Source organism: Trichomonas vaginalis, chromosome III, assembly GCF_026262505.1.
Source record: "Trichomonas vaginalis G3 chromosome III, whole genome shotgun sequence".
Lineage (NCBI taxonomy): Eukaryota > Parabasalia > Trichomonadida > Trichomonadidae > Trichomonas > Trichomonas vaginalis.
The window spans coordinates 26,271,868-26,409,780 of NC_067205.1; the positions used below are offsets into that span (position 1 = coordinate 26,271,868).

At 32.5% G+C, this 137,913-nt stretch overlaps 56 protein-coding genes and 17 pseudogenes across 73 annotated transcripts in view, besides 23 other annotated features; 39 read left to right on the forward strand and 34 right to left on the reverse strand.

The window, feature by feature from the left end:
• TVAGG3_0767610 (mutator transposase zinc finger domain family) overlaps positions 1-22 on the reverse strand; it is a gene marked incomplete at both ends in the record, with an annotated part of 1,713 nt that extends 1,691 nt beyond the window's left edge. Inside the window, one exon of the mRNA XM_051245864.1 lies at positions 1-22. This exon is cut by the window's left edge and continues 1,691 nt beyond it. Coding sequence (XP_051092451.1) covers positions 1-22 — 22 coding nt within the window.
• Positions 1-92: part of a mobile genetic element that runs on past the window's edge.
• Positions 93-130: a mobile genetic element.
• A 1,138-nt stretch (positions 131-1,268) lies between these two features.
• Positions 1,269-1,305: a mobile genetic element.
• A 248-nt stretch (positions 1,306-1,553) lies between these two features.
• Positions 1,554-1,584: a mobile genetic element.
• A 2,894-nt stretch (positions 1,585-4,478) lies between these two features.
• Positions 4,479-4,685: a mobile genetic element.
• A 646-nt stretch (positions 4,686-5,331) lies between these two features.
• Positions 5,332-7,641, forward strand: TVAGG3_0767660 (uncharacterized protein; the record flags this gene model as incomplete). Its single annotated transcript, XM_001322372.1, has 1 exon — positions 5,332-7,641. One exon carries the CDS (start codon positions 5,332-5,334, stop codon positions 7,639-7,641), a length of 2,310 nt encoding a protein of 769 aa, XP_001322407.1.
• A 334-nt stretch (positions 7,642-7,975) lies between these two features.
• Positions 7,976-8,455, reverse strand: TVAGG3_0767670 (protein serine/threonine kinase protein; the record flags this gene model as incomplete). Its single annotated transcript, XM_001322373.1, has 1 exon — positions 7,976-8,455. One exon carries the CDS (start codon positions 8,453-8,455, stop codon positions 7,976-7,978), a length of 480 nt encoding a protein of 159 aa, XP_001322408.1.
• A 715-nt stretch (positions 8,456-9,170) lies between these two features.
• Positions 9,171-9,655, reverse strand: TVAGG3_0767680 (protein serine/threonine kinase protein; the record flags this gene model as incomplete). The annotated part of the gene is made up of 1 exon (XM_001322374.2): positions 9,171-9,655. A coding segment is annotated over one exon (485 nt), but the record flags the coding sequence as incomplete, so codon positions are not given.
• Positions 9,656-11,564: 1,909 nt separating this feature from the next.
• Positions 11,565-12,155, reverse strand: TVAGG3_0767690 (ribonuclease inhibitor domain-containing protein; the record flags this gene model as incomplete). Its single annotated transcript, XM_001322375.1, has 1 exon — positions 11,565-12,155. The coding sequence occupies one exon, from the start codon at positions 12,153-12,155 to the stop codon at positions 11,565-11,567; it is 591 nt and encodes a 196-aa protein (XP_001322410.1).
• A 115-nt stretch (positions 12,156-12,270) lies between these two features.
• Positions 12,271-14,832, reverse strand: TVAGG3_0767700 (leucine-rich repeats (6 copies)-containing protein; the record flags this gene model as incomplete). The annotated part of the gene is made up of 1 exon (XM_001322376.1): positions 12,271-14,832. One exon carries the CDS (start codon positions 14,830-14,832, stop codon positions 12,271-12,273), a length of 2,562 nt encoding a protein of 853 aa, XP_001322411.1.
• A 65-nt stretch (positions 14,833-14,897) lies between these two features.
• On the reverse strand, positions 14,898-15,944 carry TVAGG3_0767710 (ribonuclease inhibitor domain-containing protein; the record flags this gene model as incomplete). Its single annotated transcript, XM_001322377.1, has 1 exon — positions 14,898-15,944. One exon carries the CDS (start codon positions 15,942-15,944, stop codon positions 14,898-14,900), a length of 1,047 nt encoding a protein of 348 aa, XP_001322412.1.
• Positions 15,945-18,232: 2,288 nt separating this feature from the next.
• On the forward strand, positions 18,233-19,576 carry TVAGG3_0767720 (antigen BSP-related family; the record flags this gene model as incomplete). Its single annotated transcript, XM_001322378.1, has 1 exon — positions 18,233-19,576. The coding sequence occupies one exon, from the start codon at positions 18,233-18,235 to the stop codon at positions 19,574-19,576; it is 1,344 nt and encodes a 447-aa protein (XP_001322413.1).
• Positions 19,577-20,130: 554 nt separating this feature from the next.
• On the forward strand, positions 20,131-21,444 carry TVAGG3_0767730 (leucine-rich repeats (6 copies)-containing protein; the record flags this gene model as incomplete). Its single annotated transcript, XM_001322379.1, has 1 exon — positions 20,131-21,444. One exon carries the CDS (start codon positions 20,131-20,133, stop codon positions 21,442-21,444), a length of 1,314 nt encoding a protein of 437 aa, XP_001322414.1.
• A 196-nt stretch (positions 21,445-21,640) lies between these two features.
• Positions 21,641-22,627, reverse strand: TVAGG3_0767740 (leucine-rich repeats (6 copies)-containing protein; the record flags this gene model as incomplete). Its single annotated transcript, XM_001322380.1, has 1 exon — positions 21,641-22,627. The coding sequence occupies one exon, from the start codon at positions 22,625-22,627 to the stop codon at positions 21,641-21,643; it is 987 nt and encodes a 328-aa protein (XP_001322415.1).
• Positions 22,628-23,436: 809 nt separating this feature from the next.
• TVAGG3_0767750 (phospholipase-related family) lies at positions 23,437-24,374 on the forward strand (the record flags this gene model as incomplete). Its single annotated transcript, XM_001322381.1, has 1 exon — positions 23,463-24,368. The coding sequence occupies one exon, from the start codon at positions 23,463-23,465 to the stop codon at positions 24,366-24,368; it is 906 nt and encodes a 301-aa protein (XP_001322416.1).
• Positions 24,375-24,509: 135 nt separating this feature from the next.
• TVAGG3_0767760 (GTPase protein) lies at positions 24,510-25,106 on the reverse strand (the record flags this gene model as incomplete). Its single annotated transcript, XM_001322382.1, has 1 exon — positions 24,510-25,106. The coding sequence occupies one exon, from the start codon at positions 25,104-25,106 to the stop codon at positions 24,510-24,512; it is 597 nt and encodes a 198-aa protein (XP_001322417.1).
• A 193-nt stretch (positions 25,107-25,299) lies between these two features.
• Positions 25,300-26,380, forward strand: TVAGG3_0767770 (tetratricopeptide repeat domain domain-containing protein; the record flags this gene model as incomplete). The annotated part of the gene is made up of 1 exon (XM_001322383.1): positions 25,312-26,343. One exon carries the CDS (start codon positions 25,312-25,314, stop codon positions 26,341-26,343), a length of 1,032 nt encoding a protein of 343 aa, XP_001322418.1.
• A 5,131-nt stretch (positions 26,381-31,511) lies between these two features.
• Positions 31,512-32,379: a mobile genetic element.
• On the reverse strand, positions 31,592-32,379 carry TVAGG3_0767790 (annotated as a pseudogene). The gene has a single exon. A coding segment is annotated over exon 1 (788 nt).
• A 440-nt stretch (positions 32,380-32,819) lies between these two features.
• Positions 32,820-33,264: a mobile genetic element.
• TVAGG3_0767810 lies at positions 32,916-33,264 on the forward strand (annotated as a pseudogene). The gene has a single exon. A coding segment is annotated over exon 1 (349 nt).
• Positions 33,263-54,152: a mobile genetic element.
• Positions 34,210-34,668, reverse strand: TVAGG3_0767830 (repellent protein 1 family; the record flags this gene model as incomplete). Its single annotated transcript, XM_001322386.1, has 1 exon — positions 34,210-34,668. One exon carries the CDS (start codon positions 34,666-34,668, stop codon positions 34,210-34,212), a length of 459 nt encoding a protein of 152 aa, XP_001322421.1.
• TVAGG3_0767840 (uncharacterized protein) lies at positions 34,699-35,295 on the reverse strand (the record flags this gene model as incomplete). The annotated part of the gene is made up of 1 exon (XM_051245865.1): positions 34,699-35,295. The coding sequence occupies one exon, from the start codon at positions 35,293-35,295 to the stop codon at positions 34,699-34,701; it is 597 nt and encodes a 198-aa protein (XP_051092452.1).
• TVAGG3_0767850 (uncharacterized protein) lies at positions 36,446-36,734 on the reverse strand (the record flags this gene model as incomplete). The annotated part of the gene is made up of 1 exon (XM_051245866.1): positions 36,446-36,734. A coding segment is annotated over one exon (289 nt), but the record flags the coding sequence as incomplete, so codon positions are not given.
• TVAGG3_0767860 (uncharacterized protein) lies at positions 36,780-37,064 on the forward strand (the record flags this gene model as incomplete). The annotated part of the gene is made up of 1 exon (XM_001316310.2): positions 36,780-37,064. The coding sequence occupies one exon, from the start codon at positions 36,780-36,782 to the stop codon at positions 37,062-37,064; it is 285 nt and encodes a 94-aa protein (XP_001316345.2).
• TVAGG3_0767870 lies at positions 37,230-37,944 on the forward strand (annotated as a pseudogene). Its single transcript has one exon. A coding segment is annotated over exon 1 (715 nt).
• TVAGG3_0767880 (organellar and viral DNA polymerase type B) lies at positions 38,326-38,820 on the reverse strand (the record flags this gene model as incomplete). Its single annotated transcript, XM_051245867.1, has 1 exon — positions 38,326-38,820. The coding sequence occupies one exon, from the start codon at positions 38,818-38,820 to the stop codon at positions 38,326-38,328; it is 495 nt and encodes a 164-aa protein (XP_051092454.1).
• TVAGG3_0767890 (organellar and viral DNA polymerase type B) lies at positions 39,161-40,197 on the reverse strand (the record flags this gene model as incomplete). Its single annotated transcript, XM_051245868.1, has 1 exon — positions 39,161-40,197. A coding segment is annotated over one exon (1,037 nt), but the record flags the coding sequence as incomplete, so codon positions are not given.
• TVAGG3_0767900 (organellar and viral DNA polymerase type B) lies at positions 41,474-42,105 on the reverse strand (the record flags this gene model as incomplete). The annotated part of the gene is made up of 1 exon (XM_051245869.1): positions 41,474-42,105. A coding segment is annotated over one exon (632 nt), but the record flags the coding sequence as incomplete, so codon positions are not given.
• On the forward strand, positions 42,195-42,668 carry TVAGG3_0767910 (uncharacterized protein; the record flags this gene model as incomplete). Its single annotated transcript, XM_051245870.1, has 1 exon — positions 42,195-42,668. One exon carries the CDS (start codon positions 42,195-42,197, stop codon positions 42,666-42,668), a length of 474 nt encoding a protein of 157 aa, XP_051092457.1.
• On the reverse strand, positions 43,500-44,100 carry TVAGG3_0767920 (KilA, N-terminal/APSES-type HTH, DNA-binding family; the record flags this gene model as incomplete). The annotated part of the gene is made up of 1 exon (XM_001290144.2): positions 43,500-44,100. A coding segment is annotated over one exon (601 nt), but the record flags the coding sequence as incomplete, so codon positions are not given.
• TVAGG3_0767930 (organellar and viral DNA polymerase type B) lies at positions 44,172-44,783 on the reverse strand (the record flags this gene model as incomplete). Its single annotated transcript, XM_051245871.1, has 1 exon — positions 44,172-44,783. One exon carries the CDS (start codon positions 44,781-44,783, stop codon positions 44,172-44,174), a length of 612 nt encoding a protein of 203 aa, XP_051092458.1.
• Positions 45,473-45,982, reverse strand: TVAGG3_0767940 (integrase core domain containing protein family; the record flags this gene model as incomplete). The annotated part of the gene is made up of 1 exon (XM_051245872.1): positions 45,473-45,982. A coding segment is annotated over one exon (510 nt), but the record flags the coding sequence as incomplete, so codon positions are not given.
• On the reverse strand, positions 48,458-48,884 carry TVAGG3_0767950 (organellar and viral DNA polymerase type B; the record flags this gene model as incomplete). The annotated part of the gene is made up of 1 exon (XM_051245873.1): positions 48,458-48,884. A coding segment is annotated over one exon (427 nt), but the record flags the coding sequence as incomplete, so codon positions are not given.
• Positions 48,902-49,666, forward strand: TVAGG3_0767960 (uncharacterized protein; the record flags this gene model as incomplete). The annotated part of the gene is made up of 1 exon (XM_051245874.1): positions 48,902-49,666. The coding sequence occupies one exon, from the start codon at positions 48,902-48,904 to the stop codon at positions 49,664-49,666; it is 765 nt and encodes a 254-aa protein (XP_051092461.1).
• Positions 50,071-50,556, reverse strand: TVAGG3_0767970 (annotated as a pseudogene). Its single transcript has one exon. A coding segment is annotated over exon 1 (486 nt).
• On the forward strand, positions 52,444-52,764 carry TVAGG3_0767980 (uncharacterized protein; the record flags this gene model as incomplete). Its single annotated transcript, XM_051245875.1, has 1 exon — positions 52,444-52,764. One exon carries the CDS (start codon positions 52,444-52,446, stop codon positions 52,762-52,764), a length of 321 nt encoding a protein of 106 aa, XP_051092462.1.
• On the forward strand, positions 52,990-53,517 carry TVAGG3_0767990 (protein of unknown function, DUF4107 family; the record flags this gene model as incomplete). The annotated part of the gene is made up of 1 exon (XM_001312312.1): positions 52,990-53,517. The coding sequence occupies one exon, from the start codon at positions 52,990-52,992 to the stop codon at positions 53,515-53,517; it is 528 nt and encodes a 175-aa protein (XP_001312313.1).
• TVAGG3_0768000 (uncharacterized protein) lies at positions 53,650-53,970 on the forward strand (the record flags this gene model as incomplete). Its single annotated transcript, XM_001312311.1, has 1 exon — positions 53,650-53,970. The coding sequence occupies one exon, from the start codon at positions 53,650-53,652 to the stop codon at positions 53,968-53,970; it is 321 nt and encodes a 106-aa protein (XP_001312312.1).
• Positions 54,148-54,400: a mobile genetic element.
• Positions 54,401-54,597: 197 nt separating this feature from the next.
• Positions 54,598-55,435: a mobile genetic element.
• A 2,218-nt stretch (positions 55,436-57,653) lies between these two features.
• Positions 57,654-58,493: a mobile genetic element.
• A 558-nt stretch (positions 58,494-59,051) lies between these two features.
• Positions 59,052-59,269: a mobile genetic element.
• An 850-nt stretch (positions 59,270-60,119) lies between these two features.
• Positions 60,120-60,545, forward strand: TVAGG3_0768050 (uncharacterized protein; the record flags this gene model as incomplete). The annotated part of the gene is made up of 1 exon (XM_051245876.1): positions 60,120-60,545. The coding sequence occupies one exon, from the start codon at positions 60,120-60,122 to the stop codon at positions 60,543-60,545; it is 426 nt and encodes a 141-aa protein (XP_051092463.1).
• A 378-nt stretch (positions 60,546-60,923) lies between these two features.
• Positions 60,924-62,683: a mobile genetic element.
• Positions 62,684-62,841: 158 nt separating this feature from the next.
• Positions 62,842-68,167: a mobile genetic element.
• TVAGG3_0768080 (MULE transposase domain-containing protein) lies at positions 66,233-66,888 on the forward strand (the record flags this gene model as incomplete). The annotated part of the gene is made up of 1 exon (XM_051245877.1): positions 66,233-66,888. A coding segment is annotated over one exon (656 nt), but the record flags the coding sequence as incomplete, so codon positions are not given.
• A 141-nt stretch (positions 68,168-68,308) lies between the features above and the next one.
• TVAGG3_0768090 (peroxiredoxin protein) lies at positions 68,309-68,749 on the forward strand (the record flags this gene model as incomplete). The annotated part of the gene is made up of 1 exon (XM_001281208.2): positions 68,570-68,749. A coding segment is annotated over one exon (180 nt), but the record flags the coding sequence as incomplete, so codon positions are not given.
• A 1,754-nt stretch (positions 68,750-70,503) lies between these two features.
• Positions 70,504-71,302: a mobile genetic element.
• Positions 71,302-72,600: a mobile genetic element.
• TVAGG3_0768120 lies at positions 71,398-72,520 on the forward strand (annotated as a pseudogene). Its single transcript has one exon. A coding segment is annotated over exon 1 (1,123 nt).
• Positions 72,599-76,967: a mobile genetic element.
• A 1,250-nt stretch (positions 76,968-78,217) lies between these two features.
• Positions 78,218-78,580, forward strand: TVAGG3_0768140 (uncharacterized protein; the record flags this gene model as incomplete). Its single annotated transcript, XM_051245878.1, has 1 exon — positions 78,218-78,580. The coding sequence occupies one exon, from the start codon at positions 78,218-78,220 to the stop codon at positions 78,578-78,580; it is 363 nt and encodes a 120-aa protein (XP_051092465.1).
• A 1,557-nt stretch (positions 78,581-80,137) lies between these two features.
• Positions 80,138-99,018: a mobile genetic element.
• Positions 81,499-82,361, reverse strand: TVAGG3_0768160 (annotated as a pseudogene). The gene has a single exon. A coding segment is annotated over exon 1 (863 nt).
• On the forward strand, positions 82,470-82,871 carry TVAGG3_0768170 (annotated as a pseudogene). The gene has a single exon. A coding segment is annotated over exon 1 (402 nt).
• TVAGG3_0768180 (uncharacterized protein) lies at positions 82,891-83,055 on the forward strand (the record flags this gene model as incomplete). Its single annotated transcript, XM_051245879.1, has 1 exon — positions 82,891-83,055. The coding sequence occupies one exon, from the start codon at positions 82,891-82,893 to the stop codon at positions 83,053-83,055; it is 165 nt and encodes a 54-aa protein (XP_051092466.1).
• Positions 83,075-83,642, forward strand: TVAGG3_0768190 (annotated as a pseudogene). The gene has a single exon. A coding segment is annotated over exon 1 (568 nt).
• On the forward strand, positions 84,005-84,963 carry TVAGG3_0768200 (uncharacterized protein; the record flags this gene model as incomplete). Its single annotated transcript, XM_051245880.1, has 1 exon — positions 84,005-84,963. A coding segment is annotated over one exon (959 nt), but the record flags the coding sequence as incomplete, so codon positions are not given.
• TVAGG3_0768210 lies at positions 85,855-86,437 on the forward strand (annotated as a pseudogene). Its single transcript has one exon. A coding segment is annotated over exon 1 (583 nt).
• TVAGG3_0768220 (uncharacterized protein) lies at positions 87,891-88,349 on the forward strand (the record flags this gene model as incomplete). The annotated part of the gene is made up of 1 exon (XM_051245881.1): positions 87,891-88,349. The coding sequence occupies one exon, from the start codon at positions 87,891-87,893 to the stop codon at positions 88,347-88,349; it is 459 nt and encodes a 152-aa protein (XP_051092468.1).
• TVAGG3_0768230 (organellar and viral DNA polymerase type B) lies at positions 88,466-89,404 on the forward strand (the record flags this gene model as incomplete). Its single annotated transcript, XM_001300167.1, has 1 exon — positions 88,466-89,404. One exon carries the CDS (start codon positions 88,466-88,468, stop codon positions 89,402-89,404), a length of 939 nt encoding a protein of 312 aa, XP_001300168.1.
• TVAGG3_0768240 (protein of unknown function, DUF4106 family) lies at positions 89,691-90,554 on the reverse strand (the record flags this gene model as incomplete). Its single annotated transcript, XM_001300168.1, has 1 exon — positions 89,691-90,554. One exon carries the CDS (start codon positions 90,552-90,554, stop codon positions 89,691-89,693), a length of 864 nt encoding a protein of 287 aa, XP_001300169.1.
• TVAGG3_0768250 (uncharacterized protein) lies at positions 90,591-91,034 on the forward strand (the record flags this gene model as incomplete). The annotated part of the gene is made up of 1 exon (XM_001300169.1): positions 90,591-91,034. The coding sequence occupies one exon, from the start codon at positions 90,591-90,593 to the stop codon at positions 91,032-91,034; it is 444 nt and encodes a 147-aa protein (XP_001300170.1).
• Positions 91,045-91,470, reverse strand: TVAGG3_0768260 (protein of unknown function, DUF4108 family; the record flags this gene model as incomplete). The annotated part of the gene is made up of 1 exon (XM_001300170.1): positions 91,045-91,470. The coding sequence occupies one exon, from the start codon at positions 91,468-91,470 to the stop codon at positions 91,045-91,047; it is 426 nt and encodes a 141-aa protein (XP_001300171.1).
• TVAGG3_0768270 (uncharacterized protein) lies at positions 91,505-92,602 on the reverse strand (the record flags this gene model as incomplete). The annotated part of the gene is made up of 1 exon (XM_051245882.1): positions 91,505-92,602. The coding sequence occupies one exon, from the start codon at positions 92,600-92,602 to the stop codon at positions 91,505-91,507; it is 1,098 nt and encodes a 365-aa protein (XP_051092469.1).
• TVAGG3_0768280 (uncharacterized protein) lies at positions 92,771-93,451 on the reverse strand (the record flags this gene model as incomplete). Its single annotated transcript, XM_051245883.1, has 1 exon — positions 92,771-93,451. One exon carries the CDS (start codon positions 93,449-93,451, stop codon positions 92,771-92,773), a length of 681 nt encoding a protein of 226 aa, XP_051092470.1.
• TVAGG3_0768290 (protein of unknown function, DUF4106 family) lies at positions 97,088-97,930 on the reverse strand (the record flags this gene model as incomplete). The annotated part of the gene is made up of 1 exon (XM_051245884.1): positions 97,088-97,930. A coding segment is annotated over one exon (843 nt), but the record flags the coding sequence as incomplete, so codon positions are not given.
• TVAGG3_0768300 lies at positions 97,963-98,417 on the reverse strand (annotated as a pseudogene). Its single transcript has one exon. A coding segment is annotated over exon 1 (455 nt).
• A 242-nt stretch (positions 99,019-99,260) lies between the features above and the next one.
• Positions 99,261-100,243, reverse strand: TVAGG3_0768310 (annotated as a pseudogene). The gene has a single exon. A coding segment is annotated over exon 1 (983 nt).
• A 473-nt stretch (positions 100,244-100,716) lies between these two features.
• On the reverse strand, positions 100,717-101,355 carry TVAGG3_0768320 (annotated as a pseudogene). The gene has a single exon. A coding segment is annotated over exon 1 (639 nt).
• A 1,015-nt stretch (positions 101,356-102,370) lies between these two features.
• Positions 102,371-103,673: a mobile genetic element.
• On the reverse strand, positions 102,451-103,577 carry TVAGG3_0768340 (annotated as a pseudogene). Its single transcript has one exon. A coding segment is annotated over exon 1 (1,127 nt).
• Positions 103,673-103,771: a mobile genetic element.
• Positions 103,772-106,721: a mobile genetic element.
• On the forward strand, positions 105,918-106,574 carry TVAGG3_0768370 (MULE transposase domain-containing protein; the record flags this gene model as incomplete). The annotated part of the gene is made up of 1 exon (XM_001300171.2): positions 105,918-106,574. One exon carries the CDS (start codon positions 105,918-105,920, stop codon positions 106,572-106,574), a length of 657 nt encoding a protein of 218 aa, XP_001300172.2.
• A 1,128-nt stretch (positions 106,722-107,849) lies between the features above and the next one.
• Positions 107,850-108,212, forward strand: TVAGG3_0768380 (uncharacterized protein; the record flags this gene model as incomplete). The annotated part of the gene is made up of 1 exon (XM_001300172.1): positions 107,850-108,212. One exon carries the CDS (start codon positions 107,850-107,852, stop codon positions 108,210-108,212), a length of 363 nt encoding a protein of 120 aa, XP_001300173.1.
• An 18-nt stretch (positions 108,213-108,230) lies between these two features.
• On the forward strand, positions 108,231-108,473 carry TVAGG3_0768390 (serine threonine-protein phosphatase family; the record flags this gene model as incomplete). Its single annotated transcript, XM_001300173.1, has 1 exon — positions 108,231-108,473. The coding sequence occupies one exon, from the start codon at positions 108,231-108,233 to the stop codon at positions 108,471-108,473; it is 243 nt and encodes an 80-aa protein (XP_001300174.1).
• Positions 108,474-108,477: 4 nt separating this feature from the next.
• On the reverse strand, positions 108,478-109,326 carry TVAGG3_0768400 (uncharacterized protein; the record flags this gene model as incomplete). Its single annotated transcript, XM_001300174.1, has 1 exon — positions 108,478-109,326. The coding sequence occupies one exon, from the start codon at positions 109,324-109,326 to the stop codon at positions 108,478-108,480; it is 849 nt and encodes a 282-aa protein (XP_001300175.1).
• Positions 109,327-109,464: 138 nt separating this feature from the next.
• Positions 109,465-122,764: a mobile genetic element.
• On the forward strand, positions 111,698-112,097 carry TVAGG3_0768420 (annotated as a pseudogene). The gene has a single exon. A coding segment is annotated over exon 1 (400 nt).
• TVAGG3_0768430 (uncharacterized protein) lies at positions 112,919-113,647 on the forward strand (the record flags this gene model as incomplete). Its single annotated transcript, XM_051245885.1, has 1 exon — positions 112,919-113,647. The coding sequence occupies one exon, from the start codon at positions 112,919-112,921 to the stop codon at positions 113,645-113,647; it is 729 nt and encodes a 242-aa protein (XP_051092472.1).
• On the forward strand, positions 113,700-114,302 carry TVAGG3_0768440 (uncharacterized protein; the record flags this gene model as incomplete). Its single annotated transcript, XM_051245886.1, has 1 exon — positions 113,700-114,302. A coding segment is annotated over one exon (603 nt), but the record flags the coding sequence as incomplete, so codon positions are not given.
• On the forward strand, positions 115,829-116,559 carry TVAGG3_0768450 (organellar and viral DNA polymerase type B; the record flags this gene model as incomplete). Its single annotated transcript, XM_051245887.1, has 1 exon — positions 115,829-116,559. A coding segment is annotated over one exon (731 nt), but the record flags the coding sequence as incomplete, so codon positions are not given.
• Positions 118,144-118,755, forward strand: TVAGG3_0768460 (organellar and viral DNA polymerase type B; the record flags this gene model as incomplete). Its single annotated transcript, XM_051245888.1, has 1 exon — positions 118,144-118,755. The coding sequence occupies one exon, from the start codon at positions 118,144-118,146 to the stop codon at positions 118,753-118,755; it is 612 nt and encodes a 203-aa protein (XP_051092475.1).
• On the forward strand, positions 118,966-119,583 carry TVAGG3_0768470 (annotated as a pseudogene). The gene has a single exon. A coding segment is annotated over exon 1 (618 nt).
• TVAGG3_0768480 (uncharacterized protein) lies at positions 120,987-121,433 on the forward strand (the record flags this gene model as incomplete). Its single annotated transcript, XM_051245889.1, has 1 exon — positions 120,987-121,433. The coding sequence occupies one exon, from the start codon at positions 120,987-120,989 to the stop codon at positions 121,431-121,433; it is 447 nt and encodes a 148-aa protein (XP_051092476.1).
• On the reverse strand, positions 121,450-121,869 carry TVAGG3_0768490 (protein of unknown function, DUF4108 family; the record flags this gene model as incomplete). The annotated part of the gene is made up of 1 exon (XM_051245890.1): positions 121,450-121,869. One exon carries the CDS (start codon positions 121,867-121,869, stop codon positions 121,450-121,452), a length of 420 nt encoding a protein of 139 aa, XP_051092477.1.
• Positions 121,907-122,338, reverse strand: TVAGG3_0768500 (Poxvirus D5 protein-like family; the record flags this gene model as incomplete). The annotated part of the gene is made up of 1 exon (XM_051245891.1): positions 121,907-122,338. One exon carries the CDS (start codon positions 122,336-122,338, stop codon positions 121,907-121,909), a length of 432 nt encoding a protein of 143 aa, XP_051092478.1.
• A 406-nt stretch (positions 122,765-123,170) lies between the features above and the next one.
• On the reverse strand, positions 123,171-123,959 carry TVAGG3_0768510 (annotated as a pseudogene). Its single transcript has one exon. A coding segment is annotated over exon 1 (789 nt).
• A 2,310-nt stretch (positions 123,960-126,269) lies between these two features.
• Positions 126,270-137,913: part of a mobile genetic element that runs on past the window's edge.
• TVAGG3_0768530 (uncharacterized protein) lies at positions 131,753-132,916 on the forward strand (the record flags this gene model as incomplete). Its single annotated transcript, XM_051245892.1, has 1 exon — positions 131,753-132,916. A coding segment is annotated over one exon (1,164 nt), but the record flags the coding sequence as incomplete, so codon positions are not given.
• TVAGG3_0768540 lies at positions 133,136-135,004 on the forward strand (annotated as a pseudogene). The gene has a single exon. A coding segment is annotated over exon 1 (1,869 nt).
• TVAGG3_0768550 (integrase core domain containing protein family) lies at positions 135,029-136,114 on the forward strand (the record flags this gene model as incomplete). Its single annotated transcript, XM_051245893.1, has 1 exon — positions 135,029-136,114. The coding sequence occupies one exon, from the start codon at positions 135,029-135,031 to the stop codon at positions 136,112-136,114; it is 1,086 nt and encodes a 361-aa protein (XP_051092480.1).

Sequence of the window (137,913 nt, forward strand, 5' to 3'; positions counted from 1 at the left end):
GGGGATTTTCAGGTATTTCCATTCTATATTTCAATTTTTTACGGGAATTCAATTCATTTTGAATTAAATCCAGCATATCAGCTTCATCTCCTGAGAAAGGGACAGACTAGCCCATTGTCACTTTTTAATTTAGCAAATGAACGCTTATGGAGTGGAGTTTTTGGGTAAATCTGATTTGCTTATAAATGAAATAAAATCAAAAGAAACCATATTGGCATTATATTATGCAAAAATAAATGATCTTACTTAGTACTTTTAAAGTTAATTTCAGAAAAAATTTGACACAATGGTATCCGGCACATACAAGTGGTGTACAACCAAAATATAAGTTGGTTTAAACATATATTGCTATATCTCATGATCTTACTTAGTACTTTTAAAGTTAATTTCAGAAAAAATTTGACACAATGGTATCCGGCACATACAAGTGGTGTACAACCAAAATATAAGTTGGTTTAAACATATATTGCTATATCTCATGATCTTACTTAGTACTTTTAAAGTTAATTTCAGAAAAAATTTGACACAATGGTATCCGGCACATACAAGTGGTGTACAACCAAAATATAAGTTGGTTTAAACATATATTGCTATATCTCATGATCTTACTTAGTACTTTTAAAGTTAATTTCAGAAAAAATTTGACACAATGGTATCCGGCACATACAAGTGGTGTACAACCAAAATATAAGTTGGTTTAAACATATATTGCTATATCTCATGATCTTACTTAGTACTTTTAAAGTTAATTTCAGAAAAAATTTGACACAATGGTATCCGGCACATACAAGTGGTGTACAACCAAAATATAAGTTGGTTTAAACATATATTGCTATATCTCATGATCTTACTTAGTACTTTTAAAGTTAATTTCAGAAAAAATTTGACACAATGGTATCCGGCACATACAAGTGGTGTACAACCAAAATATAAGTTGGTTTAAACATATATTGCTATATCTCATGATCTTACTTAGTACTTTTAAAGTTAATTTCAGAAAAAATTTGACACAATGGTATCCGGCACATACAAGTGGTGTACAACCAAAATATAAGTTGGTTTAAACATATATTGCTATATCTCATGATCTTACTTAGTACTTTTAAAGTTAATTTCAGAAAAAATTTGACACAATGGTATCCGGCACATACAAGTGGTGTACAACCAAAATATAAGTTGGTTTAAACATATATTGCTATATCTCATGATCTTACTTAGTACTTTTAAAGTTAATTTCAGAAAATAATGAAAATTACAAGTTTAAGGTTAATGAAAAGTGACAATGGGCGAGTTTGTCCCCCACTCTCCATCTCCTTTTTCTTCATCAACAATAGCTTGGATGGATACTGATATAGTTTGATTCTCTTCCACTATTGTCGGTTCGCTTTCCGACATGAGATAAAATTGAAGGTTTAACGTACTTTTGATACTCTGAGTTAAAAAAGATTTTCTTAACATAATTTGATTTATTGGTCCTTAAAAAATTCTGATTCAAAATTGAATTGAATCGAACGAGTTTTCCTTTTGAGTCATTTCAAATATTCATGAGAAAGAAAAAAATTCTAGCAATTTCAAATATTTTTGATTTGATTGAATTCAAAAGTGTCACAAATATTCAATGAGAAAGAGAAAAGAGATCGAATATGTTGTTTCTGAGCGAATAGTCAAGCAATATTTCGTTAAGTACAAAGATCAGCATCCGGAAAAAATAAATGGGTATATCAAAATGAGATTCCGCAAGAAATAGTTGAAAAATATCTAGAAACGAAGAAAACAGAAAATATTGATGAAATGTTACGCTGTACTCGAATTGTTCATGTTGTTGATCAAGATAAAAAAGAATTTTATCTTGAATTTTCAAAAAAAAAATCAAATTCATCACATATTAAACAAGAATCTAGATGAAGAACATCAAAAGGCTTATATAGATTATCTTGAAAGTTTACTCAAACTTGAAATAAAAAATAAAAATTAAATTAAATTAACCCTCGTTAGGATATCGTTGCAAATAAAGATCTGTTTCTCAGAAAGATCCTGATTTTCTGATAAATATTCTGTTGTAACTTCTACAAGGTTTAAGATATGAAAAACATTTTTGAATATTTCATCGCTATCAAATCTGCGGAAACATCTGGAATATAATTTCAAATATTTGTGAAGATTTGAATTCTCAATTGCATAATTAATTAAAAATTCATGTGAATTTAAAAAATCGGTAGATTAAATTTGCATGGGTATAAGAGGAAGTACACAATAATACCCCTGAACTACATACTCTGTAAATGAATAGTGAGGAGAAAGACTTCGCAGAATTTCAAGTGTTTTTATGAATTCTAAAGCCATCTCAGATGTTATATCGACTGCTTTATAAAATAAAACTATAAATTTGAGAAGATAAACAAAATCTTCGTTATTTATAATTGAATTCACGTCATTAAAAAAGTTGAAATAATTTGATATTAGTATATCCGAACATGGAAGAGCAGTTGCATATCCTGGGTAATATTTTAATAATTTTGTAAAGAAATTTGCAATTGCATAAGTTGAATATTGATTTTCGTACTCAATAATACTAGAAAAAATTTCTTTCTTGAGTAAAACTGCGTTTTGGAAGAATTCAACGTCAAGAATATTGTTTTTAATCAAAGCAATAAATGTATCGATGATATAGAGAGAATTGTCACTGCTGCTTATGAAACGTAATATCTCATCATATTGATCGGAAAATGTTGATAAATAAAGGTATTGTATGTTATCTAAAGCTTTAAAATGAATTAATTTTAATGAAAAAATGAAAAAAATCTGGTTAATATAATGCGATAAATATTCGAATAAATTTTCCAGTAGTATCAAATCTATTTGAAAGATATTCGAAGAAGTGATATTTTGAATTGTGAATTTTAATATTGTTTCATTTTGTGTAGATTGCTCGATAATGAAATGTATCAAAAGATTCATTGAATATGAGTCAATGGAAAAGCTTAAATCCTTAGGGATATCCAAAATAAATCTTAATAAAGAAGATTCGTCTTGAAAATTAGCTTCCGAAAGTTCTATTTCAGTCGGAGCTGGAAGATTCCGATCATTTATGAATCTCGAAACGACAGAAAATTTGTATTGTTTATATTTCATTATTCGAAATGATAAACTTCAAAATCTAAAATTTATTTTTTTACAATATATTTCATCCTATTGTCAAGGCTAAATTTTTCACCGGAAGTGTATCAAAAATTGATAAGATTTACGGTGATCTAATTATGACAATTCAATGCATCTCGTGATATAACGCAGATATAAACACAACTGATATTGCATAACTAATAATTGAGTCAAATAACTAAATTATGTGTTATATTTTACATATATTTCTTCAATTTTGTAATAAATGGATGTTTAACACTAATTTTTTAAGGACTTCGACTTTAGCATCACATAAATATGTTATTTTCTATATTAAAACGTAATTTTGGTGGTCTTAGAATAGAAAAATATGCAATATTCGTGGAGATAATGAGGGTTCTTAAACATGTTCTTAAAAATAAATAAAATAATACAAATCTTTATTCAATCTTTTGATATTGTTGGTCCTCTCTTTGTGAAAATACTTAACTTCAAAGAGTATTATGTTTTACCTAGTGAGGACCTTAAGTTTGCAAAAACATAATAAAAGTAAAATAAAAAAGATCGGATTTATCACAAAACTTTGAGTATTATAGGATTTAATATATTTTCTTAGTAGATTATATGATTTAGTTTCTTAAAATCTAAAGTATTTCTTGAGGAAAATATAAATTGAAATTCAAAAAGTAAAAAAAATGTAAACAAATCAAATTTTAAATGGACCAAATGTTGATTTTTCATTCGTTTTCTCATTATCGAAAAAAATTTGGAAAGCTAAGAAGTCAATAACAAGTTATATAATACAACAAAACCCACATCGGATATGTTTTCATCAAATAGTCTCCTAGATTTGTTATGAAATTAAAATATCATGATATTTTAAGGGCTTTTGATTTCAATATTAGAATTATTCAGTTATGTCGTGCTAATATCAATTGCTTTATACAATTAATCGTTTACAAGCTGCAAAAATCGAACAATAATTTGACTTTGTAAAAAAAGTGCGTCATTTTTATTCGTTATACTTACAAAATGTAAACATTACGAGAAACATTTACATTTGTAAATGTAACAAGTAAATACATCAGATTTAAATTGTAAATGTAGTTTATCTCTCTCATCTCCTTTTTAAAAGATATTACATACATACGAACGCATGGGTAACTCAATAATTAGCATGATAATAATTGAGGATAGACTGTAATCGTAATTTTATTTTTGGACTTATATTTCGACATTTTGAAGTCGCTTGAAAGTCTTGCAAATGATTAAATTTGGAAAATTTGACCTAAGTCTGCATTATTTTGATGACTTAAACAATTCTATAAATCTGTTTTCCTAAAAATTTAAAAAGATATAATTTCAATTTCCCTAAATTTATGTAATTCATATATCACCAAAATATTTAGACTGCATTTCGTTTGTCTGCACCTAATTAAAGTCTAAATACCAATTAATTTTGGAGTTGCATTGCTTTTAATGTAAAAATGCACGTTTAGAAAAAGACGATAACAATTAAATTACAAAATCGATAACGACGACGATTAAATTACAAAATCGATAACCTCTCAAATTTTAACTTTTCAATGAATCAAATTTTAATACCCATCAATTTTTCTAATTCACAGAAATTAAAAATAGGCCTATTAAAATTGATGCAATAAATATAAGTTTCATGGCATGAGCATTAATCATGTAAATTGAATTTGAAACAAATAAATAAGCAAACAAAAAAGCTAATAACATTTTAAGTCAACTTAATCATATTGAATTTTTTTTTAGAGAATGGGAAATCTGAGTAATACAAATGCCATTATATCATTAATTACATTTTTCCAAAACATTGGATCAGCAATTGATTTCTCCAAATTTCCAGTAACTGCAAAAGTTAAAGAATGGGCAGGATCATTAAAAAATTTCCTTAATTTACTTCAAAATAAAACAATTGGTTACTTGAATTCTCACGACTTCAGACTCATTATGGCAGTAATTGTTTTTAGCATATCAATAATTACTTTTATTCCATCATTCCTTCAAGGAATTCGCTTTAGACATTTGATAATACGTTATTTTATTTATTTTATGGTTGTTGTATTATGTTCTCTAATTACTATGTTAAATGTACCTCTTCTTGTCAAGATATTGGTGCCTATCATAGTGCCATATTTGGCCTTTTTGATGAGATTCATATGTTGTAGATGCTATAAAAATATGTTTGATGATCTCAAATTTGCCCCATCAGAAGAACAATTCACCATGCAAAAAACTATCATCACAACCGAAATGGATCCAGAAGAATATCTAAAAACAGTGAGAGAGAGCATTACGGTCAAAAAACCAATTCTTTGGATCGATATTATCAAAACATTAATTGGTATTGGATTATTTGTTTGCGCATACTATGGTCGAAACTTAATATATGTCTATCCTGATTGTGCTTTCTTTGGATCGTACTTATTTATTTCTGGTTTCACTGGCCTTTTCCAATGCATTAGAAATATTAAATACAAAGTAAAAGCAATTTTCAAGAAGCATGCATTCACTGTCTTCACGTTGTGTTTGGATATTTTCTATATTCCTATTTTGACATATTTCTTGCAAATGATGTTATTTACACATGTTCAATGTCCTGCAGGTTATTTCTGGGGTGCATCTAAAGCAGATTATTTGGCTAAAGGCCAAGGTTATTGTATGCCATGTGCTAATACATTAGAAGGTAGATATCCTGGTTATTCTGGATTTTTTAATAATAATAATAATTATACTCAATCCCATTATGATGAATTCAAATCAAGGAATCCTGGAATATACAATGAAAAAATATATACAATTAATAAAACAACTGCTCGAATATCCGAATATTGTACAATGATGTATTCAGGAAATCCAATTCGTGTTCTTAGATCAGATAATGCAATTTATTTTGATATTGAAATTTTGCAAAATAATCTATTATTTTTGTTTTGGGCTATCCAATTTATCATGATAGGAACTCCTGTTTTGTATTTTCTATTTATATATAGAGCCAGAAAACAACCTAAAACAATTGCTGCTTACGGGGAAACAGAAGAATATAGATGGCATGTCTTAATGAACAGAGTTGAAACTGTTGGTGCCAAGTATTGCAAAGATTTAACAGAAAACAATGCTTATTGGTCATGTTTAAAGATCATATACAAATTCTTTGTTCTTCTTGTGACAACATTTGCAGAATTCTCCCACAAGAGTATAATCATTTGCCTTCCAATGCATATTTTAATGTTGGTTACAACTTTAATAAGGAAGCCATATTTCTCGTTCCTTAACAACTTAATCGATATGATTTTATATGGAATTAACGCTTTTGTCGGATTTATGGCATTTATCATTGTTTATGCAACAATTCCACCCAAAGTTAATTCCGGATTTGTTGTGACAGCAGATATTATCGGTGTTGCAGCAACAATTGGTGTAATGATTGCAAATATACTTGATAAAAAGAAACTTGTTGATCCAACAAGACTCACTGATAATGATGAAAAAAGACTTAAATTACAGAAAGAAAAAGAAAATGCAGAGAAGAAAAAGAAAGAAGGTAAAGAAAAGGCCAATAAGGATAAAAAAGGAAAGAAGAAGAAAGATAATGGAAAGAAGAAGAATTCTAAAAGAAGGCATCCCAACAAGAAAGCTGATGATTTATTAGATTACTCAGATTATGATGAATATGATGAAAATGACAACACTAAATCAAAGAGAAAAAGAGGAAGCGAAGATGATATGAGTGATTTGAGTGAAAGTGAAGAAAAAATGCAAGAAAAATCTGAGAGTTTGGATGATAAAAGGAAAGAAAAGAAGAAAGATTTGTCAGATAATGTCAACGAAGACGAATTATCTGATTTAGAAAATGTCCAAGAATCTGATTATTACGAGAGTGAAAAAGATGAATCAAAATCTGATAAAGATAAAAAGAAACCTGAAAAAATAAAGGATAAAAAGAAATCAACAACAGACGAAGAATCAGAGAAAGATAAAGATAAAAATATATCAAAGTCAGATGAAGAATCTGAGAAAGATAAAGATAAAAAGAAATCTAAAAAAGAAAAGGATGAAAAGGAATCAAAATCCGAGAAAGATGGCAAAAAATCAAAGAAAGATAAAAAGAATAAGAAGGATTCGTTAGAAGATGATCCAGATGTTGGTCCAATTCAAATTTCAAAGGATTTGATCAAATCAATCGATGGAACACATGACATTTTAGATGAAGATATTAACATGGAAAGAATGGTACTCAGACAGAGATTCAACCTCCTTTACCAAGTCTACGATTTGATGATCAATGATGTTGAATTTTCAATTTTGGCTAGATTTTTAAGATTCATGTGCATAATTGGAATTATTGTAGCATTACCTTTCTTCTTTAATGACTCATTTCAATATAACAATTGCCAAATATTTAATTTTGATTATAACAAAGTGTACTTACCATTTTCTCCCGATACCCATGAAGAAGATAAATTTGACATTTTCGACACTTTGAGATAACCCAATAAATAACTTTATGAAAATGCCAAGATTACAAGAAACTTTTTTTTGAGTTCGAACTTCCGACAAAGAGAATGAGATATCATTGAAAATTAATCATAGGGAAACTCTAACTCCTGTCAATTGTTTTATGGTTAGATTTCCTCCATAAATTAAAAAGCACAAATAGTAATAAATTCAGAGCGTCAAGTTGGCGTAAGTGTCCTTTTAAGTGATTCATGAACTCATCATAACCCATTAATTTATGAAATAATAACATTCCATTAACAATATACTGTTAAATAAATTGATATGACGTCAAAAATCATTAAAAAATTTAAAAAATCATTTAATTTTATACTTTTGTAAGTAAATCATCAAGAATAAGTAATTGGCGTGTCAATACAATGATCTGCGGATCGTATTTAGTTGGAATTGGATGTTCTGGGAAAGGAGTGTCGTTCTCTTCGTAAATAAGCTCTTTGAGATCAATAAGTCCGTCAATTCCGATTTCTTTCTCAAGAAATGCGCAAATTGCTTCTGCACGATAGAATAAACTTTCGTTTCCTTGGAAAGAAGGAATTTCGGTAACAGTATTCTTCCTCTTAATAACTGATGGACCTTTTGGTTCGCTAAAGCTGTCGTCGTCGAATGATCCTGAATTTATATCTAATGCTTGCTGCATTACTTCGTTTTTACGGGCTTGTTTGACTGGATTAACTGGTTTTGCATGGGATAATGCACTTTGTGCAACTACGGGTCTTCTGGTGGGTGAATCAGGTTGAACTAAACCATTAATTTGATTCATTTCTTCTAATTGGTTCAAAATTCTCATTTTATTGGCTTTTGCTTCTGCATGATCTCTTTCCCATATCCTCCTCCTTTCAGCTGCATCATCTGTGAGAAGTTTTTTCCTACTCTTATTTGGTGATGATTGTCTTGGAGGAATTGGATCTTCTTGAGGAAGGAATGGATTAGGTGAGTTAAATTCATCATATATTCGCTTTTTGTTGAGCTCATGCTCTTTGCGATTATACCAATAATCTCTTTTTAGATCAATTGCTGGTTCTGGTTCAATATATGTAGGTGTTGGTACAGGAGATATTTTCTTTTGCTCCGGTACGTGGTATTTCTTAACTGGATCTTGAATTCTGTAAGCATGTTTCGAATCTGGTCTTTGTTGATTAGCGCTTGGTGGCCTTTCGATCCTTGGAGAAGGATTTGAGCCGCGTGAAACTCTTTCTGCTATCCAATTCTTAATAAACTTGCGAGATAAAATTTGATTTATTGAAGGACGGGCTTTTGGATCAATTGTTAAGCAGTCTGAAACAAGTTGACGTAAGTCGCTAGAGTATTGTGAAGGGATTGGATCGTATTTGCCACAAATAATCTTCATGAGTAAGCCATTCATGTTCTGAGCATTAAATGCATGTCGTAGAGTGCATAACTCGTATAATATACATCCAAGTGACCATATATCAGTCTTAGAATTGTATTGCTGGCCTTGACAAATCTCTGGAGATAAATAATAAGGAGTTCCTATTTGAGTTTTACACATTTGAAGAGTAGAGTCTAATACTTTCGAAATTCCGAAGTCGCCTAGCTTGACATCACCTGATTTTTTAAGAAAAACGTTTTGACATTTTAGATCTCGATGAAGAATCTTACGATCATGAATATGTTTGATTGCAAGTGATAGCTGAATAAAATCGTGTAAAATTTCGTTTTCAGAAAAGTGTTTCCCTCTTTGGGCTTCGATTTTTTGTGATAAATCTCCGCCATCAGCATACTCCATGACAATATAAAGGTTGCCACGTTCATGAAAACTCTCAATATATGATACGATGTAAGGGTGTTGAAGGGTTTTCAATATTGTTACTTCTTTCAGAGCATCTTGTCTTTCTTGCTCCGTAACTCCGTATAATCTAATTTCTTTGATAACATACTTTTTGTCTGTACCTCTTTCTTGAACAAGGATAGCTTTGCCGTAGCTTCCCTCGCCTAATTCTTTAATCTGTTTGTACTTTTCCATCATTCTTCAAAATTGCCAATTTTTTGTATCAAATTGTAAAAAATTTGAATTCACCTTCTAACGTCTTGATCTATTGTTATTGTACATTATATATATAATATAATTCTTGAAAATTGGAGTGAATAATTGTCAAATGATAACGTGTTTTTTTCTACCCAGATTTGCTTTACTTTTACCACCTCTCGAAAGCTGGGGACACCGCCTATCGTTGGGAGTAGCTATTAAATAGAACCACCAAGGGCATTTTTCGAACTGCCGGTGTAGTATAGTTGAAACATCAGACATTTTGATTCATTATGCCAAGGTTTGATTCCAATTTAGCGGAATTTTTTCTTTTTTGGATCATGAATTTTTTTTTGGGTCACTATAAGATTTGTTTCATGTTCTAAATCTGCTGCATATATATCTATTTTTATTATTTAATATTTTAAAAAATCTATTGGATTGCCAAATTTGAATATATTTAAAATCATAAAAATCCAAAAAAACTATAAATATATGTTTTATGCATAGTGCTGATACTCAAATATCAGATTACTTAGATCCATGAATAATATCCGAATTTTTTTTCTTAAAATTAAACTTCAAAACTTCTTCCAATCTTATTCTTAATCAATTGTAAATTTTTAAAACCATTTTTTAAAATAATTTTGCGTAAATTTTATTCTCATGTTGTTTTAATCGAAAATTGATACATTTTCAAAAAAATAATATTGACTTATGAAATTCATTTTTAAGGTGAAATAGTATTGTTTTTATTAAAGTATATGAATAATATATAAAAAATTAATGAATAATATAAGCAGATTTTTAGTTTACAAAACAAATATGAGCAATGCAATTTCAAACTTCTGCTGGCAATTTCGATATTGCTCAAGTTTGTAGTATTTGTGATACCTATAACATCGGCTTAATCAAAATTCGATTTTTCTTATGAGTTATTGAGAAAATTTGATTGCAATGAGAAGGATTTCGACGTTTTTGATAAACTAAGAGCTGAGCTTTAGGGGTTCAGTTCATTTATGGCTGTAGTTTGATGCGTAGATCTCTTTTTTATTGTAAATTCTTTCAGCATGGAGATCGAGAATGAATCTTTTGAGAACTTTATGAGTTTTTTACACCCGTAAAGAGGTCCTTCGAGGAAAGATAGTCCAGACTACATGAAGATGTGGGTTAACCAAAAAAATCCGATGGTTTCCCCATATTCATGTAGATCTTCGAAAAAATGAGCACCAAAAAAGCCAAAAAAATAGGCTTTTTATTGGATTTGTACACTAGATCAATAACCTATTTAGGATCTGACACTCTTTTTAGCCAGAGATATGAGGTCCTTTCTAGGAAAACGATCTATTCATCCATAAAAAAAATGAATTATCGTTTTCCCCAGAAATTACATGGGGAGTGGTAAAAGTAAAGCAAATCTGGGTAAAAAAGAGATCAATCAATTTTCAATGTTAACAATAGTATTCCTTAGGTATTTCCTGCCCAATATCTTCTAGATGAACTATAAATAAATGATATATCAAGTAATTAATCAATTTTCTAAATGAATTAGAAAAATTATTGAATATTTCTTATCAATAATCCGTAAAAACAAAAAATACTACGTTTTTTAAAATAAAAATGGTAATCCGCATATTTTTTATTCTAAATAAAACAAATTTGAAATAATTATGTTAAATCTTTCTTAGTAACTGGAATTGTACAAAATGTATCACTTTCATAGTTCCTTGGAACATTAACATTTGTTGCAATTTGTTGGTAGTTAAGTGTTGCATTTGTATCTGTTACATCTTGAATTCCAGTATATGTTAAACTAATATTCTTCATCTCTCCAAATACCATATCTGTATAAGCAATGTTTTCAGATACAATTACAATTTCTGTGCTGTTGCAAAGAACGAACACATCTTTATTGATTATACAGTTTGCGCCAATAAAATGCATAGCGCCCTATTGATTCTATTGATTCAAGATAAAGATGAGTTACATTACTTTCAGTAAATGCGCTTTCTGCAATATACTTGAAATTGGAATAAAATGTAACATTTTTACACGGACATCTACAGAATGTATAACTTCCAATTCTTTCAAGTGTTTCTGGAAATGTTATGTTTGTTAAATTACTATTTGAGAATGCATATTGATAAAGAATTGTACAATTTGGCTTTATAGTCAAATTAGTCATTGCACAACCGGTAAATACATAATCATAAATTATTCTTATTGTTGAAGACATATTAAGAACCAAAAGATTACTATCTGAAAATGCATATGGATCTAATTTTTGTAAGCCTTCAGGAAGATCAAGATATATTAATGTGCTGCCCTTTAAAGCATAATAGCCAATATACCTCAATGATTGTGGTAAAATAAGTGTCGTCAAATTGGTAAATGCTAAAGAATAAGCATAAATACTCTGCATTTCATCATTGAAAACTAACTTTTTCATTGGAGTATATGCAAATGTGTAATTTTCTATAAATTGACAGTGTTTTGGCATATCTATATTTGTTAAATTAGAATAAGCAAAACAATATTCATCTATATAAGATATGTCATCTGGTAAAGAGATATTTGTAATTCCTGAATAATAAAATGCATATCGATTAATATACCTAACACTTCCAAGGAACATAAATTGTTCTTATTTTACTATATCTGAATAAACTATATGAGATAGTTGTAATTAAATCTGGAATATTAAAGTCATCTAACCATGTGCCTGCAAATGCATAATCACCATATGACCTTAGGGTTGGTGTGTATGTAATATTTCTCAAATGACTATTTTGAAAAGCGTAATCAGAGATTGAAGTGAGATTTGATGTAACATTAACGTATTCGATGCCACTATTTTCAAATGATCTATAGCCAATTGATGTCATTCTTGAAGGAAGTGTGATGTTTTGTAATTTGCTTCCTTGAAATGCATAGTTTCCGATAGATGTCATTGATTGTGGTAAGATGACTTCAGTAAAGTTTGTATAGGCTAATGCATAGTCAGATAAACTTGAAACTCCTTCTCTAATTTCCAAAAATTTTAGTGGGGTATATGCAAATGAGTAACTATAAAGATATGTTGGACCTGTGAAATTAATTTTCATTACGTTGCTGGAGTAAAAAGCACCTGTATTAAATGTTGTCACCGATGCCGGAATTGTAACATTAGTAATATTACTATTTCTGAATGCATAATCATAAACATATCTAAATCCCTCTGGTAACTCAATGGTTTCGAGTGAGCAGAATGCAAATGCATCGGCATAAATATAATACATTGTACTTGGTATAGTGATATTTCTAATATTTGAGCCCATAAATGCTTCATTATCTATTTGCCTCATACCTTCTGGGAGTATGATTTCGTCACAAGGAGTATTTTCAAATGCTCGTGAGTATATATACCTCAATGATGATGGAATTCTTATACTTAATAGAGTTGAATCTTTGAATGTTTGGGAGTTGATAGTGGAAAGCCCATCAGGAATGTAAAATGATGTTATCGATGTATTGGCAAATGCTTCACTTTCAATCGATGTGAATGTGCTGCAAACTGTTACATTCCTTAATGAAATAACATCTCTAAATGCATTTGTTGATACTGAATAAAATCCCTCTGGAAAAATTACATATTTAAGCTTTGACCTTCGAAAAGCTTCGGATCCAATTGAATATAAGTTTGGTGGAAACTCGATTTCCTCAAGATTTGTGTTGATAAATGCCTGATTTTCAATATATCTACATGTTACTGGTAATTTTATTTTGATTAGAGCAGAATTCATAAATGTTTCGGCTCTTACTATTGTTATTCCTTCTGGTAATTCAATCTTTCTAATATGACTACCTTTGAATGCACCTGAACCTATATCAATAGAATGGTTGAAATATAACAATTTAGCTATTGGACTTGATGCAAAAGCATAATTTCCAATTGAAGTCAACGTTGATGGAATTCTGACAAAAACAATATTACTATTTGCAAATGCATATTCTCCAATGGTTGTCATACCTTCAGGTAATTTAATAGACTCAAGAGAACTGCTAGCAAATACATATGTTCCGAATGTTGTTCTGTTTGTTACTCCAATGTATTTGATAGATGTTGAGCCAAATGAATATGAGCCGAGGGTTGTTACTGAATAAGGTATAGTTATACTAGGGAAAGAGCATCCATAAAAAGCATATGAATTGATATATTGGTTTCCTTCACTTAATGTTAAATTTGAGATACCTGTATGATAAAATGAATAACTTCCGATTGTATTGATATTTGAATGAATTATTACATTTCTTATACTAAATCCAGAATAATATGATGAAGAATATCTATATTTAAATAAACTATCAATAACTGTTCTAGTATTATTTGTAAATACCAGATCTGTTATTGAACCTGATACGAAAGTTGAATAACTTGTACTACTAATATATGGGAATTGAACATATTTCATTCTAGCACCACAGAATCCGCTATCTGATATAGATATTGTTCCTCCAGAAAATATTAAGCAATCAATAGTTGCGGAATAAAATCCGTATGAATAAATACTAGATACAGTTGCTGGAAAAGAGATATTTGTTATTACATTTGAATAAAAACAATAGGATCCAATTGTTCGTAGATTTGTGTCATTGAAATTAACATTAGTAAGTGTGGAAGAATAGAAACAATACTCACTTAATGATGTTACAGATCCATTAAAATATACATTAGATATTGTTGAATATGAAAAAGCATAAGAGTTCAATGATGATATGCCATTACATATGATTAGGTTTTCTAGTTTCCGACAGTTTTGAATGCAATATCCACCGATTGATGCAACAGTTTCATTAAATATAACATTTTTAAGGGAAGTGCAATCACAAAATGCATATGAACCGATTCGCATTCCGGATATTGTAAAAATGGCATCTGTAAGTTTTGTACAATCAGAAAATGCATACGATCCGATTGTTTTCAGTGAATCTGGGAAAGAAATGTTAGAAAATTGAGCATAGTAAAAGCAGTAATCTCCAATACTGGTTAATCCTTCATTTAACTCAACTGACACTAATTTTGATATCTGTGCAAAAGCATAGTTTCCAATAGATATGATTGTGCTTGGCAAAACTAAACTTGTTATTGAATTAGAATAGAAAGCATAGTCTTTGATATATTTAACTCCTTCATCCATTGTTAAATTTTTTAATTCTGAACTGTAAAATGAATAGCTTCCAACTGTTTGTACATTACTTGGAATTATGAGATTTGAAACTGAGCCATAATTGTAAAAAGATTATCATATGTTGATGTTGCGTCTTTCGTAAAAGTTACCGTAATAAATTGGGCATAGTAAAACGAAGAAGAATACAAATTATTAATATTAGGGAATTCAATGTAATTAATTTTTGCATAGTAAAACACGTAGTCACGTAATGATATTGATCCTCCAGCGAATATCAAATCGCCAACAACTGCATAATAAAAAGCTTCATAGTACACATATGAAATTGTTCTAGGAAGATACAAACTATTTATCTTACTTTGATAAAAACAATACGAGGAGATTGCTTGAAAACTGCTTTCATTCAAGTTTACATCACCAAGAATTGAGTATGCAAAGGCATAATCGTTCATTGATGATATTGTTCCACCAATGTAGACATGTGATACGTTTGCTGACTTAAATATGTATGAATTAATAGTGGAGCTTCCATTTGCGATGGAGAAATTTTGCACTTTTTTGCAACTCTGAAATGCATAGCTTCCAACTGTAACAACAGATGAAGAGAATATAACTTCAGTAAGATTCTGACAATTATTAAATGCATAGCTTCCGATAGTTGTGACTGAAGATGAGAATGTAACTTTGTTTAGATAACTGCAGCCACTGAATGCAGATTCTCCGATCTTGACATTCGCTGCAGAGAAAGTTGCACTTGGAATTTTTGAACAACCATAGAACGTTTGGCTTCCTACTGTGCTGAGACTTGTTGGGAAGTTAAAACTTGACAAACTCGAGAGGCCATAGAAAGCGCTATCACTTATTGTCTGGACTGTATTTGGGAGTTGTACACTTCCAAGTTGGTTACAATTCTGAAAGCAATATGATCCTATTGATGTAAGAGTATCTAATACTATTACGGTTCTAAGATTCGAACATGAATAAAAAGATTGATAGCCAAAGGTAGTAACATTAGTTATTGAAAGATCTTGAACTGTTGAATCATATCGAAATTGGTAATTTGAAACATAGCCATCTCTTATTGAGTAGCTTGAACCGGTTTTCGTTACAGTAGCGCTCATTTTGAAGTTAAAAAATTATCATGTAAAGTTTTGAAAAAATTTGGTTTATAAATTATATATGTTTACATATTAGTTAAGTAATATTATCAATAACTTTTGACAATAAATTGAAATTGTTAAGTATGAAAAAAAAACTACAACAAGTAATTAAAATAATTATATATGAAATGTATATTATTAAAAAAATATAGTTATCAATAAATTTGCATTCAAATCTTATTTTTTTAAATACTATTGAACGCTTTTAATGAAATTGAACTTGTATTATATATCTAGATGTAAATGCACGAGTGATATTTTGAGATGAATGAAATCGAGAAAATGAGAGTTTCAAATTTCAGAAATGTGACGGTTTTTTTTCCTAAAATATATGAAGATCGTATATTTATTGTACCCAGATTTTCCTTACTTTTACCACTCCCCATGTAATTTCTGGGGAAAACGATAATTCATTTTTTTTATGGATGAATAGATCGTTTTCCTAGAAAGGACCTCATATCTCTGGCTAAAAAGAGTGTCAGATCCTAAATAGGTTATTGATCTAGTGTACAAATCCAATAAAAAGCCTATTTTTTGGCTTTTTTGGTGCTCATTTTTTCGAAGATCTACATGAATATGGGGAAACCATCGGATTTTTTTGGTTAACCCACATCTTCATGTAGTCTGGACTATCTTTCCTCGAAGGACCTCTTTACGGGTGTAAAAACTCATAAAGTTCTCAAAAGATTCATTCTAGATCTCCATGCTGAAAGAATTTACAATAAAAAAGAGATCTACGCATCAAACTACAGCCATAAATGAACTGAACCCCTAAAGCTCAGCTCTTAGTTTATCAAAAACGTCGAAATCCTTCTCATTGCAATCAAATTTTCTCAATAACTCATAAGAAAAATCGAATTTTGATTAAGCCGATGTTATAGGTATCACAAATACTACAAACTTGAGCAATATCGAAATTGCCAGCAAAAGTTTGAAATTGCATTGCTCATATTTGTTTTGTAAACTAAAAATCTGCTTATATTATTCATTAATTTTTTATATATTATTCATATACTTTAATAAAAACAATACTATTTCACCTTAAAAATGAATTTCATAAGTCAATATTATTTTTTTGAAAATGTATCAATTTTCGATTAAAACAACATGAGAATAAAATTTACGCAAAATTATTTTAAAAAATGGTTTTAAAAATTTACAATTGATTAAGAATAAGATTGCAAGAAGTTTTGAAGTTTAATTTTAAGAAAAAAAATTCGGATATTATTCATGGATCTAAGTGATCTGATATTTGAGTATCGGCACTATGCATAAAACATATATTTATAGTTTTTGGATTTTTATGATTTTAAATATATTCAAATTTGGCAATCCAATAGATTTTTAAAAAATAGGTAAATAAAAATAGATTACATATGCAGCAGATTTAGAACATGAAACAAATCTTATAGTGACCCAAAAAAAAATTCATGATCCAAAAAAGAAAAAAATAGCTAAATGGGAATAAAACCTTGGCATAATGAATCATTATGTCAGATGTTTCCACTACACTACACCGGCAGTTCGAAAAATGCCCTTGGTGGTTCTATTTAATAGCTACTCCCAACGATAGGCGGTGTCCCCAGCTTTAGAGGGGTGGTAAAAGTAAGGAAAATCTGGGTAGTTTTTTTAAATGAAAATAACTATTTCGATCATTATCGAACCACATTTTTTAGTATAGTTATAACATATAAGTTAATGTGTTAAAGAATATATTTATCAAGTTCTTATCATCAAAAATCATATTGAGTCTGCTTTTATTCAAAAAAAGCAATAGCTTTTCAAAATTTCAATTATTTAAGGTTTTCGAATAGACAGATTCAATTTGATTTTTCAAGTTTTAAACTTGATAGTTAGATTGTATTATACATTACATGATATAATGTATCATTTCAAAAAAATATATATATGGTTCGTTACGCATCGAAACTTTGCCACTTGAAATTAAAATTAATCCCATGTGAATTAAATTAATCGTTATCATAGTTCAAAAAAAATGAAATCAAAATTGTCACAATTATGAAAATTGAAAACACTTAATTCAAATTCATGATTATTATCCATTCCATAAAAAGTGCTTTTCTCCTAATTGATTTAATTCTTTAAAGGTAAATAAATTGAAATTTAAAAAGTTAAGTGTTACCATGAATTATTATTATCTTATTCTTAATTATTATTAAACAATAATATTCGATTACGTTATTTTCAATACTTTACACATAATTTCAGATTATTTATTAACTTAAAAAATGAGTGCCACTGTAACAAAAACTGGTACAACCTACTCGATAAGTAATGGCTATGTTTCTGATTACCAATTCGATTATGATTACACTGTTCAGGAAGTTTCAATGACGAACGTAAGATCACTAGGGTATAGATCTTTTTATTACTGCACATCTCTTAGAACCGTAATAGTATTAGATACTCTTACATCAATAGGATCATATTGCTTTCAGAATTGTAACCAACTTGGAAGTGTACAACTCCCAAATACAGTCCAGACAATAAGTGATAGCGCTTTCTATGGCCTCTCGAGTTTGTCAAGTTTTAACTTCCCAACAAGTCTCAGCACAGTAGGAAGCCAAACGTTCTATGGTTGTTCAAAAATTCCAAGTGCAACTTTCTCTGCAGCGAATGTCAAGATCGGAGAATCTGCATTCAGTGGCTGCAGTTATCTAAACAAAGTTACATTCTCATCTTCAGTCACAACTATCGGAAGCTATGCATTTAATAATTGTCAGAATCTTACTGAAGTTATATTCTCTTCATCTGTTGTTACAGTTGGAAGCTATGCATTTCAGAGTTGCAATCATCTTCTTCAAGTAATATTCTCATCATCTATTGGTACGCTAGGAAGCTATGCTTTCCAATACTGCAGCAGAATAGAAAATTTTTCAATCAAAAGTGGATGTTCAACCATGAATTCATACATTTTTAATTCAGCAAACATATTAAACCTACACATTAAAGGATCAATATCATCATTTGGCGATTATCCTTTCAGAAATGGTATTTATGGTGATATAAACATGTTAGATTGTAGCATAACATCTCTTCCAAGTTATTGTTTTTATGAATGTAAGATAAAGAGTTTATATCTTTCTAGAGCAATTACATCTCTCGGTTATGAATCATTTTACTATGCAGTAGTTGGTGATTTAATATTTGCTGGAGGATCAATATCCTTAAGTGATTATGTCTTTTACTCTGCAAAAATAAATTACGCTGTTTTTCCAAATATCAGGAGCTTTGGTTCATATGATTTCGATTCGGCAACTATCACCACAATTGATAACATATTTAGAGGAACCAATTATTATTATAGTTATGCAAATTCTCGCTATCAAAAAATGTATTATTCACCCAAGATATCTAATTTAACAATTCCAGGTACAGTAAAATCAATTGGTAATTCTTCTTTTCATTTGACCAAATTATCAAAATTAATTATTAATGAAGGTGTTCAAACCATTAATGATTATGCATTTTATTTATGCGAAATTAATTATTTGGTATTGCCATCTACTATTAAATATATTGGTAAATTTGCTTTAACAAATCTTGGAGTTTTACCTAATATTACTCTTTAATTTTGATAAATAATTTAAATTTCAAAATATCAAGTTCAGTTCGACTATGTATGTAGTAATTCCTCAATAAAGTGCCAAAACCCTATTAAAATATATGAACATTTTCAACATTTTAATGTTTTTATTTAAAAATTTGTTGGAATATGAGCTTCAAACAATTATTATGTAAATAAAAATAATTAAATATATGTATTTATTCGTATTACAACCGTAGTAAGTCGATTCTTCCTTTCTTCTACTGAGTTTTGAATTTGATTTCGAATTGTAAAGAGATTCAAAGGGAAAATACTAGCGGATAAAAACTACCTCCATGAAAGGGTCATAATGGAGTCAAGTTGTATTTTTTGATATTTTTTGCTTTTCGAGCCTAAATAGGTAGCCAAGATAATGCCTAAAAATAAGGTTCTAAATTTTGAAGTTTACATGATCCTCTCGTGTGCACCCTTAACCTCTCTAAGAATATTCAATCAATTGGCACAATGTGTTTCTTCTATTCATTAATTTATGAAATCTCAATTCCTGATAATGTAACTGTAATTGAAATTCAGACATTTATGTATTGCAGTTTATTATCTCATGTTAAGTTGTCAAAGAATCTGTCATATATAAAAGAGAAAAGTTTTGCATATACAAATCTACAAGAAATTGATTTTCCAGATTCTTTAATTGAGCTCGGAACTTTCTCATTTATGTATACACCAATTAAAAAATACGTATTTAAAGAAGGATTTGTTAAATTTTATAATCAATCACTAGCTTTCACTAATGCTACAATTGTTGAAGTACCATCAACTCTTAGGTTTATTGGCTATGATGTTTTCCAAGAGAACAATGTCACAAGATTAATCATTCCAGAGGGACTTGAAGTATTGCAACATCGAGCGTTTGAATTCTCAAAAATTGAATACTTCGAATTTCCATCATCAATTAAGACTGTTGAATCATTTTCATTCAGATATAACTGTGCAAATGATCTAATATTCAAAGAAGGATTGCAATATATAAATAGCTGTGCATTTTTTGAGTCCAATTTCACGAATGTCAAGCTTCCAAGTACATTGAAATCAATTGGATCATATTCATTTTATAGGTGTCCCATACAAAATATTGAAGTGCCCCAAAATGCACAAATTGATAATATTGGTAGCTATGCTTTCACACTTTTGATGCATCCCAATTTTTCATTTCCAAATGGAACAAAACAGATTTCGAAGTTCGGATTTTATGGTTGTGTAATTAATAATTTAGAAATTCCTGTTACATTGACCAGAATGGACAACTGGAGTTTTGTCGAAATAACTTGCGAAAACTTAGTTTTTCAACCTGGTTATAATTTAGTTCCTGAATGTACATTTCCATTTTCAGATATCCAAAACTACACATTCCCTAAAACTTTAAGGAACTTTTCTAGATATTCATTCACATCTACTGCAGTGAAAGAATTAGAGATCTTTGACAATACATATATTGGTGAGGCAGCTTTTGAAGATTGCAGAAAGATCTTTAACATATCAATCCAAACTGATACCAACATTGGTAAATGGGCATTTAGTAATTGCAATGCAACACTTAATATTACAACATATGGAGATTTTATTGCTGATGAAACTTCTTTCATAAATGTAACAAATGTTACAATTGTTCATTATGGACCTCATGATATTTATGTTGCTTCAACTCGAGAAGGACTGCGCACTGTTCCAAAAATTGTTTACGTCATGTGTTGCTACAGATCAAAGTACTATGCTAGTATGAAACCAAATAACTTTACAGAATGTAGTCCTGCATTGTCATGTATCTCAAATCGTCATGATTTCTATCCTGTCCGTTATTATGGAATAACAGCACTTTATTTAGGCCTCAATTAACTCTAGTGAGATAACCTTTTTTATGAGTTTCGAATTTTTAGATGATAAAAAAAATCATTGCACAAAATTGTTAGGTGACAAATTTATGTGATGAATTTTTATGATTTGTGTCAGATGGATTTAAATATATTTTACGAATATTGAGCAAATAATTATATTTTAAAAAAATTTTAAGAAAGATTTTTTAATATTAACTTTAGTCTTTCTTAGTAATTGGGATTGTACAAAATGTATCATTTTCATAATTTTGTGGAACATTAACATTTGTTGCGATTTGTTGGTAATTAAGTGTTGCATTTGTATCTGTTACGTCTTGAACTCCAGTGTATGTAAGACTCACATTCTTCATCCCTAAAAATACCATATCTGTATATGTAATATTTTCTGATACAATAATGTTTTCTGTATTGTTGCAAAGAATGAATGCATCTTTATTAATTATACAATTTGCACCAATAGTGATATTCTTAAGTTTTTCACAATTTTTGAATGCATTATTAGAAACATTACATCCGGCAGGAATCGAAATTTCATTCATCCATGACCACATGAATGCATATCTTCCAATACTTTTGAGAGTCGATGGAAGAGTTACATGAACAAAATCATTTAATGAGAAATAAAATTCGGGGATTTCGGTGATACCTTCTCTTATTATAAGATTTTTAACTTGACAACCAGCAAATGTCCAATTTACTATATTTTTCAATGTACTCGGTATCGATAAAGTATTCATTTGAGTCTCTCGAAATGCAAATCTTGCAATATTCTCTGTGCCATGAGGAAGAATAATCTCATCAATATCGCAATATGAAAATGCATATCGTTTTATAGACAAATTTGCAGATTCTGGAAATTGAACGACATGTATTGATGAATTGTAAAATGCTTCCTCTTCAATTAATTCTATTGAATGGAGATATAGATACTTAACACTACTATTTGTTAATGCATTTTTATTAATGATTTTGAATTTTGAATAAAAAGTAATATTTTCACATGGACATCCAACAAATACAAGTGATCCTATGCTGACAAGTGAATCTGGAAATGTTATATTTCTTAAATTACTATTGGCAAATGCATTATTTGAAATTGTTGTACAATAATTAATAATTGTCAAATTAGTCATTGCACAATGTGAAAAAGCATATTCATTAATTGTTTCAATTGTTGATGACATATTGAGAATCAAAACGTTACTATTTGCAAATGCATAAGTATGTTGCTACACACAGTTCCTAAAGTATTTAATGTCATGTGTTTCTACTTATCAAAGTATTATGCAAGAACAATACCATGTAACTACTCAGACTGTAGTTTCGTGGTGTCATATTTATCAAATTGTCTTGATTTCTATCCGGTACGCCATCATGGAATTACTGCGCTTTATTTAGGTCTCTATTAAAATATTAAATTTTTATTAAGTAAATTTTGATATTTTCATTTCATAATTATTTACCCTGTGTTCGCATAAATTCTCGTATATGGTTGTTTTTCCAAACATATAAAAATCATAGAGAAACTGTTCTGTAAACGAAAACTTTGATTAATTACTAAACTTCCAAAATTTTATTAAAACAAAGGAGATTATATGAATGAAGGTGAAATTGCTGGTATTGTTATCACTAATATAACTGATATTACAATTATTATAGTAAGTTTCTTCGTTTTCAAGAAGAAAATTGGTTCGAGTGCTAAAGAACTAGAATTAAGTGATGAATCAATAAAAAATATTATAATCATTACCTTATGAATAAAAAAAGTTACTAATTAACTTAACTAAATTGTCTTATAAAACTTTCTAAAAAAATTAGTTATAGTCGTTCTTTTTGCCTTTGCCTTTCAAAAATTGAAAAGTTTACATAGAAAGAATTCACTCGAAAAGCTTTATATCTTATAGTAAAGTTCAATTAGATATGATAGCAGTCTTAACTCTTGTCTCATTCAATTTCTTTATCATCTTTTTGGTTAAATTTTGAACTGAGAAAACTTCCAAAAAATGTCACTTTTTAAAAATGGATAAAATAAATTACTCTTTTTGTTATGATGGAGACGATTTTACGGTAAATGTGGAAAAGCAAACACTATCTGGATGTGCATGGCTTCCACCAGATGGAAATCCACAATATATTGTCGTTTTCATTCATGATATTGGCTCGTTTGTTACTCACAATCATGATGTTTTTGATGTTATTACAGCTAATAGAGGTGCTGTTTATGCATGTGATCATCTTGGTCATGGACGCTCCCCAGGCCCAAGATTAGGATGCAAAATTCAAGATATTATTAAAGAAATAGGAGCAGTAATTCATTTTGCATCCACTCAACATCCAAATACGCTTATTTATTTGTATGGACAAGGTGCAGGTGCTTTAGCAATTATGAAATTTGTTTTGGATAAGCCAACGAACGCAGATTCCATCTCAGGAATATTACTTGAATCTCCGTGGTTAACACCCTGGTCTCAAAATAGAATTGGCCTTGCAAAAACGTGCTTTTATCAATTATTAGATCACATATCTCCCTATAATATTCTAGACACAGGATTTACAAGGTATTCAGAGAACACAGACCCAAACTACGTTGAAATTTCCGAGAAATGCCCATTGTATTTGCCATATATCACTCCACATTTATATCTTTCAGCGATGAAAGCCATTACAAATGTTCGCAATAAGATCGAGAGACTTCCCTCAACTATACACATCATGATGTGCATTGGCCAATACGATACAGTGTTCGATCCATTGGAATTGAAAGAAATTATGTCTTACATGAAGTCAACACTCAAAAATTTTGAAGGAAAGACATACAATTGCGGACATCTCATTACAAAAGAAAACGAACGCTCATTATTTTTAGATAATGCGATCGATTTCTTCACCGTAACAAAGAAAAAGCGCTATTCAGGAGCTAATTAATATTTTTAAATACATTGTTTTGTTATTTTTTAAGAATCGTATAAAATTTTTTTTTTATTATCTCCTATTTTGAAATGAAATCATTAAAAAGTATATTTGTCATGAAAATGGTTAATGAAAATAAACAGGAAAGTTTTAATATTAACAATTACAAGAAGATTCTTTCTTCTTAGGTTGGGCGACTTTAATAGGTAATGCTGGAGATGATTCAAGTTTCGAAATGTCCGTATTTTCTAAGATTTTCTTCGCAACAGCTTCGAATAAATTTATAATGTTAATGTTTTCTTTTGCTGATGTCTTAATAAATGAGTAGCCGTGTGACTGTGCAAATTCGACTGCTTTCTGCTCTAAATCTGGAGAGTTAATATCGAATTTATTAAAAACAACAAAATTAACTTTTGTTTCTGGTTGATTTGTTATTACAACCTCTCTCCATTCATTAAGCTTGTCAATACTTTCTGGAGAATCTGCAGAGCAAACAAATATCACAGCTAAGCTTCCTCTTAAATACATGGGAATAATACTTCTGAAACGCTCTTGCCCTGCTGTATCCCATACATGCAATGCAAGCTTTTTGTTATCTACCTCAACAATTTTCGTGATGTAACATGCGCCAATTGTTGGAGTTCCCGCCTCATCATACTGATCACGCGAAAATTTATAAACAATTGATGTTTTACCAACTGAACTTTCGCCCATCATGATAACCTTTGCAGGCGGAATTCCTTGCTCAGTCATATTTTTTGACAGAAAAGGCGTCACTTTTGTTACACATAATCAAAATTTAATTAACTTAATAATACATTAAATAATTTGTTTGATTTTGTGTATTAAAATTTTTAAAATATTTCCGTTCCAATATCAAATTATCTTCAAATTTTGAAAGTATGCGGAATGATTAAAAATAAATATCTTCGTTTTTTATGTCACTTTTATAGCATAAATGGAATTTCCAGAATTGAACAATGAAGAGCAACCAGATGAAGAAGAACAGACATTAACGATCGAGCCAGAGCTATATGATATGTATGAGTATAAAGTTGATGATAGAGAAGATATGCTTTGTGTTGAATTCCCAATTCCAAAATCAGTTGATCCATCAACAATCTCAGCTAAATTAAATGATCAGAAAAATGCAATTGCAGTCGAAATTCCTGGAAAAGTTCCAATTTTCAAAGGAAAACTTCTCGATACAGTTGAACAACTTCATACGCAAATCATTGACGGACATTTTGTCATTATTCTTACTAAAAGACAAAAAGGTATTTGGGAAGTTTACATTGATGATGTTTATCCAGGAACAGAAGAAATGGATCCACAAAGCCTTTTGATTTTAGGCACAATGCCTAGTTCAATCCAAGAGGAAGTTATGAAATCATACAGTTACTTGCTCAAATCAGCCTCTCATAACTTTGTTCCTGCAATGTGCCATTTAGCTAACTTTATCATGAAAATCAACCAAGGATATATGGCCGAATTTGAAGCCGAAAGACTTCTTATGACAGCCGTCCATGAATACAAATCACCAATGGCTATGGTAAATTTGGCCGATTATTATTTAAGAAAGAAAGACAGGCCAATGCTCGCACTTAAATACTTAGAAGATGCAATCTCAAAAGACTACGAATTAGCCCATTTAGTTTACGGTTTAGCCTTATCTCCAATATCTGATTACCGTGGCGTTAAAAAGAATGCTAAGATGGCAATCGAGCATTTGGAGAAGCTCAAAGATAATGCAGACGCTTTACATCATATTGCTATGCTTTATTTCAATGGACGTGGAAATAAAAGGAATTTACCAAAGGCAAACGAATACCAGCAGAAGGCAAGAAAGTTAAACAAATACGTGGCTCCACTCAGCATCGTAGAGACTTCTATGGAGAGAAAGACCATGTATGCAATTATACTCATTGTATTGGCTATAGCTCTTGGTGTTGGACTTAACGAATTACTTAAGCGATATAATCTTCTTTAACTTGTAGGTTTTATCTTAAAATACAAAAATATTAAAAGTTTTTTACTGTTTTTTTAATTTCCTTTAATTAGTAAGCGTTATTTACCTGAGAGAAGCAGTCATTATTGATAGAACAATGATGATTGACTAAATTTGCAATTCAATATTAGGTTCTTTCTTCAATTTTTTGATGTTTCTCATCTCAAAAATGATAGAAATGTAAAAAATGAGATGCAAACTATGATAATATTACTGAATCGGTTAAGTTAATGGGTATTATTACCTCGATAAAGCCTTTAAAAGGAATGTTTATATCATCAAGTGTTGTTTTTACATTAGTAAAGCTGATTTATTCTAATAAACGGTCAATGATGTTGTATATTTCGATTTTATGCAAATATGAGTATTGTGTGTTTGTAATTGGCATTTCTTTGTAAAACTAATAATATGCTTGCATATCTAATTATGATTTTCCACACAGTGAATAAGATGAAATTTGATACCCTCAATTTTTGACTTTTGCAACTTTTTCATGACCCCCTGCCCAGGTATCTAAAATACCATTTATCGCCTTAAAAGCACCCTTAATTTATGCCAATTGACAAAATAAAGATATGTTTAGAATGCTGATATGATGGAGAATCATGCTGCATCATTATTGGCCAGCAATATATAATATTTAAGAAATCTACGAGATTATCTGATTTCATGAAACTCAATGTATACTAAGTTTCAGACTTTGAAATTTTAACATGTTGATATGGGTACATAGGGTTTATGATTCCAGTCATTTATTTAAAAAATTACAAAAATGAATTAATATGATGTGAGTAACAATGATAATAAACGCTTAATTACTAATATATTATTTTTTGGTAGGAATGAAATGTTTTGGTGACATTTATAGAAGTTAAGCTGAGAATCAAAAATGCAAAAATAATTTTAAATATTAGAAGCATTATTTGATGTCATTGAGTTTAGAGTCGTGTAGCTATATGAGTACAATATGTTATTGATGTATATATGCAATAATTGTGAAAATGAAATGTGAATCTAAAGATGAGTTGCATAATACTGCGTCATAATTTGAATTCAATATGTACATAACATTACTAAATGTATTTTAAGATAATACAAAAAATTAAGCTTGCAAAAAGATATCGAAATGTAATTTTCATTAGATTCAAAGATCTGCATAGATTTCGATTTTAACTATTGATGAATTTGTCAAACCTCTATAATAATAGAATGTAGAACTAATTAAATATAATTAAAATAAAAAAATACAAATTAAAGTGATATTATAAGAGATATATGTGATGTTACCAATATGACATGATATTGGAGAACTGAGAGAATTGTGATGTGAGACTAAATATGATTTTATTATGAATAGGAGAATAATTTTAGAAGAATTTCTTGAATTTAATATATCTGAATATGTAATTCGGCATATATTATATATATATATTGGTATATTAACTAGAAATAAGAATAGGAAAGATTGTTAATGAATAATATGAGATTAAGCGAAAATATATTGTTCTAATAGATGAGTGTGGAGATTCAATATATGTGAAGAGGGATATGTGAGAGGAAATATGTAAATTTAATAAAATATGCGATGAGAGAAAAAATAACAATGATTTATATGAAATATATGAGTATTGAAAAAGCCTGATTAGTGATTTCATGTCTGTAAAAGGAATAGGTATTCTATGAGAAAGATGAAACGAATTAAAGAAGTATAAAAAAAATTTAATTAAGATTGAAAAAAAAATTGGAGTTTATGCAAATTTAAATAAGAAATATATTGCTTTTGGCATGAAGATGTCATTCTGGGAGATATTGCCTCTGCATGTATCCCAGAATGGAACAATCTTTTGCAATCAGAATGTGATTGCAAAACTTTGACCGACAAGAGTGTATTGTGCACTCTTGTCGGTCGCAGTGTCTCATTCTGGGAGACATTGCCTCTGCATGTATCCCAGAATGGAACAATCTTTTGCAATCAGAATGTGATTGCAAAACTTTGACCGACAAGAGTGTATTGTGCACTCTTGTCGGTCGCAGTGTCTCATTCTGGGAGACATTGCCTCTGCATGTATCCCAGAATGGAACAATCTTTTGCAATCAGAATGTGATTGCAAAACTTTGACCGACAAGAGTGTATTGTGCATCCACTTTGTCAATTAACTATGTTTTATAGAGACATCCCCTCACACATATTTTTTCTAATATAATTTTACCTTTTTAATATTTATTTTTTATTTTTTGTGCTTTATATAACTTATGGTGTGTACCGAACTATCTTACAGACTCTACTGAGCTATTTCCACATATAAACATGTGACAATAACGCATACATACTCCCTTCGTATTCTGATCTCCTGACATATTATCGCAAAAACTATATTTACAACACACCTCATAAAGTCTCATTTTACCCCTATCTAAGCGTTCAAAACCTATTTTCCCCGCGTAATCTGATTCTTCAGGCTCCGCTGATTCGATTTCTGCTGTCAGATCGTGAAAATATGCATCACATAACAAGATAAACCCAAATTACTTAACTTAATATTTTCCTTAAAATTTCCTATTCCTCGCTATGGGAATATTTATTATATCTTCCGTTTCCCCTCACAAATATATTTAATTTTCTGAATAATACGTATAATAAAATGAATAACTCAAAAACTAAAATACAATATTAATATTGGGTAATGACTCGATATGATCAAAACTTTTGAATTCATACATTTTTTGAAAAATTTGGATTTTTCAAAAATGATTTTGTTTGAGCATGAACGAGGTTTATCTTGTTATGTGATGCATATTTTCACGATCTGACAGCAGAAATCGAATCAGCGGAGCCTGAAGAATCAGATTACGCGGGGAAAATAGGTTTTGAACGCTTAGATAGGGCTAAAATGAGACTTTATGAGGTGTGTTGTGTAAATATAGTTTTTGCGATAATATGTCATGAGATCAGAATACGAAGGGAGTATGTATGCGTTATTGTCACATGTTTATATGTGGAAATAGCTCAGTAGAGTCTGTAAGATAGTTCGGTACACACCATAAGTTATATAAAGCACAAAAAATAAAAAATAAATATTAAAAAGGTAAAATTATATTAGAAAAAATATGTGTGAGGGGATGTCTCTATAAAACATAGTTAATTGACAAAAGTGGATGCACAATACACTCTTGTCGGTCAAAGTTCCACATTCAAGTTATGAATGCGGAACTTTCTATCATTCTGGGAGACATGCAGAGGCAATGTCTCCCAGAATGAGACACTGCGACCGACAAGAGTGCACAATACACTCTTGTCGGTCAAAGTTTTGCAATCACATTCTGATTGCAAAAGATTGTTCCATTCTGGGATACATGCAGAGGCAATGTCTCCCAGAATGAGACACTGCGACCGACAAGAGTGCACAATACACTCTTGTCGGTCAAAGTTTTGCAATCACATTCTGATTGCAAAAGATTGTTCCATTCTGGGATACATGCAGAGGCAATGTCTCCCAGAATGAGACACTGCGACCGACAAGAGTGCACAATACACTCTTGTCGGTCAAAGTTTTGCAATCACATTCTGATTGCAAAAGATTGTTCCATTCTGGGATACATGCAGAGGCAATATCTCCCAGAATGACATCTTCATGCCAAAAGCAATATATTTCTTATTTAAATTTGCATAAACTCCAATTTTTTTTTCAATCTTAATTAAATTTTTTTTATACTTCTTTAATTCGTTTCATCTTTCTCATAGAATACCTATTCCTTTTACAGACATGAAATCACTAATCAGGCTTTTTCAATACTCATATATTTCATATAAATCATTGTTATTTTTTCTCTCATCGCATATTTTATTAAATTTACATATTTCCTCTCACATATCCCTCTTCACATATATTGAATCTCCACACTCATCTATTAGAACAATATATTTTCGCTTAATCTCATATTATTCATTAACAATCTTTCCTATTCTTATTTCTAGTTAATATACCAATATATATATATAGAATATATGCCGAATTACATATTCAGATATATTAAATTCAAGAATTCTTCTAAAATTATTCTCCTATTCATAATAAAATCATATTTAGTTCACATCACAATTCTCTCAGTTCTCCAATATCATGTCATATTGGTAACATCACATATATTCTCTATAATATCACTTTAATTTGTATTTTTTTATTTTAATTATATTTAATTAGTTCTACATTCTATTATTATAGAGGTTTGACAAATTCATCAATAGTTAAAATCGAAATCTATGCAGATCTTTGAATCTAATGAAAATTACATTTCGATATCTTTTTGCAAGCTTAATTTTTTGTATTATCTTAAAATACATTTAGTAATGTTATGTACATATTGAATTCAAATTATGACGCAGTATTATGCAACTCATCTTTAGATTCACATTTCATTTTCACAATTATTGCATATATACATCAATAACATATTGTACTCATATAGCTACACGACTCTAAACTCAATGACATCAAATAATGCTTCTAATATTTAAAATTATTTTTGCATTTTTGATTCTCAGCTTAACTTCTATAAATGTCACCAAAACATTTCATTCCTACCAAAAAATAATATATTAGTAATTAAGCGTTTATTATCATTGTTACTCACATCATATTAATTCATTTTTGTAATTTTTTAAATAAATGACTGGAATCATAAACCCTATGTACCCATATCAACATGTTAAAATTTCAAAGTCTGAAACTTAGTATACATTGAGTTTCATGAAATCAGATAATCTCGTAGATTTCTTAAATATTATATATTGCTGGCCAATAATGATGCAGCATGATTCTCCATCATATCAGCATTCTAAACATATCTTTATTTTGTCAATTGGCATAAATTAAGGGTGCTTTTAAGGCGATAAATGGTATTTTAGATACCTGGGCAGGGGGTCATGAAAAAGTTGCAAAAGTCAAAAATTGAGGGTAATTCAAAAGCGAAAGAACTATCATTTTTAAGCAGATTTAGAAAATCATTCATATTGCCATAGAAAATATAATCCATGAAATTCAAAAAACACTTTGAAAATTCATTTCAATTTTAGTGCGGGAATGAGCTGTGCACAAAAAGTTTTCGGAAACAAATGTGGAGCGCTTTTCGGATGGCAGATGTGCGTTTTATAGGGTGTCCAAAGGTGTGTTTAGCACAAACCTGAATACTGCGAATAGAAATAAACAAGTTACATATATATAAAGTTTATTTAAATATAATCACCATTGGATTCAATCACGCGTTCGCAGCGATCGATCCAGGCTTGAAAGACACGCTTTAAATCATCATGAGAAAATTGCTCAAATTGCTCTCTTACAAAATTTTCAAGATCATCTGGACTCGCGAATTCGCGTCCTTCAGCTCTCTTTTTTAGCGTGCCGAATAAATAAAAGTCAGAGGGTGCAATATCAGGTGAATAAATTGGGTTTGGAACAACTTTGACATTGTTTTCCACCAAGTAATTCATTACCTTATGACTTTTGTGAACTCTTGAATTATCAAAATGAATTGCAAACTTTTGTTTTTGTTGTTTGGATTTCTCAAACTCATCAGAATTGATAATTTGAGTAAGAACATTGTCAATTAGATACTGAGCATTCATCGTATTAGGTTTTTGAAGAATATCAATTGCGATGATGCCATTCACGCCCCAAAAAACCGACAACATCATCATTGGTGTGTCAATTTTTTTCTTCGGGAATGTTTGCGGATTTTCATCCTTCGGGATCCACATGATTTTGGCTTCTGTTGCATATTGAAACCAAGACTCGTCCCCTGTTACTAAAAAGCGAAACTTCTTGGATTGATACGCACGCAATATAGAGAGGAGCTCTTTCGAAGATTGGACTCTAGATTTTTTTTGAACTGAATTAAGGTTGTGCGGAACCCAACGTGTATACACTAGTTTGTAGTTCAAATAATTGTGCAGATAATAACTGACTGTTGTACGTGGTATCTTTGTCATCTCCTCTATCCTTCTGAGTGATGCTCTTGAGTAATATTTACAATCGCAAAAATTAATGAGGCGGCCAAGGCCAAGAGGTTTCCAATTAATCTGCTATCTTTAGTTCCTTGGGCAACCATAACCATGGAAACACATCCAGCAGCTAAAAGCATTGCCAAGAACTGTATCCAGTTGATTGTCCTCTTGAAAACTAAATATGATAATGGAGCTACCCAAAAGATAACTGTGGTAATTATAAGCATAACAGAAGCCATTGATGTTTTATTATAAGCAAGTAAATTGAGGCAATCTCCTGAAACAATGGTAACTGCGACTAATATATATCCCCACCACTTTGTATTTGCTTTTGGCCACCACCATACATTACAAATAAATACTAAGAAATAACTTGATGCAAGATTCAATAATGGTATGGTATCGCCATAGTATTTTGCTTTATATGAAAGTATGGTTCCGCCTGTACATGATAATATAGGGTGTCCAAAGGTGCGTTTAGCACAGCGCTCTATATGAGACTATTAAAGGAGATATATGCTGATTATAAATATATAATAAAAAATATGAATATATGTATATGATGAGTATGTTGTATTTTGGCGCCATGCCGGGATATAAAATGAATTTTGAGACAAGAGGCGGTTTCGCGGGAAATTTTGGCGGGATTTTTTTCATTTTTTTAATGAATCATAAAGAAAACATCCTCGCTCTTGCAAAAAAATGCAAAGACTGTAAAAAAATCTACGAGACATTGATAAAATGCTTCGGTATGGATGCTCCTAGCTATTCCACTGTAACGTATCATGTTAGGATGTATCACTTCATGAACAAAAAGGCGCCCATCATAAAAATTGACAAAAAATCGCCGGATCAAAGAAAAATCAAAGCAATTCTTCAAGCGCTAGATGAAGACCCAAGAGTTAGTATACATATAATGTGTACGGAGGCACTGCGAGCCTCCTTACCCATTATATGTGAATTTGACACTTTACAAAACCGTTAACGTATATTTTACAACACAAACGACAACACTAACTTAACCTTAAATATTTACAAAGCCGCCAACCACTTCACCTCACTAACGTTTTCACAAACGACTTCACTACTGTAAAAAATAAACGTTCTCACTTACAAAAGTATTGCAACTCCTCCCATTGCTGTGCTTCACACAATACTTCATATTCTTCAGTATCGCTGCTGTCGCTCCAATTGTCAGAGTCAAAATCACTGTCAAAATAAATGTTAGTAAGTTTTGACAAAGCTAATGAAACACGTTTACCGTTTGTATCGTATGCTTGTATAACTTCCATTCTTCATTCCTTCATAAACGCTCAAACTAACTTTACCCTTTCTCCCTCGTATCTGATAGAATGTATTTTCACGAGGAACGAAGAACAAGTTCTTGAACTCATGACCGTTGTAGTTTGTTATCTCAATAGTTTTTCGTCATTTATATAAAAATTAATGATATCACCACCCTCACACATATGAAAACATAGCACAAAAATAATTTAGGTGAAGTGGTGAATCTACCTCTTTTTTCACCCGGTTTTTCACCAATGTGATTCATTGCTTTATAAACTCTTCTTCTTTTCTCCAACTCTCTCTTAACTTCTTCTTAAAGTTCAGCAATGTGTCCTCATGAAGTTTTAATCTTCCTTAATATACCTTCTCTATCTAATGGTTGCTTTATCTTTCTAAACTTGAACTCTACCATCCTTCAATTTGATGAATGTAAAAACCTTCTGGAATAGTTTCCTGATTTAATGTATTCTACCAAAACTTTTGTTTCATTGCTTCAGTGACTTTATTTGTCATTCAATAAATAAAAATTTAATATTAAATTAAAAAATAACGTTATTTTTTCAGTAAGGAAACGCAGGAGTTTTACGATTTATTTGAGGAGTAGGTTCTGGTTTAAATGTTGGAGTCGGTTTAGGAGTTGACTTTTGAACAGGAGTTTGTACTTCCATAGGTTCAGGAGTCATTGAAGGTTTTGCTTGTGAAGGCGTTGGTTTTGGCGAAGGTGTTGGAGTTTGTTTAACTTCAGCTACTTCAGTATTATTTACAACATTTGCTTTATTTCTTTTCAACATCATAACTGCTCCTGCTGTAGCTAGCAAACCTAGTGGGAGACCATATCTTATATAAGGACTTGACCAAATGCTATTTTTGACAGGAGCTGGTGGAACACCTAACCTTGGTGAGACTGCTCTTTGCCATTGTGCAGCTCGTAAGAAATATTCAATAGGTGCTCCATAATCGTTTGGTAAAGTTTGTTTCATAGATGGTGAAGGTTCACGAGAGCTTGATGAAGAACTCATTTATAAGCTTTAAAAATAAACGTTCATCCTTTATTCCTCACTGTCGTCCGCAGCTAAGTTATAGTCATCTAATCTTATTATGGGGATGCCTGACTGTCTTACCTGAATGGCAAAGCAACAATCCCTCATAAATCCAATAAGTGGCTTTGGCACATTTTCAGTTGCTAGTTCAATAGGTCCTTTAACAGACAATTTGTATGTTATTGGAGCAGTAGATGTTTGACCTTGCTGGAAGCAAAAGTCCACTTCTGTTGGAAAACCACATAAGAAATGTGTGTTGTCATAGCTATCCCATTTATGTTCCACACTACCATCATCCACCAATGACCTCATAACATCTTCATTAAATCCTATCATATCATTGTTTGTATTGCAGGCGTTCGCAACCATTTCATAAAATACAGGTCCATATGATTTTTCGGGTTCTGCAGGCATATTTCCATAAGCTCCCATGGAAAGCTGAAGATATTTAAACTTAGGGTTCTCAAAATTAACATAATAGTTGTCTTTCTTTCTAAATAGTGCCCAAATACTTTTAACATTAATAGGCGTATAAGCTGCTGTAAATGTTGCACTTGAACTATCTGTATTCTTTGAGAATGAACCGTCCATAGGAATCCAATCCATAACTTTAACAGGAAAACATAAAGCCTCGTTTGTATAATGTTCTACAAGTTCTGTATAAATGTTAGGGTCTAAAGAGAATGACTTTGGATGAATGAAACATTCATTAAAATCCATCTTTGTTCGAAATAGTTGCTGGGTTACAGTTGTAATAGTAACTGTTCCACTAGCTTCTACTGCCTTCGTTATCATAGTGAATGGTTCATTCCATGGAACAAATTTATTTGTCGGTGGATTTGAATCTGAAGCAAATGCAACTTTAAGAGTTGGATTGAAAGCAATGATATCATTTACAGATATAGATGTGCATTGTAAGGCGTCGCTACTGAACTTTACTTTAAGCTGAATGTTTCCTGCAAAAGCTGGAATAAATCGAATAGCTTCTAATGGAAGGAATCTTCTAACAGGAATTCTTAAACGAAGTTTAAAATCAAATGATTTTCCTGCTGTAATTGGACCACTAACAATTTGTCCTGTTCTGCATGTTCCCGAATGACTCCATACATCTTCATGTCGAGTCTTTGAGAAAACATCTACTTTCTTTATTTGTTCGGTAGTTTGTGAGTTTGAAGTTATATATGCTTCTTCTCTTGCGTTGTCTTGAGAATATACGATACGACCATTTGCAAGGATTTGATATCCAGCAACTGCATAGAAAGCGTCATCGAAACCAATCCAAAATCCTGGTGGGTTTGTTTTATTGGAACCTGAACCAATTTCTTTATCTACAATAAATTGACCTTCCATTTTATACGTAATGAATGTATTGTAAAGATCCAACATATTTTCACCAGGAGGTGAGAGATTGAATGTTACCCATGTGTTATCTTTAGCAGTTCCAGGTTGTGATGGAATCTTTGCGTCAGAATATTTTCTATTAGTGTCACCAATTTGAACTGCATTGTCTATGATATCGAAATATGAGCGAATCTGATGAATATGCTCTGCTGGAGTAAATTCGTTTAGCTGTTCGTTCTGCATGTATTTACTTCAGATAAAAATATCTATTTACTTCATTATTCTCACTCTTCTTCTTGGCATTCGTGTGGAAGTTGTTTCTTGACATTTTCAATGAACTGTACATTCTCTTTTGTCTCAACTTCTTTCACTGGTGGGTCAGGGTTCTTTGACTCGGTTTGTTTTTCAATGAAATTCACGAACTTTGCAATAAGCTCTTGGTTCGTTATTGAAAGTACATCTGGCTTCTTTTCTTCTGGTTCTATTGACTTTTCAGTTTGAATAGAAGGCTTAACATGGGCTTCGTGGACTTCACCCTTGCCATACACCTTAATGTTGTCGCTTTCTGCATTCGCTAATGGAACCTTTCTTTTTCTTACGTATATTTTACCATCTTTACTCTGACTTACGTAATAGAAAGGATGTTGTATTCCTCTTGCGTCATTTAATATAATAGACTCTCGCTCTGATTTTGACAAGCTCATTTTACATCGGTTAAAGTTTTAATTTTGTTTTTTATCTACAGTCAAATGACTCAGACAAGCCCTACGGACAAGACCCAAGGGGTCATAGATGTTGAAGCATTGAAGAAAGAAATTCGTGAGCAAATTTTATCCGAACTGAAGGAACAAAAACAAGAACAAAAGCCAGAGAGACCAAAGAGAAAACTTAGTGAAAAACAACTTGCTGCATTAGCTGCTGGAAGACAGAAGAACCCACGTTTGCTGGCGAAGAAAGCTAGAGAAGAAGCTGAAGCAAAAGCTAAAGAAGCTGAAGCAAAAGCTAGAGAAGAAGCTGAAGCAAAGAAAGAGTAAATGGTTTATTTTTATCCGAATTAAATGTATAGACAAATACCTTTATCTGTTGCGTTCAGTAGTGAAAACCCTGACGTCAAAATAAAGGGGAACAGAGTAACGTTTAAGTTTCCAACAGACTGGATTGTGAACATAAATGAAGAGAAGTACATTGGCATAACAAATATGTATATAACACGTGCTTTCAGAAAGGTTGACTTTATACTTCAAGTCGAGATAGAAAATGACGAACAGTCTTTAAGCGCCCAAAACATTCACATATACAAATACTTTAAAAACAGTACGACGTTAGAAGACTGTATAATTACATTTTACGAAAATTTTCAAAAGAAGTTCAACATTGAAGTACAAACTTTACAGCCTTTACGTGAGTTTCTTGCACAACTGAAAGAAGAAGGAATTGTAGAAAGATTAATAGCTTTCATTACGAGTTTGTACCAAATGAAGATGGAACTCATGACTGTCAATTCATTGTATTCTCACCATTCAATGAAGTCGCTAAAGAGAAAAAAAATCCATTACGTATAAGATTTCAAATCTCTGAACCAAGTGATGATTTCAAGAATGTTTTCAATTATGATGCAATGCTTCCGAGGAAAAATGAATTTTCCGAAATTAGATTTCCAGGTATTTGGGATAGAAAGCAAGCTATATTATATTCAAACTTAAGTAAGGGAGTTGAAAATGAGTTCATGGTCATACAAAACTTCACCACTTCCTAACCCTAAATACTATAAAATTAACTGGCTTCAATCGTGAGTTTTGGATAGACATGTTCTCCACTCATGACCATAAAGCACCAGTGTTCTTACCTCCAGACCATAAGGACTGTCTCTACATTGAAGCACAACTCTTAAACTCTACCATCGCAGTATTGTAAAATCTACGCTAGCGGCTTATTTTTATCACGAATGACCTCATTCATGACCTCATTGCTGACAAAAATAAATGACCTCATTCATGACAAAAATAAATGACCTCATTCATGACCTCATTGCTGACCTCATTCATGACCTCATTCATGACAAAAATAAATGACCTCATTGCTGACAAAAATAAATGACCTCATTCATGACCTCATTGCTGACCTCATTCATGACCTCATTGCTGATAAAATAAATGACCTCATTGCTGATAAAAATAAATGACCTCATTGCTGACCTCATTCATGACCTCATTGCTGACAAAAATAAATGACCTCATTGCTGACAAAAATAAATGACCTCATTCATGACCTCATTGCTGACAAAAATAAATGACCTCAGAACTTCAACTTACGAATAAAGCTTGTTTTAGTCGTTATTGAGAAGTTACACTTTTCAGCAAAGCAAGGACTAGAAGACTTACATAAGTCAAATCCAATCTCTTGACCATCATGAAGTGCTTTGTAAAGTTTCATTAAACTAAACTCAGAGTCTTTGTCATATGTTCCAACAGGTATGTGAATGTTCTTATCTTCATTGTAATAGCATTGTATAGCTTCAGGAAACATTTCATTTGCTGTTAAAGCAAGGACGTCTTGTTTGACACCTTTGCAACGTGCATGGAATGCAACTTCATTTAAATCGTTAGTGAGTAAGTCTATGTAGGTCTTCTTTCCACAAAATATTGACTTGTATGCTAAACTTTGTTTTCCAGGTGTTATTTCTGCGAAGTCAGAATGAAATTGACCAAGGTTCTTTCCTATAAGTTCGCGACCGTATCTCTTCTTAAACTCTGCTGCAAGCTTTGGGATGTCTTCATTGAAAATATGCATGCTATCACAGTCCTGGTAAAATATTTGAAGACCCATATCTTCAGCAGTACAGAATACTTCACACATTATTCTCTTCGACATTGACAGAATGTTAACACCAAGTGGACAGAAGTTAAAGTGTCTGCAAATACTTTTCGTTAGCTTGAAAATAGTTTTATCTGAACCATCCAAACCTTCGAACTTCACTATATGGTTGTAGTTTCTGATGGCATATCTTATAGCATCTTTGTCATTTACTATGGTTATTTTTGACTCAATAGGAGATAGAATAGTTTTGCCATAAATACTGTTCAGAATGAGCTTTATATTTTCTTGCAAAGGATTTCCTTCTTTCTTATACTTTAACCTTAACTCAAACAACTTCTTTACTTCATCTCTTATTCTAATATCTCTGTTTCCATCGTAATAGTATCCTTGCAACACTTCACATTTGACACCTTGATATTTTATGAGGTCTTGTAATGTTATATGGTCAACATACATTAAACAGCAAGTGTTTGAACTTCTGGGAACGTTAAGTTCTGGATTTAGTTCAAGGTCACAAACTATTAAAGGAAAGTGTCTATGTATTCCAATCTCTGTTATCTTAATGAGAACAAAGAAGCCAGACATAAACTTTTCATCAATGGGTTCCTTTTGGTCGTCGTTGAATAAATGTCTCATGAGATACTCTGTGCTTAACATTTCTTTCTTCATAACCTTTGGAATACCTTCTAAAGTATAAAGTCTTGCTATAGCTGATGGATATAATGAAACAGCGTCGAAATCAGCAATGAGTTTCTTTTCGCTCTTTTGTTTCATGTTATCTGACAGCATACATCTTCCACCTTGAATACAGCGTGAAATAAATTCTCTTGGTTTATTTGAGAGGTCATATAAATTTCCATTCGGGAAGTACACTCTGTTCTCAAACAATTTGTTAGCAATAGAACAAATACTAACGTAGTCATAAACGTTTAAATCAAATTCTTTTAATATATCATTGCGGAACTTAACAAAACCTTCTCTTAAAATTCTTACATCTTGTTTGCAATAAAATGAGCTATATTTTTCTAAGTCGAAGTGGTTTTCATCTATTCTGCAACCTTTGATGGAATCTATGTTTTTCATGAACGTATCCGCATCCCGGATAAACTTACACGCTTCAGAAATGACACCAGTTCTGTTGTCATTTGCTAATAAAGAGCTTGAATAATATTGATACGGAAATACTTCCTTTTCACCACACTGCAAATGAAACATTTCAGGAAATAGTTTAAGCTTCTTATTTATAACACTGTATGAATCTTTAATAATAATTGCCCTTCCTTTATATAAGCCAGTTATTTGCATTGTTCGTGAACCTTTAATGATGGGAGTTCCTTTCACTTCTGTCATGTGTCTTGAGATGAAGTTTATATCATAACTGAAGTTATGGAAATATATTAAACTCTTGTCAGGAAGTCGTTCCAAAAATTCTGTTGCACAGTTCTGACCCCAAATGCTTTCACTCACTGAACCATCTTCACCGTCATAACAAATGTTAAAGGCTTTATGAACTCCATCGGTACTGCACTCAAAGTCAGCAAAGAAAACGTGCTCAGGAATGAACTTACATTTAGCTTTATTTACTTCTTTTGACTCGGCTTTCTTCTTCAGTTGTACACAATACTTTGGAGCATATGTCAAATCTTTAAATGGTGCAAGGTTCTGTTTATATAAGTCAGTCGTATATGTGAAAAGTTCTCCATAAGAAATAGGTTCGAAATATTTGCACTCCCACAATGTTTTCATAACATCCCATAACGGTGTTGTTCTATCATAACGAACAATATATTTGTTCTCTCTCTTTGTATAAATCTTCATCTGTTTCTCAATGTTCATTCCACCACACTCCTTCAAGATTTCTATATAGTTGCGAATGAAATATGTTGTCATTGGTAATCTTTCATTTAGCATGTAGTGGTCTTCAACAAGAAGTAAGTCAATAGTTCGAATAGTTTCACATTCTTTTGGTATGTATCTCTTTATTTCATTATGTCTTGAGTCATTGAAGTAACCAATGGTAACATTAAATGCTATACCTGTTGCGTCAGAAATTTCTTGTACTTTACTTTGAGGAAAGTCTCTAACACGAATGACTTCTCTCATGTGGTCAATAGTTTCTTCATTTACTCCAGCCTGAATGCAAGCATAAACGAAGCAGTTATCTTCTGTCATAAGTGTTGCAGTTCTTTTGTTCAGTTCATTGAAGATTTGGTAGCGTTCAAGATTTATAGGTAATATGCAAAGATACTTCCAGAACTGACCGCTTCTCTTCTTATAAAACTTCTTTTCACCATTATCTTTCCAAAAGCTTTCTATAAGTGCTGGGTTTCCTGTTTGCTTAAGAGCTTCCAAAATGGCTTTCTGGTCATTTGTCAGTGTGCTTTCATCTCTATATGGTCTCTTTTTTGGTTTGCCTTTCTTTACATCTGACATCGTTAAGCCTTCATATTCTGTTAAATCATACATCTTTATTTCGGTAAGATTCTTTATGTTTGTCAAGAAGAAGTCATAGTGCATTTCAACAATACCTGCAGCATTTGCTTCTATCTCTGATATAAAGTTCTCCTTCAAGAGCTGATGTAGTAATGTTCCAATATTATTGAGGTTTAACGTAGAACATTCATACTTTCCACCAAGTTTATAACATACCATCCATCTTTGTTGGGAGTTTATTTTAATCTTCTCTAAGAGTCTCATGAAAACCTTACCGAAATGTTTGTGTAAGTAGTCTCTGTTTGGTTCATCTAAAGCTTCGATGTTAAAGTCAATGAGTCTATTGCCTGTCTTAACATTCCTCTTCCTATTCTCTTCATCTTTCTTTAACCATCTCTCACCTTCTTTTGGTTTGTCGTCAATGGAACGAAGGACATCGTTAGCTTTGCGAACTTGTTCTATAGCGCTCTTAAACATCTCTCTTCTCTGTTGTTTCAGTGTGTCGTCTCTTCTTCTTGTTTCACCAACGTTCGCATTTGTTATGTCAAACATTTCTCTTCTTACTTCATGAGGTACTGAACGTCTATGATATAAGTCAATAGCAACGTCATTTAAAGGAAATGCTCTTGCATGGACTTCGTCCTCGCCGCGTTGCGGCTTTATGAACTCATGAATTCTATCATAACTTATTGCACCATTATAGTCATTGAGGATGTCAGCGAGTGCTTTTTTGTTTGTTGCGTAATGCTTTGCAACATCTATATTAGCTTCTGTAAGAAGTTGTTTTATTTCCGAGTGTTCTAACTTAGACAACTTCCGATACATCTTTAGTAGGAAATAAAAAAATATTTTTTGAAAAAATTAGATTAGATTTTTTAAGTTATTTTTCAAAATAATTTAATATTTTTATTTTAATGAAACACATGCAAGATTGCAAGTTCTTTTCATACAATGCTCTCGCTACTGCCATCAAGAATGAGTTCAATAATGCTTCAAATGTTAATGTTATCTTTAACAAGAAGTTTGTGAAAGAATCTAAGTTTGGTCAGTATGTCAGACCATTAGCTATCGTCATTGACTGCAAACGTTATACTTCACAAGAGTTAGCAGTAGTTTTGAAACAAAAGAGTTTCTTCGTGAATGTCAAAGATACTCATTATACTGTCATAAAGAACTCTAACGTTGACTTCTTCAGTATTGCTTTAAATCTTTCCGAACAGAAAGAATATAAGAAGGGTGAAACATCTGTGAAATATTATCCTTCATCTCTGAAGACAATAACGAACAAAGATGTTATACAAAAATTCTTACCAAAGGTTGAAGAAGCTTCTATTGACATTGACGAAGGAAGTGAAATGGTTGAAGAAATTGACCCTGAAGCTTTATAAGAAAATTTATTTTTGGTTAGTCTTCATATGGATATTTTACAACAATTAAATGGTAAAAACAAAATAAACTTGACGAACAGAACATTCTCTGTTCGTCAATTATGTTCGACATGGAGCGTTTATGGAAACAATTAAATGGTAAAAACAAAATAAACTTGACGAACAGAACATTCTCTGTTCGTCAATTATGTTCGACATGGAGCGTTTATGGAAACAATTAAATGGTAAAAACAAAATAAACTTGACGAACAGAACATTCTCTGTTCGTTAATGTTGTCGTGACTTCTTCGTTAATGTTGTCGTGACTTCTTCGTTAATGTTGTCGTGACTTCTTCGTTAATGTTGTCGTGACTTCTTCGTTAATGTTGTCGTGACTTCTTCGTCAATGTTGTCGTGACTTCTTCGTTAATGTTGTCGTGACTTCTTCGTCAATGTTGTCGTGACTTCTTCGTTAATGTTGTCGTGACTTCTTCGTCAATGTTGTCGTGACTTCTTCGTCAATGTTGTCGTGACTTCTTCGTCAATGTTGTCGTGACTTCTTCGTCAATGTTGTCGTGACTTCTTCGTCAATGTTGTCGTGACTTCTTCGTTAATGTTGTCGTGACTTCTTCGTTAATGTTGTCGTGACTTCTTCGTCAATGTTGTCGTGACTTCATTCTTCCTCTTTGAAGTTGTCGAAATATTCTGTTATTTTTTCCTTCAGTAATGTTAAGTCTTCTTTGAATGTAAGTATTGTGCAACCTTTGATGTCATAGTGTGTTTGAGGAAGAGTATTTTTGACAATTTCCTTTATTTGCTCATTCGGTGTCATTGAAATCGGTAAGTTTTCACGATAGAACCAGTTTCTGTCAGATTTATATATCTTAGCTAAGTCATAAAAGCTCTTGTTGTTTCTTCTGACTAAATGTAACATAACCATATCTTTATCTTCTTCTTTCTCCAACTCTTCAGTGTAAATCATATACTTATAGCTCTTCTCCTTTCCTTTTGGTACCGAACGTGGTATTCTTTTCTGTATGCTTTTGTCTTCTTTCATCATATCTTCTCTCTGCTTTGTACAAAGTTCGTCAAGTAGCATAAGTATGTAGATTGCATAACGGGGCCAAGCCCACATTGCTATTGAACTAACTAGGAACTTATGAACATATATACCTTTTAGATGTGATGGTAAGTTTTGTCTGTCTTGGTACATCTTTTTAAGTTCTACATGTTCAAACTCACTGAGGAGTTCATGAGTGCTATTTAATTCAAACCATTCATTTGGTGTTTTATTCTCTGGAGCAAAACATGCTGTCAAAATACTCTGCATTTGGTACATGTCATCTTTGACTGAACGAATGAGTCTCAATTGTTTGTTATACTGTATGTATTCATATTCTTCATTAATGTATTCATGAACGATAGCAGTTGTTGTGTTCTCTGATGTTGTCATTACTGTCTTTACATACGAGATAAAAATTAGTGTTATTTTCTGACTTTCACAAAAGACCAAAAATAAACGCTTTACATGTATTTTTCAGCAACTTCGTCAAATAATTTTATAGCTTTATCTATCTCATCTACTTCAAACGTTTCTTTACCTTTCATGGGAGCACCATACATTTTCTCAAACTTTTCGAGTAGTTCTGTTTCTGCGGCTCTCATATCATTAACGAACACAACCTTGACTCTATTGACTGTACTGTCATATCTTTGAGTTATATTATATGTTCTTCCTATCTTATATCTCTTTGTATTGAAGTCCTTCGGTTTCTGAACGATGTAAAGTAAGCCTTCACTGCAACGTTCCGTATCGAATGAACCATAAGTTATGAAGTTATATCCAACAACTGGGTCAATCCATAGAAGAATTATTGGTATAAGACTTTTGTCAATGAGATATGCTGTAGTTCCATAGAATCTTACTGATATCATGAGCTCAGGATTTCTTGTCAAAATTTTCTGAGTAGAAGCAATTCTAACCCAGTCCTTTGTTTTCTTTCCAGATGGTGTTATAATGTCTGACAAAGAATATTTGTTGTATTTCTTACAGTATCTTACGTTTAAATCACCAATTCTAACCACTTTGGTGTCATTGTCAATCTTTCTAACTGTTTCAAACTCAATGTTTGACATTACTGTCTTTACATATGAGATAAAAAAATAAATAAAAATAAAACTAACTTTATTTTTATCTTTTATGAAAATTCATGAAATTTGGTCATTTTTCAGCAACAAAATGAAAAAGTTTAGAAGAATTTTCTTATTCTTTCTGGCTTATTTTTGTCTTTCCAGTACTCCCGCTCTAATGGTCCCAGATGTGTTGGCTTTGACTCTCTCAAGTTCTTAGATGGTATAACATCTTCAACGCCTCCTTCATATCTTACTTTATAAGTGTCATCGTTTATGTTGTAGCCAAGTATTTCAATAACCACTCCTCGCTTTGCTTCGTCAATGGTTTCAGCAAGTTTGCCATTACTACTTTCAACTAATTTGTGACGAGGGTAAAACGCAATAGAGTCGTCGGCAGCTTTTATAAGATATCCATTACCTTGAGTAGAGTCTACGATATAATAATTTCGACTTAACCTTAAACGTTTCTTTGTCAACGGTTTGTCGTCAAGAACTACACGAACTTTTGTACCAGGAATGAGGGTAAATTGTGTTGAATTTCTGATATTTTGTGTTTGACTTCGTTTCTTTTGTATATACTTTTCTTCTTGTTGTTGTGTCATTGAATTTGGTGTATGTCCTGTTGTAGAATGTGTTGAGGAATTATATACTTCGAGAAAATGTTTCATTGTTTCTTCGGTAAAGTCTCGCTCTTGGTTTAAATCTCTGAGCGTTCTTATGAAGCGGTTTATGATGCCGAGTATGTTATGGTTATGGTCTTCAGTAGTGTAGTGAGTTATGTTATGCTTAATGAGAAATTCTGTGATTTCATTACTGAGGTATGCACCGTCTTGGTCTGATGTTAATGAAGTGGGATGATGTTCTGCCACGAACGTCTGCAAAACTCTTAAAACTTCACGAGTTCCTTTATTCCTCATTGGATATGCATATGCTTTGCGAGTGTTAACATTAATGAAGATGAGGAATGGTTTATGTCCTCCTTTTCTGCTTTGAATGAGAGTGTCAAATTGGTATGCGTCAGGAGCGTTGGAGTAAATTGGTAAAAAGTAGTCGTAAGGGTTTATTTTTGTTTGATGTACAACATTTTTGTCAAAGAACCTTTTCACTTCAGCTCTGTTAGTAAATCCCCAACTCTTTGCAGCTTCATTGAATTTCTTAAATGACCTCCATGGATGTTGTTCGAATACTTCTTTCAAGCTCATTTATGTAAAGTTAAAGATTTTATTCTAGGCTCAAGCGCGTTCATTGAACGCGGTACCATGCGAATATAGTCACAAATGGTGGCATATAATCTTTACCCGAGCCTGTTGGATTTGTTGTGAAAGTATGGACATGATTTCCTCCTGGTTCAGTTGGTCGAAAAATCTTTTTTGCTGAATTGTTATAAGATGGAGATAAAACGTCATTGCCAGCTTCATAGTCTGAGTTGTATAATGGGTGGTCTCTTAATGAGTGGCTATGGTCGCCAGAAAAGTTTGTCGTTCCTGTATGAGTGTGCGCAGGTAAGTTTGCTTCTTTAATTTTCTTCGAACCTCCTGTTTGCTTTGAATATTTAGCACAGTATAAGAATTTATCTACAATCTGCTTCCACGTACCAAAACCTAAAACTGTTGCTGGATTTGTTGAATTCATTGACGTATAAATAGAACCAACAGGATATAATGTTTGAAGTATTTCAGTCTTTAATGTTTGAAGCTCTGTTTTGTCGGCTTTCTTATCTAACATTGCTGGTAGTTCATATGCTTCAAAGTTTCTGGCATGACCTTCGATATTCCTGCAACTGTTATCTAAATTGTTAAGAGTATCTTTTACGCTTGTACTCGGATTCTCTAAAGGTGCACTTGAACCCAAATCATAGTTCAATATTATGTCGTCTGCTCTAACAGTAGTGAAGGATTTATGTGTATGTTCTTTGTCAGCTTTCTTATCTAACATTGCTGGTAGTTCGTATGCTTCAAAGTTTCTGGCATGACCTTCAATGTTCATACATCTGTTATCTAAATTGTTTAGTGTATCTTTTACGCTTGTACTCGGATTCTCTAAAGGTGCACTTGAACCCAAATCATAGTTCAATATTATGTCGTCTGCTCTAACAGTAGTGAAGGATTTATGTGTATGTTCTTTGTCAGCTTTACTATTTAATGTAGCTTGAAGTTCATTTATATCGGAGATATTGTGTTTATGAGATTTCAAAACTTTGTTCATTGCTTCAAGTTCATCTTTGCTGGCTTTACTTTTAATAGCATCTTCAAAAGTTATTTTTGCCTTAACTCTCAAAGTAAATCTTGGTTCAACTAATACACCGTTAACAGAGAAACTAGAAGCATAAATTTCATCGTTATAACCAAATGCTTCTGGTGCTTTACCTGTGTCATACTGTACAGTACAGCGTATGTCATAACCTTTAGCACGAATGAATTTATATCTTCTTTCATTAACATCTTCAGTGCTTATTTGTTCATCCTGTGTTAAATATCCGTGGTAGTCCGTTATAATCTGTTCGTCTGAACTATATATAATGAACATGGTTTTTATCTGCTTTTTCGGCTAATTTCTCTTCTATCTCATTTATTTCAAGTTCATGCCTACCACCACCTCCCGAAGAAGTATTTTTCTTCAGCTCTTGAAGAACGTCCACTTCGCCATCTTTGGTGTCAATAATGAGACTTTGAGTTAAAACCTTTCCTGTCTTAATGGATGTTTGTAAAACTTCTTCTTCACCGTGTTCGGGGTCATGGTCGTCGTCATATCTTGTGAAATCAGAGATGTTGTCATACATTAAGCATATCTGTCTCAAAAGTTTGCTATTTGAAACTGGAACGAAAGATATACAGAACTTTCATCATCTCCTAAAGTCAAGTCTGCTTTCTTAAGTATTTCTTGAATGTATGCAATGAGAACAGAGTACCTTGGAAAATATTCGAACAATATTTCATTAGCTGTTGGTTTTGGTGGTTCTTCTGGAGTTTCTGTTGTTTCAGTTCCTTCTGTAGGTTCTGTTGGAGTTTCTGCATCTCTTGACTTCAATGCTCTTGCTCTCAAAGACCTAAATGTTAGAGCACCAGGTTTTACAAAGGACTTTATAAATGCTTTAATAGTTCCTGGTAAGTTATTGTTAGCATTAAGTAAGTTCCTTATGCTTCCATCATGTACGTCCATAGCACTATGTAAAAAATCTATACTTTTCTTGTAGTCAGCAATAGACTGACTGTGATTTTTTAAAGATTTGTCAATACCTTTAAGCCAATCTTCATGCATGTCTGATACTGAGCCAAGAATATCATTTGCTTCCTTTAGTGTATTTTGTGCTTCTCGTAAAGTATCCAATCCCGTACGTGCATTGTTTGCTATACGTCTTACGGTATCTATTTGACTCCTTGTTTCTTGCATCCAACCAGATAAAGTTTTAATAGTATCCGAACCATTTGAAATGAAGTTCAAAGCATTTTTAACGTCATCTAAAACTTCTTCACCAAGTACTGCCCATATCTTTCCGATTTGGTATTGAAGAACTCCATATGAAGCAGCTGTTAAACCAGTATTTATAAGGTTCCATATCCATGATTTAGCAGTTTTTCCATCCTTTCCATCTTCACCATCCAAACCGTTTTCGCCTTGAGGTCCTTGTATTCCTTGTATTCCTTGTATTCCTTGTGGTCCTTGAGGTCCAGTGTCACCCTTCTCTCCTTTCAGTTCATCTTTATGTTCGTTATAATATTCTAATGTCATAAGGTGTACATCATTACTGCTACCAGCAACGCCGAGAATTTGTTTCTCATTCATGACTAAATTCTTTAGGCATTTAATGCTGTCGTCAAATCGAAAGCTCTTTAACAATTCAATGAGAACATTCAGTACTTTCACTAATGAGGCATTTACTGTTGAATTTATATATTGCACCGTTCCATCATTTATGATGGGAACCTTGCTTGTTGTAATGAATGGGTCATAAGTGTTAAAAGTATCGAAATCAATGACTTTTTTAGTTTTTCCATCGTCAATGACTAAATCATTGCCTTCAATGGTTAAAGTTGAGTTTTCGTTTACTAGTTCATGTGCTCTTCTTGCTTCATTTGTTTCATACGCATATGCAGCAATAGTCATATTTTAATGAGAATAAAATGTTGTTCTATTTGCAAAGTACAGACCCAAACGAATACGGGACAGTAAAGCTACAAACAAACTTAGGTCTTCAGAATGAAGCGCTTGCTTTCAGAGTTGTTGACTTCAATACTATCGCAACTTTTGTCATAACAAATGAAACAGATTTCATAGAGATTGAAATAGATGACAAAAGAAGTGTTATAACATTTCCTAACAGAGCTGGGTATAGAATAGATAAAATTGCTGGAGTCATAAATACTCTCATAAATGAAGAAACTATTGACAACATAGATGTCGAACTCTCTTCTGAGGGAACATTGAAGTTCAGCAGCGAGAAAGAGTTTAAGATACCAAGAATGAGTCATAGAGTTCAATTGCTTCTGGGAGCATACCATATGACATTTCCTTTGAAAAGTGTTGACAAAACGATTGAGATGAAATCTGTTCCATATGTATGTTATGGTAATTGTTTGTACGTTGAGTCAAAAATAGCTAATGTCACAGGTATTTCAGGAGTTAATAGTAAAGGTTCAGTAGAATATAAGTCTTTCTGTTATGAAGTAAATTCAATGTTCATTCCAAACGTTCCTGTCATAGCAACTCATTTAGGTAAATGGGTTCGCATTAGTCCTCATAATTTGAAAGACATGCAATTCAGACTTGTTGACTTTCAAGGAGAGCCTGTAGAACTGAAGGCACCAGTGCGAATGACTGTTGAAGTTGACTTTTTAGAAAATATTAAATGCAACAGCTTACAAGAGAACTCAGAGCTAAAAATATAAAGTATGAATGTTATGTATTAGGTCATGAACTTTGGTTGTTGCTGTTTGATGAAACAAATGAGTTAGTTATGTCAGTCAAGAGAACAGAAAAATATTGTGTTAGTGAAAACTGCACCAAGTCAATAAGATTAGGTTTGCATTATGAAGATGAGTTCGATACTGTTGAAGAAGTTTTGGATAGATATTACAAATTGCTAACTTGAAATTTTTTGACTGACGGCGCAAAGCTCCAAGACCGAAGGTCCTGACTGCTTTAATTTACTAAAACATATTTCAACAAAGTTTATATTCTGTTGAAAGTTTTGTATATTCATTCGAATATTTATACTTAAACTCAACTCCTGTAGTTCCTGGTGTTTCAATGATGCGGATGTTACCTATTTTCATGAATAGTGGAGTTTGACCACAGCATTCGATTTCAGGGTCGAGATAGTCAATGACACATTTTTCCCTGTTATTCGTGAGATAACATTTTCAAGGTCCTCCTTTGTTAGAATTATTTGGTTCTTGCTTATAAGATTTGTCAAAAGCTTCTTATCGTCTTTGAGTAAAATTGTTTGGTATAACTGAGAAGGTAATGGTCTACGTTATCTGAAGGATTTGTTTGAACATTTGTGTAAGGGTTGTCGTTGGCTTCTCTTGAAAGAATTTGGTCCAGTGGTGGATACTCTAACTTAACATCTGATGTAGCGTTAGCGTTTGAAGCTGTGTTTAAATTCACGGCGCCATGCTCCAAGACGAAGTCCCGACTTAAGTTCTGGTTCTTTTTCTTTCAAACACTCTGAACTATAGTTCTTTATGACAATATTGTTTGTCGTTCGTGAGTCAACATTTGATGTTGGTTCAATTGGAACATTAACGGCACCAGCTAAGATGGATTTGCTTCTCATTTCATATAGAATAAAAACCTTTTATATGTATGAAATGAACAATATACTCGACAAGGGTTTGAATGTAAAGCTAACGAATGAAAATATTGTTGAATTCACTGAGACAGGTGCTGTGTATAAAGATGTAGAACTACTGAACAAAAGAGCTAAGGGAAGAAGCAGGAACATGAACAAAGGGTGGAAGCCTATAAAAATTTATGTCAATGATGGCTCAGGAGGTTCAAACATAAAGTATGCAGAAAGTTATAGAGTTTATGCTCTCAAAGGTGAAAAGCCTTCATTTAAGAACAGCTATTCTAACGCATATCCTCAAAAGCTAACGGATGGGGAAGTGGATGATATGAATGACAGCAAAATATTAACAGAAATGGCGACAGAGATGCATGGAATTTGTTTACCATCAGTCAATTGAAGGTTAAACTTTAAAATAATGTTGGTCGTTCCCATGGAATATTTTTGACTTTAATGGTATTAGTCATGATATGAATCTCAAGGTATGAACGAGGAGAGATGAGAGACTTATATGCTTCCCAAATTTCTTCAAAAGGTAATGTTATACCTGACTGTTTCCAAATGAGTTCAATATCATAGCGTGAGAAACCTTGAAAGATAACGAAGTCAGTTATGAGACGTTTAATGTTTAAAGCTAAAAACCTCCATGTTTGCATAAGTATTGCTACAGTTAAGTGGTAATGTCTGACTTTAGTAATGATGTTAGCTAATGGTGAGTCTGGTTTTGACACTAAACCTTTACCAGCGAAATCATCACAAACGAGCAGAGTGTTTGAAGGATATTTTTTGAAGGGGTATTTTGAAAGTTTTGATAGAATGTAGTTTGTCAGTCGTTTCATATCGTAAACTCCTGAGTATTGACGTAAGTGGTGTTTGTCAATAATTCTTTCCATCTCCTCAGAAGTCTTTTGCATTCCTGACTGTATAAATTCAACGATGGCATAATATTTTCTCTTACGTCGAATGTAACGTTGAAGAAATTCAATGAGTTCACTGTCTGGAACTTTAACGACAGAGGCTTGAACTTTTGACATAAATGTTTTCGCTGTTGAGTCCATAGAGTCTGAAGTTGCTGATATAATGATTTGGTCATAGTAAGAGTCGTTTCCTAAACGCTCTGTTATGAGTATATGACGAATTAAATTAAATGTCTTACCTGAGCCCATCTTTCCACAATAGAAATAAACACCATTTGAACAGAACTCATAGTCCTTACTGAAAGGAAGAATGAGAGAACTGTTGAGCTTTTCACTGCTTTCATTCATGTCTTCATCTACGTCATGTATTAAATGCTTCATTTTATCTCCATTAAAAATGCAAGTCAGAAATATTCAGAACATAGCACCGAGTCTAACTGACAAGAGTATAAAGATATACTATGAACATGTTATGATGAAACCAACCAAAATTCAAGAAAGTCAGTATACTTATGAATATCCAAGACACTGGATAGAGTATGTAGGAGGTGAGAAAGCTATTGAAATCAGACAGGTTCGAAGTATTCCAGCAGGAAGAACAATATTATTGAAGAACTTTAATGTTTTGAGATATAATGATGAAACAAAGAAGCAAGATAGTTTCCCTGTTGCTGTGTATGTGAACCTAGACACAGGAGATGACATGAAAGTTTTTAACACAAAGCTTCAAACGGTAGTGAGAGAACAACTTACTGCGGAAGGACATCCATTACCTTCAGAAGTTACCATAGCATATAATTTTGAAACAAACTCAATAGATTTTAAAGTCATCTCTGCAAAGAAGTCAGGTTTTACATTTAATGAAGCAGATGTATATTCGAATGAAAACTTCAAAGCTATTGCATGGTTAGATAATGACGATTGCTTTAAGAAAATATTTAAATACAGTGACTCAACGATGTCAATAGATGACCTTCGTGGAATGTTACCATCGACGTTTACAGTAGAAGGTTCAGCAGGATTGCTTACAAGATTGTCAATTGGTGGTATTTGGTCTCGTGAGAACATTGTTATAAAATCCAGTATAAGTGAATTTGCTGAAGAATCTATATTATGTCTTTCAAACTACATGTATTCGCCGCCGAAGCATTATAGTATAACAAACTTTGTCAGTAAGTTTAACATAAGACTTGTCGAACCTTCTTCAATGAAAGATGTTGTGCTACCAAAAGACGGAAAGGATGGACTCATTATTGAGATGATTTTAATAGCATATTAAATGAGCTTGTTCTTGAAGGTCATTCATGATGAAATAACTGTTGTAGAAGATGTTAGCAATTGTTCAGATATTTTGAAGCGAATAGATGAGATAAGAAATAAGTTAGATAGACCGCAAAGCGGTGAGGGCGAAGCCCGTGAGAACGCTTATGTTTCATTGACTTTCTCCAGTAACGAGAACTTTTATGAGATAATATTGAAGAGAGATGATTTTAATATGGGGTAAATGGTAGCTTGGGCAGCTTTAGGCGCAATGGGAACAAAAGCATTAGCATTTGGAGCAAAAGCACTTGGAGCTTATGACGCAGTAAATAAAATGAGTGGAGGAAGGGTTTCGAAGACATTAGATGCAAATAAAGGAAAGATTGGAGGCTGGGTTGCAAAGAAGTTAAGATTAAATAAAATAGGGCTCATAAATAAAGCATCCAATTTGGTTGCGACTGAGTCAGAAAATGCTTTAGGAAAGGACGATGAGTTTGCAAAACACGTAAAAGACTTTAATGACCAGATGAAAGGTGAAACAATGCATTTAAATAGAGTCGATGGAACTAAAGAAAATGTTTCTTCTCCACCAGCGGTTTATCCATACGGACCTTATGGAATGTATGGAAACCCTTATGAACGACCATTTGACCCATTGACTGGTGGAAGTAATTGGTATCATTATGGACGAAGAAGAAAGACAGTCAAGTTGGAGACAGATGTTAAGAAAGCAACTAAAAAGAAACCAAGGAAGAGAGTTATAAAGCAATGAATTCAACAGGGTGAAAAACCGGGTGAAAAAAGAGGTGAGATTTCACCAATTCACCTAAATTTATTTTTGTGCTATGTTTTCATACGTGTGGGAGTGGTGATATCATTAATTTTTAAGTTTATTTTTATATAAATGAAGAAAACTATTGAGATAACAAACTACAACGGTCATGAGTTCAAGAATGTGTTCTTCGTTCCTCGTGAAAATACATTCTATCAGATACGAGGGAGAAAAGGTAAAGTTAGTTTGAGCGTTTATGACTACAAGCATAATGGAAAGTTTATACAAGCATATGATACAAACGGTAAGCGTGTTTCATTAGCTTTGTCAAAACTTACTAACATTTATTTTGACAGTGATTTTGACCTATATGAAGAAGAAAGTGAGTCAGAAGATTATGAGCTGTTATATGAAGCACAGCAATGGGAGGAGTTGCAATACTTTTGTAAGTGAGAACGTTTATTTTTTACATTAGTGAGGTGAAGTGGTTGGTGGCTTTGTAAATATTTAAGGTTAAGTTATTGTTGTCGTTTGTGTTGTAAAATATACGTTAACGGTTTTGTAAAGTGTCAAATTCACATAACAAGGGTAAGGTGGAACGCAGTGCCGCCGTACCCTTGTTATGTATACTAACTTATGAACTTTTGATGGAAATATGCAAATTTAAAATAATAAAGAAAGCCGCGAGCGAAGCGATCGGCTTAGTTCGAAGATTTTGATTCAAATCTTTGCTTATATTCCTTAAATTCTTTATGAAACTCGCAACAGTTCCATAAAAAATTTTAAATTCTAAACTGTCGAAATTACCGATCGGTAATCACACGCTTCACGGGTGTGTCACTTTTTACAGGCCTGTCACTTTTAGTTAAAATTACCCCTACTCAAATATTTTATGTATTAACATAGTAAATTTCCTAATTATTTTTTCTTCTTGGGAAATTTTTTGAATTCGAATAGAAAATTCAATAAATTGAAATTGGGTTGAAAGAATTCTCCATATTAACTTGTCATATATTTCAGATCATATAAATTAAGTTAATTAAATTTTTTAAAAACCTTAATAGGATAAAAAAATTTATGTTATAGACCGAAAATAGATTTTTTCGGCTTTCTCTTCAAATAATTGAAAGAATGATACTATTATAGGTTTATTATATTATATAGCATATAATCATGCTATAGCCGAAAATTATAAGTTTTGAGAAGATTGAATATAACACAAATAAATTTGAATGTAAGTTAAATTGCTTGTTGTTTTTAATAGCTATTTAATGAGAAATCCAATATTGCAAAATTCAAATTGAATGATTGAAAGAACAGAAAAAGTCGTTCTTTTCAATTTCGAATATGTTTCATTGTATTTATAATTATATGGCAAATAAGATATTTAAACTTGATTTTTGAAGGAAAATTCACAAAATTGAATAAATTCAAATAATTTTTATTCAAAATAAACTAGTTATTTGAGTTTAATACTAATTATCTATTCAAACTACAAAGTTTGTAATTTAAAATATTTTGTGAGATCAGATTGAATTAATTCAAGGTTCTTTTCAATTAATATTAATGACCATATTACGCATTTTCGAACATTCTAAACCAAATATATAAAAATGGGAGACGAATGTTAAATTTGCTAGACATGGGGGAGTTGTCTGCAAAGTTTTAGCTCTTATCTCTAACAAAAAATTAATTTTTTAAAAAATGACCGAATACGTTTCACAGCGAGAAAAAAATAAAAGGCAAGATAGAATTTTCTAGACATAAAGAAGTTGTTTACCGAGTTTTAGCTCTTATCTCTAACAAAAAATTAATTTTTAAAAAAATGACCGAATACGTTTCACAGCGAGAAAAAAAATAAAAGGCAAGATAGAATTTTCTAGACATAAAGAAGTTGTTTACCGAGTTTTAGCTCTTATCTCTAACAAAAATTAATTTTTAAAAAAATGACCGAATACGTTTCACAGCGAGAAAAAAATAAAAGGCAAGATAGAATTTTCTAGACATAAAGAAGTTGTTTACCGAGTTTTAGCTCTTATCTCTAACAAAAAATTAATTTTTAAAAAAATGACCGAATACGTTTCACAGCGAGAAAAAATAAAAGGCAAGATAGAATTTTCTAGACATAAAGAAGTTGTTTACCGAGTTTTAGCTCTTATCTCTAACAAAAAATTAATTTTTAAAAAAATGACCGAATACGTTTCACAGCGAGAAAAAAATAAAAGGCAAGATAGAATTTTCTAGACATAAAGAAGTTGTTTACCGAGTTTTAGCTCTTATCTCTAACAAAAAATTAATTTTTAAAAAAATGACCGAATACGTTTCACAGCGAGAAAAAAATAAAAGGCAAGATAGAATTTTCTAGACATAAAGAAGTTGTTTACCGAGTTTTAGCTCTTATCTCTAACAAAAAATTAATTTTTAAAAAAATGACCGAATACGTTTCACAGCGAGAAAAAAATAAAAGGCAAGATAGAATTTTCTAGACATAAAGAAGTTGTTTACCGAGTTTTAGCTCTTATCTCTAAAAAAAATTAATTTTTAAAAAAATGACCGAATACGTTTCACAGCGAGAAAAAAATAAAACTGTACACTGATTTTCATTTTCATTTCCAGTCACTTTACTTATTATTTTTTCTTTTTTTTTCATTTTAATTATAAATTATTTCATAATACGTTTATTTACGTTACCATTTTCTTTATTCTTTTGAATTCCATACTAGACACTTATAGAATATTTTGATTGTTAACGTACTTCATTAGAATGAATCCTTACAAAGGGTATGTCGATCGAATTTACCTAATTGGTATTTCCAATCAGATTGAAGAAGGTAAAATGACATGGGAAGAAGCTTGCACCCATGTTCCCATCGCCCCAACCCTTCAATCAAATGATTTCAAATATTTAGATGTTTCAAAATCTTTTTTACAAAATCAATTTAGCTTACAGAATATCCCATTGCCTAAAGGCAAGAAAGGTCGTAGGGTCAATCCCTACGACCAAATCAAAGCTCTTGCTGTGATACATGACCACTGGGCCTTTCCCTGTGGTCAAAACAAAACAATGGAAACGTTTGAAATTACAACAAATTGATGTATCTTATAGAGAAGTACGCAGATACTTCAAAGAAAATCATTTCACCAAGACGCGATTAGAGCATGCCGGGCCAGAAACAGCAGTAAGATATTGGGCGCTTTCACCCAATCTTATCTGGCACGCAGATGTTCATTATTTTAGGGGTGTTCGTGGCCAGTATATTTATGGCATAATCGACAATTTTAGCCGCAAAGTCCTAGCGTGTATACAAATACCAGATATGCTGGCAGCGACGCCAGCGAACGTTGCGGCTTCCGCCTTCATTGAATTTGGCGCCCCTTATTGTTTCTGGACCGACAACGGTTCAGAAAATAGGGGCGCCTTTCAAGATCTACTTGATCTTTGGGGCGTCCAATGGCGGCATACAGACTCTCATTCTCCCTACCAAAATGGGAAGATTGAGAGATTCTGGCCGACATTAGAGCGCTGCCAAAGCATTCAGGCTATTCCTGCCTTTATTTGGGAGTACAATAATAACACACCGCATGAAGATCTCCCAATTATTCCATTAACTGGAACAAATTACACGCCAAATCAAATGTATCAGCTGAAACCGAAATACACAAATGCAGATACAGAAAGGTTGTGGCAAATATGGGATACAGATACAGGCATGACCGCTGTTGACACATTCACAGCGTAATAATAAACATAATTTTTTAATTTCATTTTTAACAAGTTTTTTTAAATGTATGTAATGAATAATTCATTAGAATATGATAATGCACATTGTAACAGAATAGAACAATCACCAAATTTTTTTTTGAAATTAAAAAATAAAAGTAAAAAGTATAAAGTAATCTAACCAAAAAAGATATTTAAAAGAATTTTGGAAAAAACAGAATAAGGATAATGATATTATTTTAGATACACAATCGATGTACTGAAGAATAATCCGGTAAAATGATGATATAAAATTAGATTATTTTACAAGTAGCTAAAAGAATAAAACTATAATATAAAATAAATGAAGTTTAATGAAACAATAAAGGTTAAATAAATAATAAAGATTTTTTTTTATATCAGTATTGAGAAGAAGTAACAGCTGACACTTGGTAGACAACTTCTTTATGTCTAGAAAATTCTATCTTGCCTTTTATTTTTTTCTCGCTGTGAAACGTATTCGGTCATTTTTTTAAAAATTAATTTTTTGTTAGAGATAAGAGCTAAAACTCGGTAAACAACTTCTTTATGTCTAGAAAATTCTATCTTGCCTTTTATTTTTTTCTCGCTGTGAAACGTATTCGGTCATTTTTTTAAAAATTAATTTTTTGTTAGAGATAAGAGCTAAAACTTTGCAGACAACTCCCCCATGTCTAGCAAATTTAACATTCGTCTCCCATTTTTATATATTTGGTTTAGAATGTTCGAAAATGCGTAATATGGTCATTAATATTAATTGAAAAGAACCTTGAATTAATTCAATCTGATCTCACAAAATATTTTAAATTACAAACTTTGTAGTTTGAATAGATAATTAGTATTAAACTCAAATAACTAGTTTATTTTTGAATAAAAATTATTTGAATTTATTCAATTTTGTGAATTTTCCTTCAAAAATCAAGTTTAAATATCTTATTTTGCCATATAATTATAAATACAATGAAACATATTCGAAATTGAAAAGAACGACTTTTTCTGTTCTTTCAATCATTCAATTTGAATTTTGCAATATTGGATTTCTCATTAAATAGCTATTAAAAACAACAAGCAATTTAACTTACATTCAAATTTATTTGTGTTATATTCAATCTTCTCAAAACTTATAATTTTCGGCTATAGCATGATTATATGCTATATAATATAATAAACCTATAATAGTATCATTCTTTCAATTATTTGAAGAGAAAGCCGAAAAAATCTATTTTCGATCTATAACAAAAAAAATTTACACTCTCTCACTTTGAAAACGTAGAAAATGCCAATCTATTGGTATACATTTTAGTTTTGTTAAGTTTACAAAACGATTACTCTAGATTTTAAAGATTTATCAAGAATTTAGAGAATATCCTTCTCAAAACAACTTCAATAGCGAAGGATTAGTATTGAATCGGATTTGTAACATAATTATAGTACATTACAATACAATTTCTCCGACTTTTAAATATTTTTGAAATATTTACAAAATATGCTCTTTCTATCATCGATACTTTAATACAGAGCAAATTTAGTAAATGTCATCACGTTATTTTTTCATAAATCGTTTTCAAACTTTTGAAATATTTATTTTAAACCAGTTTTCTACATTTAATATGTGAATTATATCAAAAGTAGATGGGCGATACTTGTAAATCTATTTAAACTATTAGTTTGCTATTATTGAAGAACTTTATAATTTTTTTTCTTATGTATGGAATTAAAGATAATTTTGCCGATTCCAACTGGTTTTTCTATATGAGTTAAATATGCCAAGTGAAATTGGACTTGCCAATATTGTAAATTGAAGTATGGACTATATATCGATTTTCATTGATTGATGAATAACTCGGAGTAATGTAATTGTTGATAATGAAAAATAGTTTTCAATTGCTGGTAAGGGCCAATGTATGTTCAATAGCTCCGAAAGCAAAAAATGCACGTTTAGAAAAAGACGACAACGATTAAATTACAAAATCGATAACGACGACGATTAAATTACAAAATCAATAATGACCCAGCAATTCAAGAATTTTCTCAAATACCATGAATTCTTTTGGTATTTTTTCATAACTAGTTTCAATGGGGATATCATTGCAATCATTCAGATTCAAAATAAAATAAAAAAAGATAAAAATAAAGTACTGAATAATTAAATAGTCCATACTTTAATTAATTACCATCCATTTAAAGTATATTCATGAAATTGTTTGGAATAATGAGCCAGTTAAGAAAAAAAATATTGATTGCTTCAATTTATAAGATTATATAATAACAATATATGATATTTGGTAATCTGAAAAAACGCGATTAATTATTATGCTGATAGATAGAAAAATTTGAAAAATTTTTCAATTATTGAAAGTTTTTTCAATCATCGCAATTAGAATGAAGTTTATTTAATTGCAAATAACATTTCAAAGAAGTTTAGAGACTGTGACTATAAATTGAGAGAACTATTTTTTTTTCTGAACATTTTTTGTTATTTTAAAAAGTGAATGATGTCGAAAATTTATTTATGAAAATATTAACAAGTACCAAATAAGAAACCAATAAAGTTGTTTTCAAAATAAAATTGAATGTATGCTAAATGGCCGTATTTTTAGGTTTTCCAAACTATCGAATGTAAAGCTGTTTTGCATTAAATTTATCATGAAATGGGGAAGATCATGAACGTAGGGATTTTCAGACATCCTTTGAAATGTATCAAAATTTATTGAGATTGAAGATATCTCAAAATTTAACTCGCAAAATCGTTCTTTATTTTGTTCCTATAGGAAAGCAGTTACTATTTGAAATATAGAATATTTCCTTCACAAAAATTTCAAAGTAACCGCTTTAATTAAATTATACCATATTTATACTGATAATGATCAGCTTGTTTGCGCCTCACGTATATCAAATTACCCCTCCTGAAAAGATCTCAAAGAGGACAACATCCCAAGCCAATAGAGACTATGAGAGAGTCAAAGTTAGAGTCCAAAATGCTGGTTCTAAACTTGAACGTGTAACTTCATATTTGGAGACGTTATTTGGTCCTCATCTCACAGCGTATTCACTGCTTAAGCATGCAAATGTTCTTAGTGAAAAACTCTCAATCAACCTTGATAGATTGGCAACTAGAAACAGGCAAGCATTGTTTTGTTGGTTTGCGGAAAACTGGGAAATCATTAGACATTACTTGCCTAATGTCAATGATGTACATATCGTTTCCCATAAACAAACAAATTTCGAAAAGCGCCAACCTGAACAGATTGATGTAACAGATTTATCTAATCTTCTTAACTATCATTAGATAACAATTATTTTCTGCTTTATATGTAAATTATCATGATTATTGCCTATTTAATACATTTTTTTACCATTTTTCTTTTGAGTTTCATTATTGACTAAGTGTCCAACAAGCCATTGTTATATTCTGATTCCAAATTATACCAGTTTTATATTTAAAAAACTGTAGTCCGGTTCAAATTAGATGAGATGATTTTAAAAATGATGAAATATACGATTAAAATGAATATTTCAGATGAAGAAAGTTGCGATGATGATAACGATGGACAAATAATATTTATAAATTCAATATAATTTTTTGAAAAGATGTTTTTAATCCGGCCTATCGTCCAGAGGCCAATTTATTCATTTAATATATATACATAGTTAGGTAGAAAATATTGGGGAGAAGCTTCCTAAACTTTTTAATCCCATAAATATGGTCATTATCTGGAATAAAGAGTTAAGCGTCATATGTCACTTTTTGTACTAAGGAAACATCAACTTTATGCGTTATGACTTTTCGATGAGGAAACAAGTGTTCACGTATTATAAACTTCCTTATTCCAATAAACCGACCCTAAACATAATTAATTCTAAGCATGATAATGGTCTCTTTTCTATGATAACCAAATCAATTTGGTTATCATAGTAAAGCACCAAAAACTGGAATAGGAATCGGCAATATGGAATCATGAAGCAACTCGGATAAAATAAATATGGAACATTCATACATCCATTCCCTATTTTTAACCATATTATATTTTCAAACAAAATTCTCGTACTATTTTCAATAAAATTTGCATAACCTTGTTATTACTCTTAGGCGAAAGATGATTTTAATGTTAATTTTATAGAAGAACTTTTAATGCATAATAAAATAACCATTTCCTATAAATTTAGACTTAAAACGGTGACAATAAACAAGCTTTAGTCTAGAAATTAATTTTCTACTACTATAAATGCATCTTTATCTTTAATTAGAAAAAAATTTATCAATTTTATTATCCAGATGAAAAAAGAAGTGACATATGATATTTTATCTAATTTAAAATCTTTTATTGATTGTTTTTAAAAACTTTGCATTTTGTATGAGTATTTCATGTTTAAATCAGTATAAATACGCAAAATACTTATGAAATTCCAGCTGTTATTCAGTACTATTCATTTTTCAGCAATCATTAACTGTGGAAGAGTATGGCAAACGTTCGATAATGATCATGTATACTCAGATCATCAAGAATGAATTAAAGTCAATGCAGGGAAATGGATAATCCGATTAAAAACCCCAAAAAGGAAAAAGATATTATATGAACGTCTCACAAATGGTTAGTACTAAGCTCTTTCCTGATGATTGAATATTCTTTCATATTTTTGTATATTGTAAGGGATTTTCTCCCCAAATATATAATACCTTCCTTATAAACGATCTACTTTCTTTGAATACAAGTATAATTTTACATTTTAGGAAAAAAATTTATTTTTTCAAATTTATCTTATAACAATAGAGATTTATATATGTGTGTGTCAATATAGGCTTTAGTGGTATAAAATTGGGTAGATTTTGTTTTATTTTGAGTAAAAAATTCAAAAAATACTACCTCATTTTGCGTGCAAAGGAATAGTCAGAGCTATTTAATAACATTTTACGAATGAACTATGGAATTACTATAACTTTTGAAGAAATTTCAAAGTTAATAGAAGATTGTATTTTAGAAATCAGCTAAAAGAATGATGTGCATGCATCAAGCGTTAAAGTATCCTAATCAGAATATAGTAATATACAATGATTAGCAAAGCAGATTTGAATCGGCAAGAAGAGTTGCTTAAAAAATCAGTTGAGTCTTCTCTAGTTTCCACACTGCCTATTCCTGTTTAAGTGCGGTTATTCCTATTCCAGTTTTTGGTGCTTTACTATGATAACCAAATTGATTTGGTTATCATAGAAAAGAGACCATTATCATGCTTAGAATTAATTATGTTTAGGGTCGGTTTATTGGAATAAGGAAGTTTATAATACGTGAACACTTGTTTCCTCATCGAAAAGTCATAACGCATAAAGTTGATGTTTCCTTAGTACAAAAAGTGACATATGACGCTTAACTCTTTATTCCAGATAATGACCATATTTATGGGATTAAAAAGTTTAGGAAGCTTCTCCCCATTATTTTGTGATATATAACGTGCATTTAAAATGGGGTTACAGTTTGAAACATATAAACAATACTGAATGATTTGATGATAAATATGTCCAACAAAGATCTCTCTGTATATTTAATATGGTTCTGGAATTGATCAATCCTTTGCGAAGACGACAAATTGGTAAAAAAGGGGGTTGGCGTCCTAAGGCGTCCTAGTGTAAATTTCTCAAAATTGTGATATTTACATCACATTTTTGAAAGGTTTATGGGCGTCCTAAGGGAAAATTGAATAGCTAGGGCGTCCCGAATTTTCATTCTAAGATTTAAATATATTATATACTTAAGTATAATACAAGCAATATAAAAATTAAATTTTTATTATGTTAACTTATAAGAAATTTTTTTGAATTATCGTTGATTTATTGTAATCTTTCCAGGCTATACTTTTGAAATCAACTTTACATGTCATACGCATTAATGTAGTAGATGTCCAGGTGTAGCTATTATATCCCAGCAATATTGGTATTTTATCATTGTAAGATATCAAAATGAAGCGTTTTTTCAGATATAATTTTTCGTAAATTTTTCAAAAATAAGATGGTAAAAAAGCCTCGACTTGCTCGAAAAATAACAATTTTTTTACTTGTAAAAATAACCCTTTTACAGCATGGGCAGCTATTCAATCACTATTTCTTTTTCTAAAAGTATATTTTTCAAAAAAAATTAAGATCAAATTCGACAATTTCTTGATGAAAGCAAAAATATTACACATACTTCTCGATGCATGGGATAAAATATGCAATTATTCAATCAATTCGCATGATTTGAAAAAAAAATCTAAATTTGATAAAAATGTAGAAAATTTTTATTTTTAACTTGAGATTCGATTTTTTTGATCCAATTTGTGAATTTTTTTTGATCGGAATTTCAATTAATTTGTTGATCAAAAATGACCTCACAATGTTTGATCATAAGTGAAGTCATCTTCATGGGTATTTAGAAATTCCAAGAGAAATTGCTTATTTCTCGCAGATGTAATATCTGAGAAAATCGAATTTAAATATTCATAGAAACCCAAATCATTCTCCGGTTCGAATAATTCATCTGTTGCTTTTTCTGTTTTTTCTATGAATTTTAATAATTTGATTAATAAATCTTCATCAGGAAGAATTATTGCTGCATTTGTGATAAAATTCCATATTGAGGTAATATGGCAATAATTACATTTATAAAATGTAATTTTATCCAAAATTTTTTGGCAAATTCGCATAATAGCATTAATATTTGAAGCTGAGATTAAACCTGTGATTACTTCTGTAACTTTTGGAAAATCATCGCAATTTAATATCTCTTTATATTGAATTGAGAAATAAAAAAAATCAAATGGATTCATTTCTTCAATTTCAAGGAGATTGTAAAAATTGATAGAAGTGTTATTGCAACAAATTGTATTTGCAGCAAAAAAATTCATTTGCTCGATTCCATTTTTGGAATAAATTTGCTGGAACAATGTTAAATTAAAACAGTTGCTTAATTTTTCTTCATTGTTTTCATAAAAAAGTAACAAGTTTGCAACTGAAATTTCAAAATTTTGATAATTGCCAGTTATTTCAGTAAATATATATATTTGCTTTTCTTCATCTAAAAATGGCAAATATTGATTTGCAATATTAACTAAAGTTTGGGATAAATTGTTCCAGTTTGATTTTACAATTTGTGAGCACATTATGTAATATGTAAATTTATCCGCTTTGTAGGAATTTAAAATTGTTTGTTGTTCTGTTTCAGTTAAATTACTGAATTTTTCAAGATTAATATTGTGATAAAAAATAGAATCCTTGAAACATTCTGATATCTTTTCAATGTTTAAAACGGATGCTAAAAAATGTAAAAGAACTTCATCAGTCACTGTGATTTTTTTGAAAAATTTATCCCAATTCAAGCATCCAATTGATCTTTCTGTCATTGTACTTATGCATTGATAAAGTTGATTTAATGAATCCGAAGAATAATCATTATGCTTGACTAGTTGAGTTAGTTGATACAGACTGTCGTCAGCCATTTTAAAAAAATGAATAAAATTGTATAGTAAATTATATTTGTGAAATTTGTGACGCTACATTCAATCTAAGACCAATATCTCAAAGAATTCCTCATTTAAGTATTACTTTTCATTGTTTTTTAAAAAATATCTTTGCTTATTTGTTCACTTTTTTGACATTTATTATATGCTTTTTATCATATTTCCGATGATATGAATATATATTCTATATAAGAATGACGCTACATTCAATCTAAGACCAATATCTCAAAGAATTCCTCATTTAAGTATTACTTTTCATTTTTAATTCAATTTTCGAACGGTTTTCGTAAATTTTGCATCATTTCATTTTTTAATGGGAAAATCATCTATATTTAATCAAAAAAGAGCAAACTTTACAGACGAAAATAAAATATTTATCAGGGAACAATCTGATAAATACCAAAAATCAACATCGAGAGATGAAAAAACGAATATAATCAAACAAGTTCTTCAATATTTTAATATTAAATACGCCGAAAATGAATCTAAAGCTGTCAGAAGATATTTTAGTTATATTGCAGTTAAAAATATTCCCGCAGTTACTGGAAAATATCCTGATACAATTGTTCGCAAAGATATGCTTTATTCGCATGATCATACAAATATTATTAATTCAAATAATATTGAACGTTACTACCGTTGCATCGATCATTCTTGTCAAGCACGTTATTTAGTTAAAATTGAGAACAGTTCAGTTTCCGAAGATTTACAAAAGGAACATATACCCGAATGCAGACAATTTAAAAAGTTACAAAATGAAAAAAATGATCTTCATAAATCAATGACTCTGACAGAAATATACAATAAGGCAATGGCAAAATTTTCTGAAGACAACGGCACTTTTCAGCAGATTAAAAAATTTATGACAGAACTTGCTGTTGGTACTGATGAAAACCCATTAATTAAAGATTCATTGGTCAGGGAAGTTTATAATAAGTCCAGAAAATTTCTGTTGGAGAAAAAATTACAGACGATGAAATTGCTAATTTTTGTTTAATAAATGGCGAGCAGTTTTTCATTGGCCATGATTTTCAAGCAAATTGTGAGACGATGTTTTTTGGTTTTGAGAAGGCAATTCAATTTGCAAAAGAAGCCACAGATTTATTTTGCGATGGAACTTTTAAAATTACACCAAAACATTTTCAAAAAGGACAGATGCTAACAATTATGATTTGTGAACCTTCAACAAATCAATATCTACCACTTTTATTTATATTCATGAAAAACCGCACATTTGAATCTTATAAGAAGGCATTTGAATATATTTTTACTGTCAAGGGTATTCAATTTTCAAAGCTAATTCAAATTCATTGTGATTTTGAAAAGGGAATGATAGAGGCACTTCAACAAATTTTCCCTAAAGTCCGTATAATTGGATGCCTATTTCATTTCAAACAAGCTTTACACAGGAAACTTGTAGCACTTTATACAAAAAATTTCAATACTTTACAAAATTCTTTATTTAAGCTATATTCTATTACTCCATTCATGTCTCATGAAGAATTTGTACTTACAATGCATATAATTAATCAAAATAAAGTTGATTCGATCAAAGATTATATTGATTATTTCAACAAAGTTTGGTTGCCGCACTACAATTTAATATCTCAATATAATAATGCAACTGCAATATTCACTAATGATTGCCTCGAGAGTATGCATTCAGAATTTTCTTCGTTAAAACATCCAAACATTTATGAAGCTATTAAGAAGATATCTCAAATCCAATTAGATAAATATAACGCCATCAAAAATAACCAGAAGATCGAGCGCCATATAAAAACCGTTATCACTGATAGCTACAAAAATTATATTCTTGACTGCTTTCAAAAAGAACTTGAGAAAACAATTTTTTCTATCAAACAATACAACGTAAGTGATCTTTCTTTGGCTCAGAACGAGATTTCTCCATATGGTTCCATAGAATCGAGTTCATTGTTCGAAAATATTCCAGTTCATGATGCAGATATACTCAAATCGATCGATCTAACAGATAAAGATACAATGATCACTAAGTTTATTAATGAAAAAAGAGAAAAAATTATGGCATTATTTAATGAAACATTAAATCATCCAGATTTTAATTCATCCACTCCAATTCAAACTAATTTTGAGCAAGCCGATACAAATCAAGGTTCAGATGCTCCAATTCGCTCCGAAAATTCAAATATTGCAGACTCTACAGATTTAGAACCAGAAAATCAAAACCATCCTTCTACAAATCAAATGTCTAGTAATCTAGAACATAAGCTGGACCTTCTTGATCATATTGAAAAACAATTATCGAAAATGCGCTCGTTATTGGGAATTCTTCCTACTACAAATGCTATTGTTGGGCCGTCAAAACAAGTTTCAGTTAATAGCAAGCAAAATTCTGAAAAAAAAAAAAAAAATCTTCCATAACAACAAAATCAAACAATAAAAAACAAAATTCATCCGACAATCCTCCTAAACGTAAAGCTCCTATTTCGGAAAGGATTCTCAGCGATAATAACTTATATTTTCAAGTTCATCGAAAGAGATCGAAAAGCAAACGTTCCACATCTACAGAGAAAAAGAATTGATATATGAAGTCTAATTCCTTTTATAACTACTATATTTTTATTCTTATGACTAAAAAATAATATATTATTTAACAATTTTCATTTTTTTCTTTTAACAATTTCGTTTTATTTCCATTTATTGTTAAATGATTTTTAGCATACACCTTTCTTTGTTCATCTTCTAAATACAATTTATTTTTTCTTAGATATAATTCTATTCATTCAATTCGATCGTCATTTTTCAGTACATGATCGTAATTTTCAATTATTGATCGCGATTTTACTTCAGAATTTGTTCGCAATATTGCTTATCAAAATTATATCTCTATTCTCTCATTTCTGTTTAGTCAATATCATTACACTCCTATTGTCTAATAACATGCTATTAATTTTCTTAAAATTAAAAAAAAATATCAACTTTTAAAAACAGAAACTTAACATCCTTAGGTCAATGGATTTTGATGTGAGATACATTTAATCTGTTTTTCTTTTTTTATTTTAAATAATTGAATATTTATAGTTGTTATGGGTCTTACATCATGTAAAACGAATTTTCTTAAAGTAAATTTACTTTTTCTTCAATCTTTCTTACATATTTATTAAAAAAAATTATCCAAAAAAGATGTTTTAGAATGAAAAAAAATAGAAAAATCTTCATTTATAGTCTTTCTTGAATGTATACGTTTTGATTTTTTCTTTTTTAAAAAATTTAATTTCTAGAAAAATCGAGAAAAAATCATTTTCTTCTATTTTTTTAGGACGCCATACCCATTGAAATCTCTTCTCAGGACGCCATAAACTATTCAATTATGGTGTAAACTTCTCAAAAATTGAATAGTTTACATCAGGACGCCTTAGGACGCCAACCCTTTACGCGCCCCGAAAAATTAGATAATCTCAAATCATATTAATATATTTTAACAGCATCGTGATTCTTTGCATATAATTAAAAGAAAATTAAGTTTTAATTCCAATGTCTCATCAAATTAATAGAAAACATTTAAATAAATAACAATATTTTGATCAGGACTTCAAGTGGCTTGTTCTCTTCTCATACCCACTTGATTTCACATTCGTCTGCCCAACAGAGATCATTGAGTTCTCCAACAAGTACGAAGAATTCAAGAAGTTCGGTGCTGAAGTCCTCGGTGTTTCCGTTGACTTAGTTTACTCCCATCTTGCTTGGATCAACACACCACGTAAGGAGGGTGGCCTCGGTGGTATCAAGTACCCACTTATTGGCGACCTTGGTGCTAAGGTTGGCAAGGCTTACGGCTTCTACATGGAAGATGCTGGCCATGATCTTCGTGGCACAGTTATCATTGATCCACAGGGTATTGTCCGCCATGTCCAGATGAACCATCCAGATGTTGGCCGTAATGTTGATGAGATCATCCGTCTCGTCAAGGCTTACCAGTTCGCTGCTAAGCACGGCGAAGTCTGCCCAGCCAAGTGGCACGATGAAGGTGATGCTACAATCAAGCCAACACCAAAGGCTTCTAAGGAATACTTCCAGAAGGCTAACTAAATTGTCTACCTCCATGAGTAAACTTTCCTAATTTACAAATTTTCTTTATAGATCTTTTCTCAATATCTTATACCAAAAGTACATATCTAAATTTTGAAAATCTCAATATCTGAAGATATTTTTTCTTAATTTTTCATGGTTACATAATTTGAGTGAGAATTCATCATGTTGGCCTGCATATCTTGCTACCTAGATAGATTTTGTTCGGCAGAAAATTCCAAATTTTTTTCATTTTTCAGATTATAATTTAAAAATTCTAGGAAATTATCATCATTTTCAGAAAAATGAAAATAATTTGGAAAAATTCCTATCCATGGATACATTCTATTTTAGGCAATTAATATTTTGATGTGTAAAAAATTTATCAAAATATGTTTTTCAATGATCAATAATTAATAAAGGATAAGATCTTTATTATCTCTTCAATACTATATAAAATTAGAATGGATCTATGTAGTAAACATAAATTACTTTGTAAATTTGCATAAACGATACTGTTTATTCCTATTTCGAGATCAGTAAAGATGATAACAAATGATATCTCGAAATACATAAGATAACTATATTATATAGCGGAACGGTATGAAAAATTACGTCGAATGTTGCTGTTTAATTCGGAATGTAAATTGTCTTTATTTAGGGAATTCAATATCTAGGTAATAGCTAGATTGAGTTTTAATTAACATCATGATTACATAAAGTTTTGTCCTATAATGTATATCTCGTAATGAAGAATACAGCTTGATATATATTGTTGCTATTATTTTGGGATCTTTCGATTCTAATATAGAATATATCGTACGCACTAAGTTATATTCGAATTGTGAGGCAAGGTTTCCATGATGTTTATTTTATTTCATGATTTTTTTTGATTTCTCTTTGAAAAGTAATGATATAACTAGGTTATGATCACTAAATCATGAAAATAAGTTTCAGGATAATGAAAGAGAGAAGATTGCGATCAATATCATTGAATGTTCATGATCAGTAATGAAATTTCGACAAAAATTATTTTTGAGTTAATATTTGAATTAACACATACAAATTTTTGATAAGAATAATTGAAAAAGGGGATCGGAAATTCAGAATTTAAAGTGGGTCATTGCCTACATTTAGGTTTTGATTCCATCTCCAAGCTCTACATCTCAGGACTGTTTTCTCAGATGGAAGGGCATCAATATTCTCAAGGATTGTCTGAATAATCTCTTAATATTGAAATGATTCGATATATAAATTATCAGAAAGGCAAAAATTGAGTACAGAGACACAAGGAATACTCAAAATTAGACCATACCAGATAGATTTTTCAATATTTTTACGATTTATTTCAAAATGACAATTTCTCCAACAATATTTACCTTTTACTAGCTCATCAATGATTAGCAAATAGTCGTTGATCTTATATTAATAACTTAATTCCCATCATAACAGGTTTTAGTTATTTTTTCAAAAAGCCCATAAAAAAACGAAACAAATACACTTAGATCATTAAAACACACATGCATCAGATTCAAATATCATCATGACAGCCATTAAAAGCCCATTTCAAAACTTACAGTCGAACCTTATTTTGAAAAAATTGATTTTTACGAGAAATGACACAGATATTATGATAGACAACTTATAGGAGAGTTCGGAAACCATGTTATTTCCTGTAGAAATTCCTATCCGAATTTTCTCGGATTTTTGGGCGCGTAAAGGGTTGGCGTCCTAAGGCGTCCTGATGTAAACTATTCAATTTTTGAGAAGTTTACACCATAATTGAATAGTTTATGGCGTCCTGAGAAGAGATTTCAATGGGTATGGCGTCCTAAAAAAATAGAAGAAAATGATTTTTTCTCGATTTTTCTAGAAATTAAATTTTTTAAAAAAGAAAAAATCAAAACGTATACATTCAAGAAAGACTATAAATGAAGATTTTTCTATTTTTTTTCATTCTAAAACATCTTTTTTGGATAATTTTTTTTAATAAATATGTAAGAAAGATTGAAGAAAAAGTAAATTTACTTTAAGAAAATTCGTTTTACATGATGTAAGACCCATAACAACTATAAATATTCAATTATTTAAAATAAAAAAAGAAAAACAGATTAAATGTATCTCACATCAAAATCCATTGACCTAAGGATGTTAAGTTTCTGTTTTTAAAAGTTGATATTTTTTTTAATTTTAAGAAAATTAATAGCATGTTATTAGACAATAGGAGTGTAATGATATTGACTAAACAGAAATGAGAGAATAGAGATATAATTTTGATAAGCAATATTGCGAACAAATTCTGAAGTAAAATCGCGATCAATAATTGAAAATTACGATTATGTACTGAAAAATGACGATCGAATTGAATGAATAGAATTATATCTAAGAAAAAATAAATTGTATTTAGAAGATGAACAAAGAAAGGTGTATGCTAAAAATCATTTAACAATAAATGGAAATAAAACGAAATTGTTAAAAGAAAAAAATGAAAATTGTTAAATAATATATAGGGTGTCCAAAGGTGCGTTTAGCACAGCGCTCTATATGAGACTATTAAAGGAGATATATGCTGATTATAAATATATAATAAAAAATATGAATTTATGTATATGATGAGTAAGTTGTATTTTGGCGCCATGCCGGGATATAAAATGAATTTTGAGACAAGAGGCGGTTTCGCGGGAAATTTTGGCGTTTTTTTTTCATTTTTTTAATGAATCATAAAGAAAACATCCTCGCTCTTGCAAAAAAATGCAAAGACTGTAAAAAAATCTACGAGACATTGGTAAAATGCTTCGGTATGGATGCTCCTAGCTATTCCACTGTAACGTATCATGTTAGGATGTATCACTTCATGAACAAAAAGGCGCCCATCATAAAATTGACAAAAAATCGCCGGATCAAAGAAAAATCAAAGCGATTCTTCAAGCGCTAGATGAAGACCCAAGAGCATCACTCAGAAGGATAGAGGAGATGACAAAGATACCACGTACAACAGTCAGTTATTATCTGCACAATTATTTGAACTACAAACTAGCGCTATACACGTTGGGTTCCGCACAACCTTAATTCAGTTCAAAAAAAATCTAGAGTCCAATCTTCGAAAGAGCTCCTCTCTATATGGGTGCGTACCAATCCAAGAAGTTTCGCTTTTTAGTAACAGGGGACGAGTCTTGGTTTCAATATGCAACAGAAGCCAAAATCATGTGGATCCCGAAGGATGAAAATCCGCAAACATTCCCGAAGAAAAAATTGACACACCAATGATGATGTTGTCGGTTTTTGGGGCGTGAATGGCATCATCGCAATTGATATTCTTCAAAAACCTAATACGATGAATGCTCAGTATCTAATTGACAATGTTCTTACTCAAATTATCAATTCTGATGAGTTTGAGAAATCCAAACAACAAAAACAAAAGTTTGCAATTCATTTTGATAATTCAAGAGTTCACAAAAGTCATAAGGTAATGAATTACTTGGTGGAAAACAATGTCAAAGTTGTTCCAACCCAATTTATTCACCTGATATTGCACCCTCTGACTTTTATTTATTCGGCACGCTAAAAAAGAGAGCTGAAGGACGCGAATTCGCGAGTCCAGATGATCTTGAAAATTTTGTAAGAGAGCAATTTGAGCAATTTTCTCATGATGATTTAAAGCGTGTCTTTCAAGCCTGGATCGATCGCTGCGAACGCGTGATTGAATCCAATGGTGATTATATTTAAATAAACTTTATATATATGTAACTTGTTTATTTCTATTCGCAGTATTCAGGTTTGTGCTAAACACACCTTTGGACACCCTATATTATTTTTTAGTCATAAGAATAAAAATATAGTAGTTATAAAAGGAATTAGACTTCATATATCAATTCTTTTTCTCTGTAGATGTGGAACGTTTGCTTTTCGATCTCTTTCGATGAACTTGAAAATATAAGTTATTATCGCTGAGAATCCTTTCCGAAATAGGAGCTTTACGTTTAGGAGGATTATCGGATGAATTTTGTTTTTTATTGTTTGATTTTGTTGTTATGGAAGATTTTTTTTATTTTTTTCAGAATTTTGCTTGCTATTAACTGAAACTTGTTTTGACGGCCCAACAATAGCATTTGTAGTAGGAAGAATTCCCAATAACGAGCGCATTTTCGATAATTGTTTTTCAATATGATCAAGAAGGTCCAGCTTATGTTCTAGATTACTAGACATTTGATTTGTAGAAGGATGGTTTTGATTTTCTGGTTCTAAATCTGTAGAGTCTGCAATATTTGAATTTTCGGAGCGAATTGGAGCATCTGAACCTTGATTTGTATCGGCTTGCTCAAAATTAGTTTGAATTGGAGTGGATGAATTAAAATCTGGATGATTTAATGTTTCATTAAATAATGCCATAATTTTTCTCTTTTTTCATTAATAAACTTAGTGATCATTGTATCTGTATCTGTTAGATCGATCGATTTGAGTATATCTGCATCATGAACTGGAATATTTTCGAACAATGAACTCGATTCTATGGAACCATATGGAGAAATCTCGTTCTGAGCCAAAAAAAGATCACTTACGTTGTATTGTTTGATAGCAAAAATTGTTTTCTCAAGTTCTTTTTGAAAGCAGTCAAGAATATAATTTTTGTAGCTATCAGTGATAACGGTTTTTATATGGCGCTCGATCTTCTGGTTATTTTTGATGGCGTTATATTTATCTAATTGGATTTGAGATATCTTCTTAATAGCTTCATAAATGTTTGGATGTTTTAACGAAGAAAATTCTGAATGCATACTCTCGAGGCAATCATTAGTGAATATTGCAGTTGCATTATTATATTGAGATATTAAATTGTAGTGCGGCAACCAAACTTTGTTGAAATAATCAATATAATCTTTGATCGAATCAACTTTATTTGATTAATTATATGCATTGTAAGTAAAATTCTTCATGAGACATGAATGGAGTAATAGAATATAGCTTAAATAAAGAATTTTGTAAAGTATTGAAATTTTTTGTATAAAGTGCTACAAGTTTCCTGTGTAAAGCTTGTTTGAAATGAAATAGGCATCCAATTATACGGACTTTAGGGAAAATTTGTTGAAGTGCCTCTATCATTCCCTTTTCAAAATCACAATGAATTTGAATTAGCTTTGAAAATTGAATACCCTTGACAGTAAAAAATATATTCAAATGCCTTCTTATAAGATTCAAATGTGCGGTTTTTCATGAATATAAATAAAAGTGGTAGATATTGATTTGTTGAAGGTTCACAAATCATAATTGTTAGCATCTGTCCTTTTTGAAATGTTTTTGGTGTATTTTAAAAGTTCCATCGCAAAATAAATCTGTGGTTCTTTTGCAAATTGAATTGCCTTCTCAAAACCAAAAAACATCGTCTCACAATTTGCTTGAAAATCATGGCCAATGAAAAACTGCTCGCCATTTATTAAACAAAAATTAGCAATTTCATCGTCTGTAATTTTTTTCTCCAACAGAAAAATTTTCTGGACTTAATAAACTTCCCTGACCAATGAATCTTTAATTAATGGTTTTCATCAGTACCAACAGCAAGTTCTGTCATAAATTTTTAATCTGCTGAAAAGTGCCGTTGTCTTCAGAAAATTTTGCCATTGCCTTATTGTATATTTCTGTCAGAAGTCATTGATTTATGAAGATCATTTTTTTCATTTTGTAACTTTTTTAAATTGTCTGCATTCGGGTATATGTTCCTTTTGTAAATCTTCGGAAACTGAACTGTTCTCAATTTTAACTAAATAACGTGCTTGACAAGAATGATCGATGCAACGGTAGTAACGTTCAATAGTATTTGAATTAATAATATTTGTATGATCATGCGATAAAGCTATCTTTGCGAACAATTGTATCAGGATATTTTCCAGTAACTGCGGGAATATTTTTAACTGCAATATAACTAAAATATCTTCTGACAGCTTTAGATTCATTTTCGCGTATTTAATATTAAAATATTGAAGAATTGTTTGATTATATTCGTTTTTTTCATCTCTCGATGTTGATTTTTGGTATTTATCAGATTGTTCCCTGATAAATATTTTATTTTCGTCTGTAAAGTTTGCTCTTTTTTGATTAAATATAGATGATTTTCCCATTAAAAAATGAATGATGCAAAATTTACGAAAACCGTTCGAAATTGAATTAAAAATGAAAAGTAATACTTAAATGAGGAATTCTTTGAGATATTGGTCTTAGATTGAATGTAGCGTCATTCTTATATAGAATATATATTCATATCATCGGAAATATGATAAAAAGCATATAATAATGTCAAAAAAGTGAACAAATAAGCAAAGATATTTTTAAAAAACAATGAAAAGTAATACTTAAATGAGGAATTCTTTGAGATATTGGTCTTAGATTGAATGTAGCGTCACAAATTTCACAAATATAATTTACTATACAATTTTATTCATTTTTTTAAAATGGCTGACGACAGTCTGTATCAACTAACTCAACTAGTCAAGCATAATGATTATTCTTCGGATTCATTAAATCAACTTTATCAATGCATAAGTACAATGACAGAAAGATCAATTGGATGCTTGAATTGGGATAAATTTTTCAAAAAAATCACAGTGACTGATGAAGTTCTTTTACATTTTTTAGCATCCGTTTTAAACATTGAAAAGATATCAGAATGTTTCAAGGATTCTATTTTTTATCACAATATTAATCTTGAAAAATTCAGTAATTTAACTGAAACAGAACAACAAACAATTTTAAATTCCTACAAAGCGGATAAATTTACATATTACATAATGTGCTCACAAATTGTAAAATCAAACTGGAACAATTTATCCCAAACTTTAGTTAATATTGCAAATCAATATTTGCCATTTTTAGATGAAGAAAAGCAAATATATATATTTACTGAAATAACTGGCAATTATCAAAATTTTGAAATTTCAGTTGCAAACTTGTTACTTTTTTATGAAAACAATGAAGAAAAATTAAGCAACTGTTTTAATTTAACATTGTTCCAGCAAATTTATTCCAAAAATGGAATCGAGCAAATGATATTTTTTGCTGCAAATACAATTTGTTGCAATAACACTTCTATCAATTTTTACAATCTCCTTGAAATTGAAGAAATGAATCCATTTGATTTTTTTTATTTCTCAATTCAATATAAAGAGATATTAAATTGCGATGATTTTCCAAAAGTTACAGAAGTAATCACAGGTTTAATCTCAGCTTCAAATATTAATGCTATTATGCGAATTTGCCAAAAAATTTTGGATAAAATTACATTTTATAAATGTAATTATTGCCATATTACCTCAATATGGAATTTTATCACAAATGCAGCAATAATTCTTCCTGATGAAGATTTATTAATCAAATTATTAAAATTCATAGAAAAAACAGAAAAAGCAACAGATGAATTATTCGAACCGGAGAATGATTTGGGTTTCTATGAATATTTAAATTCGATTTTCTCAGATATTACATCTGCGAGAAATAAGCAATTTCTCTTGGAATTTCTAAATACCCATGAAGATGACTTCACTTATGATCAAACATTGTGAGGTCATTTTTGATCAACAAATTAATTGAAATTCCGATCAAAAAAAATTCACAAATTGGATCAAAAAAATCGAATCTCAAGTTAAAAATAAAAATTTTCTACATTTTTATCAAATTTAGATTTTTTTTTCAAATCATGCGAATTGATTGAATAATTGCATATTTTATCCCATGCATCGAGAAGTATGTGTAATATTTTTGCTTTCATCAAGAAATTGTCGAATTTGATCTTAATTTTTTTTGAAAAATATACTTTTAGAAAAAGAAATAGTGATTGAATAGCTGCCCATGCTGTAAAAGGGTTATTTTTACAAGTAAAAAAATTGTTATTTTTCGAGCAAGTCGAGGCTTTTTTACCATCTTATTTTTGAAAAATTTACGAAAAATTATATCTGAAAAAACGCTTCATTTTGATATCTTACAATGATAAAATACCAATATTGCTGGGATATAATAGCTACACCTGGACATCTACTACATTAATGCGTATGACAGGTAAAGTTGATTTCAAAAGTATAGCCTGGAAAGATTACAATAAATCAACGATAATTCAAAAAAATTTCTTATAAGTTAACATAATAAAAATTTAATTTTTATATTGCTTGTATTATACTTAAGTATATAAAAAAAGGTAGTGGGGCTTCCAGGCGCGTTGCGCCCTCTAGCCCCGAAGATGTTTAGTATAAATGAAGTTTTTATTCGGAGGGCTTCCAGGCGCGTTGCGCCCTCTAGCCCATAAGAAATTTTGCCCAAGACCCAAGAGGAGGACCGAACCCCAGCCGACCAGCCGGTGACAAAACCAAAACCGTTGTTATTTACATCATATTAATGGTGTCACTTTTCACAAATTATATGTGTTTTCATGTTTTGTCACTTTTCTGTCACTTTTCGGGTAAAAACATTTTTATTATTATATATAAATGAATTTTACAAAACCGCTGTTACCGTTCTTTGGAAATAAGAGTAGATGTAAAGAGATTATATTGAGAGAACTTAAGAAACTACCGAATGGTCTAACATTTGTAGATTTGTTCGGTGGAAGTTTCTATATATCCCATTTATGTCATACCGTATTTCCTGACTCAAAGATTATATGCAATGACTTCGACAACTATATGGACCGTCTCAAACATATTCCAGACACAAATAATATATTGAAAGAGTTAAAAGAAAAGATACCTATAGGTAAGATGGAACGTATACCATTAGATAAGAAAAATATTGTGAGAGAGGTTTTGAAAAAAGCAGAATATATAGACTGGGATAGTATATCTGCTAGACTATTATATAGTGGTGCTATAAGAGTTCATGACATTGAAACACTTATGTCAAAAGTTTTATATCTTAACTATACAAATGTTTTCAAAGAGGACATAGAAAAATATATTGAGGGTATAGAGTTTGTGAGATGTCATTGGACAGAGTTGTATGAAAAATATAAAGACAAGGAAAATGTTTTCTTTATAGTGGACCCGCCGTTCTATAACACATGGGATTTTCAATACCAAGTAGACTGGACTTTGAGAGACTCTTTTAGAAACTTTAGACGTTATACATAACCATCCATGCTTTTACTTTACATCCGATAAAAGTGGTTTGGAACCGTTATGAGATGGTTAGAGGACATACATGACTATGAGTTTATATATGACAAGATAGAATATGAGAGAGTCCTATAAACGGAGAAAGTGTCACAATAAAGAAATTTTATTAGTAAGTAAATGTGGTTTGAAATAGGACTACTTGTTTTAGGTTTTTTCCATTGTGTCATTTATTTATTTGACGTGGCAGAAAAGTACAGAGAATATGAAGATGAACCAATGCCTGCAAATGTTCAGCATATGTACTCGTAGAGATATTTTTATCTAATATTAAATGGACGCACAGAACTTAGCGAATGCACAGCAACCTGGACAACCAAACCCAGAGAATATTCCAAATGAAGTTAGAATACAAACTGCAATGGCAAACTATGGTCAAGTGCCAACAGATGTACAAATGCAAACTGCCATGTCAAATGACGCTGCGTTAGGTTTGCCACCATGGTATGCAAATATGAGATGGAAAGAGTTTTATACAAACCCTGAAGTGGGATATAAACAACTTTATGCAGATGACGCGAACACAGGAGTTGACCCAGAATATGTTTTCTACCAGAGGAGAAACAGAATGTATGAGCTCCAGTTAAAGAATGCTATGGAACTCAACAGGAAACGTAAGAGACTAGGTGGACATTAGATTTTTACATATAGTAAAATGGGTTTCTTCAGTAGTATTGGAAACTTCTTCAGAAGAGTTGGAAGAGGTATATGGAATGGAATAAAACCGTAGGAAGAGGAATTTGGAACGGTGTCAAAAATATTGGTAAAGAGTAGGTCAGTTCGTTGGTATTATACCTAAAGACCCTGAACCAGAAGAACAAGCCCCTGTTATACAACAGCCTGAACCTGCACCACAGTCAAGTTGCAACCAAATCCAACACCTCAACCGTATTAAAAATTATATTTTTACCGTTCGATAGTAGTTGTATATGAAACTAAGTTCTAAGTAAAACGCATGGTATAATGGAATTATTCTTTTTCTTCCATCTGTAGTAAAACCATACTTGAAAGTCTGAAATACTTCCACTTGGTGTTCGTATAACTTTGTAGGTTTTTCGTAAAAGTCATTTGCCAAGCATAAGAAAGAGTTTTGGGCGCCAAAAAATGAAGCATGAACAATAATGCATCTTGGTCGAAAACATCTTTAAATAAATATGGTTCATCTCTTGCATATCGACTGTAGATATTTGCTAAAGGAGGTTCAACTTTCTGATTTAACATTCTTTGCAAATAATACCATGACATTGCAGTGAATTCTGTATATATTTGTTCGTCTTTATTTGGATTGTCTTCGTAGATTTGAAATGACACTTGTGAATTTTGTTTGTCATATACAATTCTCACATAAAGTGTGCTATCGGTATTCGCATATTCATCAGCATATTTTGCATAACATGAATTTATTTTATCTTCTATATTTTTTAATGCAGTCTGTAGAGAAGATTAGAGGTCAACTTGTGTATTAGCTCAATTTTTCCCACATTTTTCGTTGCCTTCAGATGTATAATCTATTGAAACCTTACAATAAATGGAAAACTTTTATCTTCTACAGACACAAACTTTATTCTTCGAAAGCCAATAGCTTTTGTGACAGATGGGTCTCTTAACCATCTTAATGGGTAGTCAAAACGATAGCCTTCATGCTTTATAGTATCTGTCTCAAACTTTTGACGCGACATTAGTAAAAAGTTCATCTAATGGTTTAGTTGTAGCAACTCTAGAATTTTCTTTTTCTATTGGAAGCATATTTTATCTATAATAAAAATGTCAAATGAAACAGCGTCTATGAGAGAAATACAACACAACCGACAACTCATTATGCAAGCTCTAAATAAGAACACAACAAACTTTTCAACTATTCTAAGATATCTGAGTCATTGAAAGGGAGTGACTTAAACTGACATTAAACCCTATAACAGATGAGTTTCTATTTCAAGACAATAAGAACAATATTGTCTGTATAAATCAACAAAAGGAACTTTAAACGAGAAACCTATAAATGAACTTCTTTTGAAAGCAGATGTTGACAACAAAGCTGACAAAGAATATGTAGACAATGCAATAGCAAAAGAAGAAGAAAGAGCTAACAATGCTTATGCAACAAAAGAAACATACTCATCCTGAACTAGCAGACAAAACATATGTTGACAATAAAATGTCAAGTGAAGTGACAAGAGCTGAAAACGAATATTCTAAAAAGACTCATATACATTATATTAACCAAATACCAAGTCTTAAGGAAACATTAGAGACCAAAAGCAGATAAGACTCATACACATTCTATATCTGATATTACAAACTTACAAGAAACCTTAAACAGGAAAAGTGACGTTGGACATACAATACCATTGCAAATATTACAAACTTACAAGAAACCTTAAACAGGAAAGTGCCGTTGGACATACACATACCATTGCAAATTCACAAACTTACAAGAAACCTTAAACAGGAAAAGTGCCGTTGGACATACACATACATCTTCTGAAATAACAGACTTAAACGTTAGCCTTGAAAATAAAGCAGATAAAACATATGTCAATGAAATATACCAAAGTTTGATAGGAACAAAAAATATTGAAAACTATTGTTGGTGACTTTTCTGTCAATGAAGAAAATAAATATTTTAGATGGCAGTTGGTACCAGTCCTTAGAAAATGGTACACGGCATAAACTCATTCCGAAAAATAACAATGAAATGTATGTAAGCTATAAAAAGAATGATGGTACACAAGTTAAAGTTCCATTAGACAACAACTGCTACTTAAACTTATATGGAGACGAACAAAGAAATATTTAAGAGTTTATGAAATGGTGGATATGATATTACCTGACCCAGCTCCAGCACCACATTATTATGATATGGAGATGACGACAGAACACCACATGTAGATGAACAAAAGCTAACATTATATTTAGATTATTATAGATATAAAAGAATAATGCAATAGAAAAAACGAGAATAGTATATTATTATACAGATGACAGAAATAAATATTATAGTCAAGATTTTACCTACCCTGAAAACATAAGATTATTTATAAAAAATATTCTGACACAAACCAGAAGAAACCTGAAATAGTTGCACTATATTTTAAGTTCAAAAGAGACAATCCTATAATATCTCATATTGTTTGATTTAATGAACCCAGTAGGTTCTATTTATACATCTATGGATGCAAGAGGTCCTCAAATAATGTTTGGTGTTGGTGCATGGGAACAAATAGTCGACAGGTTTTTGTATTGTGCAAACTCTTCAAAGGAAATAGTGGAAGTAAAACGATTTCAGGTGAAAATTTACCTGCACACAGTCATTACATAGATTTAAGTACATCTCAAGCAGTTGGCATAAGCATAGATATTGGATTGGTTCAGAATGACAAAAGGTAAAGGATATGATGTTAAAGACGACGTTAAGTTTACTATAAATTGTTACTGGGATGACACGCAGGGAGAAGGAAACCATACACATTTCGTTTCAGGATATACGCAAACAACGGGACAAAGTAAAGAATACATGCCACCTTACATGACAGTTTACGCATGGTATAGAATTGCTTAGTCGTCATTTTCAACTTCTTTAGCATATTCGTCAGGAGTTGTCTTATATTTGTTAGGAACTGTCTTTGAAAGTATACCACCTTGAACTTTGACAAGTTTGAAACGAGGTCTGACAATAGTAGTTTTATCTTCTGCTTGCAGTGTGTACATTTTGCCATGTTTGCCTAAAACTTCATAATATTCTCTTGTATACTTTCTTCTATTTTTACGAACACGAATGTGAGTACTGTCGAGTTCCCATTGTTGTCATAGTCAATAGTATTTTCATATGGGTCGCGTTTAGGTATTTCTATTTTTACTTGTCACCTTTCTGAAGTTTGAAGCCCGGCATTCTTTCTTGTTTGTCTCTTTTGACTAAATTATTAAATATATAGTCTTTCTCTAAGTCAGGGTTGTTTTTCATTTTCTTCGGGGAGTGGTTTCCCAAACCTTTTTGTTTACGGTTATTGTAAATATTTAAAACTTGTCTCATCTTTGCCTGGGAGAAGTGTCTATATTTGTCGTCATATGACATTTCATTTGCTTCACCACCTTGTGGTTGGTTTAAGTCTCTTAACATTTTTATACATCCGTCAATGACACCAAGAGCAGAATGGTTTTGGTCGACAAGAAATATTGGTTTACATTTTTTGAACGCAGATAGTTTTTTACATCATCTGATTTGAAAGAACTTTCACAGTCAGATGTCAGTTTTGTTGGATGGTATTTGTCAACGAATATTGTCAAAGCAGTTTTCACATCTAAAATATTTTGGACCATAATGGTATGGCTTCACAGTATCTTGTGTTTTGACCAACAAATATTAACCAGTATGGTGGTCCATCTTCTCTATACCTCGGAATGTTTTCCAAGATATCCATAAACCAAGCATTGGTGTTGAACTAAAGTTTTTATCATGAGTGCTTTCTTTGTCGCTTTAGAAACATAGGGGTCCTTGTTCGGATTCGTCATTTTTTACCCTATAAGAAATGGGTTTATTTGGCGCGATTAGCAGGAGTCGCATCTAGATTTTTACCCGCAGTGGGAACAATAGCCAGAGTGCATTTGGAATTGGAAGGAAGATTTTGAGTACATTAGGTATACTTAAAGAGAAAGCACAACCTATTATACAAACTGTACAGAAAGGTTGGGATGTAGCACGAGATGCAACAAATCTTATTCCAAATCCTGAAACAAGAGGAAAAGTTCAAGGATGGATGGACAATGTAGGAAGACAAGCAGGAAACTATTATAACAAAGCAAATGACTACTATAACCAAGCAGGACACTATATGGACCAAGGTGAAAGATTCTTTAACAGAGGATATAACCATGCACAACAATGGGTAAGCAATAACCAACCGCAACCACCTCAAACTTGGGAAATGTAAGGTTTTTAACTAGGATGAAATGAACAATGCAGCATTGAGACAAATGAGTTCAAGATGGATTTGTCGGCTTCCAGCATTTAAACCGATACCATATAGTCAGGCTCAGCATGTGAAACTGAATGATATTATTAAAGGAACCATCCCACCTCCACAACAACAACCAGTTGAAAACAAACCAAACTAAAATTTTTTACTGAGATGACATGACCGAAGAAGTTGAAACGGTAGATTTGACACCACAAACAAAAAGTTCAGAACCATTGTCAAAACCTGTCAAAGAACTTACAGATGAAGAGAAAAATTCAATAATAGAAAGTGCCAGGTCTGGAAATACAAACCCTAACTATAAAGTCACTTTTCATAGAAATGGAACGGCTAGTATCTCAAAAAAGAAACAGACTCTCACAAATAAAATATTGAAGTCTGAAGGAGCTTTCGAGACAACAGATGGAAAAGTTTACTTCACTGACCAACAGTTCATTATAGAACATCTCATTGACTTAGAGTCGAAATATTCTAAACTTTACAACAAACACAAAAAGTTGAAAGGAAAACAAAAACAAATGGCATATGATATTTATGAAGATGTTGACGACACAACTGTTCCTGCAAGTGAAGTAAAGTCAGAGGAACCGAAAAGTGACGAAAAACCGATAGAAGAAGAAAAACCAAAAACCAAAGTTTAGTTTCCAAACTAAACCAAGTCAACCTTCATTAGCTGGTATGGGTTGGCGTCAAAGACTTATGGCAGCAGGCGGTTATGTAAAGTAAAGAAAAAAATTTTATTTTATAAAAATGCCCATATAGAATGGAAAGTCTGCTAGAATAAAAGCAGAGTTACAAAGATATGGTTGGAGAGTTTCGAAGAAGTTTAAATATAGGAAGGGAAAGCCAATAAAAGTCTATGACAAATTGGCAGGTCTTACCTACGAATTAGATTTGGAAACAGCACGTGCCAATTATCCAAACAGACTAGAGAGGTTAGAAGAAGAACGTCTTATGGACATGCCTTTCGATGTTAGTGAACCTCAAGTTGAAGGACACGACGGCTTTGCCAGATTCTACTGAAACATGACGAACAATTGCATCCTTTGAGAAGGAAAAAAGGAAAAGGTGAAGACGCACATGCTCCCATGGAAAGAACAAGATATGCATATGAAAAGTATCGTGAAGTTAGAAGTCAAATTACATCTGGTCGAACCTTTACAGTAAACTTTGACGAAGGAAAGAACAAAGAAGGCTTCATGGGAGTACTTGCTGCATCAAGACGAAATAAGAAAGGACACAATCTCAGATTGACCATAACAGATTTGGATGGTCACATTTACTATGCACATGGCAATGAACAAACAGCCGCAAAACTTCTTGACGCTTTCAAGACTACAAAGAGAGAACAAATGGTTGACTCCGACTCAGACATTTTGAATGCAATTGAAGGAATTGCAAGTGTCAAGTTCGAATGGTACCAACCTAACCCTCAAGCAGTCAGACAACATGCTGGATACTTCCCGTTCATAAATAAGTCTGACATTGACTTGACAAGGTATGGAATTTACAATTCAATTGAAACAATTGTCAACGAACCTTGCATTCTTACATGTCTCAGGAACTCTGGTCTTGTTACAGATGAGAAGATGAAGTATCTTGAGTCATGTGTGAAGACAAGGTACATTCTCAGAGGTCAATTGGCAAAAATTGCACCGTTGGCAAATGTCAATATCCGAGTCAACATACCTACAGCTAAAGGTTCTTCACATGACGACTATGTTGTTGACAAAGACTTACCATGGTTGAAGATTGTAATTGTCCACAACCACTTCATGTTGAACGAAAGTCTTACAAACCCATTCTTTGGTAAAAGTAAGTGCAACATTGTCAGAGCTGTAAACATTCTTTTCGAGAAAGGTTTGTTGGAACCAATTCCAGATGACAAGCTGACAGAAACTTTTGTACCAAAAGACGAAACAAACTTTTCATTGTTAGCAAGACCAAAAGTTGTTCCAGACAAAGTTCTAGTACAAAAGAAGTACACAGTTCCACAAGGGGTTGGTATGTTCGGATACCAACCTGAACCAGAAGAACTTCCAATGAGGTTGCAAGAACTTCAAGATGCTATAAACAAACTTCCATTGAGACATCCAATTGACGTCAAATTGTATTGGAGAGCATCTGAGTTAGGTCAGAAGGTTTTATATGAAACAGGTTGCTTCGACGATGTTTATGAGATAACAGGAGAAGTTTCTCAGAAGATAAGAGACTCACTTGAATTTCCACAAACTGGACCAATTGGTTGCGACAAGTTCGACTCAGATGAAAAGATATACTATGTCGACCTTAACGCTGCATACATGAGGTTTGTCCAATATATTCCGACTGGAATTCCAAACGAAGATGGTGAGTTCCCGGGAAGGAACTATACAGTTGGAAAAGTCATACAACAACTGTATGATATTAGGAAAGCTTCAAACCCCAAACTTGCAATGACACTCAAATTGCTTATGAATTCGACATGGGGATATTCCATTAAGAAACCTCAAGAGATGAAGAGTAAACATTATGAGAAGGTCGACAACTTTGTTGAAAGGTTTTCTCCTTTTGTTTTGAAGTACGAATTCACTCAAGGTCAAAGTGGCTTAGTAACCACATTAAAACCTATTGTCGAACATTGGTCTTACCCTCAGTTCGCAAAGGCAGTCCTTGACAACTACAACAAATTCTTCTCCGAAGTCAAATCCAAAGTGAAGGTTTACTATGAGAACATTGACGCACTCATGACGAACGAAGAAGGCTATAACAAACTCATTGAAATGGGTTTAGTCGGTGAAAAGATGGGCTGTTTTAAGCTAGATAAGGTATTTTCCGAAGTTCATGTAATATCGAAAAGGAAATATTGGGGCATACTTGAAGACGGCACAGAAATAAAACATTGCATGAAATAAAAAATTTATTTTTAAAAAAGTGACATTTTTTTATTTTATTTGAAATGTACGCTGAGTTTGTTGGAGAGACCGTTGGGAAACTTGTTTGTTAGATGAGAAATATGAAATTCACTGTTGTGAGTCATTTGAAGTCAGAAACAAAAAGACAAAAAGAGTTTTAAGCGAATGGGAGCGAAATGACGGATATGCTATTATGAAGATGGGTGGAAAACACTATCTTAAACATGTTGTCATTGCAACTCATTTTATACTGAATCCTAACAATTTACCTTTTGTAGACCATATAAACCATATAAGAAACGACAATAGACTTGAAAACTTACGTTGGGTCACTGTTCTGAAAACAATAAGAACAAAGGCAAATTTGGAGATATTGTATTCGAATTTGTCGACGAACTAGAAGATGAAACAATTGAAATTACAGACTATGGCAAGCATACGTTTGAGTTTTACTACTATAGCGAAGAACAAGACTCTTTCTACTTTTATACCGGCGTAAACTATAGGAAATTACAAGTATATTTTACTAAGGCGGGCTATGCTTATGTAAACACTAGAGATACAGATGGAAAATACGTTCAAATACTTCTTAACAAATTCAAGAAGCTATATGGCATACCATTTTAAAACAATATATTTTTACATATATTAAATGCTTCAGGTTGAAAAACAAAGAACAAAAGTAGCAGATACAAAACCGTTAGACTATATCTTTACAAATGCTGGTAGGACTATTTCAGATGAAGAAATTCATCCCGAGCATACAGGTTTGACTATCCAATTCGTTGGCTTCAAAGTCCTTCAGATGCAAAGGCAATAGGATTTAGAAGAGTTTTGTTTTCAAATAGAACTAACGCATTTATGTTCGCAGTATATTTTCATGGGCAGTATGAAGGTCCTGATGGTCTAATAGACAAATTTGACGAAATGAGAATCTTTACAGTTCGTTCAGACGAAAGTCTTGAGAAAACTCTAGATGACTTTCAAACTCAAATGAACAAATATTATTGGGAATTTCAAGAAAAATACGACTCTTTACTAAATGGAACATACTATCTGAAACTAGAATATGACAAGATGAACTCCACCGTTTCATTTCAAAAGATTGAAATTAACCCTAAGAGATACAGAGTTTTTATTTTGGGAAGTAGATAAACGTTCTTGGGCACAATTTCTTCGGTTACTAAACCAGAACGAACCATTACCACCAGATGGTCCATTTAAATTTATACTTCCACCAGCAGATTTGATGGTTTATAGAAACGTGTTTGACCCTCAAAATGTTATGTGTCATGCAAGTTTCAGTTCAAGCAACAATAGTTTTCTATGTATTGGTAAGGACCTTTATGACTTTGCTTCTAAATTCTACGAACCACCTAGTAACAGTTTCTCTGACTTTCAGTTTGGTTCACAACAAATGGTGTGCAACATATTATTCCATTGTACTATGACTTTTATCTCGAATTGTCTTTCATATATAACTACGGAAAAGTGCTGAAAAAGTATTGAATGTGAAGATATTAGAAAATAACATTTTTTCTAACATCGTAGAAAACTCATGAAAACAATTTATTTTTGACACTTTCACAAAAAACATAAAAAAAGTGAGTTAAAATGAGATGTTTACTGAACTGGTTGGATGTCGCCTTCTGAGGTTATGTAGAACGGCTGACCAGAGAAGTGAAGGAGAGACTGAATTGCCAATTTCATATGGGGTAGGGGGTTCTCCTTGTTTGGTATTTTTATCCAAGGACGTTTGTTTAGGAACTTAACAAGAGCTTCTCTTTTGGCGTCCTTTATGCCATCGAAAGGAGTGCCTTCTGGTACCTCAATTGGAATTCCAGTCGAAATCTCGAGATTCAAGGCAGCCCTTCCCGTTATCCAACCGTTAACAAGCTTGCCTTTTACATTCTGCTTGAGGAAGTCTTTCTTGCATTCCAAGTTCTTCCATCCGACAGGAAAATATTTTCCCGACAAAGGGAAAAATTTTCCCCGACAACAGGAAGAACTCTTCCAGTTGTCCGTCCGTAAACCATTCAAATTTTCGAAAATTGAGAACTTTTTGGTCGAACTTCAGAAAATGTTTTTCCTTCCGACAGAAAAAGTTTTTCCTTCCGACAGAAAAAGTTCTTCCTTCCGACAGGAAAAATTTTTCCTTCCGACAGGACACAAACGGATGACTGACGTTCCTCTTCCTGAATGCCTTCCAAAGCCAGAAGAACCGAAAGCTGCAGAACCACAACAGTCTCCTCAGCAACCTCAGTTCCAGCAAGTACCTCCGAATTACTACCAATTTCCACCTCAAGGTTACTACCCACCACAAGGCTTCCCGAACTACCCTCCTCAGCCTATGCCTTACTTCCCCAACCCTTGGTTGTTCCAACAAGCTCCACCCCAGCAATTCCAATTCCAATCTCAATCGAAGAGAGACCAAGACTTCGAAGAAGGTCTGAACCGCTTACGCAAAGAGTATGCTACAGCTCCAATTGAGAGAAAGTTGTTCCCGGACCAAAAAATAATGTTTAGGGTAGATGGTTAGATCTAACCTCATTTCTAACCCGATTTCTATCCTCATGAATTTTCATGAATTTCCTTAAGATAGAAAAAATAAAGTTAGTTTTATTTTTATTTATTTTTTTATTTTGTATAAAAGATATGATTTCAACAATCGGCACAACAACAATTCAAACAACAGCACCAAACTCGTTAGTCATGAATCCAACATCTATGTTAGTAGAGATGAAAAACTTCATTCCTTCTTCATATAGTTTTGGAACAGAAATACAAAAAATTAAGCAGGAACTTTTAACAAGTAATTTAGACTGTACCGCACAGGATGAAGAAAATGAAGAATATCTTTATGAAATGCAGGACATTATTGACCATTTACCTAAATTACCTGAAGTTCAGCAACAGAAACTGACTGTTCCTGAATTCGATGAAATTGAAGTTAAAGTTAGTGATTCTGCAGAAATTAAGAAATTCATTCGTAAGGTAAATTCTGAATTCTTAGGTTTTCATTGTAACCACAAAGTTATGGATAAAGACTGCGACATGATTTATAAAAACATCTCTGACATATATAAATCTGAGGAGTTTAAGACATACGACAACTTTGTTTCATTAGTTGCAAAATGTGTATGGCAGATAAGAGATAAAGATAGAAGAGGTAAAGTATGGCATGAACAGATAAAACCAACTGCTTCAGATTTAAAGAAAGTCATTGACGCCTTGGTTGTTCTAGCTGGTTTTATTTCAATGTATAACGCAAAAATGAATCCGCAATGTTCTAAATGTAAAGCAGCAATGAGGAAATATAACTACTCCGTCAAAGAGATAGAACGTATGAGAAACGACTATGCAGACTTAAAGAAAGAAGCAGAGAAGCCGGTAGAAGATAAAATGGACATGTTAGCATTTCTGAACAAAAACTATCCAACTGCTGACGATTTCCTTCTATCTGACGTCAAGAAGAAGTATAAAGAAACTTTCGGCATTGTTAAAATTTTTGATATCCTCAGCGAAGAAATAGAAGCTACAAAACTGTTTAGAATCTCACGAATTCATAACGTTTACCATGTAAAACGGTTATAAATAATGAGGGTAGAAATGAGGGTAGATATCGGGTTAGATCTAACCATCTACCCTAAAATTATTTTTATTGAATTCAGCACAAAATTCTGAGTAAAATAATTTTTAGGGCACGTGTCAAACCGTTGAGTTTTCACAAAATTCCAAAAATAACGTTTACCATGTAAAACGTTTATAAAATAACTGGGGTAGAAATCGGGTTAGAAATCGGGTTAGATCTAACCATCTACCCTAAAATATATTTTTATTGAATTCAGCACAAAAATAATGAATTTTCAAGCTTGACCATTTACACAATTTGAACTTTGTTTGCGTAGATATGAATTCTGAAAGAAGTATGAGGGTCTTGTATGACTTTGTACTTCTCCCATAGTTCATGTCTGTCAAACTTACCTGCCATGGACTCTTTCATAAGTTCCATGAAATCGTTTTCGGACAATCCGGGGAAAAGTATTATGTCAGTAAGTATTCTTTTAACATCCTTACTTAAACTCTTTGCTGTCTGTACACAAATGACAACTGAGATGTTAAAGTGTCTGAGCTTCTTAAGAATTCGACACATATCTTGTTCTCTGTTCTTTAACAAAGGATGAGAGGCGAAATCATCTAAGATAAGAAGACATCTATGAGGGTAAGTCTTCCAATCGTAAGATTGCAATTTCTTCGAAATGTATTCTATCTCTTTCTGTTTGTTTCTGAAGTGTTTCTTCTCTAATATTCTCTGCATTTCCTCATTAGGTTCTTTAAACTTAGAATTTATATACTTATTTATAGCATTATACTTCAAAACTCTTCTTTGGTACTTCTTTATCCAATCTAACAACTCAGTATCCTTTATACATACTAACTTAGACTTCTTTATAATATCTTTGAACGAATTGACGGTTTGGTCAAATTGACCAAAAGTCGAACAAATAACAACTAACTCATAGAATGGGTTCTTCTCATCTAGTTCTTGTTGTTGTGCAGCCATTTTAAGATAAGTGAAAGTCTTACCCGACCCAGGTGGTGCAATTAGACCTGTTATACCATTCTGAGCAAATAAGAACTTTTCATGTATAGGCTTTATCTGAGCATTTTCTAACTTCCTCTTGTTCTTGTTTAAAACATTCTCAAATTTCTTGTCAATGTCAGCAAACTTTTTTTCTAACATATTTTTAGAAAAATTAAAATTTTTATCTTTTAGAAAATGTCTAGCGATTTCGCTATCTATATTCGAGACAAGCTTTTCGACAGCAAAACATCTGTCGACCATAAAATCTTACATAGTGTAAACAAGAAAGGTGAATTTGTTCTAAAGTTCTGTTTCTGGGAATATGACAAGAACCATAAAACATTACAAAGAGCAGTCTTAAAATTTGTCAATGACAGACTTGTTGACAGAGATGACGCCGATTGGAAAGATGAAGTCCAACAAAAGTTCTTAGAATGCAAAGAAGACACATGCGCTGTTCTTGAAGATGAAATAGAAAACAGAATAGATGAGCTATTAAAGGAAAAAGAACTTTTACATAAATATGGTTCTGAGAAATTTGACGTCTCACCACCAGAAAAGAAGAAGAGAGAAAAGAAAGTAGAAGAAGAGAAGAAAGAACCAGAGCCAATTCCACCGAAGAAGAAATTTGACATGTAAAAATAAAATTTTATTTTATTAACATTTCTGGGTCAATGTCAATGTTCTCTTCCTTTTTAGGAGTAAACACTGGCTTAGACTCTAATAGCTTTTTACCCAATTTACCTTGAACTTCTACAACTTTAGACTCATAATATTCATAGTCGTCTGTCTTCTTTGGTTCATAAGGTATAACAAGTTTGTATGCTTTGCCTTCTTTAAGGTTTGAGAACCTTCTGTCAAAACTTTCTTTGACTGCTAACAAACCTTCTATGTCTAAGTCTTCAAATTTCGCACCATTTTTAGTCACAATAGCAAACTTAACTGGTTCGATGTTCCAAACTTTGCTGAATGAAGACTTTTCAAAATGGTAGAAGTAAACATTCAAATATGTGAATGGGTCTAGTTCTTCTTTAAGTCCTGACATGTACTTGTTTACTGAGATGAATTTCGTCATCTTTTCTATCGGATAAAAAAATATTTTTTTAAATTTACTCAGAAAAAATTTTCTTTGTATATACACCATTCTGTACGTCTAAAAGACTTTTGACATTTGCCAAGAATGTTCGTTTAGACGCTGGCATATAACCATACTCTTGACAATATTGTTTATATTCATCATATAAAGACTTTTCATCTAAACACTCAAAGTCGCTTTCTTCTACGAACAGTTCATAAACACTCTTGTTTGCTTCTAACAATGTTTGTCTCTCTTCGGTATGTGGAATTTGTCTTGGATTGAACTTAGAAATATCTAATGTCATGAAATATGAGAACAAGTGGTTGTAAAAGTCAGATGTCAAAGTTTCTGACAAAGCGTCAAAATATTCAGTATCTTGCATATGAGAATCTGACGTTCTGACAACTACATATCTTCTGTCAGAACTTTCTAACTTCATCGGAACAGCATTGTTTGAAACCATAATGAAGTTTGCAACATTTTCACAAACTCTTGAGTCTTTATACTTTCTTTCAACAACTCCAACTTTATCTGTTATAAGACTCTTCAAAGCATCTGAGTTCAAAACTTTTGTTGTATCTATACTTTGAAGTTCATTGCAAACTATAAGTTTCATATTCTCTATTGAGGAGTTAAACTTGCCACAGATGTTTTCTAAGTTTGTCATATTCGGATTCGAATAACCTTCTAACAGTTTGCACAAAATATCTGTAATGAAAGTATTCTTACCAGTTCCTTGTTTTCCAATTATAATGAGAGCAGTTTCATTTTTAGCACTTGGATGTTGTAAGATATTTGCAAACCAACATAAGATATACTCATAGACTCTTTCGTTTCCATTGCATATAATTTCTTTGACATGGTCTAACCAAGCTTCTATAATACTGTGTTTCCATTCTACTTGTTCGTATTTATATCCAGTGAAGATAGAATAGAAGTTTGGAGAAGGTGTATAGAACTTTATACCTCGAACTGAAAAATCTTCTAACTTTGACAATAAGATATCCCAAGCATCTAACATCTTCATTCCAACTTGTACAACTTGTATTTTCTTAAGTTTCTGTCTACATTCTTGTTCAGACACTATTGTTGCTCTTGGTTTGTTAAAGACAACATCCCATTCTTTCATGACATAACATTCTGGGGCAGAGTCAACATAAATGACTAAACGTTTCAAATTCTCGACTGCTTTGTTATAGTCTCTAAATGGACACATATTTCTGAATGCTTGGAAGTCATAAAAATCTGAAACATCTATTCTGTACATTTTTATAAAAATAAAAAAAATATTATTTTTTTATTCTTGACTTTGTTGTTCCATTTGTTGCATTTGTTGTTCTTGAGCTATTTGTTGTTGAAGTTGTTCTTGTAATACAATACTTTCACCAGTTGCATCTTCCAATTCGAAACTTTCTGCCGTCATTGACAAATACATAGGACATAAAAGTTTTACAGGAACAAAGTTTGCGTCAACTAATGTCAACGTTATACTTGCCAAAGTGTTTGAGTTCACTAAGGTTGAAAATTCTGCATTCGAATGAACAATAGGCAAACCAGCAGAGAAAGTATTGTTTATACGCATAAGTATCTTTTGGTCATAATAGTTTCTGTCGACATTCGAATAACACTTTGAACCTAAGTTTGAAACAATATATAAGATTGGTGTGCTTAATGTCAATGGAATAGACAAACCTTGTATGACACCTTTTCCTGTTATAGGAAACTGTTGGTAGTAAAAACCAGATATAAGTTTTGTATTATAGCTCATATCATTAATAGTAAACTCAGTCGGACATCCAAACATAATGAAACCTGCTCTAGTTGCAGCACATGTTACACCCGTACTTAAAGTATTAAATAAGTCAACAAAACCTGTTGGTGGTATATCTGAGTAAGTATCTTCAAAGGAGTATTTTTTACCATTCACAACAATAAAGTCTTCTGGTGTCAAAAGAGCAAAACAGGCTTTAGTCGTCATTGTGTTTAAGGTTAGTTTACAATATCGTCCTTGAGGACTTTGTAAGTTTGTTGTTATAGAATTATATGACTCAGGGTTTTTAGTCGTAATAGTATAAACCATTATGTCTTCTGCCATTTACTTAGCAAATAAATTTTAATGAAATGTTGTGGTCGTCAAATATTTTTATAACCTCTGGGAAACTATATTTTAAGTTCAACGTTTCACCTCCTTTTAGGGTTGTACAAACTGGCACGCCTGCTGGCACACCTTTTTTGGCCAGCTGGCACGATTTTTTAAAAAAACACATTAAAAAAGTCACTTTTTGCCCCATCTAATGAGATTTTTTTTACAATTTTTTCCCCTTATTTTTCAATTTAGATATGATTTTAAGCTCTCCAAATTGAAGTTTACCTGATGTTTCTTAGTTTTTATGATAATAAAATGTTGCAAAGTTGAGTTTGGATTCAATAAATTTAAGAAAATTTTATTTTACAATGAAATTATAAGAAAGGATGTTTTTATCCTATGTCAAAGAGAATACATTTGTAGATCCCGACTTTTGACATGGTTGAAAATTCCAAAAAAAAATCAAAAAATATAAATTTCATGTTAAAAAATGATTTTTGAAATTTTTTTGGAAAAATAGAATGTCATATTTTTATGTTTTATTGCTATTTTTTACGAAATCAATAAAATATTTGTTAATTTGGCTGAGATTATAAATAAAATCTTTCTAAATCTTGCAATTGATTGCTAAAATCTGTTTTATGTATTAATTGGCATTGAGATTCGTTATAAAAGAATGCGAATTATTTTGTATGAGTAAACGTATTTTGTAAAATTTCAAATTCTCTTCTCTCATTACTTACCTTAGATCTCTCGGCTTTTAGCTCTCAGATTTCGCTCATAGAACTCAGGTTTTAGTTATGTACTCATAGATGTATCATTACTGCCCGCAGATCTCTCATTACTACCTTACTAACCAGATCTTAACTCTCATTACTACCTTACTAACCAGATCTTAACTCTCATTACTACCTTACTAACCAGATCTTAACTCTCATTACTACCTTACTAACCAGATCTTAACTCTCATTACTACCTTACTAACCAGATCTTAACTCTCATTACTACCTTACTAACCAGATCTTAACTCTCATTACTACCTTACTAACCAGATCTTAACTCTCATTACTACCTTACTAACCAGATCTTAACTCTCATTACTACCTTACTAACCAGATCTTAACTCTCATTACTACCTTACTAACCAGATCTTAACTCTCATTACTACCTTACTCATCAGATATCTAATTATTTACATATGATTTCTCACATCTCACTCAAGTCTCATTACTTACCCTATCTTTTTAACCTTTTCTGATAATTACTGAAATAACTAAATCCTTTTTTTAGTTTAATTCTGATATTAAATTTTTAAAATCTCTTTAATTTTTTGAACTACGCCTTTAATTTGTAATTGCCGATTTCACAGATTTGAACCATTTAATAAAATAACATTATTCAACTTAATCATATCAAACATGGTAGTTTGATTTTCAGATCTACATTTTAAAAACCTCTTTATTATCTTGAGTTATACTTTTATTATATAATACCTGAGTTCATAACTGAAAACTCTTAATTAGAGTACAATATTCAACTTAATCATAACAAGATTTGTTGAATTTCAAATTTGATTTATATCTTCCATCACTTAAAACTCTCACAGCTTACAATATAAGCTAAAAAGTATATTTTCATAGTAATAAAATTAATTATTAAATTTTTTACTTTTTCCTTTCCAAAACTAGAAAAAAAGGAAGAAAAGGGAAAAAGAAGAAAGAAAAGAGAAAAAGAAAAAAAGAAGAAAAAAGAAGAAAAAATAATAATGAGCATATTATATAATTGTGGTCATAGGCCGAGTGGCGTGGAAAGGGTGGAGCCCGAAGGGCGACATCCTTTCCACGCCACGAGGCCCGATTTTTGGCCACTTTTTTGATTTTGGCCGCCTGCCAGGAGCTGGCACGCGGCCCGCAAAATTGTGCCAGTTTGTACAACCCTACCTCCTTTCATAACGTATATCTTGTCAATGACATTATATGAAACACCACAGCAACCAATGTCGGGTTCTATTTCTTTGATGTTTATATCGTCTGCCTCTGTCAAAAGTTTCAATAGTTCTTTCAAAACTTCATGAGGTGCAATGACATATGAGTTCACTTTTACAGGGTTGTGTTCGACCAAGTTTAACATTATACTTAAAGCTTGACAAATCTTCTCCTGAGTTTTAAGTTTGTCTTTCAGTTGTTGGTAGTCGTTTCGAATATCTGCAACAGAACTTAAGTCTCTGTTAACTTCAGGATATGTTGGTTCTTTTACAGGAACAATTGTTATACCATCTTCGTCTTCGTATGGTTTCCCCACTTCAACATCTCTGTCTTTGACATTGACAATAACACTTTGACTGTTTGTTTGAGTTGGTGAATTTAACTTCACATCTGCCACCGCCATTAAACCTTTTGAAACACTTACGCTTCTATTTTTCGGAAATGACATTTTACTTAGAATAAAAAGATGGACGTATTCGGATATCTTATTGAATTGAAGCAGAACAAAGTTTATACTCACAAACAATACAAATACATTGACAGAATAGTTCTTTACACAAACAATGGAAAATGTTATAGAATAGCAATATTTGCTGAACCAAAATATTTTCATAAAGCAAAGAAAGTTGGTATAACTGAAATGGTGAAAGTTCTTGAAGCAGACAAAAATATAACTTCAAAACTGACCGATATTACTAAAGGAAATTTTATAATACAATATTATGTCAAAACTGGCGTACTGTCAATATTTGACGGAGAGAAGTCAGTTCAAGAACAACTTACTGACCTGCTGCCAAAATCTGCTCGATGGAAGCTGTCGTTATGCCAATCTGAGGAGCCCCAGCAGGTTTCATCGAACGAATCTTCAAAAGAGCATCTTCCGTGAAAAGTGCTATTGGTTTTGTAAACTTCTTTGCTCTCAATTCATCTGGACCGTCTCTGTCACCAGTATATTGTATTTGTACAGTACCAACAGTTGAAATACCACCATAAAGTCTTCTGAGTCAGCAAATGGAATGCCAAGCCAAAAGTTTGAACGGTCTCCATTTGTATATTGAGTTTTTTGACCTCCTGTATGAGTCCATACTTTCACATATGGCATAATAGAACTTTGCATTTCAGGGTTAATGGTTGTTGTGAAGTTGTTGTTAAAGTTCATAGCATCTAATGTCAAGTTGTATGACCTCATATCCTCAACTGTAGAATATTCTTCTCTTGGATAATATTTGCCATCTATGTTTATATGATATTTAATACCAGGGTTGTAGAAACAAGAATAGTCATTTATAGTTCGTCTGAACAGTACAAACATAGTATCTGCATGTTTCATTGCAGTGTTAAAGCAATATCTGTTCTTGCACCTGGGTCAGCACTTTGGTTTCCAACTTCACCTGCAAAGTCTTTGACAGATATTTTGGTGTATAGGGAACATAAGTGGAACTGCAATATATTTGGCAGCTAAAGCATTTGAAATATCTGGGTCCAACATATAGACGGCAAGTCTGCTTTCTATTCTCTTGCATTCAAATTTTTCGCATGTGAACTTAACTGGGTCCCAAGCAGTTCCAGCAGCATTGAAATAATAGTTTACTTCATTGTTGAAGTTTGAGAAACCAAAGTCTAAGTCAACTTTGTCTTTGCAAAATTCGGCGAATGACGTTTGATTTGTTCCCTTTACGTCTGTAATAGTGAATGGGTCTTGTGTTGGTGCAATGACTAAGTTATTTTTGCTTGGAGTAAGTTCGATAGAAATTTTTCCTGCCCAGTTTGGCAAGTATCTTAAAAACCTGAAGATGAGGAAAGATGACAAAGGAACTCTAAGTTTCAGTTTTACTTTAGTGGCAGCAGTTCCATCTGAACCAGAAAGGTTAACATAAACTCCTGGAACGTTAGGGTCAAGTCTTCTTATTTTCTCAATAGTTGCATACTGGTCTGTTTGTTCTCTAGCTTGTGGTTGTACTGAGTTTCTCAAAGCGAACCATTCATAGTTTGCCCATGTTACTGTTTGAACTAAGTCAGAGTTAGAATATATCTTATATCCCATGAAAACTTCTGGAGCATATTGGTATCCGACATAGAAAATTCCATTGCAACCTTTCTTGTCAGACAACTTGGCAGAAGGTTTTATTTCAATGTCTTGTTCCACGTATAAGAATGAGTTGTCAATAGAAATAATATGAAACCTGTCGCAAGCAATATCTACTGTTGTTGAAGAACCTTCTCCAAACTCACCTACGTTTCCATAAGAAACAGCAGTTGTATATTCGTAAGTTCCAGGAACTATTTCTGACCTTCTAATGGCATTGTCGCATTCGTTATACCATTCGGAAACATTTCCGTTCATGGCATCCAAAACTGTTGGCGTTATATTCTGAGCGGCGTACATTTCATATGGGTAAAAATATAGAATAGTTGGATTTATATGTCATAATAGAACCCACTCGGACCAAGCTTTACTTTCTTCCTGACTGAGTTTTTAACTGAATCTTTAACTCTTCTTTTTCCTTCATTGCCACTACTTTCACTAGATGAAGTTACTTCTTCACTACTTTCACTTTGTTCTACTCTTCTCTTCTTCTTTGGTGTAGCTTTTGGTAACTTGCCCTCTGCTTCAAGTTGTAGCATCTTTGCCTCATGTTCACCTAGTATGTTGTAAATTTCCCATGTCCTTTTTGCCTTTGGGCTCTGGTCGCCCATCTCAGGTAACCTATATCCTAGAAAGATTTTGTCATAGTTTGTATTTGAGTCTTCGCGTATTGTTTGCATGACTCTTTCCTGAGTTTCCGGTTCAAGCTCTTCAAACAGAGCTTGTCCATATGGAATAAGCTCGTTTCCAAATATATGTTTTGTAGCCATTCTGGTTTTCTTTCCATGTAACCAATAATATCTTTTGTGAATGGGAAAGCTTTTACCCAACGTTTCAGTCTTGCGTCATTTATTTCTGTAGTTGGTTTTATTTTGTCATGGAACATGTTTTTCAATACTAACATTTCATTTGGTACTGTCCATTTGAGTTTTTTAAATATTCATCCCTTCTCAGTTCATTGTCTGCAAAGTAAGTTTTTATGACATTTTAAACTTTCGTTTGCAAGGTCATGTACAATAGGTTCTCTTCCTTCTCTCTCCCTAACTTTCTTTCTAAACTCTTCACCAAATATACCATCTCTATGGTTCTGTGTAGTTCTTTTGAGATAAATGTTCTAGAACGTCAGGTGTTATATTTCCCTCAGCCATGTTCATTTCATACTGGTCCAAACTATCTGCATCTTTCATATCTTTCAATGGCATTAAAGCCGCGCTGAAAATACCAGCTATATCTGGTTCACCATTCACTTCCATTGCGTCTACAACTTCTTGGAATTGAGGTTGTAAGTTTATGAACCACCTATCCGGATTAGCTTTATGACCACATCTCATTGTAGTTCCATAGTCTGCAGAAACAAAAGTAGGTTTGTTTCCATATTGGTTAGGTTCTGAATGAACTTTAAACAATGTTTCATTTCTATATGTTTTGTTGAAATTTAACCTTTTATTTCACCAGTTCAGCCAAAGATTGAACGTTATATGGTCGTAAGTAAAAAGGATTATTGTATTTGCGTACATTTTCTTTCAGTACTTCCATTCTATTGCTGAAATATTTTCATCTGAATGTTGGAGTCGTTTGTATGTCGGTGAACATTTTTCGATATTCTTCTACTATGTCAGCCGAATTTTTCTTAGACTCTTGGAAAGATTCCATATTCTTCCGCATACACGTTTGGAGGGTCAAGATTTTCGGCTGTTCCAAATCTTCATCTAGTTCTGTGAAGTTAGTTTCCAAAGGAGGGACTTGTTCGTTTCCTTCTGGCTCTTCTAGCTGTTGTTGCTGAACTATTTCTTCCATGTCTGGTTGTATCTGAACTTCTTCCTGTGGAGTTTCTTGTACCTCATCTGCTGGCATTTCATATATTCCGAGACCGTTTTTAACAAGTTCCCTATCTAAGTCATCCGGACTCATAAGCCTTTCTTCTTTCGTTCCGTCTCTATTTTTTACGCGTTTCATGAAGAGAGTTGAATTATCATTTAGCTCTGACATCAAATATCTCGGAGTAAATTCATCCATGTCATTTGGATGATATGCTATTAAATCATATCCCTTTGCGAGCTTGTATTTTCCATGTTTGAGATTATATCCGATTTTATGCTGAACCATAAAGCTAAATAGGTTCGGGTCAGTATTTCCTTCCTTGAACTTTCTAATAGCTTCTTTATATCTGTCACTAAAGTCAAGAGTAGCTGGGTAACCATAATCTTCCTTAAGCATTTTTAAGAATTCTTGGTTTCCTTGTTCTCTACTTCTTTTATGTCCTTGCTCTGTTTGTGGTTGTTGTTGTGCAGGGTTTTGAACTGTTGGTTGTTGTGCTGGATTTTGAACTGTTGGTTGCTGTGTTGGTTGTTGTTGCTGTGCTGGATTTTGAACTATTGGTTGCTGTGCAGGGTTTTGAACTGTTGGTTTTGGTTGTTGTTGTGGTGCTGGATTTTGAACTGTTGGTTGTTGTGTTGGTTTTGGTGCATGCCTGTGTCTGTGTCCATGTGACGATGTAAATGTTTTAGGTAGTCCTGGTGCAGGTGCTTCTCTTGGAGGGTTTGGTGGTATATAAGTTCCACCAGCTGGCACATATGTTCCATCTGCAGCATAATGTCCTACCTGACTTTTCATTTTTAAGAAAGCATTTACTAGGTCTGTTTTGGTCTGTTGTAACTCTTTTTCTTGACTTTCCACAACAGCTGCTCTAACGGCGTCATAGGCACTTTGAGCTGCCTGTCTCGTTGCTGCATCTGTTATTTTCGTCATATTTTGTGCTACTTCTCTTAACTCTTTGTCGAAACCTTCAGACTTCAGTTTCTTTCCAGATGAGAAGTCGTTCACTAGTTTCACCTTACTATGAAGAGCTTCGAAGGCGTTCTTAAAGTCAGCATTCATTAAAGCTTCATTTGAACTGTCTTCATCCGCTTGTATTTTTGTCCTTATTGACCCTATAATTGTGGGCTGCTTTAGCGTTGGCTTGGGCATCTAACCAGTCATTATTAGCTTTTATATATCTTGCGCTTTTCATTGCCTTTTGCATAGCTGCGTCGTTATTTTTACTTTCTTGTGCTAAGTTTTCATACGTACGGTTTGGTTTTTGCAACTGTAAAAGTTTTTCTGCCTTTACATTTGCTTCAACTTCTTTTTTATACTCATCGCTATCCATATATGTCTTCAGGGCTTTTTGTTTTATTTCTTCATCTTTCAGTACTTTATATTGAGTAGTATGGGTTTTTCAAATTTATAACATCTTGTTCCATTTTTGCTACTTCTGCTGCTTTTTCTGACACTTTTTTCGCATATTTCTCTGTACTTAGTTCTTTCAGTTGTTCTTCTTTCTTCTTTTTCTCTACGTTTAACTCATTGAGTTTCTTTGTGTGTCTGTCATATTCTAGTTTCTTTTCGTTTTCACTTATTTGTTTCTGTATGTCTATGTTTGACTTTTTGACATCTGTTATTTGATTTTTGAGTGAACTCAAATTCATTTGACTTTGAGGGTTATAAGCTGTTCCGTCTGCAGCTCCACCATAGCCTGCCATTTTCGCTAAAAGTGCCGCTCTTAAACCTCCACTCTGTGCACCAATAACTCGGTTTAAAAGCATAGGATTGCTTGACATTTGTTGCAACATAGTGGGGTCATTCATCATTTGTTGTTGCAACTGTTGTTGTGGTGTCAGTTTTACTATTGGATGTTTCAATGCTCCCTTCCTCTTACGTATATTCTTACGTAGCTTACGTGGCATTTTAAGTGAAGTTAAAAAGTGGTTTTTGACAGATGTTTATATGACACTTTTTGTTCAGCACAAAAAACTACTCAGTCAAAGTGTTGTCAGTTTTGTAAAATAATCGTCTTATCTCATTCTATAAGGGGGAAAAGGCTTCTCAAAGTATACTTCCTTGGAACGCCTGTAACTTTTCTTGTAGCGACGATAGACCCTTACTTGTCCGGACAAAGTTATACTATTTTGAGTGCTCTACAAAAAAGTCAACGGCGACGACTCTCAAAAACCGTTGTGTAAAAAATTTTACCGTTGGACAAAAAAGTATATATAGAAAACAAAAAACGTTTATAGTTCATTCAATATTTGAGATAAACCGTTTTTCCAACGGTAACTATTAAATAAAATAAAAAATAGAGGGTGTTACCGTTGACGAAAACGGTTCATCTCAAATATTTAAATATCTGTCTTTTTTGGTCAGTTCATTTTTATCTAATGGAAGCCAACGCTGTTAACCACAATTCAAACATTAACAATTCTCAACCGCTAACCAAAGCCAAAGCCCCACTCACCTCAATATAATATCTTTACATCTACTCTTATTTCCAAAGAACGGTAACAGCGGTTTTGTAAAATTCATTTATATATAATAATAAAAATGTTTTTACCCGAAAAGTGACAGAAAAGTGACAAAACATGAAAACATATATAATTTGTGAAAAGTGACACATTATATAATGTAAATAACAACGGTTTTGGTTTTCTCACCGGCTGGTCGGCTGGGGTTCGGTCCTCCTCTTGGGTCTTGGGCAAAATTTCTTATGGGCTAGAGGGCGCAACGCGCCTGGAAGCCCTCCGAATTCACACCAGAAGACTAACAATTTTCCGAATAAAAACTTCATTTATACTAAACATCTTCGGGGCTAGAGGGCGCAACGCGCCTGGAAGCCCTCCGAATAAAAACTTCATTTATACTAAACATCTTCGGAGCTAGAGGGCGCAACGCGTCTGGAAGCCCCACTACCTTTTTTTTATAATATAGGGTGTCCAAAGGTGTGTTTAGCACAAACCTGAATACTGCGAATAGAAATAAACAAGTTACATATATATAAAGTTTATTTAAATATAATCACCATTGGATTCAATCACGCGTTCGCAGCGATCGATCCAGGCTTGAAAGACACGCTTTAAATCATCATGAGAAAATTGCTCAAATTGCTCTCTTACAAAATTTTCAAGATCATCTGGACTCGCGAATTCGCGTCCTTCAGCTCTCTTTTTTAGCGTGCCGAATAAATAAAAGTCAGAGGGTGCAATATCAGGTGAATAAATTGGGTTTGGAACAACTTTGACATTGTTTTCCACCAAGTAATTCATTACCTTATGACTTTTGTGAACTCTTGAATTATCAAAATGAATTGCAAACTTTTGTTTTTGTTGTTTGGATTTCTCAAACTCATCAGAATTGATAATTTGAGTAAGAACATTGTCAATTAGATACTGAGCATTCATCGTATTAGGTTTTTGAAGAATATCAATTGCGATGATGCCATTCACGCCCCAAAAAACCGACAACATCATCATTAGTGTGTCAATTTTTTTCTTCGGGAATGTTTGCGGATTTTCATCCTTCGGGATCCACATGATTTTGGCTTCTGTTGCATATTGAAACCAAGACTCGTCCCCTGTTACTAAAAAGCGAAACTTCTTGGATTGATACGCACCCAATATAGAGAGGAGCTCTTTCGAAGATTGGACTCTAGATTTTTTTTGAACTGAATTAAGGTTGTGCGGAACCCAACGTGTATACGCTAGTTTGTAGTTCAAATAATTGTGCAGATAATAACTGACTGTTGTACGTGGTATCTTTGTCATCTCCTCTATCCTTCTGAGTGATGCTCTTGGGTCTTCATCTAGCGCTTGAAGAATTGCTTTGATTTTTCTTTGATCCGGCGATTTTTTGTCAATTTTTATGATGGGCGCCTTTTTGTTCATGAAGTGATACATCCTAACATGATACGTTACAGTGGAATAGCTAGGAGCATCCATACCGAAGCATTTTACCAATGTCTCGTAGATTTTTTACAGTCTTTGCATTTTTTTGCAAGAGCGAGGATGTTTTCTTTATGATTCATTAAAAAAATGAAAAAAATCCCGCCAAAATTTCCTGCGAAACCGCCTCTTGTCTCAAAATTCATTTTATATCCCGGCATGGCGCCAAAATACAACATACTCATCATATACATATATTCATATTTTTTATTATATATTTATAATCAGCATATATCTCCTTTAATAGTCTCATATAGAGCGCTGTGCTAAACGCACCTTTGGACACCCTATATATTTAAATCTTAGAATGAAAATTCGGGACGCCCTAGCTATTCAATTTTCCCTTAGGACGCCCATAAACCTCTTAAAAATGTGATGTAAATATCACGAGAAAGGGACAGACTAGCCCATTGTCACTTTTTAATTTAGCAAATGAACGCTTATGGAGTGGAGTTTTTGGGTAAATCTGATTTGCTTATAAATGAAATAAAATCAAAAGAAACCATATTGGCATTATATTATGCAAAAATAAATGATCTTACTTAGTACTTTTAAAGTTAATTTCAGAAAAAAATTGACACAATGGTATCCGGCACATACAAGTGGTGTACAACCAAAATACAAGTTGGTTTAAACATATATTGCTATATCTCATGATCTTACTTAGTACTTTTAAAGTTAATTTCAGAAAAAAATTGACACAATGGTATCCGGCACATACAAGTGGTGTACAACCAAAATACAAGTTGGTTTAAACATATATTGCTATATCTCATGATCTTACTTAGTACTTTTAAAGTTAATTTCAGAAAAAAATTGACACAATGGTATCCGGCACATACAAGTGGTGTACAACCAAAATATAAGTTGGTTTAAACATATATTGCTATATCTCATGATCTTACTTAGTACTTTTAAAGTTAATTTCAGAAAAAAATTGACACAATGGTATCCGGCACATACAAGTGGTGTACAACCAAAATACAAGTTGGTTTAAACATATATTGCTATATCTCATGATCTTACTTAGTACTTTTAAAGTTAATTTCAGAAAAAAATTGACACAATGGTATCCGGCACATACAAGTGGTGTACAACCAAAATACAAGTTGGTTTAAACATATATTGCTATATCTCATGATCTTACTTAGTACTTTTAAAGTTAATTTCAGAAAAAAATTGACACAATGGTATCCGGCACATACAAGTGGTGTACAACCAAAATACAAGTTGGTTTAAACATATATTGCTATATCTCATGATCTTACTTAGTACTTTTAAAGTTAATTTCAGAAAAAAATTGACACAATGGTATCCGGCACATACAAGTGGTGTACAACCAAAATACAAGTTGGTTTAAACATATATTGCTATATCTCATGATCTTACTTAGTACTTTTAAAGTTAATTTCAGAAAAAAATTGACACAATGGTATCCGGCACATACAAGTGGTGTACAACCAAAATACAAGTTGGTTTAAACATATATTGCTATATCTCATGATCTTACTTAGTACTTTTAAAGTTAATTTCAGAAAAAAATTGACACAATGGTATCCGGCACATACAAGTGGTGTACAACCAAAATTTCATATCCCTAGTTTTACATTTATGTTTAGTTTTATTTCACCTAATTTTCAAAGATCATAATTGAATTAGATGGCCAAGCTATTCAAAACACGACCAAGCTTATCAAAATAAGACCAATATATTCAAAATTCTTTATTCTTTCAAATCATTTCATTTTAATGCAGATCCAAGATCACGAACTCACATATATCGAGTTGCTTAAGTATGGAGTGCAACAAGAAATACAAGCAGGTTGTAGTTATTCATATAAAACTAGGAAAGAAAGAAATCAAATCCAATTTAATTGTAAGTGGCCGAATTGTCCATGTCGCTTCCTTGTTGATACACTTCCCGATGACAAGTACCACATACGAAAATGTATTAACACCCACAATCATTCTGCCCCTTTTCCAAACAAATCACAACAAATTACATCATATTTTTCTAGATCTTATTTAACAAGATATTTTGAATCAAATCAAGACCGTGTTTACGCACAATTAAGGTGTTTCAAAGATTTTAATATCCCATTTGATAGTGGGATCATTCCGGAAATGTTTCAACAATCTACAGATGCTTTAAAAAAGTTTTCTAAACGCCTTCATGCAATCAATACCCGTTTCTCAGCGGATGATGTTATATCTCTTGCAATTTTTGTCGACATGGTTAAGAGTCATTCTCCAGATGATCTCATCGAGTTTATTCACGAGCCAGATCGTATGATTTTCTATTACACCCCATTCGAAGCAAATGCTTTTTCACATCAAATACAAACGTATCACATTGATTCCACTTATAAGCTCTTGCGCTCTCGCATACCATTTTATGCCGTCACTGGCAAATTCGCGGAATCAATTGTTTTTCCGTTTTTGTATTTTTTTGTTTGGCCCGACACAAGTGAAAATATACAAGTTTGTCTCACAGCATATTTTGGCTCCATCAATCGCGAACCATCTTATTTTTCAATGGACTGCGCACCTCAAATCACAAATGCTGTTGAAACAGCCATCCCCTTATGCCAGATCATTTGGTGTGGCGTTCATGTGTTGCGCGCTGTCATGAGAAAGGCTGAAAAGTTTCAAGATCGTTCCAACTTCGAAACTTTCTATAACTTAATGAAGTTATTGGTCTTTGGTTCTGAAGAGGAAGAAATTGATCCTGATGAAGTTTACAACAATTTAGAAGAAATTTTAAATGAGGAACCTGCTGCCCGTGAATACTTTGACCGACAGTGGCGCCATCATCTTGACAGGTGGATGCTTCGCTATAGAAATGAAGGAGATGGAACAAACAACATCTCGGAATCACATTTCAAGGTTTTGAAGCACCAGTACTTCCCAGAAAGGCGAAATCTTCGACTCGATGAACTTGTCATCGAGTTATATTCCAGTGTTGTTCCTTCATTCCTGATTAAGTTGCAAATTAAAGGTCTGGATTCAGAGAGAAGTGTTAAAGTTATCAAAAAAGTCACAAGAGATTTCGAAGAAATGACACAATTTAAAAAAGTCGAATGCATCAGTATGCTTGAAGCTGTTCAGAAAGGTCTGAAAAATGATACACTTGATCCCAACATTGTTTACTCAACATTAAAAATATTATTGCAAAGAAAACATTTGATTTAATAAACATTTAATTTATTATAATTAATTTTTTATTACAGTATAGTAAAAAATGCTATAAATAAATTATTATATTTTATTAAAATGTGACTTTTAATAGTAAGTGAATAAAATAAATCAGGAATTGGGAAAGAAATAAGGTTAAAAAAAGGTAGTGGGGCTTCCAGGCACTTCGTGCCCTCTAGCCCTGAAGATGTTTAGTATAAATGAAGTTTTTATTCGGAGGGCTTCCAGGAGCTTTTCACAAATTATATATGTTTTCATGTTTTGTCACTTTTCTGTCACTTTTCAGGAAAAAACATTTTTATTATTATATATAAATGAATTTTACAAAACCACCGTTACCGTTCTTTGGAAATAAGAGTAAATGTAAAGATATTATATTGAGAGAACTTAAGAAACTACCGAATGGTCTAACATTTGTAGATTTGTTCGGTGGAAGTTTCTATATATCCCATTTATGTCATACAATATTCCCAGACTCAAAGATTATATGCAATGACTTCGACAACTATATGGACCGTCTCAAACATATACCAGACACAAACAATATATTGAAAGCGTTAAAAGAAAAGATACCTATAGGTAAGATGGAACGTATACCATTAGATAACAAAAATATTGTGAGAGAGGTTTTGAAAAAAGCAGAATATATAGACTGGGATAGTATATCTGCTAGACTATTATATAGTGGTTCTATAAGAGTTCATGACATTGAAACACTTATGTCAAACGTTTTATATCTTAACTATACAAATGTTTTCAAAGAGGACATAGAAAAATATATTGAGGGTATAGAGTTTGTGAGATGTCGTTGGACAGAGTTGTATGAAAAATATAAAGACAAGGAAAATGTTTTCTTTATAGTGGACCCGCCGTTCTATAACACATGGGATTTTCAATACCAAGTAGACTGGACTTTGAGAGACTCTTTAGAAACTTTAGACGTTATACATAACCATCCATGCTTTTACTTTACATCCGATAAAAGTGGTTTGGAAACCGTTATGAGATGGTTAGAGGACATACATGACTATGCGTTTAAATATGACAAGATAGAATATGAGAGAGGTCCTATAAACCGGAGAAAGTGTCATAACAAAGAAATTTTACTAGTAAGTAAATGTGGTTTGAAATAGGACTACTTGTTTTAGGTTTTTTCCATTGTGTCATTTATTTATTTGACGTGGCAGAAAAGTACAGAGAATATGAAGATGAACCAATGCCTGCAAATGTTCAGCATATGTACTCGTAAGAGATATTTTTATCTAATATTAAATGGACGCACAGAACTTAGCGAATGCACAGCAACCTGGACAACCAAACCCAGAGAATATTCCAAATGAAGTTAGAATACAAACTGCAATGGCAAACTATGGTCAAGTGCCAACAGATGTACAAATGCAAACTGCCATGTCAAATGACGCTGCGTTAGGTTTGCCACCATGGTATGCAAATATGAGATGGAAAGAGTTTTATACAAACCCTGAAGTGGGATATAAACAACTTTATGCAGATGACGCGAACACAGGAGTTGACCCAGAATATGTTTTCTACCAGAGGAGAAACAGAATGTATGAGCTCCAGTTAAAGAATGCTATGGAACTCAACAGGAAACGTAAGAGACTAGGTGGACATTAGATTTTTACATATAGTAAAATGGGTTTCTTCAGTAGTATTGGAAACTTCTTCAGAAGAGTTGGAAGAGGTATATGGAATGGAATAAAAACCGTAGGAAGAGGAATTTGGAACGGTGTCAAAAATATTGGTAAAAGAGTAGGTCAGTTCGTTGGTATTATACCTAAAGACCCTGAACCAGAAGAACAAGCTCCTGTAATACAACAGCCTGAACCTGCACCACAGTCAAGTTGGCAACCAAATCCAACACCTCAACCGTATTAAAAAATTATATTTTTACCGTTCGATAGTAGTTGTATATGAAACTAAGTTCTAAGTAAAACGCATGGTATAATGGAATTATTCTCTTTCTTCCATCTGTTGTAAACCATACTTGAAAGTCTGAAATACTTCCACTCGGCGGTTCATATAGCTTTGTAGGTTTTTCGTAAAAGTCATTTGCCAAGCATAAAAAAGAGTTTTGCGCACCAGAAAATGAAGCATGAACGATAATAGCATCTGAGTCGAAAACATTTTCATATGTTCCATTAGGGTTTTCGACTTCATAAAAGTCCGGGTGTACTGGATATTCTGCAGGCTGATTTAACATCCTCATAAATCTATACCATGCCAAGTTGTTATATTTTGTAGAAATATAAACGTTTTCTCCAAGGTCTTCTATTTTATTGATTTTAACAGTTGCATTTTTCCTGTCATAAATAATATCAAGATGGTATTCTCCTTCGTCAATGTTATACTGGTTTGCATATTCGATATAGATATCGTTTATTTTTTCTTGAAAAGCTTGAAGAGTTGTTTCTAAATTTACAAGCAAACTAACTTGTAAAAGTTTTCCCTGTTCAAATTTCTCATACATACGTTTTTCTTTGTTATAGTATCGAACTTCAAAACCGACTGTAAATGGGAAACCATGTATGGCTTCTGAAATGAACTTCATTCTACGAAAGCCAATAGCTTTTGTGACGGATGGGTCTCTTAACCATCTTAACGGGTAGTCAAAACGATAGCCTTCATGCTTTACGGTCTCTGTCTCAAACTTTTGACCGACATTCGTAAAAAGTTCATCTAATGGTTTAGTTGTAGCAACTCTAGAATTTTCTTTTTCTATTGAAAGCATATTTTATCTAGAATAAAAATGTCAAATGAAACAGCGTCTATGAGAGAAATACAACACAACCGACAACTCATTATACAAGCTCTAAATAAGAACACAACAAACTTTTCAAACTATTCTAAGATATCTGAGTCATTGAAAGAAGGAAACTTAAAACTGACATTAAACCCAATGACAGATGAGTTTCTATTTCAAGACAAGAAGAACAATACTGTCTGTATAAATCCAACAAAAGGAACTTTAAACGAGAAACCTATAAATGAACTTCTTTTGAAAGCAGATGTTGACAACAAAGCTGACAAAGAATATGTAGACAATGCAATAGCAAAAGAAGAAGAAAGAGCTAACAATGCTTATGCAACAAAAGAACATACTCATCCTGAACTAGCAGACAAAACATATGTTGACAATAAAATGTCAAGTGAAGTGACAAGAGCTGAAAACGAATATTCTAAAAAGACTCATACACATTCTATATCTGAAATAACAGACTTAAACGTTAGCCTTGAAAAGAAAGCGGATAAGGAATATGTGGCTAGTAAGTTAGAGAAGAAAGCAGATAAGGAATATGTGGATGAAAAAGATAACGAAATGAAAGAAAGGGTTGACTGGTACCATGAATGGACATCGAAGATTTTCAAAACTAAAGCCGATACAGGATGGGTTTCAGGATGTTTAGACCTTAAAGCAGATAAAACTTATGTTAACGATGAGTTAGAGAAGAAAGCAAATAAGACTCATACACATACAAGTTTTACAACTTTTACAGCAGACGACATAATATTGAACTTTGACCTTGGTTCAAGTGCACCATTAGAAAATCCGAGTACAAGCGTAAAAGATACACTAAACAGTTTAGATAACAGTTGCAGGAACATTGAAAGTCATGCCAGAAACTTTGAAGCACATGAACTACCCGCAATGTTAGATAAGAAAGCAGACAAAACAGAGCTTCAAACATTAAAGACAGAAATACTTCAAACATTATATCCTATAGGCTCTATTTATACGTCAATGAACTCTACCAGACCAGAAACAGTTTTAGGTTTTGGAACTTGGACTCAAATAGTCGACAGGTTTTTGTATTGTGCAAACTCTTCAAAGGAAACAGGTGGAAGTAAAACGATTTCAGGTGAAAATTTACCTGCACACAGTCACTACATAGATTTAAGTACATCTCAAGCAGGTTGGCATAAGCATAAATTTTGGGATTGGTCAGCAATGACAAAAGGTAAAGGATATGATGTTAAAGACAACGTTAAGTTTGCTATAAATTGTTACTGGAGTAACACTGAGGAGGAGGAAACCATACACATCGCGTTTCAGGGTATACGCAAACAACGGGACAAAGTAAAGACTACATGCCACCTTACATGACAGTTTACGCATGGTATAGAAATGCTTAGTCGTCATGTTCCACTTCTTTAGCATATTCGTCAGGAGTTGTCTTATATTGGTTAGGAACTGTCTTTGAAAGTATACCACCTTGAACTTTGACAAGTTTGAAACGAGGTCTGACAATAGTAGTTTTATCTTCTGCTTGCAGTCTGTACATTTTGCCATGTTTGCCTAAAACTTCATAATATTCTCTTGTATACTTTCTTCTATTTTTACGAACACGAATTGAGTACCTGTCGGGTTCCCATTGTTGTCATAGTCAATAGTATTTTCATATGGGTCGCGTTTAGGTATTTCTATTTTTACTTTGTCACCTTTCTGAAGTTTGAAGCCCGGCATTCTTTCTTGTTTGTCTCTTTTGACTAAATTATTAAATATATAGTCTTTCTCTAAGTCAGGGTTGTTTTTCATTTCTTCGGGGAGTGGTTTCCCAAACCTTTTTGTTTACGGCTATTGTAAATATTTAAAACTTGTCTCATCTTTGCCATGGAGAAGTGTCTATATTTGTCGTCATATGACATTTCATTTGCTTCACCACCTTGTGGTTGGTTTAAGTCTCTTAACATTTTATACAACCGTCAATGACACCAAGAGCAGAATGGTTTTGGTCGACAATGAAATATTGGTTTACATTTTTGAACGCAGATAGTTTTTAATATCGTCTGATTTGAAAGAACTTTCACAGTCAGATGTCAGTTTTGTTGGATGGTATTTGTCAACGAATATTGTCAAAGCAGTTTTCACATCTAAAATATTTTTGGACCATAATGGTATGGCTTCACAGTATCTTGTGTTTTGACCAACAAATATTAGCCAGTATGGAGGTCCATCTGTTCTAACTCTCGGAATGTTTTCCAAGATATCCATAAACCAAGCATTTGGTGTTGAACTAAAGATTTTTATCATGAGTGCTTTTTTGTTGCCTTAGAAACATAGGGGTCCTTGTTTGGATTCGTCATTTTTTAACCCATAAGAAATGGTTTATTTGGCGCATTAGCAGGAGTCGCATCTAGATTTTACCCGCAGTGGGAACAATAGCCAGAGGTGTATTTGGAGTTGGAAGGAAGATTTTGAGTACATTAGGTATACTGAAAGAGAAAGCACAACCTATTATACAAACTGTACAGAAAGGTTGGGATGTAGCACGAGATGCAACAAATCTTATTCCAAATCCTGAAACAAGAGGAAAAGTTCAAGGATGGATGGACAATGTAGGAAGACAAGCAGGAAACTATTATAACAAAGCAAATGACTACTATAACCAAGCAGGACACTATATGGACCAAGGTGAAAGATTCTTTAACAGAGGATATAACCATGCACAACAGTGGGTAAACAATAACCAACCGCAACCACCTCAAACTTGGGGAATGTAAAGTTTTTTATTGAGATGAAATGAACAATACAGCATTGAGACAAATGGGTTCAAGATGGATTTGTCGGCTTCCAGCAGTTACACCACGTGTTTGTCAAGTTCTTCCTATACCTCAGGAAGTTTTAGACCGACTTAAAAAACAACAACAACCAGTTGAAAACAAACCAAACTAAAATTTTTTACTGAGATGAAATGACCGAAGAAGTTGAAACGGTAGATTTGACACCACAAACAAAAAGTTCAGAACCATTGTCAAAACCTGTCAAAGAACTTACAGATGAAGAGAAAAATTCAATAATAGAAAGTGCCAGGTCTGGAAATACAAACCCTAACTATAAAGTCACTTTTCATAAAAATGGAACGGCTAGTATCTCAAAAAAGAAACAGACTCTCACAAATAAAATATTGAAGTCTGAAGGAGCTTTCGAGACAACAGATGGAAAGTTTACTTCACTGACCAACAGTTCATTATAGAACATCTCATTGACTTAGAGTCGAAATATTCTAAACTTTACAACAAACACAAAAAGTTGAAAGGAAAACAAAAACAAATGGCATATGATATTTATGAAGATGTTGACGACACAACTGTTCCTGCAAGTGAAGTAAAGTCAGAGGAACCGAAAAGTGACGAAAAACCGATAGAAGAAGAAAAACCAAAAACTGAAGATAAACCAAAACCAAAGTTTAGTTTGGAAACTAAACCCAAGTCAACCTTCATTAGCTGGTATGGGTTGGCGTCAAAGACTTATGGCAGCAGGCGGTTATGTAAAGTAAAGAAAAAAAATATTTTTTTATTTTATAAAAATGCCCCCATATAGAATGGATAGAAAATCTGCTAGAATAAAAGCAGAGTTGCAAAGATATGGTTGGAGAGTTTCGAAGAAGTTTAAATATAAGAAGGGAAGACCCATAAAAGTCTATGACAAATTGTCTGGTCTTCGCTACGAAATGGATTTGGAAACAGCACGTGCAAATTATCCAAACAGACTAGAGAGGTTAGAAGAAGAACGTCTTATGGACATGCCTTTCGATGTTAGTGAACCTCAAGTTGAAGGACACGACGGCTTTGCCAGATTCTATTGGAAACATGACGAACAATTGCATCCTTTGAGAAGGAAAAAAGGAAAAGGTGAAGACGCACATGCTCCCATGGAAAGAACAAGATATGCATATGAGAAGTACCGTGAAGTTAGAAGTCAAATTACTTCTGGTCGAACCTTTACAGTAAACTTTGACGAAGGAAAGAACAAAGAAGGCTTCATGGGTGTACTTGCTGCCATACAAGACGGAAATAAGAAAGGACACAATCTCAGATTGACCATAACAGATTTGGATGGTCACATTTACTATGCACATGGCAATGTCACAACAGCTGCAATGCTTCTTGACGCTTTCAAGACTACAAAGAGAGAACAAATGGTTGACTCCGACTCAGACATTTTGAATGCAATTGAAGGAATTGCAAGTGTCAAGTTCGAATGGTACCAACCTAACCCTCAAGCAGTCAGACAACATGCTGGACCGTTGGGAAACTTGTTTGTTAGATGAGAAATATGAAATGGCATACCATTTTAAAACAATATATTTTTACATATATTAAATGCTTCAGGTTGAAAAACAAAGAACAAAAGTAGCAGATACAAAACCGTTAGACTATATCTTTACAAATGCTGGTAGGACTATTTCAGATGAAGAAATTTCATCCCGAGCATACAGGTTTGACTATCCAATTCGTTGGCTTCAAAGTCCTTCAGATGCAAAGGCAATAGGATTTAGAAGAGTTTTGTTTTCAAATAGAACTAACGCATTTATGTTCGCAGTATATTTTCATGGGCAGTATAAAGGTTCTGATGGTCTAATAGACAAATTTGACGAAATGAGAATCTTTACAGTTCGTTCAGACGAAAGTCTTGAGAAAACTCTAAATGACTTTCAAACTCAAATGAACAAATATTATTGGGAATTTCAAGAAAAATACGACTCTTTACTAAATGGAACATACTATCTGAAACTAGAATATGACAAGATGAACTCCACCGTTTCATTTCAAAAGATTGAAATTAACCCTCCAAGAGATACAGAGTTTTTATTTTGGAAAGTAGACAAACGTTCTTGGGCACAATTTCTTCGGTTACTAAACCAGAACGAACCATTACCACCAGATGGTCCATTTAAATTTATACTTCCACCAGCAGATTTGACAGTTTATAGAAACGTGTTTGACCCTCAAAATGTTATGTGTCATGCAAGTTTCAGTTCAAGCAACAATAGTTTTCTATGTATTGGTAAGGACGTTTATGACTTTGCTTCTAAATTCTACGAACCACCTAGTAACAGTTTCTCTGACTTTCAAGTTTGGTTCACAACAAATGGTGTGCAACATATTATTCCATTGTACTATGACTTTTATCTCGAATTGTCTTTCATATATAACTACGGAAAAGTGCTGAAAAAGTATTGAAAAATACTTTTAGGGTAGCATGTTAGATCTAACACGTTTTCTAACCACTTTTCTAACATGGTCTAAAACTCTCGAAAATCATGAATTTTATATATTAATGTTTTCGCTAAGCCACTTTGTGCCGTCAGTCAGTCAGTCAGTCAATGAAATTTACACCAAAAAATATAATTTAGGTGAAGAGGTGAGATCTCACCCGTTTTTTCACCTGTTTTCTCACCCTCTTGAATTTTCATGATTTCATCGTACATGTTTTGTCAAGACTTCTTCGTAAATGTTTTGTCAAGACTTCTTCGTAAATGTTTTGTCAAGACTTCTTCATCGTAATGAGCGTAAATCAGACAAAAATATATTTTAGGTGAAGTGGTGAGATCTCACCTCTTTTTTCACCTCTTTTCTCACCTCTTGAATTTTCATGATTTCATCGTAAATGTTTTGTCAAACATGAACGTAAATGTTTTGTCAAGACTTCTTCGTACATGTTTTGTCAAGACTTCTTCGTAATGAGTGTAAAGGACCCAAAAATATAATTTAGGGTAGAAGGTTAGATCTCACCTCTTTTCTCACCTCTTTTCTCACCTCATGAATTTTCATGATTTCATCGTACATGTTTTGTCAAGACTTCTTCGTAAATGTTTTGTCAAGACTTCTTCGTACATGTTTTGTCAAGACTTCTTCGTACATGTTTTGTCAAGACTTCTTCGTAAATGTTTTGTCAAGACTTCTTCGTAAATGTTTTGTCAAGACTTCTTCATCGTAATGAGCGTAAAGGACCCAAAAATATAATTTAGGGTAGAAGGTTAGATCTAACCTGTTTTCTACCCTCTTGAATTTGTCATGACTTCTTCGTAAATGTTTTGTCAAGACTTCTTCGTAAATGTTTTGTCATGACTTCTTCGTAAATGTTTTGTCAAGACTTCTTCGTAAATGTTTTGTCAAGACTTCTTCGTAAATGTTTTGTCAAGACTTCTTCATCGTAATGAGCGTAAAGGACCCAAAAATATAATTTAGGGTAGAAGGTTAGATCTAACCTGTTTTCTAACCTCATTTCTACCCTCTTGAATTTGTCAAGACTTCTTCGTAAATGTTTTGTCAAGACTTCTTCATCGTAATGAGCGTAAAGGACCCAAAAATATAATTTAGGGTAGAAGGTTAGATCTAACCTGTTTTCTAACCTGTTTTCTACCCTCTTGAATTTTCATGAATTTTCCCGAAATAAAAAATAAAGTTAGTTTTTTTAAAAAAATATTTTTTATTTTTATTGTAAGAACATGTTAGCAACAACAGCACCAAACTCTTTAGTTATGAACCCAACTTCAATGTTAGTAGAGATGAAAAGCTTCATTCCTTCTTCATATACTTTCGAAACAGAAATCCAGAAGATAAAGCAAGAACTTCTCCAAGGAGATTTAGATTGCACTGCGAAAGATGAAACAAATGAAGAATATCTTTATGAAATGCAGGACCTCATCGACCATCTACCTAAACTTCCTGAAATCCAACAACAAAAGCTCACTATTCCAGAATTCGATGAAATTGAAGTCAGACCAACCGACTCAGTAGAAATAAAGAAGTTCATACGTAAGGTTAACTATGAGTTTCTTGGATTTCATTGCAACCACAAAGTCATGGACAAAGATTGCGACATGTTATATAAGAATGTTTCTGACATATATAAATCGGAGGAGTTTAAGACCTACGACAACTTTGTTTCGTTAGTTGCTGAATGTGTATGGCAGATAAGAGATAAAGATAAAAGATGTAAAATATGGAACGAACAAATAAAACCTGCATGTTTTGAGTTAAAGAAAACCATTGACGCCTTAGTTGTTCTAGCAGGTCAAATTTCAATGTACAATGCAAAAATGAACCCGCAATGTTCAAAATGTAAAGCGGCAATTAGGAAATATAACTACTCCGTCAAAGAGATAGAACGTATGAGAAACGACTATGCAGACTTAAAGAAAGAAGCAGAAAAGCCAGCAGAAGATAAAATGGACATGTTAGAATTTCTGAACAAAAACTATCCAACTGCTGACGATTTCCTTCTATCTGACGTCAAGAAGAAATATAAAGAGACTTTCGGCATAGTTAAAACATTCGATATCCTCAGCGAAGAAATAGAAGCTACAAAACTGTTTAGAGTCTCACGAATTCATAACGTTTACCATGTAAAACGCTTATAAAATAACTGGGGTAGAAAACAGGTTAGAAAACAGGTTAGATCTAACCTTCTACCCTAAAATATATTTTTGCTGAAAAATGACCAAAATTCTGAGTAAAATAATTTTTAGGGCTTGTGTCAAACCGTTGAGTTTTCACAAAATTTAAAAAATAACGTTTACCATGTGAAACGCTTATAAAATAACTGGGGTAGAAAACAGGTTAGAAAACAGGTTAGATCTCACCTTCTACCCTAAAATATATTTTTGGGTCCTTTACGCTCATTACGATGAAGAAGTCTTGACAAAACATGTACGAAGAAGTCATGAAAATTCACGAGGGTAGAAAACAGGTTAGAAAACAGGTTAGATCTAACCTTCTACCCTAAAATATATTTTTGTCTGATTTACGCTCATTACGAAGAAGTTTTGACAAAACATGTACGAAGAAGTTTTGACAAAACATGTACGAAGAAGTCTTGACAAAACATGTACGAAGAAGTCTTGACAAAACATGTACGATGAAATCATGAAAATTCACGAGGGTAGAAAACAGGTTAGAAAACAGGTTAGATCTAACCTTCTACCCTAAAATATATTTTTGCTGAAAAATGACCAAAAATCATGAGTTTTGTGTGTTTTAGACCATGTTAGAAAACAGGTGAGAAAACAGGTGAGAAAAGAGGTGAGATCTCACCTCTTCACCTAAAATATATTTTTGCTGAAAAAAATGACCAAATTTCATGAATTTCCTCATATGTTTGCGACCCGAGGAAAACCGAGGAACGAGATTCCGTACGAAAATCGTGAAAAAATGACCAAATTTCATGAATTTCCTCATATGTTTGCTACCCGAGGAAAACCGAGGGTAGAGATTCCGTACGAAAATCGTGAAAAAATGACCAAATTTCATTATATAACTGTTATTTTTTTACGAAGAGAACTTTTGCACTTCGTAAAAAAAATCCCTGAAATCGTGAAAAAATGACCAAATTTCATGAATTTCCTCATATGTTTGCTACCCGAGGAAAACCGAGGGTAGAGATTCCGTACGAAAATCGTAAAAATTTGCCAATAAATTTAAGAGGTTGGTATGTACATAGACTATTAGTAAATGCAGTTGCAGTGAAGGCTTACTTTACATCGTTCAGACACTAAACACGCAGACGACTGGTTCAGAAACCAAAGCACACAAGAACTTTTGAGTGAAATTTCTCTAGACCGACTTTTTTCGGTCTTGCATAAAACTCATGAAAATCGTGAAAAAATGACCAAATTTCATTATATAACTGTTATTTTTTGACGAAGAGAACTTTTGCACTTCGTCAAAAAAATCCCTGAAATCATATCTTTTATACAAGATAGAAAAAATAAAGTTAGTTTTTTATAAAATATTTTTTTTATTTTGTATGTAAAGACAGAAAATGACAAACACTGAGTTTGAAACAGTTAGAAAGATAGACAATGACACCAAAATGGTTAGAATAGGTGATTTAAACGTAAGATACTCAAAGAAATACAACAAATATTCTTTGTCAGACATTTTATCTCCATTTGGAAAGAAAGCAAAGGACTGGGTTAAAAATGCTTCTACTCAGAAAATTTTGACAAGAAATCCTGAGCTTATGATATCGGTAAGATTCTATGGAACTGCAGCATATCTCATTGACAAAAGTCTTATACCAATAGTTTTGTTATGGATTGACCCAGTTGTTGGATATAACTTCATAACATATGGTTCATTCGATACGGAACGTTGCAGTGAAGGCTTACTTTACATCGTTCAGAAACCGAAGGACTTCAATACAAAGAGATATAAGATAGGAAGGACATATAATATAACTCAAAGATATGACAGTATAGTCAATAGAGTCAAGGTTGTGTTCGTTAACGATATGAGAGCTGCTGAAACAGAACTGCTTGAAGTTTTTGAGAAAATGTATGGTGCTCCCACGAAAGGTAAAGAAACGTTTGAAGTAGATGAGATAGGTAAAGCTATAAAATTATTTGACGAAGTTGCTGAAAAATACATGTAAAGCGTTTATTTTTGGTCTTTTGTGAAAGTCAGGAAATAACGCTAGTTTTTTATAAAATATTTTTTTATCCGGAATATAAAGACAGAAATGTCAACAACAGAGAACACAACAACTGCTATCGTTCATGAAGCCATAAATGAAGAATACGAGTACATACAGTATAACAAACAGTTACGTCTCATTCGTTCGGTCAAAGACGATATGTACCAAATGCAAAGTATTTTGAATGCTCTTCGTTCTACAAAGCAAGCACATCATTGGTTTGAAAACCAACAGACAAAAGAACTTTTAGAAGAATTTCCTCATATGTTTGCTACCCGAGGAAAACCGCGGGTAGAGATTCCATACGAAAATCGTAAAAATTTGCTAAATGGTTTGAGAGGCTGGTATGTACATAGACTTCTTGTAAATGCTGTTGCAATGTGGGCTTCACCTCGTTATGCTTGTTATATTTTCATGATGTTAGATGAAATTCATAGACAAGAACGTGAAGATAGAAACAAGCTTGAAGCAAAAGACAAAGCCTTCAGAAAAGAATACCACGTTCGGTACCAAAAGGAAAGGAAAGAACTATAAGTATATGATTTATACTGAAGAGATGGAAAATGAAGACAGAGATATGGTTATGTTGCATTTAGTCAGAAGAAACAACAAAGCTTTTACGACTTGCTAAGATTTACAAATCTGACAGAAATTGGTTCTATCGCGAAAACTTACCGATTTCAATGACACCAAATGAAGATGTGAACAAATAGTTCAAGATACGTTACCTCAAACACACTATGATATTAAAGGTTGTACAATACTTACCTTCAAAGAAGATTTGCCGCTACTGAAGGAAAAAATAACAGAGTATTTTGACAACTTCAAACAAGCAGAGTAAATGAACCATTTATTTTTCAAGCTTGACTTCAGATGGCTCAGGTAGCTCTATAAGGTCAATTGTCTTGTCAAATCCTTCTGGCATTCCGAGTCCTTCCTTCTGGCATTCCGAGTCCTTCCTTCCGACAGAAAAAGTTTTTCCTTCCGACAGAAAAAATTTTTCCCGACGACAAGAAAAAATTTTCCAGTTGTCCGTCCGTAAACCATTCAAATTTTCGAAAATTGAGAACTTTTTGGTCGAACTTCAGAAAAAGGTTTTCCTTCCGACAGAAAAAATTTTTCCTTCCGACAGGAAAAAAATTTCCCGACAACTGGAAGAACTCTTCCTTCCGACAGGACACAAACGAATGTCCGACGTACCACCAACCGAGTCCATTCCAAAGCCAGAAGAACCGAAAGCTGCAGAACCACAACAGACTAAGACCAAACACTTACATTTTTACGCTTGACTTTTTACAATTTGAACTTTGTTTGCGTAGATATGAATTCTGAAAGAAGTATGAGGGTCTTGTATGACTTTGTACTTCTCCCATAGTTCATGTCTGTCAAACTTACCTGCCATGGACTCTTTCATAAGTTCCATGAAATCGTCTTCGGACAATCCGGGGAAAAAGTATAATATCAGTAAGTATTCTCTTTACATCCTTACTTAAACTCTTTGCTGTCTGTACACAAATGACAACTGAGATGTTAAAGTGTCTGAGCTTCTTAAGAATTCGACACATGTCTTGTTCTCTGTTCTTTAACAAAGGATGAGAAGCAAAGTCATCTAAGATAAGAAGACATCTATGAGGGTAAGTCTTCCAATCGTAAGATTGCAATTTCTTCGAATGTATTCTATCTCTTTCTGTTTGTTTCTGAAGTGTTTCTTCTCTAATATTCTCTGCATTTCCTCATTTGGGTCTTTAAACTTCGAATTGACATACTCATTTATAGCATTGTACTTCAAAACTCTTCTTTGGTACTTCTTTATCCAATCTAACAACTCAGAGTCTTTTATACATACTAACTTAGACTTCTTTATAATATCTTTGAACGAATTGACGGTTTGGTCAAATTGACCAGAAGTACTACAAATAAAATAACTCATAGAATGGGTTCTTCTCATCTAGTTCTTGTTGTTGTGCAGCCATTTTAAGATAAGTGAAAGTCTTACCCGACCCAGGCGGTGCAATTAGACCTGTTATACCATTCTGAGCAAATAAGAACTTGTCATGTATGGGTTTTATCTGAGCATTTTCCAACTTCCTCTTGTTCTTATTTAAAACATTCTCAAATTTTTTGTCAATGTCAGCAAACTTTTTTTCTAACATATTTTTAGAAAAATTAAAATTTTTATCTTTTAGAAAATGTCTAGCGATTTCGCTATCTATATTCGAGACAAGCTTTTCGACAGCAAAACATCTGTCGACCATAAAATCTTACATAGTGTAAACAAGAAAGGTGAATTTGTTCTAAAGTTCTGTTTCTGGGAATATGACAAGAACCATAAAACATTAAGCAGAGCAGTCTTAAAATTTGTCAATGACAGACTTGTTGACAGAGATGACGCCTCTTGGAGAGATGAAGTCCAACAAAACTTCTTAGAATGCAAAGAAGACACATGCGCTGTTCTTGAAGATGAAATAGAAAACAGAATAGAAGAGCTATTAAAGGACAAAGAACTTTTACAAAAATATGGTTCTGAGAAGTTTGACATAACTCCACCAGAAAAGAAGAAGAGAGAAAAGAAAGAAAAGAAAGTAGAAGAAGAGAAGAAAGAACCAGAGCCAGAGAAGAAGAAATTTGACATGTAAAAATAAAATTTTATTTTTAGAACATTTCTGGGTCAATGTCAATGTTCTCTTCCTCTTTAGGAGCAAACACTGGCTTAGACTCTAAAATCTTTTTACCCAATTTACCTTGAACTTCTACAACTTTAGACTCATAATATTCATAGTCGTCTGCTTTCTTTGGTTCATAAGGTATAACAAGTTTGTATGCTTTGCCTTCTTTAAGGTTTGAAAACCTTCTGTCAAAACTTTCTTTGACTGCTAACAAACCTTCTATGTCTAAGTCTTCAAATTTCGCACCATTTTTAGTCACAATAGCAAACTTAACTGGTTCGATGTTCCAAACTTTGCTGAATGAAGACTTTTCAAAATGGTAGAAGTAAACATTCAAATATGTGAATGGGTCTAGTTCTTCTTTAAGTCCTGACATGTACTTGTTTACTGAGATGAATTTTGCCATCTTTTCTATCGGATAAAAAAAAATATTTTTTTTAAATTTACTCAGAAAAATTTTTCTTTGTATATACACCATTCTGTACGTCTAAAAGACTTTTGACATTTGCCAAGAATGTTCGTTTAGATGCTGTCATATAACCATACTCTTGACAATATTGTTTATACGAATCGTACAATGACCTTTCATCTAAACACTCAAAGTCAGTTTCATCTATGAACAGTTCATATACACTCTTGTTTGCTTCTAACAATGTTTGTCTCTCTTCGGTATGTGGAATTTGTCTTGGATTGAACTTAGAAATATCTAATGTCATGAAATATGAGAACAAGTGGTTGTAAAAGTCAGATGTCAAAGTTTCTGACAAAGCGTCAAAATATTCTGTATCTTGCATATGAGCTTCTGACGTTCTGACAACTACATATCTTCTGTCAGAACTTTCTAACTTCATCGGAACAGCATTGTTTGAAACCATAACGAAGTTTGCAACATTTTCACAAACTCTTTGGTCTTTATATTTTCTTTCAACAACTCCAACTTTGTCTGTTATAAGACTCTTCAAAGCATCTGAGTTCAAAACTTTTGTTGTATCTATACTTTGAAGTTCGTTACATACTATAAGTTTCATATTCTCTATTGAAGAGTTAAACTTGCCACAGATGTTTTCTAAGTTTGTCATATTCGGATTCGAATAGCCCTCTAACAGTTTGCATAAGATATCTGTAAAGAAAGTGTTCTTACCTGTTCCTTGTTTTCCAATTATAATGAGAGCAGTTTCATTTTTAGCACTTGGATGTTGTAAGATGTTTGCAAACCAACATAAGATATACTCATAGACTCTTTCGTTTCCATTGCATATAATTTCTTTGACATGGTCTAACCAAGCTTCTATAATACTGTGTTTTCCATTCTACTTGTTCGTATTTATATCCAGTGAAGATAGAATAGAAGTTTGGAGAAGGTGTATAAAACTTTATACCACGAACTGAAAAATCTTCTAACTTTGACAATAAGATATCCCAAGCATCTAACATCTTCATGCCAACTTGTACGACTTTTATTTTCTTAAGTTTCTGTTACATTCTTGTTCTGAAACTATTGTCGCTTTAGGTTTGTTAAAGACTACATCCCATTCTTTCATAACATAACATTCTGGGGCAGAGTCGACATAAATGACTAAACGTTTCAAATTCTCGACTGCTTTGTTATAGTCTCGAAATGGACACATATTTCTGAATGTTTGGAAGTCATAAAAATCTGAAACATCTATTCTGTACATTTTTATAAAAATAAAAAAAATATTTTTTTTATTCTTGAGCTATTTGTTGCATTTGTTGTTCTTGAGCTATTTGTTGTTGAAGTTGTTCTTGTAATACAATACTTTCACCAGTTGCATCTTCCAATTCGAAACTTTCTGCCGTCATTGACAAATACATAGGACATAAAAGTTTTACAGGAACAAAGTTTGCGTCAACTAAGGTTAAGTTTATGTTTGCTAAAGTGTTTGAGTTTACTAAAGCTGAAAACTCTGCATTCGAATGAACAATAGGCAAACCAGCAGAGAATGTGTTATTTATACGCATGAGTATCTTTTGGTCATAGTAGTTTCTGTCGACATTCGAATAACACTTTGAACCTAAGTTTGAAACAATATATAAAATAGGTGTACTTAAAGTCAATGGAACAGACATTCCTTGTATGACACCCTTTTCCTGTTATAGGAAACTGTTGGTAGTAAAAACCAGATATAAGTTTTGTATTATAGCTCATATTGTTTATAGTAAACTCAGTCGGACATCCAAACATAATGAAACCTGCTCTAGTTGCAGCACATGTTACACTCGTCTTAAAGTATTAAATAAGTCAACAAAACCTGTTGGTGGTATATCTGAGTAAGTATCTTCAAAGGAGTATTTTTTACCATTCACAACAATAAAATCTTCTGGTGTCAAAAGAGCAAAACAAGCTTTAGTCGTCATTGTGTTTAAGGTTAGTTTACAATATCGTCCTTGAGGACTTTGTAAGTTTGTTGTTATAGAATTATATGACTCAGGGTTTTTAGTCGTAATAGTATAAACCACTATGTCTTCTGCCATTTATATATTTAAAAGTTTTTCTGAAAGTGGAGAAGAACTTCATCTAAACTTTCACATGGCGTTTCTTGAAGTTCTCTGTCTAAGAAGTTCAAATATTTTGTAAAGACATAGAACTTTCCTTTGTCTACACGAACAAAAAAACAGGGTCTTTCATATCGTTCAAAAGTGTGTAAAGTCCTTTACATGAAATAAAGTCTATATTATTTTTCTTCAAACATCTTTCAAGAAGTTTTGACATTTTTACTTAGCAAATAAATTTTAATGAAATGTTGTGGTCGTCAAATATTTTTATAACGTCTGGGAAACTATATTTTAAGTTCAACGTTTCACCTCCTTTCATAACGTATATCTTGTCAATGACATTATATGAAACACCACAGCAACCAATGTCGGGTTCTATTTCTTTGATGTTTATATCGTCTGCCTCTGTCAAAAGTTTCAATAGTTTCTTTCAAAACTTCATGAGGTGCAATGACATATGAGTTCACTTTTACAGGGGTGTTCGACCAAGTTTAACATTATACCTAAAGCTTGACAAATCTTCTCCTGAGTTTTAAGTTTGTCTTTCAGTTGTTGGTAGTCGTTTCGAATATCTGCAACAGAACTTAAGTCTCTGCTAACTTCAGGATATGTTGGTTGTTCTTTTACAGGAACAATTGTTATACCATCTTCGTCCTCGTATGGTTTCCCCACTTCAACATCTCTGTCTTTGACATTGACAATAACATTTGACTGTTTGTTTGAGTTGGTGAATTTAACTTCACATCTGCCACCAGCCATTAAACCTTTTGAAACACTTACGCTTCTATTTTTCGGAAATGACATTTTATTAGAATAAAAAGATGGACGTATTCGGATATCTCTTTGAATTGAAGCAGAAACAAAGTTTACACACACAAACAATACAATACATTGACAGAATAGTTTCTTTATACAAACAATGGAAAATGTTATAGAATAGCAGTCTTTGCTGACCAAAATATTTTCATAAAGCAAAGAAAGTTGGTATAACTGAAATGGTGAAAGTTCTTGAAGCAGACAAAAATATAACTTCAAAACTTACAGATATTTCTAAAGGAAAGTTTATAATACAATATTATGTCAAAACTGGCGTACTGTCAATATTTGACGGAGAGAAGTCAGTTCAAGAACAACTTACTGACCTGCTGCCAAAATCTGCTCGATGGAAGCTGTCGTTATGCCAATCTGAGGAGCCCCAGCAGGTTTCATCGAACGAATCTTCAAAAGAGCATCTTCCGTGAAAAGTGCTATTGGTTTTGTAAACTTCTTTGCTCTCAGTTCATCTGGACCGTCTCTGTCACCAGTATATTGTATTTGTAAGTACCAACAGTTGAAATACCACCCATAAAGTCTTCTGAGTCAGCAAATGGAATGCCAAGCCAAAAGTTTGAACGGTCTCCATTTGTATATTGAGTTTTTTGACTTCCTGTATGGGTCCATACTTTCACATATGGCATAATAGAACTTTGCATTTCAGGGTTAATGGTTGTTGTGAAGTTGTTGTTAAAGTTCATAGCATCTAATGTCAAGTTGTATGACCTCATATCTTCAACTGTAGAATATTCTTCTCTTGATAATATTTGCCATCTATGTTTATATGATATTTTTACCAGGGTTGTAGAAACAAGAATAGTCATTTATAGTTCGTCTGAAAAGAACAACATAGTATCTGCATGTTTCATTGCAGTTGTTAAAGCAATATCTGTTCTTGCACCTGGGTCAGCACTTTGGTTTCCAACTTCACCTGCAAAGTCTTTGACAGATATTTGGTGTATAGGGAACATAAGTGGAACTGCAATATATTTGGCAGCTAAAGCATTTGAAATATCTGGGTCCAACATATAGACTGCAAGTCTGCTTTCTATTCTCTTGCATTCAAATTTTTCGCATGTGAACTTAACTGGGTCCCAAGCAGTTCCAGCAGCATTGAAATAAGTTTACTTCAGTGTTGAAGTTTGAGAAACCAAAGTCTAAGTCAACTTTGTCTTTGCAAAATTCGGCGAATGACGTTTGATTTGCTCCCTTTACGTCTGTAAGAGTGAATGGGTCTTGCGTTGGTGCAATGACTAAGTTATTTTTGCTTGGAGTAAGTTCGATAGAAATTTTTCCTGCCCAGTTTGGCAAGTATCTTAAAAACCTGAAGATGAGGAAAGATGACAAAGGAACTCTAAGTTTCAGTTTTACTTTAGTGGCAGCAGTTCCATCTGAACCAGAAAGGTTAACATAAACTCCTGGAACGTTAGGGTCAAGTCTTCTTATTTTCTCAATATTTGCATACTGGTCTGTTTGTAGTTAGTATACATATCAAGTGTACGGAGGCACTGCGAGCCTCCTTACACCTGATATGTGAATTTGACACTTTACAAAACCGTTAACGTATATTTTACAACACAAACACAAACACCAACTTAACCTTAAATATTTATAAAGCCGCCAACCACTTCACCTTACTACTGTAAAAATAAACGTTCTCACTTACAAAAGTATTGCAACTCTTCCCATTGCTGTGCTTCACACAATAGTTCATATTCTTCAGTATCGCTGCTGTCTCCAATCGTCAGAGTCAAAATCACTGTCATAGTTTAGTAAGTTTTGACAAAGCTAATGAAACACGCTTACCGTTTGTATCGTATGCTTGTATAAACTTTCCATTCTTCATTCCTTCATAAACGCTCAAACTAACTTTACCCTTTCTCCCTCGTATCTGATAGAATGTATTTTCACGAGGAACGAAGAACAAATTCTTGAACTCATGACCGTTGTAGTTTGTTATCTCAATAGTTTTCGTCATTTATATAAAAATAAAATAAAAAATAAACTTAAAATTAATGATATCACCACCCTCACACGTATGAAAACATAGCGCAAAAATAAATTTAGGTGAAGTGGTGAAATCTCACCTCTTTTTTCACCTCTTTTTTCACCTCATGAATTCATTGCTTTATAACTCTCTTCCTTGGTTTCTTTTTAGTTGCTTTCTTCACGTCTGTCTCCAACTTGACTGTCTTTCTTCTTCGTCCGTAATGATACCAGTTACTTCCACCAGTCAATGGGTCAAATGGTCTTTCGTAAGGGTTTCCATACATTCCATAGGGACCATACGGAAGAACTGCTGGTGGAGGAAGAGTTCCATCGACTCTATTTAAATGCATTGTTTCACCTTTCATCTGGTCATTAAAGTCTTTTGCGTGTTTTGAAAACTCATCGTCCTTTCCTAAAGCATTTTCCGACTCAGTCGCAACCAAATTGGATGCTTTATTTATGAGCCCTATTTTATTTAATCTTAACTTCTTTGCAACCCAGCCTCCAATCTTCCCTTTATTTGCATCTAATGTCTTCGAAACCCTTCCTCCACTCATTTTATTTACTGCGTCATAAGCTCCAAGTGCTTTTGCTCCAAATGCTAATGCTTTTGTTCCCATTGCGCCTAAAGCTGCCCAAGCTACCATTTACACCATATTAAAATCATCTCTCTTCAATATTATCTCATAAAAGTTCTCGTTACTGGAGAAAGTCAATGAAACATAAACATTCTCACGGGCTTCGCCCTCACCGCTTTGCGGTCTATCTAACTTCTTTCTTATCTCATCTATTCGCTTCAAAATGTCTGAACAATTGCTAACATCTTCTACAACAGTTATTTCATCATGACTGACCTTCAAGAACAAGCTCATTTAATATGCAATTAAAATCATCTCAATAATGAGTCCATCCTTTCCATCTTTAGGTAGCACAACATCTTTCATTGAAGAAGGTTCGACAAGTCTATTATGTTAAACTTACTGACAAAGTTTGTTATACTATAATGCTTCGGTGGCGAATACATGTAGTTTGAAAGACATAATATAGATTCTTCAGCAAATTCACTTATACTGGATTTTATAACAATGTTCTCACGAGACCAAATACCACCAATTGACAATCTTGTAAGCAATCCTGCTGAACCTTCTACTGTAAACATCGATGGTAACATTCCACGAAGGTCATCTATTGACATCGTTGAGTCACTGAATTTAAATATTTTCTTAAAGCAATCGTCATTATCTAACCATGCAATAGCTTTGAAGTTTTCATTCGAATATACATCTGCTTCATTAAATGTAAAACCTGACTTCTTTGCAGAGATGACTTTAAAATCTATTGAGTTTGTTTCAAAATTATATGCTATGGTAACTTCTGAAGGTAATGGATGCCCTTCCGCAGTAAGTTGTTCTCTCACTACCGTTTGAAGCTTTGTGTTAAAAACTTTCATGTCATCTCCTGTGTCTAGGTTCACATACACAGCAATGGGAAAACTATCTTGCTTCTTTGTTTCATCATTATACCTCAAAACATTAAAGTTCTTCAATAATATTGTCCTTCCTGCTGGAATACTTCGAACCTGTCTGATTTCAATAGCTTTCTCACCTCCTACATACTCTACCCAGTGTCTTGGATATTCATAAGTATACTGACTTTCTTGAATTTTGGTTGGTTTCATCATAACGTGTTCATAGTATATCTTTATACTCTTGTCAGTTAGACTCGGTGCTATGTTCTGAATATTTCTGACTTGCATTTTTAATGGAGATAAAATGAAGCATTTAATACATGACGTAGATGAAGACATGAATGAAACTACAGACAAACTTAACTCTTCTCTCATTCTTCCTTTCAGCAAAGATTATGAATTCTGTTCAAATGGTGTGTATTTCTATTGTGGAAAGATGGGTTCAGGTAAGACATTTAACCTCATTCGTCATATACTCATAACAGAGCGTTTAGGTCAAGATTCATATTATGACCAAATCATTATATCAGCAACTTCAGACTCTATGGACTCAACAGCGAAAACATTTATGTCAAAAGTTCAAGCATCTGTCGTTAAAGTTCCAGATAGCGAACTCATTGAATTTCTTCAACGTTACGTTCGACGTAAGAGGAAATATTATGCCATCGTTGAATTTATACAGTCAGGAATGCAAAAGACTTCAGAAGAGATGGAAAGAATTATTGACAAACACCACTTACGTCAATACTCAGGAGTTTACGATATGAAACGACTTACAAACTACATTCTGTCAAAACTTTCAAAATACCCCTTCAAAAAGTATCCTTCAAATACTCTGCTCGTTTGCGACGACTTCGCCGGAAAAGGTTTAGTGTCAAAGCCTGACTCACCATTAGCTAACATCATTACTAAAGTCAGACATTACCACTTAACTGTAGCAATACTTATGCAAACATGGCGTTTTCTTGCTTTAAACATAAAACGTCTCATAACTGACTTCGTTATCTTTCAAGGTTTCTCACGTTATGATATTGAACTCATTTGGAAACAGTCAGGTATAACATTACCTTTTGAAGAAATTTGGGAAGCATATAAGTCTCTCATCTCTCCTCGTTCATACCTTGAGATTCATATCATGACTAATACCATTAAAGTCAAAAATATTCCATGGGAACGACCAACATTGTTTTAAAGTTTAACCTTCAATTGACTGATGGTAAACAAATTCCATGCATCTCTGTCGCCATTTCTGTTAATATTTTTGCTGTCATTCATATCATCCACTTCTCCATCCGTTAGCTTTTGAGGATATGCGTTAGAATAGCTGTTCTTAAATGAAGGCTTTTCACCTTTGAGAGCATAAACTCTATAACTTTCTGCATACTTTATGTTTGAACCTCCTGAGCCATCATTGACATAAATTTTTATAGGCTTCCACCCTTTGTTCATGTTCCTGCTTCTTCCCTTAGCTCTTTTGTTCAGTAGTTCTACATCTTTATACACAGCACCTGTCTCAGTGAATTCAACAATATTTTCATTCGTTAGCTTTACATTCAAACCCTTGTCGAGTATATTGTTCATTTCATACATATAAAAGGTTTTTATTCTATATGAAATGAGAAGCAAATCCATCTTAGCTGGTGCCGTTAATGTTCCAATTGAACCAACATCAAATGTTGACTCACGAACGACAAACAATATTGTCATAAAGAACTATAGTTCAGAGTGTTTGAAAGAAAAAGAACCAGAACTGAAATCCGTGAATTTAAACTCAGCTTCAAACGCTAACGCTACATCAGATGTTAAGTTAGAGTATCCACCACTGGACCAAGTTCTTTCAAGAGAAGCCAACGACAACCCTTACACAAATGTTCAAACAAATCCTTCAGATAACGTAGACCATTACCTTCTTCAGTTATACCAAACAATTTTACTCAAAGACGATAAGAAGCTTTTGACAAATCTTATAAGCAAGAACCAAATAATTCTAACAAAGGAGGACCTTGAAAATGTTATATCACGAATAACAGGGAAACAATGTGTCATTGACTATCTCGACCCTGAAATCGAATGCTGTGGTCAAACGCCACCATTCATGAAAATAGGTAACATCCGCATCATTGAAACACCAGGAACTACAGGAGTTGAGTTTAAGTATAAATATTCGAACGAGTATACAAAACTTTCAACAGAATATAAGCTTTGTTTGAAATATGTTTTAGTAAATTAAAGCAATTTGTAATATCTATCCAAAACTTCTTCAACAGTATCGAACTCATCTTCATAATGCAAACCTAATCTTATTGACTTGGTGCAGTTTTCACTAACACAATATAGCGCTTTGCGCTCGGCGCCTTTGACGCCTTTTTCTGTTCTCTTGACTGACATAACTAACTCATTTGTTTCATCAAACAGCAATAACCAAAGTTCATGACCTAATACATAACATTCATACTTTATATTTTTAGCTCTGAGTTCTCTTGTAAGCTGTTGCATTTAATATTTTCTAAAAAGTCAACTTCAACAGTCATTCGCACTGGTGCCTTCAGTTCTACAGGCTCTCCTTGAAAGTCAACAAGTCTGAATTGCATGTCTTTCAAATTATGAGGACTAATGCGAACCCATTTACCTAAATGAGTTACTATGACAGGAACGTTTGGAATGAACATTGAATTGACTGCATAACAGAAGGATTTATATTCTACTGAACCTTTACTATTAACTCCTGAAATACCTGTGACATTAGCTATTTTTGACTCAACGTATAAACAATTACCATAACATACGTATGGAACAGATTTCATCTCAATCGTTTTGTCAACACTTTTCAAAGGACATGTCATATGGTATGCTCCCAGAAGCAATTGAACTCTATGACTCATTCGTGTTATCTTAAACTCCTTCGCATAACTGAACTTCAAAACTCCTGCAATAAGTTTAACATTCATTAAGTTTTCTTCGTTCTCCTTGTTTATTGTAGTATTTATGAGCGCATTTAACACTCCAGCTAATGTTTCCATCTTATATTCTACATTATTGTGAAATCTTATTTCGTGCTTCTTTCCATCTATTTCAAGCTCCATGAAATCTGTTTCATCTGTTATAACGAATGAAGCGATAGTATTGAAGTCAACAACTCTGAAAGCAAGCGCTTCATTCTGAAGACCTAAGTTTGTTTGTAGCTTTACTGTCCCGTATTCGTTTGGGTCTGTACTTTGCAAATAGAACAACATTTTATTCTCATTAAAATATGAGTATTGCTGCATATGCGTATGAAGCTGACAGAGCTAAACGTTTATATTTTGGTCAATACTCTCTCACACTTACTGACAAATATATTGTTATTTCTGATGGAAATACCGAGAAATACATAACATGGAAGGACTATGAAAAGTTTGACCCTATTTTAACTCCATGCACTATGCCATTCATTGTAAATGGTGAAGTTGTCATGAAGAACGACACAACTGTTTATAGGTCTGTATATGAAGCGTTAGAATATATGTTGAATTATAATCCCGAAAGATTTGACCCAAGCACTACGTCATGTACAATGCCTTTTATTAAGGATGGTGAAATCGTAAGAGTTCCGAATTCAACGGTTTACACAGCTGTTCAAAACAGTTTACAAAACATTTTAGCGAATATCTTTAATTCAGAAACTACAGAAATAAAATTACCATATATAACAGATGCTAAAGAAATTAAATCAAAAACGACAACATTATTTACGTCACTTAATGATTTAATGACTTATATCATTAATATTCCTGCACCAACTACAGCATTTGATCCAAACTCGACGGTTTGCAGTGTACCTTTCATAAAGTCGCAAACGGACTCTTTGAGTCCTGAAGGTCTTTCAGACCGAAGCGACCAGGGCGAAGCCCATGACAGTTCATTAATTGTTTTAAGGGATTCAACAGTTAATGAATCATTAAAGGCGTCATTAATGAAAATCATTGATTTTAATTCATTCACGAATACATATAATTCATTCATTAATGTTTCATATGCTTCTAAAGAAGGTGAGCCAAAAACTATCGATAAAGCGGTGTATGAAATAAAAGCATCAACGACGAAATTGAATTCGTTAACTTTTGACGGTGATAGTTTCGTTAATGACATAACATCGGGGAAAACAATTTTAACGAAAGAATATTTAAAATCTCATGTTAGTGAGTTCGTTGAAATTGAAAAAGAAGGTGGAATTAAGTTCGATCCACTGAATTTCATTTTCAGCTTAGCGAATGCGGGTGTTAGTTTCGCTGAATGGACAACTATACAGAGTGAAATAAATGCAATATGGACGTTTTTGGGGTCAAAAGCGGGAATGGGTGAGCTTGTAAATGCTGCAAGAACATTAGGTGAAACAGGAAATTTTGTAGATGGTTTTAAAAGACTTGTTTCAAATGTTTTAACAAACACAAAGAAATTATTTAGATATACCATACATAACGGACGGATTTTCGAACAGGTAGCAACAAACCCTCCGGTTATGGCTGCGTTGATGATGGTTAGAGATATAAAACCACGTAACGACGGGAACGAAGAACATGAACAACAGAGCCCAACGGGCTCAGAGCCACATAGTGGCGAGGATACTGGTCGGGTTATTCAAGACATTAAAAACGTGTATCCTGAAGTTATTGATTTATTTAGAGGAGTTAATGATTCAATTTCAAAACATTCTATAACCCTCGATGAAGAGAATAAATTAACAGATTATATATTCGTCATTATTGCAGAATTAATGAAGAGAATAAATGAAAAAGGAATTGGTGATATCATTAATGTCAGCGATGTAATGATGAAAAGAAATTTTGACTCATTATTTACAAAACCGAAAACAGAATATAGTCTTTATGACGTAATTACCGAATTAATGAAAAAGATTAATGATAATAAGAGTTCTGGCGGAAGAGTTGAATTAGAAGTGAATGATGTTAATGAGAAATTAGCCGAAAAAGCAGAAAAAACCACGTTCATTATATAACTTCAGACGAACAGATTATAACGGACTACCATGGATATTTAACACGAAGTGATGAAGCGAAGACAAAAAATGTTAATGAAAGAAGATATAAATACATTCGTGCTAAAGGTTATGACATAAGCTGTACTGTACAGTATGACACAGGTAAAGCACCAGAAGCATTTAGTTATAACGATGAAATTTATGCCTCTACTTTCTCTGTTAATGGTGTATTAGTTGAACCAAGATTTATGTTAAGAGTTAAGGCAAAAATAACGTTTGAAGATGCTATTAAAAGTAAAGCTGACAAAGTTGAACTTGACGCAACGAACAAAGTTTTGAAATCTCATAAACACAACATCTCCGATATAAATGAACTTCAAACTTCTTTAGACAGTAAAGCTGACAAGAACCATACACATAAATCCTTCACTACTGTTAGAGCAGACGACATAATATTGAACTTTGACCTTGGTTCAAGTGCACCATTAGAAAATCCAAGTACAAGCGTAAAAGATACTCTTAACAGTTTAGATAACAGTTGCAGGAACATTGAAAGTCATGCCAGAAACTTTGAAGCACATGAACTACCAGCAATGTTAGATAAGAAAGCAGACAAGAACCATACACATAAATCCTTCACAACTGTTGCTATAGAAAGTATTGAAGGAACGGTTGAAGAAACTGGTGGGGATGCATTATATTGTAAACCTCCTAACTTTCCACAAGGTTTAACATCGGATGACGACATAACGACGATGAGAAACATTAGATGTAAAGATGTTTATGTCATGAAGGATGAACATAATATTAAATTCACTGCTCAAGATTTATATGACAAGAAAGCAGACAAGAACCATACACATAAATCCTTCACTACTGTTAGAGCAGACGACATAATATTGAACTTTGACCTTGGTTCAAGTGCACCTTTAGAGAATCCGAGTACAAGCGTAAAAGATACTCTTAACAATTTAGATAAGAGTTGCAGGAATACCGAAGATCATGCCAGAAACTTTGAAGCATATGAACTACCAGCAATGTTAGACAAGAAAGCAGATAAAACTTATGTGGATGCAGAACTAACAAAGAAATTTTCGAAACCAGATACAATGACATTTACAACAGAAATTATAAATGGTGAACCAGCAACTCCATTTGAATTTGTTAGAGGTCTTCAACCAGATACTTTTGAATTTTTCTTGGATAATTCTATTGAACTAACATTACATTATAAAAGTGGAACAAATGCAACATTTCATCCGGGAGATACATTCCAAATGGTATTTAATGACATAAGTTCTTTAGAATATGTTTATAGAGTTATGAGCATATATGATTTAATATATCCTATAGGAGCTGTTTATACGTCTATGAATCCAATAAATCCAAACACTTTATTTGGTGGTAGATGGTATGAAATAGTTGACAGTTTTCCATTCTACACTAATACGCAGTCAATGAAGATGGGAGGTTCAAAGAAAATAGGTATTGAAAACCTTCCTTCACATATGCATAGGTTCAGTGGAAGAACATCTGTGGAAGGAAACCATTCACATTCAATAACAAAAAGAGGTTATACAAATCTTGCAGCGGGTTCGGATAGACAGGGAATGCATAGATATGATATCACAACTGACCCCAAAGATGTTAGCACAGGTATTTTCTGTGGAACTGCAGGAAATCATACACATGTTGTAGCTGGTATTACAGACCCAGCAGGTAATGGAAAAGATTATATGCCTCCTTATATAACAATGCACGCTTGGATACGAGTTGGTTAAAATCTTTAACTTTACATAAATGAGCTTGAAAGAAGTATTCGAACAACATCCATGGAGGTCATTTAAGAAGTTCAATGAAGCTGCAAAGAGTTCGGGATTTACTAACAGAGCTGAAGTGAAAAGGTTCTTTGACAAAAATGTTGTACATCAAACAAAAATAAATCCTTACGACTACTTTTTACCAATTTACTCCAACACTCCTGACGCATACCAATTTGACACTCTCATTCAAAGCAGAAAAGGAGGACATAAACCATTCCTCATCTTCATAAATGTTAACACTCGTAAAGCATATGCGTATATAATGAGAAATAAAGGAACTCATGAAGTGTTAAGAGTTTTACAAAAGTTTGTAGCAGAACATAGCCCAAGTATTTTAACATCAGACCAAGACGGTGCATACCTCAGCAACGAAATCACAGAATTTCTCATTAAGCATAACATAACTCACTACACTACTGAAGACCATAACCATAACATACTCGGTATCATTAACCGCTTCATAAGGACTCTCAGAGATTTAAATCAAGAGCGAGACTTTACCGAAGAAACAATGAAACATTTTCTCGAAGTATATAATTCCTCAACACATTCTACAACAGGACATACACCAAATTCAATGACACAACAACAAGAAGAAAAGTATATACAAAAGAAACGAAGCCAAACACAAAATATCAGAAATTCAACACAATTTACTCTCATTCCTGGTACAAAAGTTCGTGTAGTTCTTGACGACAAACCATTGACAAAGAAACGTTTAAGGTTAAGTCGAAATTATTATATCGTAGACTCTACGCAAGGTAATGGATATCTTATAAAAGCTGCTGACGACTCCATAGCATTTTACCCTCGACATAAATTAGTCGAAAGTAGTAATGGCAAACTTGCTGAAACCATTGACGAAGCAAAGCGAGGAGTGGTTATTGAAATACTTGACTATAACACAAACGATGACACTTATAAAGTAAGATATGAAGGAGGCGTTGAAGATGTTATACCATCTAAGAACTTGAGAGAATCTAAACCAACTCATCTGGGACCATTAGAGCGGGAGTACTGGAAAGATAAAAACATGCCAGAAAGAATAAGAAAATTCTTCTAAACTTTTTCGTTGGATGTAAATCAGACAAAAATATAATTTAGGTGAAGAGGTGAGATTTCACCTGTTTTCTCACCTCTTTTTTCACCTCTTGAACTTTTTATAACATTCGGTCATAACTTCATCAATTTCATTTAAATCACGATTTAAAAAACTCATTGACTTCATCTTCAACCGTGTCATCTTGTAATAAGAATATTTTCTTTAGTTTCATGTCAACATCCCGAACAGCACAAAGGATAAAATCATATTCATTTCTTCCGTTAAACATACTTTTTCTTTCTCGTTCATCGTTAAATAAATTATTGAAAATATAAACAGCGGTGTAAAAGTTATGTACTGTGTTAAATGTTGAAGCTTCACCTATTTTAGATTTTAGGATTCTTTTAGTAAGTAAATTGTTATCGTTCTTTCTCTTTTCCTTATCGTTCATGTCGAATCTGTCGAACCACATATCCTGTATTTCATCGAATTTACGAACTATAGAATCCGTCATTTCCCTGGTTAATGAGGGGTAATCATTATTAATTTTTTCATATAATTTGTCCATATGATTTTCATCGACGTTTCCGGAAAGCATTTAATTAAAGCAAAAATATATTATAGGTGAAGAGGTGAGATGTCACCCGTTTTCTCACCTGTGTGCTAGATGTCACCCGTTTTCTCTGTTTTCTCACCCCAGTTTTTCACAAGCGTTTTACATGAATTGTACGATGTATATTTGAAATCCTAAACAATTTCGTAGCTTCTATTTCTTCTGTCAGTATGTCAAAAGTTTTAACAATGCCGAAAGTTTCTTTATTTCTTCTTGACGTCAGATAGAAGGAAATCGTCAGCAGTTGGATAGTTTTTGTTCAGAAATGCTAACATGTCCATTTTATTTTCTGCTGGCTTTTCTGCTTCTTTCTTTAAGTCTGCATAGTCGTTTCGCATTCTTTCTATCTCTTTGACGGAGTAGTTATATTTCCTAATTGCTGCTTTACATTTAGAACATTGCGGATTCATTTTTGCGTTATATTCTGAAACCTTACCTGCTAAAACAACTAAGGCGTCAATGGTTTTCTTTAACTCAAAAGCAGTTGGTCTTATCTGTTCGTTCCATATTTTACCTCTTCTATCTTTATCTCTTATCTGCCATACACATTCAGCAACTAACGAAACAAAGTTATCGTAGGTCTTAAACTCCCCGGATTTATATATGTCAGAAACATTCTTATATACCATGTCGCAATCTTTGTCCATAACCTTATGGTTGCAATGAAATCCTAGAAACTCATAGTTTACCTTTCGAATGAACTTCTTTATTTCTACTGAGTCAGTTGGTTTCACTTCTATTTCATCGAATTCAGGAATAGTTAGTTTTTGATGCTGAATTTCAGGTAGTTTAGGTAAATGGTCAATAATGTCCTGCATTTCATAAAGATACTGTTCATTTGTTTCATCTTTCGCACTACAGTCTAAATTACTTGTTAAAAGTTCTTGCTTTATCTTCTGGATTTTTGTTTCGAAAGTATATGAAGAAGGAATGAAGCTTTTCATCTCTACTAACATAGATGTTGGATTCATGACTAACGAGTTTGGTGAAGTTGTTGTGGACAGAGTCCCGCCGTTCGCGGCTTGAATTGTTGTTGTGCCGATTGTTGAAATCATATCTTTACATACAAAATAAAAAAATAAATAAAAATAAAATTAGCGTTATTTTTTATTTCGGGAAAATTCATGAGGTGAGAAAAGAGGTGAGAAAACAGGTGAGATGTCACCACTTCACCTAAACATTATTTTTGGTCATTTACACTCATTTA